The sequence below is a fragment of the Ipomoea nil genome, unplaced genomic scaffold, assembly GCF_001879475.1.
Source record: "Ipomoea nil cultivar Tokyo-kokei standard unplaced genomic scaffold, Asagao_1.1 scaffold3087, whole genome shotgun sequence".
Taxonomy (NCBI): Eukaryota; Viridiplantae; Streptophyta; class Magnoliopsida; order Solanales; family Convolvulaceae; genus Ipomoea; species Ipomoea nil.
In genome coordinates this window covers 2,358,021-2,473,367 of record NW_017619515.1, presented here as the reverse complement: position 1 = coordinate 2,473,367, position 115,347 = coordinate 2,358,021, and the positions used below count along the sequence as shown (strand labels likewise).

General features: G+C 37.2%; 6 protein-coding genes, 1 long non-coding RNA gene and 1 other non-coding gene across 8 annotated transcripts; 3 read left to right on the top strand and 5 right to left on the bottom strand.

Annotated features, from left to right (window-relative positions):
- Positions 1-2,714: 2,714 nt before the first annotated feature.
- Positions 2,715-10,405, bottom strand: LOC109166064 (protein NRT1/ PTR FAMILY 2.13-like). Its single transcript, XM_019314953.1, has 4 exons — positions 10,064-10,405; positions 7,967-8,184; positions 4,629-5,188; positions 2,715-3,751 (listed from the first exon to the last, which is right to left on the bottom strand). Exons 1-4 carry the CDS (start codon positions 10,347-10,349, stop codon positions 2,896-2,898), a joined length of 1,920 nt encoding a protein of 639 aa, XP_019170498.1. The 5' UTR covers positions 10,350-10,405; the 3' UTR covers positions 2,715-2,895.
- An 8,282-nt stretch (positions 10,406-18,687) lies between these two features.
- On the bottom strand, positions 18,688-20,584 carry LOC109166075 (uncharacterized protein At1g27050). Its single transcript, XM_019314962.1, has 2 exons — positions 20,072-20,584; positions 18,688-19,237 (listed from the first exon to the last, which is right to left on the bottom strand). Exons 1-2 carry the CDS (start codon positions 20,432-20,434, stop codon positions 18,953-18,955), a joined length of 648 nt encoding a protein of 215 aa, XP_019170507.1. The 5' UTR covers positions 20,435-20,584; the 3' UTR covers positions 18,688-18,952.
- Positions 20,585-31,090: 10,506 nt separating this feature from the next.
- Positions 31,091-33,777, bottom strand: LOC109166365 (homeobox-leucine zipper protein HAT5-like). Its single transcript, XM_019315338.1, has 3 exons — positions 33,390-33,777; positions 32,249-32,616; positions 31,091-31,763 (listed from the first exon to the last, which is right to left on the bottom strand). The coding sequence occupies exons 1-3, from the start codon at positions 33,514-33,516 to the stop codon at positions 31,275-31,277; spliced, it is 984 nt and encodes a 327-aa protein (XP_019170883.1). The 5' UTR covers positions 33,517-33,777; the 3' UTR covers positions 31,091-31,274.
- Positions 33,778-52,979: 19,202 nt separating this feature from the next.
- Positions 52,980-75,183, bottom strand: LOC109166372. Its single transcript, XR_002051644.1, has 3 exons — positions 75,172-75,183; positions 58,684-58,689; positions 52,980-53,043 (listed from the first exon to the last, which is right to left on the bottom strand). It is a non-coding gene; the product is annotated as an uncharacterized LOC109166372 (long non-coding RNA).
- Positions 75,184-75,501: 318 nt separating this feature from the next.
- On the top strand, positions 75,502-84,932 carry LOC109166371 (protein NRT1/ PTR FAMILY 4.6-like). Its single transcript, XM_019315346.1, has 6 exons — positions 75,502-75,854; positions 75,946-76,054; positions 76,355-76,572; positions 82,747-83,199; positions 83,718-84,029; positions 84,186-84,932. The coding sequence occupies exons 1-6, from the start codon at positions 75,852-75,854 to the stop codon at positions 84,819-84,821; spliced, it is 1,731 nt and encodes a 576-aa protein (XP_019170891.1). The 5' UTR covers positions 75,502-75,851; the 3' UTR covers positions 84,822-84,932.
- A 13,463-nt stretch (positions 84,933-98,395) lies between these two features.
- TRNAA-AGC lies at positions 98,396-98,468 on the top strand. Its single transcript has one exon. It is a non-coding gene; the product is annotated as a tRNA-Ala (tRNA).
- A 908-nt stretch (positions 98,469-99,376) lies between these two features.
- On the bottom strand, positions 99,377-101,449 carry LOC109166177 (aldehyde oxidase GLOX). The gene has a single exon (XM_019315078.1). The coding sequence runs from the start codon at positions 101,281-101,283 to the stop codon at positions 99,517-99,519; it is 1,767 nt and encodes a 588-aa protein (XP_019170623.1). The 5' UTR covers positions 101,284-101,449; the 3' UTR covers positions 99,377-99,516.
- Positions 101,450-105,555: 4,106 nt separating this feature from the next.
- Positions 105,556-111,529, top strand: LOC109166212. The gene is made up of 11 exons (XM_019315110.1): positions 105,556-105,739; positions 106,055-106,350; positions 106,972-107,049; positions 107,140-107,702; positions 107,828-108,448; positions 108,628-108,782; positions 109,675-109,886; positions 109,976-110,109; positions 110,189-110,535; positions 110,638-110,741; positions 111,087-111,529. The coding sequence occupies exons 2-11, from the start codon at positions 106,074-106,076 to the stop codon at positions 111,155-111,157; spliced, it is 2,562 nt and encodes an 853-aa protein (XP_019170655.1). The 5' UTR covers positions 105,556-105,739; positions 106,055-106,073; the 3' UTR covers positions 111,158-111,529.
- Positions 111,530-115,347: the final 3,818 nt, after the last annotated feature.

Below are 115,347 nucleotides of genomic sequence, written 5' to 3'. Positions count from 1 at the left end.
TTTACTAAACAGGGCTTATAGCTTATTAGTAGCTTAAAATAAGCTATAAGCTCCTAAATAAGCTCTGCCAAACATAGCATTATTATAGTTTAATTATTACACATGATAGGGTTATATGACAATCTAACTAACCCAATAATTCGCGCAATAAAACCTAGTAAAACAAGTCTAGAGATACTTACATGATTGAATAGGTCAGTCGGGAGAAGTCTAACCTTTCCAAGGTTGCAGAATATATAGATAGAGGCTAAGACTAATGTGTTGACTTATGAGACTGCCTCATAGATTGACTAACCACCATTCTCCATGTTACGAATCCCCATGTCAAGTTCACTTACCAATAGTTGTCATGTCATTAGCCAATTAGCTAGTCTTCTACTACTTGTGTTTTTAATAATTACTTCAACTCTGACCCGCATCAAATTAATGGAATGACATTGTACTAACTCAACCAATACATCCTCATCTTTTTATCTATATATTAGTCATGTAACTTTAAACTCTTACCTCACTCTAATTTATATCGTAGATACAATGGTATATGATTTTTATATATAAATAATTATGAGTAATTTAGTTGATGGGGTGAGGATCCCGGCCCAAGAAGAGGGGCCCACGAGAGAGGGGCCCAAGAGAGAAAAAGCCCAAGATAGAAGATAAGAGTCAGTAAAAGAAGAAGCCCGATGAGGGCCTGGGCCGAGTCCAGGGTCGGCCCGGGCCCAAGCAAGGAAGGAGACTCGGCCCAGAGGTCAGTAAGAAGCATTCAAGTCGGTCCAAGAGCCGTTGAAGGAACATTCAATGCGGCATTCAAGAGGATTCGATCAAAGGGGTCGTTAAGAGGCCAAAGAGCCGTTGGTCGACTCGGTAACAGCGACCGAACGGTCTGGTAGTGTAAATAGCCTTGAAAGCAATAATCAATGTACTTCAATTCGTATGGAGGGGAGCCTGCTATATAAAGGCCCCCTCCACACTTGAAAGGGGGGGGAGTTCATGCCCAAAAAATAAACACACACACTTAGGGGGGTGTATTCAATCATGACTTTTGTAGAGTTTTAAAGACTTTTAAAATGATAGATTTTAATAAACTTTGATTGACTTTCATAGAGTCGTTCAAAACTTTTTAAAACTTTATAAGACTCTATAAAAGTCTATATAAAAAACATTCATAGACTTTTATCGACTTTTTATTTTAAAAAGTCTACAAAAGTCATTGAAATTCTAAATTGAATACATCCTTACAAACATTCAATGATTTTTATTCTTATCATTTATAATTTTCTTACAAAACATTTATAATATATCATAAAATTTTTCTTATTATATTATTTTTGAATGCTCTTATTATATAGTTCTTCACCCATATCAACATTCTCAACATTATTATTTTTATCCATAGTATGCTGAGACTTATATGCTAATTACTTATTCTTCAAAAAAAAAAATGCTAATTACTTATATATATTATTAATAAACATCAACAAAAAAAACTATTTCATTAGAAATTCATAACAATATTGAACAATAAAATTTATAATAAAAGAATTAATCAAATAAAATATTTAAAAATATAATTACAAGTTGCATAAATAAAAAATAAAAAAATAAAAAAATAAAAATCTAATATTAATAATATATATACAAGTTTTCAAAAAAATAATATATATAAAAAATTATACTTGATATATTGCTAGGCTTCCTGCAAAGAGCTATTATTTGCAATAGTAATTTGAGACTGTGAACAACAAGGTGTTACTGTTTGCAACCCCAAATTGTTGTTGCGAATAGTAGTTCGCTATTCGTAGTAACATGTTGTTAATATATATATTACGAATATAAACATAATAAAAAAATCAAAATATATAAATATTTATATGAATATTATGAAACATATACTAAAATTTGAGGATGAAAATTTTGATTTGTTCATGTATTTAGGGAGAATTAGAGAAAGTTAGGGATAAAAAATTCATATAAAAAATAAAAATCAATATAAACAAGCAATAATAATGAAATAGAAATAATATTATTTTGAATTTTTAGATAAAGATTGTAAAGTTTAGGAGAGAGAGAAAAATTGGTAGAGTTTAGGTATGAGGAAAATATAGGATAATGAAGAAAAAAATAATTTTATTGAATTTAGATAGGTTTATAAAATTTAAATATGGAAAAAATAAAGTTTAAATAGAGAGAGAGAAAACATTCAAAGTTGTTAGAAATAAAATTTTGAAATCTTGGGGTTGATGGTTGGATTTCAACTATTTATATTAGACCAGGAAAAGTCTACAAAAGTCTTAAAATTAAAAAGTTTACAAAAGTTCATAACTTTTTGAATACCACATGACTTTTAAATACTCTTTAAAAGTCTTAATCGAATACCACACGACTTTTAAAGACTCTTTAAAAATCTTGATTGAATACCGCCTGACTTTTAAAGACTCTCTAAAAGTTTGAATTGAATACCTCCAAACTTTTAAAGTTCATAAAAGTCTTTAAAACTCTATGAAAGTCATGATTGAATACACCCCCTTAGAGACTTGATTATCCATCTTTGCGATCACTTTTTGAGAAAGGTAAATCCATCAACCAAAGGTTGTGTTGAACCTCCTTGGGCTCGAAAACCCAAAAACCAACATTAGTATTGTAATACAAGAAATCCTAAAGACACACCCAAAAAAGAAAAGCAAGAAACTAGAAACACATTTCATTTTTGGGCATTAGATTTGAATTCAGATATTATCACTCATCTAATCAATATTGTAAAATTAAAAAGTTACAATTAAGTCACTAAATCATCACAAAATTATAACTAGATTTCTTCATAACCTAACCTTCATGCTTTTCTTTATTATTATGTGTTTATAGTAAAAGCATGGATATTCACTCACACTACTATTATTACACTTTTAGGTCACCATTATCGCCATTCTCATCATCATCATCAACCCACACTTTGCTCTTGTAGCGGTATCTCCGAGCAACGAGCACAAAGTACACTAAATTCACAGCTCCCATGCCGGCGATAACAAAGTAGAAATTTTCCAGCCTGCCGGCGTTAATGTCGTCGTTTAGCCAGTCCGGCCGGCCGTGGACCCCCGTGGTCTTGTGCACGGTGTTGACCAGTATGGTGCTCACGTAACCGGCGACGCCCCACGTGACGGAGGTCAGGGAGTTTCCGATGCTGATCATGTTCTCCGGGAACTCCTTGTTGTAGAACTCGATCTGTCCGAGGATGTTGAACGCCTCGGCGAAGCCCATCACCATGAGCTGCGGGAACAGCCACGCCACGGAGAGGGGCGGCGCGCCGCCGTTCGCGGCGGCGCGTCGTTTGATCTCGACGGAACCCGCCACCGCCATGGCGAGAATCGAGAAACCCAGCCCGATGCCCATCCTCTGGAGAATCGTGATGCCGCCGATTATGCGCGTGCGCTTCCGGGCCCACGGGACGAGGACGCGGTCGTAGAAGGGGAGCCAGAGCGAGATGGTGAGGAGGGAGACGACGAAGAGGGAGCCGGCCGGGATTTGGAAGCGGCGGCCGAGGTGGCGGTTCATTTGGCGAGCTTGGTTGACTGTGAAGGTGATCTGCTGGACTATGGCGAGTGAGCAGGCGATTCCGGCCGGCCAGATTGGGATCACTCGCGCTATGCATTTCACTTCTTCTGTTTCTTGAATGCTGCATAGCCTCCACCGGTTTCTGCATTTTCCGTCGCCGGTCACATCTCCGTCCATTACTACCGCTGCTTTGCTTAAGAACCTGAACAACACGAAATAACAATAATGCCAATTGGTTCCACTTTTTTAGTTTACAACAATTATTTGTCAATCATTACAAGAATCAATCAATTAGTTCAACTTATCTTGTATATAACTTATAGGAGTAGAATTAATTCGACCTACCTTACAATAGTTGGTCAATCAGTTCAATTTACCTTACAAGAGTTCGTTTAGTTGGCTAGCTTATGCTTACACCGGACTCCGTATTTAAATAAAGTTGCATAATTGTCTCGAAGTACTATCTTAATCAACCAACTATACCCTAACCAACAAATAATTAAGAACATAACATCTTTCCATCACTTCTATTATATTCCTATTGATAGGGATTATTCCCAACCATGTCATAGCCTGTACTGACCCGTATCGAAACCATTACTTGAGCCGAGCTCGATCCGATCAGGACCGACCCGAGTAAGCGTCTCCCCAACCTCAACATCAGGCCGGGAGTGCGCCTCTAACCGACTGAAGATCAGGGCCGATTGCATTGCCCCGACCACTTTAGGTCGGGACTGAGCACCCAACCTTAAGTACTTGGAGCACCAGTTGAATACAACGATAGTGGACTCCATGGCTTTGAGCACGTGTGTGGATCAGTTTGGGCCGCCAATCTCACTCTCTACATGTGTTCTACGTGCCGTTTCTGTAGGACCAGTGTTCCACTGACTATAAATTCTGCATTAATTACGATATGAGGGAGACTTTTGACAATTTTTATATACCTCTACCTAGCTCAGGAACCTTTGGCATCACCTATGTAGTGTAAAGACAACCCTAGTATACTAGTCTAATTTACACTATCAATTCCATATAATATTATCAATAATATATAGTTTAGAAGCATTATATTATATTACCCGTAATCCTTGGTGAGTGGAAGCTTAGTCGAGCCGGGCGGCAGCGGCGGATCATAATAAACACCGGCGGCGGCACCATCCTCCGGGAGCCTAACTCTGCGCTTCCTATAAGCCGCCACCAACACCCGAGCTACACTGGAAAACACGCTCCCTTCCGGCTTCACACGAACGTAGCGGCGCATGCCGAGAAAGAACAGCCCGATCCCGATGACCATGAGCCCGGTGGGGATCCCGAACCCGATCACCCAGCTCACGTTTTCCTGGATATAAACCGCCACCGTGAGGCAGATTATGAGCACCACCGTCATCGACATGTAGTACCAGTTGAAGAAGCTGGTGATGCCTTTCCGGCCTTCCGGCGTCGTCGAGTCGAACTGGTCCACGCCGAACGGGATGCTGCACGGCCGGATTCCGCCGGTGCCGATGGACAGGAAGCCCATCCCCATTATGAGATAGCCCAGCTGAGAACGGGTCGGGCCCTCGCATTGCGGACTGCCCACCGTGCATGGCGGTGGAAGCATCCCCGGGCGGGAGACTATGGTGGTCATCGTCACCATTCCCTGTGTGAAAATGGCAAACACCAACAAAATCATCTCAAGCGACAAATCCACAATTTAGTGAAAAAGATAACAATATGGGGCCATGAAATTAATGAATCATAAATTATATGGGGCATTTTTTGAAATATATTTATGTGTCATACGTCATGTGTGCCTTGTCAAATTAAGATGATGATATGCATTTAGGTGATGAGGAAAACCTAAAATTATTATAATGATATATGTGTTGGGTATCCATACTATTCCGTAATAGCTTAAAAATTACATATAAAAAATAAAATGTACAAGAAAAATTTTGTGCGACCGGACCGACTCAACTGAGAGGGTGTTGGCAAATATGCTCCACTTTTGGAGATGGAACAATGGACCATTGGTTATGCAATTCCAATTTTTGAAACTTCAAATAATCTAATTTGATTATTTGAACCAATGCTTTGAAATATATTTTTTTTAATATTTTGTGTTGTGATAAATGTGCTTTTAATATATATATATATATATATATATATATATATATATATACACACATATATGAATGATGTAAATACGGAGCGTATAGTCTACAGTCTATGATCCTAGGTCGGTTCCGAACTTGGATCCTAAACCCGATCTGCTTGTTGGTTTAAGGAATAAAGTCCGATCAACATGACAATGGGTCAGAGGTCTCCGAGCTAATAACTATCATGTGGAAATAGCCAAAAGTCCCCCTGACAACAATAAATGCGGTATTTATAGCAGTCGCTAGGGGACAAATTCTGGGTCGGCGGCATGTTGGGCACGTGGACACCATGCACGGCCCCTGACCGCGTGTCATGATGTTACTGAGCGCACGGTGTCATGCTAAGAGGCACGCGATGGTCAGTCCAACCTAAAAAGGTGGATTCTCCCGAGGTTGTGGAGTCATTTCCGAATCCCTCCCCTAGCGAAACCCAGTGAGCATCAGGTGGTCGGGAAGGCATGCTAAGGAGGTCGGCGATGGTCGGACCGGATCGATCTCGTACTGGGGTCCGTGACCGATCACCGTATAGGCACGATGCCCGGGGAATTATCCCTATTAATATATATTTTCAAAAGCTTAAATGTAAAAGAATCCAAATTTCAATCAAATTTGACAACTAAAAATAATAAATATTATATTTAAAAAATTGTTAATTTTCTATATTAAAATCACCTCTAAATTTTCATGATGATGAGTTATAATTGTATTGGATTTTTTTGGGTATTTAACTATCTATTAATCAATCAACCCTACTACAAATTAATTAATAAAGATATCGATATAATATATAACAACACATTTTTATGAGTGATTTTTGTAAAAGAATGTAATGTGACTATTTAGAATGAAACAGATGAAATACATACATGTGGGTTGTATCATGTACATATTATGAAAGCAAGAGTTGACAGTACTTGGTATAACTCCAAAAGTATATATTTATACTCATCACTGTAAAATTTATTGATATTATACATGGTTAAAAGTGAAGTCTCACTTAGTGTCAAAGGATATATAGCAACAACATAAGCTACTAGAAAGGTTGTTTGTTATTACCATAAATAGATGGTTGTTTGCTTAGCTTGTTTAAGTGTTTTGTACTCAGGTTAAACTCATCTTGTTGTGAAACAAAAGACAAATGTATTCCATAGAAGTGGGTTTTCGTGGAGAGGAAAAATTTATCAATTTCTCAAGTACTTGCAAATACAATTTCCTAAAACTTGTGTTGCCAAACAGGGCATAGTATTCCACTTTCTTTGGTAATTAATATTCCTATATTCACAAATCACACTTCATTATTCCATGAATTCTGCATTAGATTTGACCAATCACCTAAATATTATTCACAATTTGTTGTTTTGCCATGATTCTTAGGATAATGCATGGGTTATTAACAATGCTGCAAAAATCCTGCCTAGGCACCGATTAATCAGCACCTAGGCGCTGGACGGCCGCCTAGCATATCACCATAATCGGTGGTCTAGGTGGCTGGCCGACTAGGGCGCCTAAGTGCCGTATAGGCCGCCTAGGCACTGACCGACTAGGCCTCCTAGGCACCGACTAGGTCGCCTAGGCACAGATTAGGCCGCTTAGGTACCGACTAGGTTGACTAGTCGGCCAATTAACTATTGTTCCATTTTTTTTTTTAAATGAGTTATTCCAATCAAAATTACATCGTTTTGAGCAAAACAGCCCTAAATTGTTCAAACTATAGACCTTTTTTAGGTTAATATTTAATATTCTAGTATTAACTATTGAAGTATTAAATAGTTTATAATTAGCAAGTCTTAAAAATTTTTAAAAATTTAAACAATTTTTTTAAAAATAAAAATAAAAATAAAAAATACACGGGCGCCTAGGCGCTCCTCGATTTTTTCAACCACGATTAAATGTTGGTGCGCACAAAGGATCTGCCAACCACTATCGTTGTCAATGTTCGAACCTTAATTTCTTCTTTCAAATATTGCATACTGAACTAGTGAGCTAAACCTGTGCGGTCGTAAATATAATGGTAATATTCCTAATAATATAGGACGAGGGAGAATGAATTCTAGTGTGCCTAGAATACAGGTCCTATTACTTATATAATTAAATAAGATTCAAAGTACATTTATTAACCGAAAAAAGTTTCTTTTTTTGTAGAAAAAATGAAAAGTAAAGAATTGAAATAAACCCAGTTTTTTTCTTGGACTAAAAATCATTGTATTTTATTAATTTAAAATTTAAAATATTATTTTAAAAAAAGGAGGGAGAAAAAAAAAAAAAAAAAAGAGTTTTACCAGGAATTGAGCAAAGGAGGCGATGGCAATGGTCCAGAATTTGCCGATATAGGCATCAGAGATGAAGGCACCAATTAACGGCGTGAAGTTGGAAATGCTCGACCAAATGTTCAGCATGTTGGAAGCTGAGACTATGTTCAAGTGAAACACATTGAGCAAGAACACCGTGAAGTTCGCCGTTAGCCCAAACGACCCTAGTCTCTCAAACGTATCCGTGCCTGAAAAACAAACATAAGGAATGAGAATGAAAGTTATATACATTATTTGGTTGACAATTTTTTACTTTATTACCAAATATGCAAAATACACATGACACCACCATTGATGCATGGGTATATACTTTATCAATTAAACAACATATGACTTCACGGCGTTCATTGGCGAGCCAAACGGCAACGGCAACGGCAACAAAGACACCTATCTAGGGATGACAATAGGTCGGGGTGGGTCAGGGTGGGCTACATCCATCACCTGATCTATCTATATTTTCTCCACTCACCCCCACCCCAACTCGCATCGAGTGAACTTTTTCAAAATCCACACCCACCACCACCGGGTGCGGATGCCCACTACGGGTACCTACCACTTATCATCTTATTATTTTTTTTTAAAAAATAATATTTAAATTACTTACACATAATTAAATAATAAAATTCATTAGTGATACTAAAATATAAAATAATAGAAATATTTAAATATAATAACTAAATTGTTAATTTTTAAAAATAAACTTAGTAGTTTAGATATAAAAATAGTAAAAAAATACACAAAGTTATATAAACTTTTATAAATAACTACACACTAGTACTTATTTTACTATTATATATATATATATATATATATATATATATATATATATATATATATATATATATATATATATACACACACACACACACACAAATGGTGGGTCGAGTGGAGTTCTAGGCGAATTTTGTACATAGAACTCGAATCCAACCCGACCCACCGCAGATTTACTTTTTTAACATCCACCCACCATCAAAAAAAAAAAAAAAAAAAAGCAAACCCGATCCATGCGAAGTGGATTCGAATGAATATCCGCGGCGGATTGAAATTGCCACCTTTGCTCCTATCCTATCCCAAATTTAATTAATGCTTTATGGATATGTTTCACTCACAACTTATTAAAATTTAATTATATTGGATATACTCTATCTTTATGAGGTGGTTCTTTGTAAGCACCAGATAGTAAAATACTAATCTTCTCACCTAAAGGATTATTGATTCTATGTGATTTAATTCCTCTACAATTTTAGTAAGGTCGAGATGTGGGGATCAGAGAGAAAAAATTTACCTTTTGCACCCAAGAATTTTTTTAAAAAATTAAAAATTAAAAACTTTAAGTTGAGGCAAATATTCTCTTTCGTTCAAATTATAACTATGTCCAAACATCTTTAAGTTGAGACAAATACGTAAATAAAGAAATTTTTCTGAAGTATTAATTGGTATTTGTATTTTTTTGAATTAGCTACGACTATGTATAGTTTGGTTATATCAGGTACAGTGAAAAAAAGTGCAGATAATACTTTTAAGGTGTTAGTTAGCACCCGTATATTTTGTATCAACTACAATTAGACAAATATGTAAAGATTTTTTCTGAAGGTTTTTTTTTTAAAAGATATTTTTCTGAAGTATTATTCGATACTTGTATCTTTTATACCAACTACGATTATGCAGTTTGGTTGTATTAGGTACTGTGAAAATAAGTGCAGACAATACCTCTAAGATGTCAATCAACACGAGTATTTTTTGTACCAATTACAATTATGCATGATCTGATTGTGTCAGATAAAATAGCAGAAAAATGTTAATAGTATCTAATACATACAATCTAAACAGTATATATATAGTCGTACTTATACCTCATGACACCATAAAATGATAAAAATAAGAAGTAGGTGCATGGAGGAGGCATATATATAGGATAAGGGAAATATATATATATATATGTATATATATATATATATATATATATATATATATATATATATATATATTATATATATATATATATATATATATATATATATATATATATATATATATATATATATGGAAGAAGGAAGAGAAAGAAACCTAGGATGAAAGGCATGGATTTCCATCCACCGGGTTTTGTCTTGGTTGTCATCTTGTCGCCGCCGTGCTTTATGTCGCCGGAAAGTGATTCCGGCGATGGCGGTGAAGGAAGCCGGGAAGAGCTCTTCATCACCTTGCCATCCTTCTTCTCACCCTCCAACTCCATTCTGAATGAGTGATTGAATTTGAGCTTTAATTTGGTAGTATTTATTGTGTCTGGATAGGAGAATAGATAATTCAGAAAACTATTTCCAGAGCAATGAATTAGTTGGTGATTACATTTCATTTATATGTGCAATAAATAGTGAAAAGGTCAAATCTCAGTACACACTACACATACCCTTATTTCGGTACCTCTTTTAAGAGTGTTGTTGTAATATATTGTTGGGCCATGAAATATTATTCTCGTATCTGAATGTCACGACCATGAAATATTATTCTCGTATCTGAATGTCACGAATTTAATTTAATTTTTTTTATGTAAATCAAACTAATTTAACACCAAACTGTACAACAATTCTCTGCGCACAATGAACACAATCTGAACCGAAACTCTCAATGTTCGTGGTAGGAATCGAACCCCATCATGCCAATGAAAGCAAAGTGAGACTTCTCATCCACTAGACTATTGTCTTGGGGCCACGAGTCGTTTGACTCTTGTCAAAACGCTCTTAGTGAATATTATTATATACTATACAAAACACGTCCAATGATTGGTTCTGGATTGTAGTCTTCTTTATCGAGAAGTGTGAGATTCAAACTCTAAATACTTAAGTTGCTAATAGTTCAACACCTCTTGATGGGTTTCAAGTAACATATGGATCATATTATAATCTCTTCTATTCGAGTGACCCTGAAATGTAAGCCTTAATAATAAAATAGTATATTTATTACCTCTCTGTCTCATTTTATCTGTCTTACTTATTCATTGGCCAAACAAACTTTTTCTCTTTGGTTTATTTTCTTTAGTATTTTTTACTTATTTTTAAATTTGATTTTTTGTGTTTAATAGTACTTTTAGTGTAATTTCTAAATATATAAATTTTGTATACTAATACTAAACTTAATATTATGAAAAATTAAATTAAAAATAACTTCAGTCAAGTATTGTTAAATGAATCAGATACATAAAATGGAACGGAGGAAGTATTTATATATTATATGCTTAATTCTGATACAAATGGGATTCACAATCTCGATCATATTGAAGTCACCATAGTCTTTTCACTTAGACCAACGTTTTCTTATTTTAAATAGGTGACATTTTAATTTATATGCATACAAACAAATGGAGGCTGCCCATCTTTTTATTATATTATAAGATCACCAAAATTTTATGTGACAAATTATAAATGTGGGGGTATAAAATGGGATGGGTGCATTCCCATTTATGATCATTAGCCAAATTATGTGACGTGGAAAAGGAGATACAGTGAATTCCTTAATCCTTACACATAATTACGTTTTTTTTTTTAAATAATTACGTATTTATTTAATATTAATAATCTTATGATATACAGTTGTTTGGCGAACTGTCCCTGATGAAAATAGCTTCGTTCATCAATTAATGAAAAATTTTATCGCGCGTTGACTGATAATATGATATACCGTGTTAATATATATCGGATGTGATTCAAGAGTATATCAGATTGTTGAATGTCTAAAGTGTATTTTTAAATTAGTGTTTCAGAATTTATAAGATATCATTCGATATCATGTCGTATATTATTGTAACATTATTAATTTTTTTTATAAAAGTAAATATTTCAAGAATATATAACTATAAAAGAAATGTCGGATTAACTGTTGCAATAACAGTTTTAGAGGAAAACATGCTCACTGGATAGTATCCAAGCATAATTTTTGTAATACAAACCCCAATTAATTGGCGTGATTCATACTTCCTATTGTTGCCACTCTCGTCAAAATTGAATTCTTGATTTGATCTAGTCTCATGGTGTGCTTCATTGCAATTTTAGTGCCTTAGCGCAGTGTACCTTCAAAATATAATCAAGTCCTCCTTCCCAAAAAAAGACAATGATAATAGGCATAGTTATTGTAAGTTAGGTGTACCGTTTCATCAATGTCCAATGCGTGATTCTAATTAATTGACCAAATTTTTAAGACCTTCTTTATAAAAATCGATTGGAATATTCCGTTAATAAAGTTTACACAGATGCATGTGTATTTAAGAAAAGTAAATGATATAATATACGATAAGATATAAAATATAATTAAAAAATTAAAATTAAAATAATATGAACCATTCATTTCAACAAACAATTACATCAACATTTTTTAGTTCATGTTAGGGGCCTAACTTTATTGGCTCTTATTAGGTTTGTAGATTTGTAGATTATAGGAACATTTGTCCCTATAGCATTCGATGCCACCCAATTAAAAATGTTGTTTGGTTGTACCTAGTATAAACCGGCATAATACATATCAAAAAATTATTGTGTGGATCATGATCTATATTGTTGTATGTACCATGAATATAATGTTCATTTTTAATATACTAAAAGTACTTTATTTATGTACTAAATGTTTGTATTTGATAGTATATAAAAATAATGTACTTTCAGTACTCAAATAATGTATTTTACGTACAAAAATAATGTACTTTTATATATTAAAATGTATTTTTTTTTATTTATTTATGATCCACATAACTGTGTGGATCATAATTCAGGTAATAATAATTTGTACATATCTCAGTACCTTATAATTTTTTCTAAACAGTTAATGTTCTCAAAATAAAAATTATATATGGAGTCTCATGGAGTAAACCTCATTGAAGATAGTAATAAAAGTTGTGGACCACTTCTCTCTCTCTCTCTCTTCTTTTTTTTTTTTTTTTTTATTGAATTAATCGAAACATGTCACGTAAATATGGAGTAAAAGTTTGGAGTATGTCTAGTATTACTCATCAACTATACAAAATTTACTCATATTTAATCTTTCAATGTAAGGATTCTGACATATTCAATAGGCTATTTTGGGCATTATCCCTTTTCCTAAACTCTCATTTTCATTAATTGTTCAGATTAAGATAATGTGTTAGCATATTATTACGTAGTATTTGTTAAATTATATTTGATTTGTTGTTAGAGAGAATTATATTTGAATTTTTTCGAAGTTAAATTTATACTTTTTTATTTAGAGGTATAAATTTATTCAAAAGGTAGAATTCTTTAAACACTCAAAAGCGATTATAAAGTGGGTAAAGTATGATTCTATCAAAAGATTATGGGTTTGATTATTGTCAACACTTTTTCGGTTAAACTCATCGCACAAGGTCTAAGATAGTGATACTCGTAAAGCCCACTGCTCAGGCCTTAAAGATGTACAGGGGAGGTAAATTGTAGGATGTACCTCAACTGACTTAAGTTATGATGCATTGGATTTTTAATCAGAAAGGAATGGTAATTAAACAAGATAAAAATTATAGCGCGATGAGCCGCTCGGTCAAAACTCGGCTCGAGCTCGGTCAACTTCGAGCTCGAACGGAACTCGAGCTGACTCGTTTCATAATCGAGCCAAGCTCGAGCCGAACTTTGACCGAGTGACTCACGCTATAATATTTTGTGTGTATGTCTGTCTGTCTGTATGGCTTGCGAGCAGTTTGATAAGCCACGAGTCTAAAACATTTGAATTCAACCTCGACTCAATTACCAAATGAGTTGACTCAAACTCGAAATTGACCGAACTCGAGCCAAACTTTGACCGAATTACTCAACTCATTTACACCCCTACCCCAAACTAATTAACTCCCCATGCATGTATGCATATTAGAGCCACATTCCGACATCAAACCGCGAAAGCCTCTTATCCCAAACAACCTTAGAACTGACCATAACTCACTTCAATGGCACTACGAGTCCCAATACATACCATTAAACCCCAACAACAAACTTCTACCACGTACTATCCCATAATAAATCCCCTCCTCTTGCCTTCACATTAAATTAGGAAGGCAACAATAGTCTATATCCAACTTAGGGTATGTTTGGTTCATGAGTTTAGACACAAAGAATGAGATGAAAATTATACATATTGTTTGGTTGATAACTTTTTAAAACAAAAATATAGGATTTAATTATCCTAATAATTACAAAACACATTACCTAATTTAAATCAAATATAATTCCATCAATTCATCATTATCCCTCCTCATTTCATCGCCTCCTCATTTTATCTTCTCCTCATTTTATCTCCACATCTCTCTTTACTTCATCGACTTCTATAACTGCATTGTCTACTCACTTCATCGTCACTCTTAAGATCAATTGCATTGATTTATTTTTTTGTTTATGTAATTTTAAAACCTTTATTCCGATTATAGGGTCTTACATAACCAAACATTAATATTGGTAATCATTCTAATTAATTCCACCGTACTACCAAACATGCAAAATATATTCACTAAAACTCATTCCAATTACCAAGTATTTACATTGTCCGCATGGGTAGCTCAACTGGTCATAGAGGTGAAAGTTTGAAAGAATGATCGTCACCATGATTTACATCCTCCTAGATGCTCTGTCGGGCCGGGATGTTGGGGGCCCTTAGGGTTGGGGTTCAACCTTTTGAAAGAATTACCAAGTATTTGATTCAGATTCTAATTATGAATCCCATGTTCAAACCAAACACATGCTTAGTCTATCTTTCTTCGGTCCGAATCCTGTGAAAGCAACTATCCTAAACTTCATAAAGAAGTACATATTAACACAAACAAGATTATTCTTTTCAAAAATTAGGAGTCATGTGTCGTAGCGCTAGCTGCACATAGCTAGGGCCAGCCCTAACACTGGGTAAATTACACTACAAAAATCTATATAAGACTGCATATGCGTTAAAAAGGTAAACTCTTCAATTATATCTTGACCAAAAGATTGTTTATAAAAATTAAACTTGTGATATTCAAATACAAAAATTATGTTTTATCGGTCACATTGGGTCAACTCATAAGTTTGTATCTACAACATTGATTGTTTGGCAGCTGCAAGTTGACCACGGTGATGCTATATTAAAGAGAGGGCTCACGTCTAGAGGTTGCCAGATTTTTGTGCCCCATGTTAAATAATACTAAACTTATGTTACATAATTTAATTGATTAAAAAATAATGGCTTATAATATTTTTATTTTTAATAAAATATACTAGGAATAATAAAAAGGGTATGAATTAATTAAATCTGAAATAACAAATAAAGATAAAGTATTTGAATGAATGCAACAACGTTGAAAATTTACTCTTAAACGCCTGTTTAGTACAAAGACGTTTATTAGATGTTGTGAAGAAAATTGTGTGTCCTTAACTAGATAATAAATAATAATTCAAGTTTTAAGTCGAATATAAATAAAATTTTAGTACTCAAGATTCATATTGAACTTATATTTAAATATGCCATAATTTAAAATGTTCAAATACATTAAAATTTTAGAATATATAATGTTCACCCTTAGTCCTCACAATGGTTGCGTGCAAAGTTATAATGGTTGTGGCCGACAACCAACTTATTTTTGAAGAAAATTATTTTTTAAAAAGTGAGAAAATACGTGACTGATATTAAACAAATAATAAAAATTAACCTAATAAATAAAAGGTGTAGTATGATTCTCATACTTGAAACTTGAAAGTCACAAATTTGATTCTTGCCAACACTCTTACGATCAAGTCCGTTGCGTAATATAGAGTCCTCCTACTACAATTTATCTGTCTTGTATAATTTAACAGACCTATTATACATAAGTGAAATTCACCCAATACACACTCTGAAAAAATAACGGCGGGGTCCACTCGTCCTAAAAAATTAAACCCAAGACATAAAGGGGCATGCATTTATTATTCACCTAAATGAATAGACTTAAACCTACATACATGTTACTCCATATATACGAAGAGGATTGGATTATCAGAAGTAACGTAACAGAAGGTCTGTACAATAGAGATATAAAAGACAGAAGGAGAGTCCTAATAGACTACGATTATCAATCCTAACACTCTACCTCAAGCACAAGGTAGACTAGCTGCAACATTGAGCTTGCCACGGAGAAAATCAAACCGGGTAGACGGAAGCGCTTTAGTGAAAATGTCAGCCAACTGATCCTTCGTGGAAATAAAATGCACCTGAAGTTCCTTCTTGAAAACTTTATCACGAACAAAGTGGTAGTCAATCTCCACATGCTCGTGTCTTGCGCCAAATTTTGCAATCGTCTGGTGTTAGTTCGTTTAATTCTAGTAGTTTGTCAAACATTTGTTCTGCTTGTAAATTAGGGAAGTCCTCCCGATTTCCTTTGCCCCGTGTTACTTCGTCTAGTACACATGTCTTGCAATTAATTTATACGAATATTTGGGGCCGGTAATCCGACTGATCGTAAGTCAACGAGTGGGTTTGCTGTCTATCTGGGTGGTAATCTGGTTTCTTGGTTTTGTCGCAAGCAACGCACAGTGGCCCTCTCGTCAACAGAGGTAGAGTACAAGGCCTTGGCAGATGTGTCTGCAGAGGTGACCTGGCTTGTGTTGTAGAATCACGAACAGAACCATCATCATTGAGATCTGCCATGGAAGAAACCCGGACAAAACTGATACCAGATGAGGATTGGATTATCAGAAGTAACGTAACAGAAGGTCTGTACAATAGAGATATAGAAGACAGAAGGAGAGTCCTAGTAGACTACGACTATCAGTCCTAACATATACTAGCAACAAAATGAAGGCAAATTAAGCTGTGAGCATGAAAGGTGGGTACGGTTCCATATCCATAATTTCTATAATGTAAATTTATAATTTTTATACTGTAGATCCATAAAATTTATACTTTAGATTCTAATTGTTGAACTCTGTTTCCACAAATCAGAGAACTATATGTTCATAATTTGATAACTATACAGTTTAGAAATTATGAATCTACAGTACAGAAATTATGAATCTACTGTATTTAAATTATGAATCTACGGTTTAGAAATTATGAATCTAAAGTATAAATTTTATGAATCTACAGTATAGAAATTATGAATCTACAATATATAAATTATGGATATGAAACCGTGCTCACTTTACAAGGTGGACAAGTGCTCACAGCATAACGTTCCCAAAATGAATAATGTGGCTAACAATTGCCATGTTTGAGTGTTACGAAAATGCATTAATTGTTTGCTAAAATTAATAATTAGATAGTTGTTAGTTTAATTGTGTGAATTTGTATGACTCAACATAGTCGTACGTAACCCCATATCAGTGTATCACTGCATCAATTCACTCATGCAAAATAGCAAAAAAATTTGATACGTGAAAATGCTAACCTTTGAGAATTTTGTACAGCATAGCAAGAAACAAGAAAAGACAGCAAATGGGTGGGAAAACTAAAATTAGTGAGAATTGCACAAGATTGTCACTGATTTATAAGGATTTTTTTTTTTTTTTTTTGAAAACAATTTATAAGGATTTAGTAATGAACAATTGGAGGATGAGGACCTACAGTTTGAAAATTTAAATGTGTCGGGTTTCGTCAATTCTGGGATATTGATCGACAAGAATAAGTAAACTATCTGATCGATTATGAGCAATCTGAATTAGTTTATTCCTTATGATCCCTTACTTGTTAGGATCACAGAATAGTGACTACAAACTTTATTGTATTTAAAAAAAATATACATTAAATGTCACAGGTGTTTTATGAATTTTCAAATAATATGAGACCATTTATGTAATTATGTTTGCTAATATTATTAAACTTGAGTGTTTAAGAAATCAAAATACAATTATCTATTTATCTATATATATAGAGAAAATAGCATGTTGGGTTGGGCTAATTTGATACCCACCATAGCTACTGGAGCAATCTCCATTTGCATTGGGTATTTCCAAAGAGCGATTGAGGACTTGAGGCAGATCCCGCAATTTACCTAACTCTACCAAGGCTCCGAGACAAGGCAGGTAGGGACTTTCCAGATCGGGATGCAACCCTTTTATCATAAATCGAGTATAAAGAGCGAGAAAAATGCGTACATATATACTTGGTCCTTAATAAGATATTGAGATTTGAGAAAATTGTAGGCCGTTGAGGACTTGGAGGCAAATCCCGCAATTTACCTCCCTCCCCCAAGGCTTCAAGGGAAGGTAGGGACTTTCAGGATTAGGGTGCAATTCTTTATCATGCATCGAGAATAAAGAACAAGAAAAACACGCGTCCTTAAAGTACATTCACTCGCAAGTAAATACACAATTGTGAACACTTCTAATAGACACTACACTGCATATACTATGTCCATGTTTAAGCTTTTAACAACACAAAGAGTCGAGAATTAGGTATTCGAAACGAATTTTTTTCGATAAGTAGAAGCCTAGTTTTAATGACAATCGAAAAAACGAGGGAGATCAAGGAGAAACCTGAAACGGAACCCGAGCAATTCCCAATGGCCAACCTGTCGAGAAGTCCTGCACTGCATATCAGTACCCGCCCAGCTGCACAAAGACTGCATCGATATCCCCTGCACCCAAAGAATCTCGAAGGAAGCTAATCACAAGGGAAACCCGAAACCCTTCAGAGAAATTGTATCAATTGGGAAATAACAGTTCTTATAAACTCGGTTAGCAAAAGCAATCTCCTTTGGGACAAAACAACCTCAAACTATATGCAATGCATTAATCTCAGCTAAGTCATAGATCGGGGAAGTGCAATTTCAACAAGTTATGATCATAATAATACAATTATAGCTTCAATCCACGTAAAACGTAAATAAAAGGACAAGAACTTACCTGAAACATCATACATAAACCCATAATTTAATGTCGGAAACCACATAACTATACTGAGACAATCTAACTATAATCTCGAGAACAGCAAACATAGTTTTACAACAATGGCAAACCCGTACCAGCTAAATCAAAGAATATCATCGTAAGCAACGATCTCCCTGCCCTTAAAACAGTTAAAAGGCACCCCCAACCTAGAAGCAATCCCACCCGGTTTCTGAACACTACTATTTGCATCAACATTATGCTTGTTTTTGGAGTTCACAATTGCAGATCCCAGCTTGTTACCTCTCCCATGCCTACTGAGAGGCACCTCTGCTCTAACTAGCTTCGAAGAAACTCCCATCGCTCCTTCGTTCTTAGCCACCCCTTCCTTCCACTGTGGCACCGGATCACTTGCCCACATTACTTGAACCTATCATCACCAAGAAAATAAACTAAACAACCAAAACATAGCTCAATTGAAACAAAAGGGAGTAAGGGACAATCCCAACCAAGTTGGTCAGGTTGTTGCTCGGTAATCACAAGTTTCCAAAGTTCGATTTCCAATAGTAGCAACCCATTGGCCATCTTGGTTTGAGGCTGATTAGCTATCGCTAACCTAAGCTAATTTAACTCGTTATGGTCCAGCTATGATTACAAGGTGAGAGTAAACCCAAGCACACCCTCGGATAGTTTGAGCTGGTCAGTTATAAACAACCTAAGTTATTTAACCTGTACACACCCTCGGATAGGGGTGTAAATGAGCCGAGCCGCTCGGTCAAAGCTCAACTCGAGTCGGCTCGTTTCGTAATCAAACCGAGCTCGGACTCAAATGTTTTAGGCTTGTGGCTCGTCCAGCTGCTCGCAAGCCATATATATATATATATATATATATACCACTCGGTCAACTTCGAGCTCGAGCCGGCTCGGAGCTTCAATTTTTGAGCTGGCTCGAGCTCAAGCCTATCTATTGTTTATCAAGCTCGAGCTCACCTCTTTTACACTCCTACCCTTGGATATTCAAAAGGAAAAAAAGATTTGATTTTTATGCAATTTGGGTAAATGATTTGATTCTTATGCTAATTGGGTAAGTGAAATTTGGGTGAATAAACAAAAAAAATATTTGATTTTTATGCAATTTGGGTAAATGATTTGATTCTTATGCTAATTGGGTAAGTGGAACTTGGATTAATTAACAAAAAAAAAAAGATTTGATTTTTATGCAATTTGGGTAGGGTAACGAGGAATTTGGAGTGAGGGAGCTTACTGGTTCGGAATGTAGGGTAATTGGGAAAGCGGCGTCAGCGGCGGCGGACACGGCGGACACCGCCGATTCTCTGGACCGGAAGGTGATGTGGGCGAGCCCACCGGGGTCCATGCGGGTGCGAGAGATTGCGCCGTAGATCTCGAACCGAGACTTCAGGTCTAACACCGAACACTCCGCCGTGAGCCCAATAACGACCACCGTCGTGGGTAGTTTAGCAGACCCCGTAGAATTTTCCGGCAACAGATCATCATTCGCTGCCACGGCGTTGTCCGCATCGACCGGCGGCGGCAGAGGACGGCGGCGCTTAGGGAAAGAGTTAGGAACATGGCGAGACTGATACGCTCTGTCTCTCTTCCGACCCATTAATTCTCTTCCCTCCTTTCTTCTGGTAGGTTCGCTATCCAAAATTCTCGTGCGTTTCCGCAGAGCAAAAATTCGACAAAATTTTGTGAGGTTTCCGGTGAAGAAGTGAGAATTATCGGAAAGTTATGTACTGTAGTTGACTCCTCCGGAGTGAATCAATACTTCAAGTTTCTTTTTATATTTATACATTTTAGCCCCATTATTTTATAAATTTTCAAATTTGTACCATACATTTTTTTTTATAGTACGATAGTGTAAGGACATCATCCTCTTATCTCTTTTCTTATTTTCTCTCCAAGTACTAGGGATGTAGATGAGCCGAGTCGCTCGCAAGTCAATCAAAGCTCGATTCGAACTCGGTCAAAATCGAACTCGAGCCAAACTCGAGCGGCTCATTTACTTATCGAGATCGTGTTTAGCTCACATATCCTATGCTCGTGGCTCGACGAGCCTTATAATAATAATAATAATAATAATAATAATAATAATAATAATAATAATAATAATAATATAATAATAATAATATTATTATTATTATTATTATTATTATTATTATTAATTAAAAATTTACTCCCTTCTAAGGCTTACCCTATTCCAGTACTCTCGTAGTCCCGGACTCCCTCCATCATTCCCCTCAAGCCCTAATTCTGGAGTCCGGAAGACTGTCAACGACGACACGGAGACGAGATACGAAGACACATGAAGACTGTCGGCCGACAACGACGACCGTTGTCTCCGGTCTCCACCTTTGCCGATGACGAACTGACAAAGCTGCTGCAGTGCTGCCCGATAGTCGACTAGTCGGGACCAGACGAAGCTGCTGCCGACGAACGGACGAAGCTACACGGATTCCCATCGAGCCCGGACACGAGCTCGAACAATCAAGGTGCTTGAGCTGTTAAAAAATTGTCGAGCTCGAGTTCGAGCCGAGCATTCCTTAACGAGCTCAAGCTCGAGCCAACACATGCTTGTGCTTGGCTCGACTCGTTTACAACCCTATCTCCAACCATTCTCATCTTTTCTCCCTTCTTTGTGGACCCTACTCCTTTTTTACTCCTACATAATATATATTATTTTATTTACTTTTTTTTTTATAATTAATAATTTTAACCTTATAATGTTAATTTGTAATTTTTAATAAAAATTAATTGTGAATAATTATTATTTTATTTACTTTTCTATAATTAATAAATTTAACTTTATAATTTCAATTTTAAATAGAAATAAATTGTGAATAATTATTATTTTATTTACTTTTCTATAATTAATCATTTTATCCTTATAATTTTAATTTTAAGTAAAAATAAATTGTGAATAATTATTTATGAAAAGTAAACAAAAAAAATTGAATAAAAGTAAACAAATATTGTGAATATATATATATATATATATATATATATATATATATATATATATATACTAAATTAAAAAAAAAAAAAAAAAAAAAAACAAATACACACACTCAAAGGACAATTTGTTTGACCGTTGAGTGGAATGAATTTCATTTCAGGCGAAAATGTAATGCGAAGCTTTAAAAAAAAAATAAAGCAGTTTCCCACCATGCGCGTCTTTGCGTGGTGTTGCGAGCCATGGGTCCCTGTGTCTTTTTCACGTTTTTCCAGGGACAGTTTTGTCTCCGAAAAATAATCTTTCTTCCTCTTCAATCATATTTCTCCCCTTTCTCCCATTTAATCTCCTCCATTGGAGATGCTCTAAGGGCATCTCCAATGTGAGGAGAAAGAAGGGAGATTATGGGTTGGAAGGAAGAGAAGCATGTTGACATGTTGTTACGAAGAGAGATTTGTCTCTGGAGCAACATTAAATGGTGAAGGTGTGAACAATATTTAATGATGTTCACATCCTATATCATTTTTAAAGTGAATTATATTAGCCTAAAAAACGTAAAGAAACGGAAGAAGGGTTTGAGCGAAAAATATGATGTGGATAATATGTGTGACAACCCAAAATTTAATTTTATAAATTCGGTTTTAAGAAATTTCAAAATAGTCATTTTTCACTCTATAAAAATTTTTACGATGAAATCGATGTTTGAATAAATTATTTTGAGTCACTTTTAAATAAATTCAACACCGAGACATGATTTAAATCTAAAATCCTAAATTTTTGGGTACATTGCGTACCAAGTTTTGAACTGAAAAATCGTTCTGAGTGAAACCCGGAGAAATCTGAGAAGCCAAAATCAAGTGTTCATCTAGAAATCATTTTTGGGAAATTCATTTTCAACCCCAAACTATTTTAAACCTTGATTTTAGAACATGGTTCATGAAGCATGGTGAACCACTCTACTCCAAAAATCTTGTCTGATCTTTTTAGAATAATCATCAATTTACTCTTTTGTCATCCACCAATCATGAGAGATCCTTCAAGGGTTTTGAACCCATATAAAAGGAATAGTAGACTCTCATTTCTTCCTGATTCCACTCTTTGCTTCCCAAACATTTAGCTCGCAAGAACAAGAAAAAAGCACAGTAAGTTTTCATCTAAGTCTAGCCTTCCATCCCTTCTCTGCATTTCCTTCTATCCTATCTCTCTGAGAGCTTAGTATTAAGATGGTTGTGCGGTTTGTTTGAGATGTTTAGGAGGTGAAGGATGGTGTATCTAGCTATGGAAGAAGGTGGAATCCCAGCCAAAGAGGAGGAATCTACAAAGGTATAACCCCATGGACTCCCAAAAGTTCTTTAGACTCTGTGAAGTCTATTTTTAGTGTTTGAAATTAGTAGAAATACTAGAATAATGATGTGTTTGAGCTAGTAAGTGATCTATTGTTGATCTATGATGTGTTGTTGATGATTTGGGAGTGTTTGGTTGCCTGTTTTTGAGTTACATGTGAAGAAGAATCTCACTGGTGCACAAAATGGTGTGCACCAAATGAGACACGAGACTAGTCGACGGCCCTAGGGAGGTGCCGTTAGCAAGCCCCGTAGAGGAGCGGCCCTAGGGCACGGCTCCAGGCTAGAGCCGTGGCCCTAGGCCACCACTTGGCGGCTCCAGGCGACGGGGCTCCTCAAGCCCCGCCACAAGCCCCGCTAGGCAAAAGCTGTGCAGTGGCCGAGCCCTTGTGGCTCAGCTACGTGTCGTTTTGCACCGGGACTCGCGGGCCCTTGAGGCTCGGACACCCGGGATCGTCATGACGCACGAGTAGAATTTGATTTCATTGAATTCGGGGGAGAAATGAGTATTTTGTGATAGAATTTGTGAAGAAATAAGCTATAGAAGTTGTCTGGGAGTATTTTATAGTGAATGAAAATGTTAAGAGTTTGGTCTTTTCTATATGTTTGAGAAGGATGACAATTATATGATTGTTAGATTAAGAAATATGATCACTATTTGATATGTTATGCTAGCAAAGCATGCCTAGATGTCTATTATGACTTGTTTAGAATTTTGTCAAGAATATTAAATGTTTAGAAGTGTATAGAGCATGATTTCTTGAATGCTAGATTACAGGGAATAATATTATGTTGAGTATTTTGAGTTCAAGTGCATGTACAATACTTGCTAAGTGTATGCTAAGAAGAATTGCTAAGAAATGTGATTTAAGTATGATGTTGGTACTTGTTGTAAGTTCACGGTACAAAGAGAATTGAAGCGTATTCTACAGTAAAGTGCATATTTGAGCATACCATGTTTTAAAATGCATAAGTGGCCAGTGTGAGCCTAAGTATTATTTTCAAAAAATTATATCTATCTTGGAAAATCATCATCTATAGGCATGAGCTATACCTATATGTATTTAGTGTGAGTAATCCGAGGTTTTGGAGGCCCGTTAGGACTATGTCCTTTTGGAAGAAAAGAGATAAGATCGGATAGAACTGACAAAACAGTGAAAAGAGAAAGTAAAGAAAGAAACGGACATTGCGATCCGATATGAAGTAACGAGGTCGATATTTCCGAGTTACTAGGTTGGAAACTGCCCGCCAGGCTTGGAATCCTGGTCAGGGGGTGTGCACACTGATAGTTCGATACCTGATTCTATAGAGTTTGAGAAAAGAACCAAGAGAGTGGTTCGGTGGCCGAGATGAGTATTAGGCCGGCTAGATGCCGAGCCCAGATAGGTCCATTCACATTATGGTGAAGTCCTACCTCGCCCACGAGTATAAGAAAGCGAGTCATTGCGACTCTAAAGAAAGCGAGTCATTGGGACTCTAGAAAAGAAGAGAAAAACGAGTCATTGTGACTCTAAGAAACCTCCACAGAAAAATATTCTTTTTACAAAAGAGTGTATATGTATATCTACCTATACTTATACTAAAGCATCATGTTCATCTTATTGCATGATTAAATGATTTGCACGTGTTGCATGAAAGTGAGATAAGAAGCATGACATTATATTGTCTTCTATTCATATATGATAGCATGAGATTGCTTAGAGATTAAATGATTGAATGAGATTGCATACTGAGTATAGGATAACACGAGATTGCTTATTGAGCTATGTGATAGCATGAGATTGCATATTGAATATGTGATAGCACGAGATTGCTTATTGAATTATGTGATAGCATGAGATTGCATGTTGAGTCTATGATAGCACGAGATTGCTTATTGAGTATGTGTTAGCATGAGATTGCTTAATGAGTTATATGTTGGCATGAGATTGCTTACTGAGATATATGATGTTATGATACTATTGTTAAGTCAAGCATATGAAAGCATGAGATTGTTGATAAGTTGATTAATTGAGAAAGATTGCTTATTTGATAATTAGGTTGCAAGCATATAGAAACCCTGTTGAGCATGTTTAATTGCTGCTTGAGTGATTGAGAACACTTGATCTAAGTATGTGAAACAAATGTTTTCCAAAAAGTATATATGTACTTTACAGGGTTGAGTGACGTTATACTTAGCTTCGTGCTAACGAGTTTGTTTTCTACTTATTGTTTGTTTGCCCCTTTCAGGTGGACCCAGTTCGTGAGAGAGCACGAGTTAGACTAGATTAGCATAGTTAGCTAGTTGTAGTATAAACTCCTAATGTTTATTTTTTAGACTTGTAGTTAACTTTCCCATGAGTTTTTTATGGTGCTGGACACTGGGGTTTTAACCCCTAGTTTGATTGATGTTAGTAAAACTTGAATGATTTAGTTTGTTTACCCTTTGCCTGTACAATCACCGTGAAGGGTGATTCAGGGTGATTGTGGCGATGAAACCCCTACTAAGTTTGTTTAGTAAGTTTTGTTCCGCAGCCTTAGCTTATCTTTCAAGGTTAAGTCTGTTAATAAGGTTTAAGAAAAGTGGGGTGCTACAATATGAGTCCACAAAATAGGAGATACGAGGGGTGAAGGGTTGGTGATGCCCTAAGAACTTCAGTAACTATGGGAAATTTAACATTTTTTAGAGTTTTTCACAACATAGGAGAGATGGAAGAAAAAAAGAGAAAATGTACAATAATAATAATAATAATAATAATAATAATAATAATAATAATAATAATAATAATCTAATTTACACTGGACAAGGCTAGTATGTGCAACCCACACTATTGATTGATTAATTGATTTATTTTGGCAAAAAGACTCATTTTATCATTAAAAAAATATCATTCCCTCCGCTAGCACTCCACCTATTCTCTCTCCTATTTCTGTCCTCTCCATCTAAGCCAAAAACCCTATAAAAATCATTAACGGAGATGTTCTAAATTATAAAAGAATGATAAAGTTATTTTTTTTTTGAAAAAATTATAAAGTTATTTTATATATAGTGAAATTAAAATTATTATTTAACACAATACCTTATTACAATTCGTAAACATACGTACTACTAATATAATTCCAAGCTAGAAGTTTGAATAAAATAATTTAAAATTATTAAGTTAAATTCTATAAACAACTATCAAATTGAATCTAGATTAGCATAATAGAAAGAGATATCAAGCACAATCCACTATAGTGCCATGGTCAAGTGTTATCTCGTAAGTGAGTAGATAACGTATTTATATCCTTGTGTCATCTCGCTACTATATAAACAAAACAAAACCAAAAACCAAAAAAAAAAAAAAAAAAAAAAAAAAAGGAAACCACGAATTGGGCTTATGTCAACTTGGGCCACAGTCCTTGGACTATATTAGTTGTTTTTACACCAAACAAATTATTTTAATTTGGTGAGACACTGAGACCACAACTTTTTTTGGTAACAAAAAGATGATTATGATTTATGATACCTAAGGGCACAGATCCACGATAGTGATAACCAAAGGTTTATTTCTTGTTTAAAAGACAAAAAATAAAAAATAAAAAAAATGGGCTCAGATACCCGTGTAGGGTTAAATTGGTTTGGAATGGCACCATGGGACTTAGCTTAATTGTTTAAGGATGACCTTGAAAGTCTTGTTCGAAATTTAAAAAATTGATGAAGATTGTCTAGAACAAATTCAAGTAGTTATATATGTTAACGGGAATATGTGTAACGGGCTCGACCAAAAGGACAAATACATAAGTACACTAGAATTATACTTTGGGCTTGTTTGGTTCGCGGAAAATATTTTAAGGGAAGTAGAATTGGAATTCTATGGAAAAACAATTATTAGTAAGATGAATTTCATTGTTTGGTTGGTGGAAAAAGAATTACTGGGAATACTAATTCTATTGTTTTGTTAGATTTGAAATTGTAAGGAATAATGAGTATAAAGACCTATATGCCCCTACAAATTAATAAAAGTAATATAATTAAAAAAGAAAATAAGGGTAAAATAGGCAATCTATTCACTTTTTCTTCCCATCTTCCATGGAAAACAAAATCCTTGGTCCAACCAAGGATTTTGTTTTCCTCAAATTTGAGGAATTCATTTTCCAATGGAAAATGAATTCCATGAACCAAACACTAGAAAACAACATTTTCCTTCACTTTAAGGAAAATGTTTTCCTTTGGAAAACATTTTCCATGAACCAAACATCCCCTTAGAGTCCGTTTGGAAAGCAGGAAAATGACTTCTGAAAAATGAGTTATTTTTCAGAAAACATTTTTTTTTCCAGTATTTGGTTGCATTTTGAAAAATTTAGTGTGTTTAGTTTATTTTTCTGGAAAAATGAGTAGAATTGTATGTTTAAACATTTTGGCGGAAGTCATTTTCCGCCAAAATGGCTTCATTTTCCCCAGTCAACGAAAAATATTTTTCGTTGACTGGATTTTTCTGTTGCATCCAAATACTGAAAACTCCAAAAATATTTGTCAGAAGTCAATTTTCGGGTTTTCAAACCGACCTTTAGCTCATTTAATCACTCATTTCGAGGTAAAGTGTATTCAAATTGAAATATGGTCAACGGTCATTATAACTGCTATTAATGAATCAAAACTCAACTGAGACATTTGTTAGTACCTAACAGCCTAAGTACATCTGTACATGACAAATGGACTAAATTGGGATACAAAACAACATGGGAGTGAATGAACAAACAATTATACCCAAATGAACATTCGTGGGACAAGAAGGCATGGTGTGCACGTGGCCCGTGGTGCCCCTCGACTGTGACCATACTCATGTGACAGCACCCTATCAGCGGCCCGAAAAGTAAGAGAGCTGGACCCTCCCGAACCATCGCTGTCCAAACAATAAAGCCAAAGCCCAACCCAAATACCTAATTAGAGGTGCAAACTGGTTGTTAATAAAACCGAGTTTAAATTTAAAATTTAAAATTTTATAATTCAATTTTTTTTTCCGAATTAAGCTTAAAATTTAAACAAATACTTGTGTGAGATCTCACAGATCCAATGTAATACTAAATCAAAAAAAAAATTATATTATTTATATTAAAAAATAATATTTTGAGAAAAAATACGAAATATAATACTTTTACATTTTAATGTTAAAATATTACATTTTTTTTTTCACATAGACATCAACCTTCGTGGGCCTATCCGAGAAATAATTGAGGAAGCCAAGCATTAGATTGGGATGAATTGGAGAATTTCCGTGTGTACTATCTATAGGGAGCAAAATCGGGTTTTGGATGCTTTAGCTACCTCTAGAGCGTTCCAGTAAGAAGATTCGACTATCTACAAAACGTGCCCCATCATTAGCGAAGAGGCTTAACTTCATGATATAGCCCGTGTCACAAGTGCTCGTAGAGTTAGGGAGTCCAACTAATTTTGAGCCTCCCCGGATATCTCCGTCCCGTTGATCCAAAAAAAAAAAAAAAAAAGAAATTTACATTTTTCATGCAATATTATTTATAAAAGAAAATATATGTTTTCTAAGTAATAAATATTTTATTTTTAATTTAATATACATTTACATATTAATTCGACCTGACATAATTCGTCTCACGAATTAAAATTCGGCTCACTCCCCCAATTTAGGCCCGCCCACTATGTGTCCTTAAAATTTATTCAAAAAAAATTTCTTAGGGAGTTTTAAATTTTGACTTTTTAAACCTCGTGTCAACTGAGGAGTTTACCTGGAGCCCGACCCATCGGATTCCCCTACTTGGCTATCGGGCCCTCCATTCCCCACCGGACTTCACATTCTTATCCACAACGCAGGAAAGAATGATTGACAGCGACAGCTGGGCCCGCCCACCATTGAAGCTCAACCGTGTAAGATCTGCCACGTCGCGGTCAACGGGCCCCGCGGGCTTCTCCGTGGTGTACGCTTCCTCTGATTACGTGGCACTGTTGATTACGACTTGTTCTAGAGGACACGTGCACGTCGGACGTTGGGATCCTGCCGACGTGATCCCCGTTAACACTTGCCATTGATTCCTTTGTCTTCTCTACATAAATATCCCCTTTTTTTTAAAGGTTATTTTGACTAGTTTATGGTAAATATAATTTGACTAGGAGAAGACAAAAAATATTTATTATTATTTAAAGCAAGTAAAACTTTCACTATTTACTTTGGAGAGCTATATTGCTACCAGCCTACCACATATAAGAGTCAAGGGTGCTTAATCGGCACTTTAATAAAATTTTCTACGATTTTATACACAAATTTATATAATATATAATTTCACAACTTTTTATCAATGTTGTAAGAATCAGTCTAGGTGGTCGCCTAGGCGTCCAAGGTCTAGGCGAGGCGATTTCAATCTTAGGCGACTTTTAGTCGGTCGAGTGATTTTTTTGCATGTTCAGTTATTCCTCTTTTATATCTCTCCAGCCATGTACTTAACTAACCATCTAATATATGTACTTAACAAGCTTGAGAATTGTAATAGTCTATCAACTCCTAGCTCTGAGTGGGCAAAAGTGAAGACGATATACTCGAATTACTTGACCGCCTTGCGTCTGCGTCTATATATACATACATACATACATATAATATATATATATATATATATATATATATATATATATATATATATATATTGATGAGTTCTGGTGTAGGGCTGCTACCAGATAAAAATGGATTAGATCTGAGTTATTGATCTAGATAGCCATTGATCAAATCTATATCAATGGCTCAAATCAATGAAAATTAAAAAAAAAAAAAAAAAAGACACACGTCCTCCATTAATTCTATCATCTGAGCACCTGGGATGATAGACAACCTAAAGGAAGTCATGAAATTGTTTATAAAATTAATAAAAATTCATTCATTTTATTTTATTTTTTCTTAAGAAGGAAAAACAAAGCACATTAAGAAGGAAAACAATGCACTTTAAGAATGAAAACAATGCACCTTAACAAGAAAACTCACATAACCTAACATGGTAGCTCAAGTGGCAAATGAGCTCTCTTTGTGGGAAAGAATTACGGGATAACCCGGGTTCGATTCTCGCAAGTGATGATTCCCTTTGGACCGCCTCTTGCGTCTCAGAGCAAACTGGGTGGACTTGGACCGTTAAACGGATAGAGAAATACCCGAACCACTTTGTGGTTTACATAGAAAAAAAAAAAAACCTAAAACTTTAGACCGATGCACCTTAAGAACGAAAATCACGCACCTTAAGTTTAAATTTAACCTAGATGCAGAATTACCAAATTGCCACCGGGTTTAAAAAAAAAATTGTTAATCCTATACGTTGATCTTGTCTAAAAAAAAAACTGTGTGATTTATAGGAAAGTTCACAAGTGCTACTCAAAAGTGTGTTATAGGTGAAATTCGTCTTATTACCTAACAACCTAGATTGTTCATAGTTAACCCGTTCATTACTTAATTTAAATAAGGTATCATTCCATTAGTTAAGCATATTTCCTCATTTCATCTCTTTTCTCATTTCGTTGCCTCATCACTCATCTCTCCGCACTTCATCAAGTTCGATTAATTGCCTTGATATTTTATTTTAGCAAAAATTTGTGTAAGACCATCTCACAGGTCTCAATCCGTGATACAGGTCAAATCTTTGATTAATGATGCTTACAAAAGTGTTACGCGTTTATTCTTTGTATTTTTAAAACATTTATTATGATCATAAGATCAAACATAACCAGACATCATTATTGGTAATTATTCTAATTCCATCCTACCACCCAACATGCAAAATACTTTCATCAAAACTCATTCAAATTTTCAAGTATTTTATTCTTATTTCGATTTTGATTCTTACGTTCGAACCAAACACACCCTTTAGGCACCTTCTTCACAAGGATGTTTTCGGGGTCTCAAGACCTCATAGGCTAGGGTAGTTAGATTCTTGTAACCTTATATACATACGGTTAGTTTATACTTTTAGTCGAGACGAATCGAAAAAAGATGTTTAATTTCAAGTATCTAGATGGATGGTGATCCACATGAAGTTGGAACCACCAAAAAGCTCACTTCATTACCTAGTCTCAAATTCAACATTATTATTCTTTACTTTACAACATATTTATTGGACCAGAAAGCACTACTAGGTAGTATTATCATAGTACTAAACTTTTAACAGCTAACAATATGCTAAGATCAATAAGACCAGAACCAAGAAGGTGCAGTCTGATCCTCAACAGAAAACCCCAAACCGCAAGAATATGGTGGCAGCATTTGCAGGCAATGATCTTTATCCTCTTCTTCTTCGAGCTTTGGGAAAACGCAGGGCGAGTGAATGAGGCCGCGGTTGAGGCTATCATCGTCGTCCTGGGAGAAATCGGAGTCGAGAACATTCGAGGAATCTGCAGGCTCCTGCTGCAGGAACAAGGAGGAGGAATGGATCCCATCCGTGTAACGGGGGCTGTCCGAATCAAACACATCACTCTTAGCTGAACTTATTGCATCCTCTTGCTTGCACACATTATTATCCTGGGAGGAGTTTGTGGTGTGGAGGATTAGCTGTTCTTGAGGTTTTCCCAGGTTTCTGTTGGTGGTTGGATCCAATGATGATTCTGGTTTTGCCGGTTGAGGAAAGCCGCCAGAACCCTTTTCTTTCCTCATCAACTTTTCTGTCAGCAGTTGAACCTGTCAAAAACCATTGTCACTATCCCTTAATCACACAACTTTTTTTGGGTTACTAGAAAAATTCACAGTCATTACTCAAAAATGTGTATTGAGTAAAATTCACTTTATAATGGTAGTTAGCAAACGACTACAAGAAGGTAAACGTTGTCCATAATTACAACCAAGGTCATTAGCCTACTCCTGTTGGGAATCGAACTTGTAAACCAGTCTAGATTGCCTATAACTGCTTGACTCAAATTGCTGGAGTCGAACTTGTAAATCAACCTAAGTTGCTTATAGCTAATTGATTCAAATCAATAAGGGCAATAAACAGTCCAACTTATTTGACCAACTTGACTGGAGTAACCCTTCAGGTTGGTAATTGAATTCAAGAATGGTGATCTCTTAACACACTATTAGCTTTAAAAAGTATTTGTCCCGGGACACCTGTAACATTAACCTATCGAATATAATATAAACTTTTAGTTGAGACAGATGGAGGATACCTCATTTCTCAATTGCTCATTTTCCTTGGATAGGGAATCACAATCAGCTTTGAGTTGATCATAGCAAGACTTCAAGGAATCATATTCTTTCTCAATATGTTTTGTCTTGAATCTGGCACGCCGGTTCTGGAACCAAACCGCAACCTGTCTGGGCTGCAGCCCCAAGTCCTTAGCCAGTTGGGCTTTCCTCTCCGGTTCAAGCTTGTTTTCCACCTCAAAACTTTGCTCCAGAAAGTGGACTTGCTCAGGGCTGAGCCGCCGCTTCTTCTCCGCCTGATAGAACCCACCGCCGCCATAGTCCTCATTGCCGCCGCCGCGTTCCATCTCTCCACCGCCGCCGTTGAAATTCACCATGGATGATGCAGAAGCTGAAAAAAAAAAAACATTATATTGCCACCGTTTTTAATGTAAAGTTTTGAGAAATTTTATGGTTTTCAACATGTGAAAGCTCAGTTCTTTGTGGTGCCCTGTCTGACTACAATCTTCAAATTTCAGAATCGTATCTACTTCCCAAGGGAGAACAGACAAAAAATGTTTAGAAAACTGCTAAAAATATGATATTTATCATTGCAAAAGCACACAAAATACCTCAAATAAAAATGGAAAAAAGAATAAAATAAACTCTTGAAACTTCTACAAAAAATCAATTAAACCCAAACATTAAAAAGTTATAATTGAATACACTAACTTATCATTTCTATACATCTAGAGCCCAATAACCAATTATTCACCCATAATATCTCTATAATTAAGATTTCAACAATCAAACCATCAATTGTCTTCTTCCTCAAAACGAGAAAGCAACCGACGATAGTTTGACAGTTATCGGTCTCCAATTTAAATCCTGAAACACTAATTATTAGTGGATAATTAATAATTAAGTTCATATCTCCAAACATAACATGTTGATATGTTTAATTGTAACATTTTAACGTTAAAATAACTAATAAAGTTTAATAATTTATTTAATGATTTCCCCAATGAAAACACTGAAAAGACCAAACAACCTCAAAATCATTAAACAGAGGCAAGCCCAGAATTCAAGATTCAAGAACAGACAAACCCAGGCAAAAAGATCCAATCTTTGAGCTTGAATGCAGAAAAGAATGGCAAATCTTGAGATGGGTAAGCAAGAAATTACCTTGAAAAGAAGGGTTAGAGGTGGGAAGCCAGAAGGAATCAAGAACCTCAGAAGGGGAAGGAAATCTATCGTTTTGAAGAAGAACTCTGTTATCAACACAAGAACTCATCTTCCCAGTGCCCTCCATATATAGCTTCTCAATTTAGCTCTGAAGCTTTTCAAAAGTTGCAGAGCTCAGAAGGAGAACGAGAAAAATGGGTTCAGCAGAGGAAGAAGCTATATAAGGCTGTAATAAGCAGAGAGCAAAAATGGAGATTCGATTCAGAGCTTGTGGCGAAAGAAAGTGGTGGTGAGGACGATGATAACGTGATAAGCATGGGAGTACAGTGGGCTCAAACCCATAACTCGGCAGAAGAGAAAAGCAGAGAGGGATTCAGCTATAAATAGATATATATATATATAGAGAGAGGGAGGGAGAGAGAGAGAGAGAGAAATTCTTCGGTGGCAAGGAGAAGTTGATGGGGATTATAAACATAGCTTGAAGAAGCAATGAGAGGGAGCTTTCTTCTTCGGCAGGAAGACAGGCGGTGTGAAATTACCAAATTGCCCTTGTATTTTGGAATTTGGACTTTCGGATAATCATAACATATTTCACATTTTTGTCTCCACATTTACCCCTTTTAAACTCCCCATTATATCAAGAGTAAATACCCAAAATGGTCCATTGACTATAGCTAAATTCACAAATTAGTTCTCGACTTTCAATTTCAGCCAATTAAGTCCTTAACTTTGTAATTTTGACACGATTTGATCCTCCATCTATTTGACCGTTTGTTGACCGTGATCGACGATCTCCAGAAGAACCTTCAGCTCTCGTCAGAGCACGTGGAGGCCTCCAGGATGACATTGCACTGGTTCGGAAACACGTCGTCTTCTTCGCTCTAGTACGAACTCAACTACATTGAATTCAAAGGGAGGATAAAGAAAGGCGACCGGATTTGGTAGATTGCTTTCGACAGTGGATTCAAATGTAACAGTGCGGTCTGGAAATGCAACCAGAACCTTAAAAAACCGACGATTGACCATGAAATTACATATATATCCTCAAAAATCACAGTCAACAAACGGTCAAATAGACAGAGGACCATATTGTGTTAAAATTACAAAGTTAAGGACTTTGATAGGGATATACGCCCGGACACAGAGCGTACGGCGGTCGATAGTTGCCCGGCCGCCCCGTTAGGGCCCCAGCAACCCGACCCGACCGTCCGGAACCGGGCGACCGGCTGAATCACCCGAAGACCGTGCGCTGGGCAGACCGACCGGCCTGTCCCCGTCGGTCGGTGCCTGGTCGTATGGGCGCCTTTGAACTAAAAGGGAGTCAGATCCTAAGCGCCGCGTGGCGGGCAGTCACACGGCCTGCGGCGGCATCCGGTGCATGTTTGCCACGTGTAGGTCATGCCGGAAGCCCGGAGATACCAACTTTTGGATCCTATAAATAGCGCATTAAATGCATCATGAAAGGGACTTTCGAGAGGGGAGGGGACAAGACAACACAAGAGCTTCCCGACCAGACACCGGGAACCCGGGCCTTGTCCACGACCGTATAAATACACTACCCTGTATTACCGTCATCATTACCGTCGTAGTCGCTCGGACTCGGGGGGCTATACACACGTTTTTTCGCGTTTGCCTCCTTTCCTTAGTAGTTCGACTGGCAATCGACCGACCGTCGTAGCCGCTCGGACTCGGGGGGCTATACACGCGTTTTTTCGCGTTTGCCTCATTTCCTTAGTAGTCCGACCGGCAATCGACCGACCGTCGTAGCCGCTCGGACTCGGGGGGATATACACGCATCTTTTCGCGTTCCCCTCTTCTTCTTGTAGTCCGACCGGCAATTGACCAACCGTCATGGCCGCCCGGACTCGGGGGGCTATAAGGGGGATCCCGAGCGACGGACAACTCGCGTGTCGAATGGACAAAAATGTAATCGAAATGAAAATGGCAGGAAAATCGAAACACGCTAAGTAAAAATTCAAAGCTTGAAGCACAAACGCAAAATAAAACCGAGCGACATCATTCAAAAAGGGGGAACAATTCAACGCCTGGTACAACAGGGACTGGGCTCCCAAACGAAGTTTCAGAATAATAACCTCCCAAACGCCAACTAACGGCGGCCTAACTTGCGGGGTCTTTTCCGGTAGCCGCGGAGGGCTCGCCTGCGTCCGCCTCGGCGTATGGCATTGGGCCGGGATCGGCAACGCTCTCCGACAGATTGGCTAAGATCGTATCGAGGTCATTCCCCTCGAAAACTTCGGATAGAACCGACCTCACCTCCCGGTGCGTATCCCGTCGACCGGAAGCATAAGCCCAGTTGCCAAAAACCCACACCATATCCTCAGCCACCTTGTACTTGATGAACGACCGGAAAAACTGCTCAGCAACCGCCGAGTCTTGGCAGAGAGAGGCGGCCAAGCCAACCGGGTCCCGCAGCCGTAAGCGAAGGTCTTCATCCTCCTTCCGGGCCTCGTCGGCCTCTTCGATCGCCTTCTTGGCGATGGCCTCGGCAATCTCCTTGCCATCTTCAGACGCCTTCAGCTTTTTCCGTAGCTCTTTCACCTCCTTCTTGAGAGAGTCGCTCTCCGACCAGCTCTTCGACCGGTAGTAGAGTGAGGTGAGCACCCGAGTAAGCTGTAATAAAGCTTGTTAGCCGGAGTGGCGGTTATAAAGAAGACCAGATTAGGGAAAAGCATACCTGCACTAAGTTCTCAGCCCCGCGCTCGGAAACCTGTTCCGGGGTCCACCCGGCCATATCGTCCTCGGCTGGGAAGATGGCGCTCAACTTCGCCAACGGGTTGCCCGGTAAATCACCGCCCGTCAGGGAGTTCATGAGAGGGGTTAGCTCGGGAGGACTTTGGCGGCGCGCCCGTTTGACAGCGCCTTCAGACTCCCCCACCTTCTCCTTGCCGCGCTTGCCCGTGGCCTTAATGATCTGCAAGTCCGACCCGGTGCTTAAAGTCGGAGCCGCCTCGTCTACCCGGTTGGTCACGTTGAGGGGAACTGCGGTCAGAACGGAGGTGGTGGGCACTGCGGCCGGAGGAGCGTCGGACGCCGTCACCTTCTTCCCACCTAGAGTCGCCTTGGGACGGGGAACCTTGACCGCGGAAGGTGCCGCCTGAAAACTTCGACCAGGCTTCATACCTGCAAGAAGATAATGCACGTACAAGTTAAACACAGGAAAGTAATACACGTACACCCCTCGTCCGTGCGGGTAATGTGCGAACAAACCTTCCTACTCGGGAACCAGAGCCGCCGGTTGCACGGCCACCGTCACCTCGGCTCGCAAAGGAACATACTTCTCCGACAGGTCGTACCTCGGTGGCTCGAGACGAGCATCTTCGTACTCGGCGGTCGACCGGAAGATAAGGAACTCATAAAACTCAGAAGAAATCTTAGCCGCTGCGGTTTTCAAGACCCGTGTTGGATCGGGACGTTTACACGCGGTAAAGTGGAGGGACCAAACCCTCTTTACCGGAAGCTCCCAGGGATACTCGATAGAAACGATCCGGTTCTTCCAACCCCGATTGTTCTCCGGAAAATCCAGGATGTTACAATGATGACTCCGAGTCTGGGCGGCCAAGAACCCTCCTCCATACCGAGCCGCAAGCGGGTGGACCGAGTACACAAAATTGAACAAGTCCATCGAACATTCAAGACCGTGCCGGGCGCAAATTTGCGAGAAACACGCTATGATCCGGTGCGCATTGGGACAAATTTGGTCCGGAAGAACGCCATAGTACTTCAAGAAGGCGAGGAGAAACGGGCTGAAGGGATAGGTCAAGGGGGTCTTCAGGGAATCGAGGTGCATCCCGAGCCAAAGCCCCTGCGTGCGCTCTATGACCGTCCCCCGGGACCTCCGGGTGTTGAACAAGACCCGCCCGGTCAGGAGGGTAGCGGTGTCCTCCGCATCCTTCTTAGTCAGCAAGCTCTGATGTTTTTCGGCAGACAGGCTACTCAAGAAAACCCTCTTCTTATTCAAAAGGTCGTCGGCCAAACGGGTCGCTGACCTAGGCGATAGCGAAGGGTCGAGGGCTGCGGCCATAGCGCCGGGTGGCAACCCTCGACCCTGGTTACCGTAAGCTGGAGAACTTTGACCGGATGTACCGACTGCGTCCGCAGGGACTTCACTCTCGCCCGACCCTGAACGCACCCGGACCGTCCCGGCCTCAAAATCGGGTACGCGAAGAGCATCATCCGGCACTGAACGACTATCAGACCGCCCCCGTGTTGAAACGTCGTCGGTACCGAACTGGGGAGCATGAGCATCGTCACTCCTGGCCGTGCCTGTGCGCCCGGTCGAAGATCGCTCGGAAGTGGTCCTCTCTGACTCATCGCCGCTGCCGGCCGCGTAATCCTGAGTGATTCTGGCTATCGGAACTCAACATGATCCCGCCCCTAAAAGATCAAGGGGGAGAGGTAGTGTTCAGACGATGATGCCCCACTTAAGCGCCCGAGTCACGACTAACTGGATACTAAGGGCCTAGGCAATCCTAAAAGACCAGATGGAAAAGGAAAGGAAAGAGAAGAGTCACGTACCGAGTGGAATGACTTGGAAATCGCGTTAGGTAGAGATTTGTAGCCGCTCGGGAATGTCCGGTTGACGCTAGAAGAATCTGAGAACACAGTGGGACCTTGGCCAAGGCGCTACTTATAGGCATGAAAATTGGCGGGAAACGCTCCAACGCCTAGTTTTTGGACCCGTATCTCGAGAGGCCCCCAGGTTGACGCGTGCCTCCCATCGCCCATAAACGGCCCGCGATTGCGGCCACGGTGCGTCGCGATCCACCTAGTCGGACCAGCGAGCCAGGGGGGCTATGTGATAGGGATATACGCCCGGACACAGAGCGTACGGCGGTCGGTAGTTGCCCGGCCGCCCCGTTAGGGGCCCTAGCAACCCGACCCGACCGCCCGGAACCGGGCGACCGGCTGAACCACCCGAAGACCGTGCACTGGGCAGACCGACCGGCCAGTCCCTGTCGGTCGGTGCCCGGTCGTATGGGCGCCTTTGAACTAAAAGGGAGTCAGATCCTAAGCGCCGCGTGGCGGGCAGTCACACGGCCTGCGGCGGCATCCGGTGCATGTTTGCCACGTGTAGGCCATGCCGGAAGCCCGGAGATACCCACTTTTGGATCCTATAAATAGCGCATTAAATGCATCATGAAAGAGACTTTCGGGGGGGGGGGGGGGGGGGGGGGACAAGACAACACAAGAGCTTCTCGACCAGACACCGGGAACCCGGGCCTTGTCCACGACCGTATAAATACACTACCCTGTATTATCGTTATCAGACTTAATTGGTTGAAATTGAAAGTCAAGGACTAATTTGTGAATTTAGCTATAGTCGAGGGACCATTTTGGGTATTTACTCTTATATCAATATACAACAATACTACAATAGTCACGGATACTATAGACTTGCCTACAAAAAGTAAAATTTTATTGTCTCCAAATCTTTTATCTCGATCGACAAGATAATGAATGGGTAAATTATGATAACTCAGCGGCTCACTAGGCGGAAGGATCAATGTCGTACCTATAAGGAGTCCACTATATTGAGTGTAATTCTCACACTGATGTTGTCAGAGTTTGATCTTGCGTTTTTACCCATCTATCACTTATGAATCAACTGAATTGTCCATAAATGCACAATATATAGTATAGACGAATTTAACTTCTAAGTAGTCATTTACCAATTAAATTCAATGTTAATTTTACCAATAACACACTTTTGAGTAAGCGGTTTTAATTTTTTTGTAAATCAAAGAGATGGAGTTAGGGTTTTCCTTCAATGAATATGAGATTAGCAAATTTATATAGATGATTACCTAACTCATAATTGAAAATACAAATGCAAATGCACTTATGAAACTTGATTCTATACTTGAAATATAAGATGTAATTGAATTCTATACTTGAAAATAGGAGATGCATGAAACTATTATGACTTGTTGACTTTAAGAGCATTTACATCAGTAAATTTTTCAAAGTTTTTACACAGTTTGAAAGAAAGGTAATATGATGTGGAGGAGTGAGAATGTGAGAGAGTGGAGAAAAACCTCCTGCAAGTTATTGGGTTTTTACAGGTTTGTCGGTCCAAACATTTTAATTTACTGAATGTTGCGTGAAGACCAAATTCATGCCCAGCTAGGCGCGTGTTTATCCATCTAATCAGGTTTTTTTTTTTTTTTTTTTTTTTTTTTTTTTTTTTTTACTTTCATCATTGTTTTGTTTTTGTTTTTGTTTTTGTTTTTTTCTCTTTCGTCTCATTTTCTCTTTCCTAATCACACTTACAAAAACTTCTAAAAAACTATCAAAAAAATCACTATTATGGATGCTCTAACAAATATATGAATATTGGCATTTGGTTAACAGTAAAAGGCATAGTCGACTCTTAGCATACCTTAAGACTTCGATGGCAATGTGAATGGTAAAATAAAATATTGTCTCGATAGAAGTGGCTAAGTGAGTGAAATATAATTTTTGTATATAAAGATTATGAGTTCGATTATTCCCAATACACTTTTAGTCGAGCTTACCACACCATATCTTTCTAATACAGTTTACCTAACCTTCAGATAGTGGTTTCGCATCTCACGTCACCCCCCAAAAATGTTCAATTACGTGCGTCACAAGGTTAGTGCCATTGATTTGTGTGGAGGTGTTTGCAAGAACTTGAAAAGCCCACATTATCTTCAAAGCTTTGCATTCCTAATTGCGTAATTAAGAATGTTTGTTGTTAGTGTTTTCCATTTTTGTTGTACGAAGATCAACGTTTCGATTGGCAGTCCAACACGAACAATAAAAGTATATGTCTTCATGCATTGGTATATATCTTAATGTTGAAAAGGCCAAAATGGTATCATTCGGAATTATCAGGCTCCCCTTTGCACCAACATGCATTTAGATGTTAGATTCAGTTAATTCGGTTAATAACAAAATTCAATTGAATTAACTGAATTCGTAAAATGTTTTTAACGGTTAATCGAATCAAACTTATTATTTACAAATTAATTGAGCCAAACTTCTATTTGAGGTTGAGAGAAAGTAGATATAAACAGATACTACATTGTAACAGAGTCAGTAGTACTAAAAAAAAAAATTTCTTTTTGGGGTTAACAAAAATATTTTAATAAAATAGAATAAAGTTCAAATTAAACACTGAACGTAACTTGAAAATGTAATTAGGTCACTGAACGAAAAAAAAAAAAAGTGCAATTAGGGCACTGAACACTCCAAAAAAGTGCATCTAGGCCACCGAACACTCCAAATGTATGCAATTTCACCTGATAGCAGGTTACCATCAATTTCAACAAGTTACCTACTTACGTGGCAACTGAGGTGGCATTTTTATCATTTTTTTAATTTAAATTATTAAAATTTATTAAAACTGATAAACAAAATGTCAACTCAGCTGCCACGTAAGCAGGTAACCTACTGAAATGAATGGTAACCTGCTATCAAGTGAAATTGCACTTTTTGAGAGTGTTCGGTGGCCTAATTACACTTTTTTTTTTTCGTTCAGTAGCCTAATTGCATTTTCAGGTTACGTTCATTGGCCAATTTGAACCTTATTCCTAATAAAATTAAAAAATTCCTAAAGTAATTTATAAATAAAAATTATAATATATTATTATACACCAATATATAAATGATAAAATATTTTTAAAAAATAGTTTGGTAATCTGATTTATGAATTATAAAAATTAAAATACATAGACACGTACACATACATCAAAGAATTATTTAACAGACACTCTCAAACTGATAACTGAAATCTTAAAAAAAAAAATTAATAACTGCTAATCAAATTGAACCGAAATATGTTGATTAAAAATGATTAACTAGAATTTTTTATTCGATCAACTAATTAATTTTCACTGAATTATGCATACCACTACCATTTGGTTGGTTGGCAACTCTAACACCATATGCTGAAAATAAATAAATAAATAAATAAATGAAAAGAAAAAAGTAATATTTGAATTCAAAAGTCAAAGCTCTCTTTATGTTAAACATTTTGCTTTGACAAATTGTATACTATAAAGCAATTTAATGATTTCAAGTAATTTAAAAGAAAATGAACCATTACCTAATTGGATGCTTTCTTTTTCCATTCTTCCCCTCTTTCACAAATGGCCAAAAATATAGTATGAAAAAGTTTATAATGTGGTATGACACATTTATTTTTGTGTTTTGGACTCACCATTAAAAGAAATTCATATCTCCATATACTTGATTGTATTTGTGCGATTTGGCCACAATTTCTTAAATTTGTTTATTTTAGATAAAAAATCAAAGTTAAATAGGAGTATCAAATAAAAATATTATTGTAGTAAAAAGATGATAAAGTAAAATGAACTTTAAAACATTGCTCACTTCTATCCTATACTAACTCTAAACTAAATATTACAAATAAAATTAAACTGTAAATAACGTACTTGAAGCAAGTTTTATTAATTGAATTCGATAGTTAAAAGGACAGAGTAATATTTTTATACACATTTTATAAAAACTTAACACAATTTTATTTGATTAACTTATAATGAGATTATAATTTAATGAGATTATTTCGCAAACAATTAGCAAGAAGCATCCATGGGCAGTCTACCTCAAACATAGCCTTACAAGGCCAGCCCGACTAGCTCAACAGTCTAATAAGACTAACCAATCGTTATGCCATGGAACCGTGTTCACCATCCATGGTGAATACGGTCCCAACGGTGTTAGTATATTGTTATCTTTTTTTTTTCTTAATTAATCGCGTGATTTTTCTTCTTCATTTTTACATTTAATTTCACGATTTTACTTTAATTTGAGGTGAGCAATGATTTCGGACATTCATAAATTATGAATCCATGCCTGCACATTCACTTTGGAACCATGCCTACACATTCCCGTCCGAAACCATGGCTGCTCCTCTGTAGCGCAAGCTTCTTCAACATTCATAAATTATGAATTTTCTGTTATGAGATTATAAATTTTCTGTTATGAGATTATGAATTTACAGTAAATTCATAATCTCATAACAGAAAATTCATTATTTAATAAATGTTTTTCTTTTATGCGATTATGAATTTTCTGTTATGAGATTATGAATTTACAGTACATTCATAATCACATAACAGAAAGTTCATAATCTGACCAAACGCGTGCCGTTAACATCACATTAGCGATTTTTTTTTTTTTTTTTTACGTAAAAACGGCGACGTTTGAACTCGTGTTAACACGTTTCCAAGGCATAATTTGCCTAAGACTAACCCAATTGACTTTTTAATTGGATTAATTTTTCAACTCCCTCATTAAACTTCCCGACTTATTAGGGCTCTATAAGATTAACCCAATTTATTTGACTTTTTAATTTGATTAATTTTTCAAGTACTAACATCATCATCGATAGAGATTCTTAGAGCAAGCTCATTAGTTTTTTTTTTTTTTTTTTTTTTTTTTTTTTTTTGAATTTTTGAATTTTTGCATGTAGGACAAGGAAAGAAAAAAATGGGAGGAACGGAAAAAAGAAAGAAAAAACGTTGAATATGCTTTTCATGCGCCCAGCTAGACGCAGTAGTTGCACGAAATGCGCACCTACAACTTCTAGTTAGTATTTTAAGCACAGTAATTGAGCCCCACGAAAAACTACACTTGCATGAGAAAAAATCATAAAAAAATTACCACTACTATATGCATGATGCATAGTTTTTTATCTGAAAAATTATAGAAAAAACCACAAATTTGGTTGCTATTAGGGAGGTTATTTCATAACAAAAATTGTGAATTGGGGTTTAAACGGATGGGGTTGGGAGTTTTTCTAATGTTTACTTATGCAAAATCAAAAATTTTGTGGAACTCATTAATTGAAAAAATGAGAGAAAATTGTTCGTTCCACGTTCGACGCGTAATTTTTATTTTATTTTAGTTTTTTATTACTTTTTCTTATCAATTTTTTTTCTCTCCTACACAACACTAAAAAGATCTCCAAAATTTTGTATATTCTTTCCAAAAGGTTGAATCATCAATTCCAAGGGCTCTTACATCCCGACCAAACAGAACGTGTGAAATGATGTAAATAATGGTAACTCAGCTGAACACAGTGGTTAAACCTTTACTTACTAGTTACTACACACACGAAGTCATCCTCATTTTGAGAGGTTGTTCTCACCGCTGCTGAGACTTAATCCTTAATTATTCTTCTTAAAGATCACTTCTCTAACCAATTCAGCTGTTCATACGGACTTAATTCCCAAAAAAAAAAAAAAAAAAAAAAAAAAAAAAAAAAAAACTAGGCAGGGGCAGAATGGTAAACCTAGGAAGGTGAGAGAGAGAAACGGGAGAAGTCATATGCCAGCGATGAGAGAGAGAGAAAGTGATGGGAAGATTAAAAACAAAAGCAAGGTGTCAAATCAGTCGTTTTCATGGCGGAATTGAATTGAATTGAAGCTCTTCTCTCCTCTTCTCACTTCTCATTTCATATCTGGAATATAATGGCCACATACAGCTTTCATTTCAGCTTCACCCTCACCACCACCGCCTTTCCTTTTCTGTGTGTTTTAACGTGTAGCGTAGCGCCGTGTGTCCACTTTTCTCCCGCCACGCTACGCTCCTTCCGCCGCGTTACCTTCCTCCGCCACCTTCCCCGTTTGCCTTTTTTGTTGACCAAACCTCTTTTAATTTTGCTCTAGATACAATATAATAAATCTTCTTTTATACCCCATCCCTCTCAAACCTCAACACGTATAACAAATTTAATAATAATAATAATAATAATAATAATAATAATAATAATAATAATAATAAAGTAGGACTTCTAATCTTAGTCTAGATTAAATTTTTTTTTTTTTTTTTTAAAAGAAACATTTAGACCAGGAGAAAATTTACAGTCTTTATCAGAATATATAAGCTCTGAATAAAGAGGTGATTAGAACCGGGAAGGTTTATATATAGACGGACTCCCTTAGGAAGTTAAACTTGAAACATTGTAGTTACTATACTAACAGTCAAACTTTCTAAATTGGGATTGTGCAGAAAAATAAGTTAATACTCAATTTAGTCATTGACTATAATGATTTTTTTCGATTTAGTTGTAAACTATTTTTTTGTGCTTAATTACATCGAGTTCGATGGTTTTTATCTAATTGAGTCATCGGTAGTTAAAATCAATCACTAAATTGATAAAAACCACTATAGTCAATGACGAAATTGGATAAAATCAGTATAGTTGAATACTAACTTTGATAAAATTACTATAGTTGAGGAGTAAATTGGATATTAATAAAGATAAAATTACCAAGATATATATCTTAATAGAATACTTGATTGAGTAAAATCATCAAAGTCGAAGACATAATTAAGTATAAAAGTCATTCATCATGACTAAATTGAGAAAAATCAATATATATATATTATATATATATAAAACAATCGTGAAGGGCGAGCAAGAAATCATGAGTCATAACCCTAATACTCATTCAAAGAGAGAGTTTAAACGAGTAGAGATCATCGATATTAGGGGTGCAAAGCTGCAAGTCCGTACTCAAAGAAAGGCCAAATATTTATTTCCCATTTGGTGAGATTATGATACAAGATATTTCCCGTCTATAAAATGTAACATTTTTATCATATATCATAGAAATAATATTCTTATAAATGATAATATATCCATAATAAAATTTTCACATCGTGACTACTCACAAACATTTACACCCTTATATAATAAACAATAGTTTTTGTTACTTTTCGAACTAATTATACCCTTCAACCTAACCAATGGTATTTATTACTGTATCTCTTAATAATGTGATGACTTTATGGTAGGCATAAATAATTAAAGTTCACGATTAAAAGTAAAATTTAATTGTAATAAAATTTTGTGTCGTGATTAGGCACTAAATTGGTATAACGTGATGACTTTATTATGGTAGGCATAATTAGCGTGTAAAATGTACCTTTCCAAAGATTTAGTCTTCGCCAATCATTTGGATCTTAGTGCACACAACCAACTTGTAAATGCTGGTAATTATTGATTTATTTATTCTTTTTAAAGAAAAACCGACACATTTTTTCTTCTTAAATTGTATGTTAATGGTTAACTTAGAACTTAAATTATTTATGTTTTTACATTACCTGTTCAATCATTTTAAATGTGACGATTTTTCTTATTATCTCTATTTATAAAACGGTTAAATGTAACGTCAAAATATAAATTTCATATCTGATATCTTCTTCTTCTTCTTTTTTTTTTTTTTCATGAACTATATCACAAGATATCAATAAATAAAAAAAAGTAACAACAAAATGTAAAACATTTCAAAAAAAAAAAAAAACATATATAAAAGTTTAGGTCCGTTTACTAACAGAAAAATGTTCTCTGTTTCCTATTTTCTAATTTTTCAGTTTGATATTCTATGTTTTTTTGTTTAGAAAGCTGTTTTCTGTTTTCTGTTTTCTAATTTTCAGTTTTCACTTAAAATTTAGTTTAGATAATATTAATATTTTTTGAGCTAATATTTAAAATATTTTTTGGGATATATTCATTTGAATGACATGTATATGAATATATAACTTTTACTTTGAATTCTAATATATGTGAGATTTCAATATCCGATATCTGGACCGAACTTGTATTATGATGTAACATAATTAAAAATATTCGAACTAATAATGTATTGAGTTCAATCAAAATCTAAAACATTATATAGAGTTTAATTCTTAATTTTGATAATGTAAATAATGTCTAACTTTAATGTGTGAGCAAATAAATTATGTTTAAATAAGTAAAGTAAGTAAAAAAGATAGAAGATAGTGATAAGTAAAATAAGATGATAATGAATCTAATCATAGTAATGTCGTTATAGTGACATATAACTAAATAGATGATAGATGATTCTATTTTCCATTTCGAAAACAGTTTTTAAGTGTGTTTCAATTTTATAGAAATTTCCAGAAATTATTTTCAGTTTTCAAAATGAAAAACTGTGTTAGTAAACATGTTTTCTGTTTTCTATTTTCAGTTTCCGAAAATTTTCAGAAATTTCCTGTTAGTAAACGGACCCTTTAAGTTTTAGATTCATTATCCATACACATTATATTTAAATGCAACAGTTCAAAGGCTATTTTGGCAAATCTAGCTGAAAAGTTATAAGCTAGGAGCTGAAAACTGAAGAGCTGTTAAGCTAACTGTTATGTTTAAAAGTGTTTGGTAAAATTAACTTTTTGATAAACTGATAAATGTAAAAAGACAAAAAAGGACATCTTCATAAAATTTAAATTAGTTTGTTTACATATTAAAATTTAACATTTTGTTTTCAAAAAAAACAATTAACATTTTGAAATAAAATTTTTAGCATAATCATGGTCTAGCATCCCATAATGAAGTAGCAATATTGTTGCGAATTGAATCTCCTTCCCATAATAATAATAATAATAATAATAATAATAATAGTAATAATAATAATAATAATAATAATAATAATAATAAAATAATAATAATAATAATAATAATAATAATAATAAAATAATAATAATAATAATAATAATAATTGCGGTGAAAATTGCGGATAAAGAAGAAGAGAAAATTATTTTAATTGGGAAGGGTAAAGAATGTCATTTTTTAAAATAATAAGGACAAATTAAAGATGAACAAAAAGGTAAAGAAACTACTAGCTTATTTTGAAATACTATCTAAAGTTGCGTTCCAAAATAAATTCTTATTTTAAGCTACGAGCTTATTTTGGGAACATTACCAAACAGAGTTTATAAGTTATTAGTAGCTTAAGCTATAAGCTCCTAAATAAGCTTTGCCAAACAGACTCAAAGTCGGGTAACAAAGTTGATTAAGTCGAAAATCATATATAATGTTATTGTCAATCGTAGTTTGACCTAGAAGAACAAGGATGTCGTGCCATATTAAACTCTAAACCTATAAATCCAAGCTTACAGTTATGAAGACGGAAGAACGTATTGAGGGGATATTACATTTGGAGACTCAAATTAAAGGTGGATAATGGATATGAAATTTATATTTTGACCTTACATTTAGCGGTCCAAATGGATGCAATAATAAAGTGAGAAAAATCCATCACATTTAGAACCAATTAAGAGACAATGTGTATATATAAATAATTCAAATACTGACTTTATTAGCATGCAATTTAGTGGGCAAAAAAAAAAAAAAAAGTTTCAGTTTCCCACTTCTACATTAATTTTTAAAAAATTCTTTTTCAAGAAAATGAGCACATTTTTGTTGTGATGTCTAAAAATTAGAGTTGGTAAAAAGGGATTGCCGACATATACATATACGTCAAAACACATCAATTTCAAATCAATTATAGGTTCAAGAATAAATTAAGTTATAGGTATAGTTGTTTTAAGTTAAAGTTTTTTTTTTTTTTTTTTTTTTTTTTACATTTTTTTTTTAATTTTTAGAAAATGATCAAATAAGTCATTCAAGTATAGGTCAAAAGTGAAATTAGCTCATAAGTTAAGAAAAATTTCAATTAGACACTTTATATGTTCACTTTTGTGCAATTTAGCCAATAACATCTTAAATTTGTTCAATTAACTCATTTCGTAGGTAAATTCAAAGTCATAGCAAGTAAAGTTGAGATTTTTATTAAAAAAAATTAAATTAAAATTTTAAAAACGCAAATTTTCGCTTATCTATCCAGTTGAACGGACGGAGAAACCAAGCAGGCCTCCGTCCAACTAGATGAAGAAGCGAATGTTGGTTTCTCCATCCAGTTGGACAGGGAAGCCGTAGTCGGAGGTTTATTATTATTTTTTTAATTTTAATTTAATTACTTTATTAAAACTATGTTTTTAAAATTTTAATTAAATTTTTTATCGGTTACCTCGAGGTAATCATTAATTAACTTAATTTCATAAAAATAAGAAGTTAAAGTATCTACTTGAAATTTTTATTAATTTAGTGGGCTAATTACATTTTAGCATATTATTGAAGGGCTTATTTAACGTTATTTGAATATTAAGGAAGACCGATATACTTGGAAATCTACTTTTTTTTTAAAAAAAAAAAAATGTTACTGACTCTATTAAATTATTTGAATATTAAGGAAGACCGATGTTACTGGCTCTATTACATTGTAGGCTCAAACACACAACCTTCCAAATAGAAGTACAACCCTGATACTATTAGACCACATAGTCTTGGTACTTAAAAATCCACTTTATAATTTCACATTCTCAATAAAAACATATGAGGGGGTGTTTGGTTGGATGGAAAATATTTTCCATGAAAAAAGTTTTCCTAAAAGTGGTGGAAAACGTTGATTTATGTTGTTTGGTTCATGGAATTCAATTTCCTTTGGAAAAGAAATTCCTAAAAGTGAAGGAAAACAAATTCTTTGCACAAGGGTGGTATTTTGTTTTCCACAAGATTTGAGAAAAAAATATAACATGATTAAACTATTAATACCCTCATGAAATTTTCTTAATTACATATGTATAATTTATTATCATTATTATTGTTAGGGACATATTCTTTTTTTTATATTCATATTCTTTACCAAACAATAAAATTCATATTTCCAATAATTTCTTTTCCATTAATCAAACAATGGAACTCATCTTCATAGTAAATTATTTTTTTATGGAATTTCAATCTCATTTCCTTTTAAATATTTTGAGTGAAAGTCGACACTTAGGAAGAAATTTAATGACTAAAAGTGAGTGAACCTAATAACTACTAAATTGGATATATTTATATAACTTAAGGACTAGATTGATTATATCTAGTCATAGACCGTCAAGCTAAGCCGGCATTTGAGTTAACCCAATTATTATTCCATGGAGGATTGTCTACACATTTATGTGAAACATAAATAAAAAGTATAAATTTTTAATATATTAAAAGTGCATTATTTATATACATAAGGTACATTATTTGAATCAAGACAGAATCATGACAAACCAAAATAGATTTAAGCGGGGCTTAACCAATGTGACAAGTGTTGGTGTTGCCCTGACATGGTGGAGGATCTGGAACATGTTATTAGAGCATCCACATTAGTTGGGAAGATTTGGGGATAATGTAAGAGTGATTGGGAGAGAGAATGTGAGAAGGGGAGAAAAAAAAAAAAACCAAAATTGATTTTTAAAACAAAAAAAAAATTAAAGAATTCAGTCGCGTCAGGCGCGCCAGTCGGCGCGCCTGACGCGCCTCCGGGCACGTGCAGTGCACGCGCTTGGCCTTTCTCCACTGGCGCGCCTGACGCGCCTCCGGGCACGTGCAGTGCACGCGCTTGGCCTTTCTCCTCAGTTCCGCGATACGCGCGGAACTGCGGTGTTTTTTTTTTTTTTTTTTTTTTTTTTTTTTTCTGCCATTCTCCCCTCATTTGCAGGAGGATTATTTTCTCCATTCTCTTCTTCTCCCATCTGTTAAGCTGCATATTTATGTTCTATTATCTCCATATTATCCTCTGATGAGGATGCTCTTAGAACCTGCCCTGCAGCTACATAGATATGGAGAGCAGTTTTAAGCAGATGATTTTCTTGATAGTATCTTCTATCGCTTTCCTTGAGGTCCCATATTCTGAGTAGTCCGCCAGAAGAACTCCTGGGCATTTTAGATGATGATGTGTTGGGCTTCCCAATATGGTGTAATATGTCTATCTTGTAATTGTATTGATTGTCTTCTATGTGGGTTTCCCCCTTCTTATAATAATAATAAAAAGGTGTCCGCATGGGTAGCTTAACTGGTCATAGAGGTGAAATTTTGAAAGGATTACCAAGGAGGGATCGAGTCTCACCAGCGGCAGTGTGAGAGCAACCTCTCAAAGTGAGGGGGTTCCTTGTGCGCAGTGAGCACCGGTCTAGCCTCTGTGGTTCATATTCAGTTGAGTCACCATGATTTACATCCTCCCAAATGCTCTATCGGGCCGGGGTGTGTGTGGGGGGGGGGTTGGAGTTTAACCTTTTGGAAGAATAAAAAGGTACATTATTTGAAAGTACATGACTTTTTATATATTATCAAATTATCAAATAATGTACATTCAATATATTAATTTGGACACACAGCTATGTGGAACATTTTTACACAACAATTTTTCCAAGTTAACCCTAGTTTGAGTATTGTAGTTAGCCAATAGTTGTTGCATGGACTATGGTCCACACAGCTGTGTGGACCACGCCCACGGCCTAAAAACTATGTCGTTTTGTTTAATTTTAATTTTAACTATGTCGTTTTGTTTCATTATTCTAACGTAATATACATTATTTTAACACATAATGTATATTACCTAATACGTAATGTACATTATTCTAACACATAATGTATATTACTTTTACTCATAATATTTACGACGATGTTTTGAACTGAGGTATAAATAGTTGTGGGACCACAATCCAAACAATAATTTGCCGTATATGGGACGTTATGCCATGGAACCGTGTTCACCATTTATGGTGAACACGGTTCCAACGGTGTTAGTACACCGTTATCTCTCTTCTTTTTTTTTTTCTTAATTAATTGCGTGACTTTTCTTCTTTATTTTCACATTTTGCGGTTTCACTTTAATTTGAGGTGAACAAAGATTTCGGACATTCATAAATTATGAATTCATGCCTGCACATTCACTTTGGAACCATGCCTACACATTCCCGTCCGAAATCACGGACATTCATAAATTATGAATCCATGCCTGCACATTCACTTTGGAACCATGCCTACACATTCACTTTGGAACCATGAGATTATGAATTTTCTGTTATAAGATTATGAATTTTCTGTTATGAGATTATGAATTTTCAGTTATGAGATTATGAATTTTCTGTTATGCGATTATGAATTTTCTGTTATGAGATTATGAATTTTCATTACATTCATAATTTCGGACATTCATAAATTATGAATTCATGCCTGCACATTCACTTTGGAACCATGCCTACACATTCCCGTCCGAAATCACGGACATTCATAAATTATAAATCCATGCCTGCACATTCACTTTGGAACCATGCCTACACATTCACTTTGGAACCATGAGATTATGAATTTTCTGTTATAAGATTATGAATTTTCTGTTATGAGATTATGAATTTTCTGTTGTAAGATTATGAATTTTCTGTTATGCGATTATGAATTTTCTGTTATGAGATTATGAATTTTCATAAAATTCATAATCTCATAACAGAAAATTCATAATTTGATCAAACGCGCGCCGTTAACTCCACATCCGCGATTTTTTTTTTTTTTTTTTTTTTACCTAAAAACGACGTCGTTTTGCCTTGTGTTCACCATTCTCGGTGAACACGATTCCATGGCATAATTTGCGGTAGTTAGCGGGGTGGGTCAGTCCAAACAGGTCAGGTCAGGGTTAGGGTCAGGGTCAGGCCTAATTAACTTTGAGTTAATTTGTCTATTTGATACATCTACCCATATCTGAAATTTTGGGCCTTGCATAATTTTTTACAGGCTAAGGTGTCACCCTTTTAACAAATAGCTTTGACCCAACTTTATTACTAATTTCTCAAATTTAATTTACTCAATTTGTGAATGGGCTGACTCATGCTCCTTAAACTATCAGCCCAGCAAAAAGGTGCCCAATACAAATGGGCTAAAAGTCCATTATTTCATCATACAAGATACACAAATCTGAGCTTCAATGTTAGAAAGTGGCTTATTATCCCCTAATTCATTTCATTTTATGCGATGGGGCTTGGGCCAGGGTTTAAGGTGGTTGGGGTGTTAAAATTTGGACCAATTGATTAAGAAGAGTTTTTGGTAGGGATATATAAAATTGGGTCGGGAATGGCTACATTCATCATCTGATTCACTTTTATATTTTCTCTACTCACCTCCAATTCTGGTGCGCAGTGGGTGAACATTTTCAAAATTTACCCCTCGCCCACTAGATGCAGGTACCATCACTTATTATCTTATAAAAATTTTATTAGCTTATAAAGCTTTGTTTTGGGGGCAATATTAGCCAAGTTGGTGAGACTATTGACTTAGTAAGCACAAAGTTACAAGTTCGACTCCTGCAGGAGTGCTATATTGGCGTCATTGGTTTGAGCATGTCAACTATGAGGAACCTAGGTTGGTTTACCTCTTTGTGGTCTTTTGTCGGGTAAGGTCCGATTTACCTCTTTAGGATCCTTTGTCGGCTAGGGTCACGAGGTAGATATAGAAACCCAATGTTTACCTTCGGGTATGTAATGGTTGCAAGTTTCTCTCATCACACAATAAACTAAATAATACTCCGTAATAATAATAATATTTAAATTATGTACACATAGCAAAATACTAAAGTCCAACGCACAAGGCATTCCTAATGTAGTTATGGTTTGTGGCTCAAAGGAGAGAAAAAAAAAAAAAAAAGAAAAAAAAAAGACTAACACCCTCCTAAGTCCAAGGAAACCAATACAATCCTCAATAAGACTTATTATGTAACTATAATCTAACATCTCTCGTTTTTCTCTAAGATAATGAATTTTGTGATAACCATTCTTTATGAGTAATACTATATATACTCTCACATTCTACTTCATTTTTTACTCCCTGCTTACATGTCACTCATTGATTTATTCAAAACAATATGGGTCACCGTTTTTATTACTAATTTCTTTTCATCTTTCTCCAATAAAATCAAGACATGTGGCGGAAATTTTACTCCCTTAGAGTACATATATCATTTTCCTTTTTCTTTAATGAAGATTCAAACTCCTATTGGTGTTTGAATCTTATTACATTGTTCTACTTATGCTCACGAGAGTAACATGCCAACATGTTTTGTGTTCATGCCATTGAATTTACTTAGCTTTCATTTAACCATCATGAAGACTAGTCAACAAGAATTGATGCATAATATGTGTAATACATGCACTTTAGATTTTTTATTTTTTATTTTGGTTGAACTTTTTATTATGTGGGGCATTTTTGTTATTCAATGGAGTATCATAATTAATTGATATGTATCAATTGCTTAATTATTCTTTTAATATGTAACAATCATATCTATGATTAAGACCTATGGGATGGTCAAGTAATTCAAACTTGTTGACTAGTGAAAGATGCAACAAATTATAATTAAACAAGATAAATATCTAACACATCACATGTGTCTTATACGTTATAACTTAGACAAATTCTTTGATTTATGAGAAACTTCACAGATGTTATCGTGCATTTTAGGTGAATTATGTTTTCTGATTCTAATTGATAAATGATTACAATGAGATAACCAACTTAGGTTGGTTATACCTGACTGGCTTAAACTGAGAAAGTTAATATATACTACCACATTAAACTTGAAGCTAGGGCTAGAAATAGTCTAGGTAGCTAGGCCCCTATCAACGGGTTTACGACTTGGTCTAGTTTGGGTCGATCTTGGCCTAACATATTTAATAAAAAGGACAAACTTAAACCTTTTAAAAGACTTATATGTTTAAGGCTTAACCTATAATATTATTTTTATGGCCCCGTTCCTATAAATAAATGAGGCACTATCAAAAGTATAAGCACAATCCTTAAAACAAATGCTGTAAAATATATGATTTTTATTTCAAATAAGTATGAACGGTGTAACACTAGATGAATGTAAAATTACTGTTCTTATTGTAAAATATATGATTTTTATTTCAAATAAGTATGAATGGTGTAAATATTAGGCCTTTTAAAAATTGAGACATTGTGCTATTGCCCATCTTGCACGCTCAAAATCCGGCCATGTTGCGGTGCAATTGCTTATATGAGTAGAAAATGAATATTTGGTTGTTAGGAGTTAATGCCTCTCACTAGAATAAATTAAGTAATCATGTCGGCATCAACATCATCATTATGATAATATCTTTGAAATTATACGATGAGTTATCGTAAAGGTCATTTTAACGCGCATGAACTGGCTTGAATACTACGCATATATTGCCTAAACCTATACAATAATTAAACTTAAATTATTGTTAGGCACGCTTAGACGCTGAGCCCAACATCCTGTTTTCAAAACATGACACTGACTGTTATGTAAGTATAAGTAAATAAAGTTACGTCTCTATTACTAATTATAATTTTTAATGTAGTGCTAAGCGCTTATGATGTGCAATTGAAGTTACTGAACCCAACATTTTATTATCGAAACAAATTGGTACTGACCGTTATGTAAGTATAAGTAAATAATGTTACATCGTCTTTACTATTAGTTATAACTTTTGGTGCAATGCTAAGCGTTTATGATATGCAAATGAAGTTGACAGGTGCTAGGCGATGGTTTGAACGGTCAAATTTATCATCTTGCAATTCAAATGTGGCGCAAACTGCTACTGATGTAATAATAATTAAGAGCTTGATCCGATAATTATTTTTAAGGAAAATTGTAAAAAATGCCCCTCTATAATATGTCAATTATCAATGTCACCCCTGAATTATGAGTGATGTAAATGTTGCCCCTCAATTATCAAAATGGTGCACATATAGCCCCTCCTGTAACGGACCTGTGGTTCCCCACCACTGTCCATCGCTGGTACTTTAAATCGAGGGAGGGAAAAAACAATTAAATTACATATTTACTCCAACTTAACGGTGTCGTACACTAATGGGAAACCACATGTCCGTTACGGGAGGAGCTATATGTGCACCGTTTTGATAATTGAGGGGCAAAATTTACACCACTCATAATTTAGAGATGACATTAATAATTGGCATATTATAAAGGGACATTTTACAATTTTCCCTTATTTTTATAGTAATCCATTATATATATAATTCCGTTGGCAATAAAGAGTTGTATATGTGGAAATTTATGTAGTGTTTATCCAGGAAAGATAACTCCAATATTTTATGGCTGCTAAGCTTAACAATAAATAAATAATCTTTTCTAAGTATCCCATAGTCCAGGACAAACACAAGTTAACCTTTAATTTTAATATTTGATATATACATTAGATTATATCAGGATTATAAGCACTTCCACAATACACTGGACTGCACTTACGTGGACCTATTAACTTCAACTGTATAACGTAACATATTTTCAACGCAATTTAAAACATTTATTATTACGTTAAAAAAATTATAACTAATAGTCAAAATGTAACTATATTTCTTATATTTGTGCAGCAATTAACATCACTTTTCAAATTCCAACGACACACAAAATGTTAAACTTAGACCTTTAGCTTCCACCACCCAATAACACTATTTTCTTTTTTTACTCTTTGTATAAGGAGCTCCTAATAGATATTCTTTCTATTCATCTATATATATATATATATATATATATATATATATATATATATATATATATATATATATATATATATATATATATATATATATTGTATTGTATTGGATCAAATGAGAACAAGTCCTTACGAGAAAATTAAGAACCAATCTCATATTTACATGTGAAAAAATTGAACAGATCATATCAATTTTTTTTTTTTTTAAATGCGGTGTCATATTATTACAAATTTTACTTTGCGACTTTTAACACTATACTTAGACTTCTCAGGAATCTCAAGAAATGCACATTTAATTATTACAAAGTGCACGGTTAAGTATTACAAAGTGCAAACTAAGTTTAGTATTAAAAATTACACTTTGCAAAATGCGAAAGTGCAGAGCATGTACTTACGGTTTGGATTTTAAAATTTATGACTTAGATTTTTGATTCAGGGGTTTAGTTTTTACTGCGTAGGGTTTATAATTTACGATTTAGGTTTAGAATTTAAATTTTTCATTCATTTTTTTAAATGATCAAGAAATGCACATTTAATTGTTAAAAAGTGAAAAATATAATTGTTAAAATTAAAATTGCATGATAAAATTTACGATAATTACAAAAATGTTACCTTTTTTTAATTTTAAATTATGGGTTAATGTGTGCGATAAGCGAAAAATTATATTATTGACAACACAACAACGTGAAATATTAGACAACAAAAATTAAAAATTAAAAATTAAAAAGAAAAAACATATTTTTAAAAAGCAGACAGCCACATGCATAAGTCAATGATCTTAGGTAAGAGTTGAATTAAGTATTTAAGTTTGCTTAAATATATAATTCAGTGATAAGTGATTCATCCCAAAGTCAACAAACAGAACGTAGGCGAAAGTTTACTTGTGCGTCAAGGAATAAAGAGGCGGCGGTTTCATTATGTTACTTAATTATCCTAATGAATATTTTAATGAGATAAGATGCTTCTCTAAACAAAAGTCTCCCCTTCTTTAAACGATAAGCTGTTACCAAAAACTGATTAACTAAACACTTATATTAGTTGTTTGATTTAAACAAGTAATAGTGATCAAACAAGTTAAATTGACTGATAAGCTATGTTACTAAACATAGTCATTTTTGCGAAATTTTGATTACCTGATAATTGATGTTAGTGTTACAAAACAACACCCCTTATGGCCTTATGGAGAGCGTAAATGTCATTTCGGCCTCAAATTGTTTCATAATACGGTACAAAGTCGTATATAATTTGTTTATTACCCTATCCAAATTTCCAAAAGATTCTTTATTTTTTTTTGAAAAAAAAAAAAAATCTTTATACACTTTCTAAATTCATTTCTTGAGAACTAAAGGCCGGCCGGCCAACAGAGGATATATGCACTAAGAATAACAAGTTGAACAACTAAGGCTGCTCCAAGAGGTTCCAACATTCTTAATTGCCATTGCCAAGAATGATGCCATTTTTTTTATTCTTTAATTCTTTAATTTTTGGAAGAATATATGATTTTCTACATACCTAGATTTTAATAGTACTATACATACATACATATATAAACTATTGGATCATATGACAACAAGTTCTCAGGAAAAAATTATTAGATAGAATCAGGCTTTTCGTGAGAACGTGATTACTAATCACACACATCCATTTAAATTTATCAAAGGCTAAAATTAAGCAAAGAAACACATTATTGATATTTTTGTAATTATGATTGTGCATCAGAAAATTCTTGACAGTACATTTGGAAAAGAGTTTCAAAATAAACTATCAGTTATCCGCGAATGCACTATCAAATATTTTTGAATGCACAATCATAATTATAGAAATGCTTGTTAATTTTATGACATTAATCATTATAGATATACGGATAAAATTGATCCACACATTCTCATGAGAAGCTTAATTCTTATGAGAACACACCCCATGAGGAAATTAAGAACCAATATCAAACCTTGCATTTGTAAAAATCAAACCGATCATATCAGATTTTATAAGTGTAAGTAGCTGGTGCACTTTTGCAAGTAAAAAGTATAGGTAAAATCTCTTACAAGTGCACCTACTTTCACTTACAAGTACGTACATGTAATTTTACTTTGTTAACATTCATGCACCAAGGTGCAACTACTTATAACTATCTGTGCACTTAGTTATAACATTAGGTGCACTAAGTTTTTATGCTCAATGTAAATTTTACTTGCACCTGTAATACATTTTACATGCACTGAGGTGGACTATATGAAACTGCTACTTGCACTTGTAATACATTTTACTTGCATGTCGATGTTCAATTATTTACGAAAATGTCACTGCATTTTTTTTTTCTTTTAAAAAAATCAATGTTTCTCATCCCTTATATCTGGATACGTGGACGGCGCTTAATGGTTCTCACTTCTCTCCTGGGGGCCAGTTCGCACCTGAACGCGATTATATATATATAGGGTTGAGTTAAATGAGGACAACAATATATAGAGGACTGTGAAGACAAATAATGGGCACACAACAAATTAATATCATGCACACAATTTAATACATAATGGCACACAAGAATACATGTAAACATCAGGTTTCGAACCCAGAGTCTATTAATTAACAAATGCATGCATGCGACATACAAACTGTGGCGCACAACTACATTCGGCCATGCACACGACATAGAAACTAATGACACACACTACATCTGTCCTCACAGTCCTCTATAATATACTTGTCCTCATTTGAACGCAAGTATATATATATATATATATATATATATATATATATATATATATATATATATATATATATATTTCTTTATTTATAAGTTTTACAAAATTTTCCCCTTTTCCCACTTGGTACGTATTGTAAGACAAGGATTACTAGGGTTTTACATGTGAGCCACGAACAGAGAATTAGATGTTCGATTCCTTTCATTCATCCCCTTTATTCTTAAAATGTTATTTCACATTGACTAGAGCCATCTAGAAATGAATTGATCCAAACGTCATATATGATTTTGTTTGCTCTACGATTTATAATTCTTAGCCTACCGTTTTGATGATGTTTTTTTGTCATTCGTTTAGATAAGGGTAGAATATTATATTTTTTTAAGGCAAAATAAAACAAAAATGCTTACGTTGAACTTAGTACATTACTGTTTTTGTTGGTATCGTAGATTAAAAAATATTTAATGAAAGAAAAAAAAAAACGAAAGACAACAACACTACTATAACTTACGTTGAAGTTTATTAGACTTTATGTATTTAGATAGCGTCTAACGCGAACAACCACATGAGGCCATTCGCTAAAATGTCAAAATTAAAAAAATATAGATGTACCAGACCTAATTATAACTATGTCGCTTCGACTAAGTTCGTTAGAGTTGATTTACATGATTTTTATGTTCTCAAAGTATTCGAACCATAATGGTGGATCTCAACACTGCACTATGCTTACTTTCTAATAGGTCATCAATCATGTGATGATTGTAAGTCAATTACGTTTAATTACAGAGTTATTTGACTATCTGATTAGCATATCCTACTTAAAACCAATTAGTGATAAATAGGTGAACATTAAACATTTAACCACACCATTTCATAATAAGGCACATCAACACGTATTAAATTGAGTAAAGGCTGAACTCGACCAATTCAATTGACGCCCAACAATCCCCAATATCGATAAATGATGGAGTTTATTTGACTCATCTAAAAGCATTATTATTATTATTATTTTTTTTTGCCGGATAGCCCTGTTTTTACCCAGGGTTTTGCACACTTTTTCTACGCGATTGGCTACTTTCTAACTAGGAATGCCTAAGGATATGAATATATACCTTCCAAGATTCTCTCATCCCAAGTAGACCAAATTGGTTTAGATCACTCTAGGGAAATTAAATTTATTATAAGCTAAGAGAAGAATCTTTCTCTCTTTTCATCATACTACATAAATATAGCAAAATTAGAAGTAAAAAAAAATGAAATGAAACTTTTATTTTTAATTTTTAAAAAATTGTACGTGTACATAATTGCAGTACATACACATACATACAAGTCGAGACAAGTCAGCGCAAACAAGCAGTTCGATTAATATTTAGATGATAAATTGAGCGTGAAAACTCAGGATCGAGCCTTCAAGCTCAAGATAATCGCAGTATAACAGTTTCACCTTATATGGTAAGTTTCTTGTTGTCACCAATACTGATCCTGCAGATTATTAATGTTAACGTCTACAAGTCTTTTTATTTAAGAAATCGTTGGATTATCGTGATTTATTTAAACGATTTTGTTAAAATGTTGCCTTTTGAGGGTGAAGTTGAGACAAATCATAACACATTATGCGGCGTTGTGTCTGGAGCCTATAACATGGTCTAGACAACCGGATACTCCGTATACTAAAATGTGTGTCAGCCACAACAGAAAATTTAGTATTATTTATTAATTAATTTTATAATAATATAATGTGTGTACCCAAAAATAATAAATATAAAAAAAAATAGAACAGAATTTAAGAGTGGGGCCCTTGAATAACACACAGGTTTTAACAACTTATTCCCACCAATCCTAGATAGGAATCGAAAACAAGTACAAAAGAAAAAATATATAGTAAAAACAATAATTAATAAATTGGAAAAAGAAAGGTTGACTGAAAAAAATGTGTAAAAAGATAGAAAATCATGTGAGGCTTGATGTGCACGAGAAAGAGGGGAAGTGTTTCTTTAATTTCCCCCTTTCTTTTTATTGTTAATTTGGTGAGAAAATTTTAGTATAAATATATTTTTAATAACATAATTATATTTAAATTAAATTTCAGGCAGACTCGATGTAAAAGTTTTACCAACTCTTACTATCTCACACATAAGATTTGAATTTCGAGGTTAACATACTCCATTTAAGTTGGTGAGACAGTTGACTTAATAATTACAATGTTCAATTTCAAATCCTCATAAAAATTGTCTATTAGTTTCATTGGTTCGAGTCGGTCAGCTATGAAAAACCTAAACTAATTTAGTTCATTTTAGTTGTTTATCGACAAGAAATACAAAAAGGACTACATTTGAGTAGCGGTTCCGGACAACGTTAACCCACATCTAATTTTTTTGGGCCAATTCCTCTGTTCTGCAGATTGATGACAAAATCACTAGGGAAGGGGTGAAATGTAAATATCAATGTAGTATGGAGAAAAAATGAAAACAAAATTTTAGTAAGGAGAATTAAACAATTTGGGGACGAAATAAGTTGTATTCAAATTATTAAGTCGTAGATAGAGGAGTTCATATTGTGAATGAGTCTTTTTCTTTGTTTTTCGTCGTTGATTTGCCCTTTTACCAATGCATATGTATTCCTCATTATATATCTTATTTATTAAACAATTTTTTTATAAATATATATATATATATATATATATATATATATATATATATGAGAAATCAAATGCCAAGGGCTCTCAACTAAAAAAAAAAAAAAAGAAGATAAAATCTCAATCATTGATTTAGTCAAAAGCAATCGAATGACGGAAAAATTAAAAAAATACGGTGACATTATGATAATTCAATGCATAACTTAGAACTTAGTTCTTTGAAATTTAAGGTGCATCACTTTGAAACTTAAGTGTATGTATGACTTTATCCAATAAGCATTTAAAAAAAATAAAATTTACATTCATTCTGATCTAGATTAGATCAACTACTTAGATCTCTCCCATTTTTTCACCCATGAGTCCCTTCGCACGTGAACCATCCTTAATGAGAACCACCCTTAATTGGGAGCCTTCCCGTAAATTAAAGGTTGACATGCATATATATTCACCCATGACACACCTTCTTAGTTTGAACTGGTCAGTTATGGAACCTAAGCTAGTTTACCTCTTTGTGATCTTCTACCGACTAGGGCCACAAGGCAGACTTTATCCATAGCACACATTTTGGTAGTGGCGGGAGGTCCTCTAGGAAATCAAAGGTTGACATATTCCTCTAGAATAATCTTATTATTTATTAATATATAATGTTTGAAGTACAAAAGATATATATTTATAATGATACAAAGAGTCTTAGTCAGGATATGTGAATGATAAATGATAACATTCTCAATAATATAGGGAGAGGAAAAAGGAACTCTAGTGTGCCTAAAATACGGAGTACGTCCTAATACGTCTCCTTAAGCTTAAGGTTATCTAGAGAAAACATTGAGTTTGTCCCATTAAATCATTTAACCGTGATGTGGTTGGCTTTGTGAAGATGTCTGCTAGGCCAGTTGATCAATTATTCTAGATATGTAGTTTACTTGTAGTTCATTTTGTGTTACTTTGTCACGAACAAAGTGGTAGTCATTGAGTTGATCAATTGTCACATGTTCAATTAATCAATTGTGCGGTACTCAAGGTGGAGGCCTTTGAATAGATAGAGAATATGTTCATCCAAACTAATTGGTCGGCCGACTTATGTAAGAAGTCTAATTAAAAATTGGCTTTGGTAAGATACTCACTCGTAGTGCGATCCCCATGGCGCAAAGATTACAATCGACTATGGAGACTAAGATATCGTGTCCGAGAAGAAGACTCAATGAAACACTCATCCGGAGCGCGGCTACAACGGAACACTGAGACTTTGACCGTGGAGAAAGGGAACAAGTTGAGTCTTCCAGAACAAATAGTTTGAGAAAGTATGTTTAATGGAGATAAAGTGATGGGCTATTTGTAGGGTATTTATTGGGGGTTGTGGTTGAATAGACAATATCTAAGATTGTGTAAGAAGAGGATGTGGTGTCACCGGTCGACGACTGGTGGTTAGTGGCGGCGGTGGTTGTTTTTTTTTTTTTCTTGGTAGGGTTTGTAGCCATGGATCGTTTGGTCTACTGATATCCTGAGAATAATTTTATTATTGATCAATTCATAATGCTTGAAGTACAGAAGATATATGTATTTATAACGATACAAAGAGGTTCAATATGATAAATGATAATATTCTCAATAAGAAATATAATTCTAGTGTGCGGAATCCTAATAAGCACATCTATTCAATTTGAATTGACCAACTATGTGCAACTTAGGTGGTTTATTTTTTTGTAGGCTAAGATCACAATCTAGACTTCACCAAGAGCACACTTCATGTAGCAGCGGGGCCTAGGGCCTTCGAATAAATCAAAGGTTGACATATTCACCCATAGTGCACCTTCTCGGTTAGTTTACATGGTTTCCTTGCGATCATCTATTGTCTATGCAGACTAGAAAGCGATCTTCACTTAGAGCACACATCTAAGTAGCGGCTGCATACCTTTTCGCTTGGTCATCAAAGGTTGACATATTCATTGGTCTAATCCATCTCTTTACCCTCTTCGCTTTAACATCAAAACGATCATGTCCGATACGTTTTAACCAAAGATGACACCAAGGTGAAGCTAACATTAAATACACTCAACCGGGTGCATTGCACTTGCATTGATACGACAATTTTTTAACTACTTCAACCCATAATTTCATTATATTGTTTCTTGGCATACATATTACGGTCCAAACAACTGAGTGATTATACTATCAAATAATATACATTTAGTATATAAATAATGTAATTTTAATATATTAAAAATATACATTATATTCAGAAATGATACATTATTTTATATAATATACATTCAATATACAAATAATATCATTTTAATATATTAAAAATGTATTTTTTTTATTATGATCTACACAATAATCTGGCTACATATTAGGGTTTGGACCAGCAGGCAAGTCACCTCAAAGTTCCACTCGTCTAAACGTTATATCAATGGCCACATGCACAAAATGAAGCTAGTTTAATGTTAACGACAAATTTGAAAAATGCGAAGTGTTACTATATGACTCTATTTCGGCGATACAACGGCATCTATATATGAATGAATCCAAACAAATAAAATCATATAATATAATGGGCTGTCTATATGAGTTACACGTATATTCTATGCTCCTTCTAAGGTCAATTTTGTCTTCCAAGCAATTAATTCCCCATGCTTGAAGAAAATGCTAGGACACTTTACACTGTATAGCTTGTATATATAATAAAAAAAAAAATAGAAAAAGTGTTTGATGAGACTAATATTGCTCGATTAAATAAATAATGTGTATTAATTAACTTTTGTAGCTTGTGAAAGGGTGGTTTGGTTAAGAATTGATACTTATCAGCATAAGCTAAATGGGGTTTGTGGAAGTAGGGCTAATGAGTTGTATAACCTAGTTACTTGAAGTTAAAAGTTAAATGATATATATATATATATATATATATATATATATATATATATATATATATATATATATATATATATATATATAAAAGTTGCCGTGCGGTTGTACAGTGATTAAGATGCGTGAGTTTTGTACTTAAGGTGCGTGAGTTTTGTACTTATGGTGCGTGAGTCTTGTGCTTAAGGTGCGTGAGTTTTGTACTTAAGGTCGTGGGTTGTGTACTTAATGTGAGTAGTTGTTGAAACTTAAGGTGCGTGAGTTTTGTACTTAAGATGCGTGAATTTTGTGCTTAAGGAGCGTGAGCTTGTGTTTAATGTGAGAAGTTGTTGAAATTTAGTGCGTGAGTTTTGTGCTTAAGGTGCGTGATTTTTGTGTTTAAGGTGTGTGATTTGTGTGTTTAAGGTGTGTCAGTTGTGTGAAACTTAAAGTGAACTATTTTTAAAACTTTAGGTGCGTAGTTTGTGTTCTTAAGGTGCTTTGTTGTGTTCAAGGTGTGTGACTTGTGTTCTTAAAGTGTTTTGTTTATGTGCTTAATGTGCATATTTTATGTACTTAAAGTGCGTCATTTTAAATTTTAATGCTTAAGGTGTGTTCCTTCACACAATCGCACGGGAACCCCTCTCCGCACCTGATCCCTAAATTTGGGCATGGTGAAGGGGAGATATATGAATACATCTACCACTATTTTCGAATTAACTAATTCACACAGCTTGGCCAAGGGTGGTTTAGTTGAAAATCGCTAGTAATTAACTTAAAGTAAATAGAGTTTATGAAAAAAGCGACACGTGTAACTTAATTTTCTAAAATAGTTTAGACATGCCTAATTGCCCTGCAAAAAGGGCAATCGAGCATGACACTAACATACTTCTAATTTCTTGAAAATATTTAAAATTAAAACATTCCAAAAAAGAAATAGACAAGGTGGAGGGGAGATATAAATACAGCTCTCCCTATTAACTAACCACTATTTTCGACTCTAATTATTAGGGAGTTAATATTCAATTCAGTTCTTGTTTATAGTGGTCTTTAAAAAAAAAGAAAAAAAAAAAAAAAAAAAAAAAGTAGTCCTAAACAATTTTTGTGTTTAATTATTAGGTCATCGAATTTTATGATTTTACCTAATTGAGTCATTTGTTATAATAGTTTGACAATTTTACCTCTATTAATACTAATTTAGTCATCGACTATAATAATTTGATCTAAATTAATCTTCAATTATAATGGTTTTTATCCAATTTAATTGTCATCGATTATTGGTGTAGTCACTTTAGTCTTTGAGTTTTCATCATCAAATTAAGTAGTGTTTTTTATCCCCATTGTTAACAAAAATTGTACTTTCCTATTGTATGTCAAACATCAAAGATTTAATATATCATCTTTAACTCTAGCATAGAATCATGATCCTTACCCTAAGGACTGAAAGTGTAACTTTGAAAAAAAACTCGAGAACTAAAAATCACTACACCAATAAGTTAAGAATTTAATTATCTATTTTTCTATAACTTAAGAAAAAAGACTATTATTATCCAAAACACACCTTCAAGTAGTAACTACTAGCTTTCATAGTCAAAGGGAATGTTTGGTAAATAGATGTTAACTAATTGGATTAGTGGTTTGACTAGTTGATATTATTAGTTGATTGTAGAAAAGTGTTTGGTAATTAGTTGATAGCATACAAAATGACTTTCTCAAAAAATTTATCGAAAAAACTACTTTGAGCAGCTTTTGAATTTTAGCAGTTTGGAACAATAAGTTGTTTCAAAAAGCTAATTAATCAAACAATTATATTGATTGTTTAACCAAGTCAAATAGCTAATAGTGATCAAATAAGTCAAAATTAGCTGATAAGCTAACTATATATGTTACCAAACAAGACCAAAAAAATTATACTATATTATCAATGTGACATATCACTACCAATAAAGCACTAAATTAATCGTAACTTAAGCAACGTAACTATTACTTAATTACATTGTAAATTTATTGTATACAAATGTATTTATATTAAGTGTGTCATTCCTTCTCATCTCAAAATGTCAAGATCAAATGCTTGGCCCGGCAGGAGCACCTACTAACCTCAATTGCATAGCATGCATTCAATAGAATTTGAATTAATTACCAATTGTCATATCAAGCAACCAACTTAGTTAGCGTGAATGGACGTACACTCTTGTCTCTTAAAAGAAGTCGGGAGTTTGAACTCCCTCCCGTAGGAAAAAATCAATCTGGCCAGTACATTGTCCTTTAATTGGGCTGACCCGGTGCGAATGGAGATTAGTATGAGTATGATATGGGCCTAAATTAAAGGTGCCTCCTACACCTCGAAAAAAAAAATTATCAGGATCAAGCGTTTATCACTACGCTAATTTAGAGTTATAGCGGGAGTTTGAACTCCCTCCCGTATGAAAAAATCAATCTGATCAGTACGTTGTCCCTTAATTGGGATGACCCGGTGCGAACGGAGATTAGTATGAGTATGATACGGGCCTAAATTAAAGGTGCCTCCTACACCTCGAAAAAAAAAATTATCAGGATCGAATCAAGCGTTTATCACTACGCTAATTTAGAGTTATAGCTAATATCAAATACACAACTTTATGTCTTTATACTTACTTAACAACCAGTGGTCCAGTGCCACGTTTCAATAACATGATGCTAGACTTAAATAGTGTAGTCCTTAAAATTTCAAATGGAATAAGGCCGCTAAGGTTCAAACTCTTGTATAGTTGTATGAACAGCAAGAATCATAGGATCAAAAACCTAATCCAAGTTCAAATGTCAAATTCCAAAGGAATAAGGTGAGGTTCATTATTTCATACATGGTCGCAAAAATCGGCCAAGGCGACTGCCTAGGTGTTAGGCGTCCTTAAATCCATGGTAATTTCTTCTCTGGACGGCCGCTAGTTGGCCGCCTAGGCGCCTAACTTGGTTGAGTTGGCGGTGAACTCGGTCGAATTCAGTCAAGTTAATTCGACCTTGTTAATTTCTTTTCATTATATATGTGTGTGTGTGTAATATGATATACGCCTACACACGTTATCCGCTTAGGCCATCTAGACGCTACTCTACTGTCCCACTAGTGCTTAGCGCCTACTGCAACCATGAGTTCATATATATTTTTGTCCGAACAACAAGAATCTTATATATTGTCAAAACCCTTGACTAAGTTCGAATTCCATTAAACTTAATTTATACTATACTAATTTAATCAAGCATTTTCTTGATCGTAATTTTTGCAACTTCATTTCTCACCGTCACAAATTAAAGTCAAGTCTAGATGAGTGTAATCCTTACAAATCCAATGGAATAAGATGATGATGAGGGTATTATATTCTTTTCCATCATTTAGAAAAGTTGAGTCTTAATATTCTTTCATTGTTAGATTAAGGTAAACATATGACTTAAAATTGGCTTTCATTAGGGCGGTGGTCTTTGCCTCTATCTTAATTAGTTAAAGGTGAATTGAATTAAGGAAAATGAGTTTGATGAGTAGCTTTTGCGATAAATCACACTCTATCTCTCCTTCAACACCATTCATTTGCAGTATTCCAATTCCAACTTGCATGTACATGCAATTTGGAGGCAACAATTCTTTGAATAGACACATACATGATTTATGAGTACAATTGTGAATTGTGGTGTGTCATGACACCCTGTGAAACATATGTGTTTGGTAAATGGTTGTTAGCTGATAGCTGTTAGCTGATTGGGTTAGTGGGTTTGACTAGTTGATAGGATGAACTGATTGTAGAAAAGTGTTTGGTAAATTAGTTGTTAGTTGATAGCTGATTACATACAAAATGACTTTCTCAAAAAGCTGATCGAAAAAACTGCTTTGAGCAGCTTTTTGAATTTTAGTGTTTTGGAGCAATAAGCTGTTACTGTAAGTGTAAAAAAAAAATATGTTACACATCGGACCCTATTATGTTGGCTTAATTAGTTGTCAAAATAAAGTAGTCTTCTTATTCTGGATCAAGGTAAGGTCATGCTCCAGTTAGCAGTTTACTTATTCAAATTAAACATTTATTTTGGTCAAGACCCTACTTTCATGGTATTTTAAATCAGATGATGCTGCTTAATTTGAGGAGTTGGAGGTTGCACATTTTTAGACCAAGAAGTTATCAGTTTATTCTTATAAATTGCTACATTGGGATTATTATTAACTTGAAGATAAAACGATTAATTTCTACATTCCATTCCTAAAATCCTCTGGTTATTCTATCATTTTATCCAAGTGGTGAAGGTTTCTCAGCTGGTTCAAGTTGTGATGAAGATAGCCTGTACGTCAAATCCATGGTGATGCTGGAGTAGTGTAGTTTATGCTTTAGTGTGTAATGTACTCCTCTTTTGTACTCCTTGTTGATCATCTAGTGGATTGGGCTGACGTGAGTGGCCCCGCAGACGTAGAAGTGAGGCTCCGAACTGTGTGAACATTTCCTGGTGCATGGTTCTATTTATTGCTTTTATAATTAGTTTCTTTATTCTGTCTGGAGTAGATACTAGAGCTAGTCCAGCTTAATAATTAAATTAAAATTTAGTAGGAACCTTTAGGTTATCTCTTGCATTCAAGATCCACGATCATTTTCAATTGTTATCAGAGCCCGAAGACTTAAAATATTAGTCTAATCGATCTGGCTTACTCGTGTTTCTTGAACTCATGATCTCGGTTTTTGTTCTTAATTCTACTTTTCTGGTCAATCTTCTTTAGGTTACTATGCATTGAGTTTTGTAGAATGGAACGACATAGAAGACCTCATGAATTAACAGGTGACAACTATACATACTGGAAGACTCGTACCAAAATGCACCTACGAGCTTATGGGGAGATGATCTAGAGGGCAGTTCTCACTAGGTGGACTCATCCTACCAAATTGATTTGTAATATGAGGGTATTAAGGTAAAATAACCATTATAACATAAACAACCGTTCATCAACCAAACAGGTTTATATTACATAACCCAGCTTTTACCAAACACAAGAATCTAACATTCCCAGTAATCTAACATTCTCAACAATCTAACATTCTAAGAAATCTAACAGTACATTCAAAGGTAATCTAACATTCCGTGAACCAAACACCCCTCAAAGTTTTGTTTAAATTTTAGATCTTTGTTTGTACTATTGGGCAAAGGCTTGGAAGGTCGAGTTAGCACTCTGCCATCAAAACGTAACATTGAATGTTATGCAAGTATAAAGTAAAAGATGTATCTTCGATACTAGCTATAATTTTGACGTAGTGACAAGCACTTGATCTGGCAATTGTTATCAAAACATGTCACGAGCGATTCCATTGAAAACATGTTATATAATTGAGGTTGGCAATTGCACATTCGGTATTAACTATAACTTTTATGTTTTTAGTATATATATTAGATATATTAGATGTCAACAATGAAGGAAAACAAAGAAACAATAACCAAGTCAAACTAAAACTTCATCTCTCGAGATGCAATCCCCCAAGACATTCAAAATCGTATCAACAATTCACTACACTCCTGACAAATTATATAATGCATACCTTAGAAACATTTAAAATCATATTAACAATTGTTTGACATTGTCTAGTAAATACATACATACCCTAGAGACATTCAAAATCATATCAATAATTGTCCAACGCTACCTGACAAACACATACTCCAATCTCACATTCACTACTTATTCATTTCAAATCTATTAAATGATCACCATATTTACTTCCTAGTTTCATTTGAGTGTTTGGGGGAAAATACTCCTAACCAATTTAATATGATACGTGACAAGAGACTGAGGAATTGCACGGCTGCAATAGAAATTTATCGCAACTATTTCTTCTACTTATCAATCAACAAATATATGAAATATATATATATATATATATATATATATATATATATATATAGGGAAGGGATCAGGTGCATTTGTTGCTTTCCGTGTAGTTGTGCGGTGGATTAATGTGCGTGAGGTTTATACTTAATGTGCGTGAGCATTGTGCTTAATGTGCGTGATGTTAATATGCGTGAGTTTTGTACTTAATGTGCCTGAGTGTTGTGCTTAATATGCGTGAGATTTGTGCTTAATGTGCGTGAGTAGTTCAGAATTACGAACTCAGAAAGAAGCAGAACAGAAAATCACCATATAACTATGCTACTGAAAAGAGAAGCACCAATATAATCATGATAAAATGTTTGCACCAGCACCCTTTTCGCACCTTCATTCTTAAGAATCTGAGCTATGCTACTAAAAAGAGAAGCACTCATATAGTCATGATAAAATGTTTGCACCAGCACCCTTTTCGCACCTTCATTCTTAAGAATCTGAGCAAAAGCATCAAGAGAGCTCTTGTACTTGACGGCTTCACCAGATGTCATCATCATTCTTCTCCGGACATTGTGTCAATTGGGTAAGAAGCAATACCAGCACCATTTGTGATAACCCATCCGAGAATAAAGCTAGCGAAGAAACTATCCTGTAGGTCTCCACTTTTCTGCTGCATTTTACACATTCACGCACATCAAGTACAAATCTCAGGCACATTAGATACAACACTCACGCACATTGAGTACAAATCTCACGCACATTAATAACCGCACGGGAAGCATGCACGGGAACCTGAGTATATATATATATATATATATATATATATATATATATATATATATAAACCTGCGGATTCCAATGCGATAAGCCAAACACGTCCCTAAGAACCAAACGCGTGTTTCCGGCATTAAAGATTCCCGTCCTCCTTCAATTCCTGTCCAACTTGGACTGAACAATGCCGGCCGATAACGGTTGTCTTGTCTAGTCTAGTTCATATTTCTTTTGGTCAAAAAATATTATACTAAAAGGGCGTTTAGTTCAAATAATCTTAAATTACTTAGTAAATGTGACTGATGATTTTGTTAAGATCATCATAAACTGGGTATCTAAATACAGAACATATATAAGAAAATAGTAGTATTATTGCTCGCTGCTTCCTGGTTGGTTAATCAGTGCATTTTTGCCTTATCTCAAGCTGTGTTCTTCTCCTATGTCACACTTGGTCAATCAGTCCATGTTGGATCATAATAATATCGAATGCTAAAAATAGTAAAAGGTAAGTACATTTTGTAATTTGACAAAACTGAACTCATTCTTTCAATTTTGTCAAAATACAAAATGTATGTCTCTTATTATTTTTAGCATCCGACATTATTACGATCATCGATGTAAAACTTTTCAGAGTAAAATTTTGTCAAGAATAACTTTATTTGTTTTTTTTTTTTTTCACTTATGAGAAATTTTTGCTTATGTATTGCATTCCTCTTTATTACAAGACTTTTTATTATTGATCTAATTAAAATTTTAGTAATTAAACCCAATCATTTGAAACCGTTAATAAATATAATAATGTTAATGTAATTGTAAAGTCGGAGATTTGATTCTACACTTTCTTTTAAGTAATCGTGATATCGGGCTATAGCTAATATATTAGCGAGGATGGTAGACGAAAATAGTACAATATAATCATTATTGCATGGACCATAAAAAAAAAAAAGTACATTTTTAATATGCTAAAGCTAAGGTACATTATTTGTATACTAAAAATATATTATTTGAAGGTACATTATTTTAGTACTAAAAGTACATTATTTTATATATACTATCAAATAATGTACCTTCAGTATACAAATAATGTACCTTTAATGTATTAAAAATGTACCATATACTCATGGTCCATACAAATTGTGTGGACCATGGTCCATACAATAATTTGCCAAAATCGTATATATTTATTTATTAGCAAGGATGGCAAAGGAAAATAGTATATATTTATTTATTGAGCATTAAAGTATGTATGTATCAATTTTTTTATTTTTATAATGAGGCAGACAATAAATATTTAATTTGGAGGACAAAGAAAAATAGTTGAAAATTTCAGTCCACATATCAAAGTATGGTTTATAATTATTATATATATATTTGGTTACTCTACGTCAAGTATTGAAAAATACATTTATATAAAGAGCACTATTTTTTATTGTTAAAAAAAATACACAACTACACCCAAAAAAAAAAAAAAAAAAAAAAAAAAAAAAAAAAAAATTGAACCACAAAAATAAAATAAAATCATTTGTATAGAATTATTATTTTGTATTTTAAAATGTCATTAGAGAAATATACTATGTCAAATCTTTTCACTACGAAATTATTAATGTACAAATAATTAATTAATATATAAAACCTATAACAGTGTTGGTAAAAATAGTTTAGAATGGCATAAAATGGCATGTTAAGTGACTATTTTGTAGTACAATTATCTATGGGATCCACTTCCGATTTGAGTCGAGTCAAAGTGGATTCGGATTCTTCGTAGTGAGACGAAGAGATTGATATATTGTACGCTCAAAACGGATAATGGGTGAATGAGATATTGATTCTCAAAGTAGACCCATTTGAGTTGGAAAAATAAAGGAAAAAAGTGAAGCTTTTGTCCCACATTGATTTTGGAAGTGGATTTGCCCCACTATTTATACAAGAGCTCTTGTTAAACCTATTGAATTGTAAAGCATAGATGCTCTCTTTTGCGCGCTGAACCCTGTACACCAACGTTCTTGTTACGGAATTAATATTGCTTTAATCCTAATTTTTTGAATTTTGGGGTGTTACACAATTGGTTTTAATAGCAATTCAAATGTCATATTGAAGGCTACCCAACTCCTTCAACCCTTTTTTTGAATTCTGGGGTGTTACACAATTGGTTTTAATAGCAATTTAAATGTCATATTGAAGGCTACCCAACTCCTTCAACCCTATATAAAAGAGGGTAGAGCAGTAGGTTTTTTACACAATAAGAAATCCAAGTACGTTTTTAGCTTCCAAATTAAAACTCTGCTTCTACTCCTTTCTTTACCAAGTGTGTTCTATACTTGCTTTGTTCACCGGATTCTTTGTTTGGGTGCTCAAACACTGAATCATAGCACGTTTTATCCTGAGAAACCTAGGCTACAACGCTCCTAGCACTTGTGGGAGGTAGCAAATAAGGTTTTAAGGAAAAGAACGATTTGTTCAAACTCGTGCTAACCACTATCCAAATCATCCACATTTTTCCTTTCTAGTTTTTCTGTTTTTTCTATATAATAATAATCTTTCTGTAAGGTTATTATTTTTGGGATTTTCCACCTTATCACCCAACAAACAGTTGGATTTTTTTAAGGAGTTGTGTTGTAAAAGTGGGTGTTGGTAAGAATTAGAATTGAACTCGCGACTTTTAAATATAAGAATCATATTTTAGTCTACAAACTACATATGAGAGGTAAATTGTACTTAAAAGGTGTTAACAAAAATCAAACTCATGATTTTTAGGTACAAAAATCATGTTTCACTTAGTTGATTATCTCTTTCGGGGTGTAATTTTTATTCTTACTTTATCATGGTTAGTTCACCTACAGCTCGCATGGATAGCTCAGTTAGTAACAACGGTAAAGTTTGATAACAATAACTCAGGATCGAATCTTACTAGTGTATTAAAAAGAAATAAGTACTCTTATGTCATGACGATTTGTGTACCTTTTGTTTGTAGTTTCCACTTTTTTTTTTCCATATATTATATTCTTGATTATACCTAATAAGTGGACCTTACAATGTGACAACTATCACATTTTCATATTTTGGTTTTTCATTATTCAAGTATGTATTAGATATATAAATAAAAATATATAATTTGATATAGTATTTTTAAATTATTTAATCATTTGTTGTTACCTTATTATATGATAAGGATGTTTGATGATTAGTTTGATGATTATATTAGTGGGTCTCAATAGATATATTTACGTTTTGCGAACATCACCTACTTATTTATAAATAGTCATGTTTAGTAACATAATTAGTTTATCATATAATTTTGACTTATTTAATCACTATTAGATATTTGACTTGGTTAAACATTCAATATAAGTATTTGATTAATTAGTCTTTTGTAACAGCTTATATTATTAATCTAAAATGCTAAAATTCAAAAAGCTGCTCAAAGCTGCTTTTTATTAACTTTTTGATAAAGTCATTTTGCATGTATTCAACAATCAGCTCACAGCTAATTTACCAAACGTCTTTCTACAATCAGTTAACGCTATTAACTAGTCAAACATATTAGACAATTAGTTAATAGATTGACCAATAACAAAAAGCTAACAGCTATTTACCAAACACTAAAAAAAGGTCAATTTCGAACAACTTCACCCCACCGTTTAGTGCCTACCAACTTAGCCGCGGCACAACCACTAATGCCTTTTTATCATTATCGTTTATATATTCATTAATGACTATTTGAATATACAAATAGTCATTTACTAATCGCATTTTGTATTTTATAAATTGAAACTTAGCTAAATTTAAATATATTTTTAAAATTTTAAGTATTAAAAAAAAAACTAAAAATCTCAAAAAAAAAATTAGAAAACTATTGAATTTTTTAAAAATAATATCTAATTAGTAGGGATCATCGTTCAATTGATTTAGTTTATTTCAAACCAAAATTTCTCATTTTGATAAAATCATTTGCCGGAACAAAATACAATTTATTGAATCAACCAATCAATTGAATTATATCCAATTCATAACTAAATTAACTAATATTTTATTATATGATATATATTTAATAGGAACTTCAATTCTATGACGATTTCTTACCCCAAAAGGTTGAATCCCTAACCCTAAGGGCCCCCTACACTCCGACCCGACAGAGCATGTGGGAGAATGTAAATCACAGTGACTCAATGGGTTAGTAGCCAGAGCCAAATGCCGGTGCGCACAAAGAATCTGCCTACTTTGGACATCTATGACGATTTCTATCGATATATTATTGTACCGATCTTATTGTACTTGAGACAATAAACACTACTAATTGATTACTTAAAAAATCATTATTGTGTGGATCATGCTATTAAATAAAGTATATTCAGTACACAAATAAGGGGTATTTTCAGTATATTAAAAATGTACATTATATTCAGGAAAAATACATTATTTGAGTACTAAATATATATTCTGAAAGTATATTATTTTGTATAATATACCTTCAATACACTACTAATGTACTTTTAATATATTAAAAATATATTTTTTGTTATGATCCACACAATTAATTTGTGTTACTCGAATTAAATAGATTAAACAATTAACTGAAATTATTAGGATTAGTTGGACCATCCTACTAATTAAGCAGGCCTTAACTCCTTAATAAGGAAAAATAAAATGTGGACCACGGTCCACAATGCATTATGGTCCAAACATCAAATATGTACTATAGTTTCATTTCAACACAATTACAGTATCATTTTGATATAACTACAGTTTCGCTGGACAATATACACTTAAATATGTGAAATTGTTATTCAGTTTCATTTTGTATACACTGCAGTTTCATTTCAACACAACTACAATTTCATTTCAATTCAATTGCAGTTTCATTCGATAATACACTATAGTGTCTACCGTTTTGAACAATGGTTTACAAAGCTTTGTGGACCGCGGTCCACAGTATAATTGCGGCCTTAATAAAAGTCACCCCAATGCCACGTATGATAAAGAGGAGGGCCCACGATGCTTCATCTAGCAACGTAACTCATTTATTGTTGACATGTTGGTCAAACAATCACCCAAACACGCCCTTACTTTCTCTCTTCTCCCCCCCTCCTGTACTGTGATGTTTGATGCTCTTTCACACCTCTTTTTCTGGAAAAATCACATCTTTTCACCCCCACCCCCCTCTCTCTTCTCTTCTTCCTCTTATTGAGTGCCCAGATCAAATTATTATGTCATAAATAGCAACAAAAAAAACTACCCAAAATACAAAAAATAAAGAAAAAAACTTTGCTTATTTTATACAAAAATCCAAAATAATGGTGTTGTTAAGCATGGAGCTGTCAAGCATCCCATTTTCAAATGCTTTCAAGTCATATCCTAAAGCATTCTCCCCAATTTGGATCTTTCCTCTTCTCTAACCCCTTTAAATCTCCCCACTCCCTCCTTTCATTCCCTTCATTCCTCCAATCCTAGCTTCAATTCACCCCCCCCCCCCCACCCCCCAAACCCACCACTTGAGCTCTGCAAAAAAAATGGTGTTTTTCTCATCCTTCTTGATATATTATGGCTACCCGTCGGACCATATTTAAATTTTTTTCGACCTTAACCCTATAATTTTCCCTGCAGGAAGTAGTGGAGAGCCAAGTCCCAACATGGAAGGGCTATGTGGATTGGAGAAACCGGCCCGCCCTCCGAGGCAAACACGGTGGCATGTTCGCCGCCTCCTTCGTTCTGGGTGAGCGTTTCGTGTTTCAGTATTTCAAGCCAGGCTTGTCAAACGAAGCCTGCAGCCTTGTTTGACGAGCCCAGCTCATACATACATATATATATATATATATATATACTTATTCTAATGCTCTGACATCCGGGCAGGGCTCGATCAGCACTATCTTCGACGAGCCCTGCCCGGGAGGATATATCATATATAGTTGTATATCTTAATACCCCAACATGTCCCCGTGCCCGAGCAAAACCTGGTTCTGCTCGGGGACAGGCAATTCTAACCAGGTTTTGGCCCGTGGTTTTCACTTTTCAGGCGTGGAGGTGCTGGAGAATTTGGCGTTTTTGGCGAATGCGAGCAATCTGGTTAGGTACTTGTCGGAGTACATGCATTTCCCGTTGGCCAAATCGGCTAACGCCGTCACGAACTTCATGGGAACCGCCTTCTTCCTCGCACTTCTCGGTGGCTTTTTCTCCGACGCTTTCTTCACTACTTATCACATCTACCTCATAAGTGCCCTCGTTGAATTCCTGGTAATAATTAATTTTATTGTTTTTTTAATTTAATTTTGTCATAAAAATTAAACTGGGACACGTGTGTCACGATTTCTCACCTGAAATCTGGCTGGCCATAATATTTTTTTTTTTTAATATTCGTATTATCTATATGGTTTTTTTTAACCAAGATAAATTAAAATATTTTATTTTATTTTATCTTGGTGGGTATTGATTCAATTTCAAAGTTTTGTCAATCCGACAAAACTTTTTTTTTTTTTTTTCTGAGTGACGTGAGAAACTTGTTATTACTATCCGATAGTATAAACTTTTTATATACATGAGTAATAATTTTTAAACCACATTAAAAAATTTTATCATACTATGACACTATTGGAAATTATGGAATTTCTGACCACCTGAAAGTGATCTTAAATCAAGTCGAAAGCTTTGTTCCAACCATTTTTGGTATTCGAAAAAACTTTTGTTGCTATTTCCAATCACTTTTTGGTATCAATTTGATTTAATATCACTTTCAGGTGGTCGAAAATTCCATAATTTCCAATAGTGTGAATTCGACCAAAAAAATGTTGATAATAATTAAAAACATGACATTCAAGTACGAAAAACATATTTTACTACTCCCTTTTGGAAGTGACAAAATAATCTAGAAGTTGCTTAATGTGAACAAGCCTAAAGCTGCCACGCTTTCTGTTGTGAATTTAATTTTAGGTTTTTTTTTTTTTTTTCAACTCATTTTTTATTGGTTTTTTAATAGGATTTAATCACACGACACTTTCCATAATGTGGGGTGGGTAAATCTTAGATTGTTTAGAATCTATATGACAATGAGAGATATTTAGTGAAAAACATATTATTTTTATTATTTAAGTATTAAACATTTATCATGATTAGCATTGGTGTTAATAGTATTTAATACAATTATGTATAATATTTGTTGGTATATTAGATACCATTTAGTATGGATGTCAATAGTATCGATATAATCAAACATATTTTACAAAGCTATAGCTCTTACTATCAGTACGGGTATTAATTAGGAACGTAAAAAATTCATTATTAATATTGTATAAACATTTTAGAGCGAAGTTACGTTTTAACCTAAGTAATTGTTTGTTTAACATAAGTATCTAGTTGTCTGTTTATCTTTGAGTTGGGGTGGAGGCCGAGGGGCGGCTAAATCCAAAAAAAAAAATAATAAAACTCACTAGTCAAGTTGCATTAGAAGGAACACAACTTGGCTATAAAGTCAATACCGATTAGCAACGTAGAAACATTCATTCTATAAACTTTTTTGAAGTTACATTTTAACCTAAATATTTGTCATTTGTTTAATGTGAGTAACTATTTGTCTTTTTATCTTCGAGTTGGGGCTAAATCCTGTTAAAACAATAAAACCCACTACTCAAGTTGCATTAGAAAGAATGCAACTTGACTGTAAAGCCAGCCATAAAGTTTGCAGCATATACTAAAGATACATTGGAAGTCTTACTTTTGTGAGTCTTTTCTATCCCCTCTTTTTCTTCCACTGCCCATTGGAAGAGATTAAAGCACATTGGTTCATGCATATATGAACATAACATGGGAACACACTAGAAGAAGCACTACAAAATTAAAATTGTTTTTATATCACTATTAGTTCACGTTTTTCAACAATAATCTTTTTGGCCGTACTTACGTAGCAGTATCAGAAGAAGCAGAAGAATAAAAATTAAAAGTTTAAAGTCTCTGATCATAAACTTGTGATATGATTCTGAACCATAAAATTCTCGAATGCTAATAACTCGACCACTAGCCAGTAAAATGATTGGTTTTGATTTTTATGTGGAGAAGAAAATTCTTAATTCATAAGGTCCATATATGTGCCACTTGTGGAGGTTGGGTTGGACACTTTGTAATCTTAAGCACCAACTAAAGAGGACCAAACATGATATGATTCCATTTGAGACACAAGCTAGCCTTAACCATTGCCAAAAATCTATTGGAGCTATCTAAAAGTAAAGTCATTATAGTGGGTGGGACTAAGGCTTGATTTGTCTCTAATTTCCAAATTATTCCCATTCTATGCACAAGATTCTTGAAAAGACTTATGTTTTTTAATTATAATATTTGAAATATGTGTATATCACTCCACATAATTTTTATAATTACCTCATATACTTTTTCAATATAATATCGTCTCTTGCTTATAACTAATGTTACGTAAGAGGTTTTTGAATCCGTTTCATATAAGACCCCCAAAGCGTAGTTTATTTCTCTTATGTATGAGAAAATGTTCAGCAACTCATTCAACATAGATAGGTAACTTATAATAATTTAAAATATATCAGATATGATAGTAACTTAACTTTAGGTCAGTTGAAACTTAATATAAAGATTGAACCCAACCCAGATGATGACCCTTTTACCCTGCCTCGCCCTTCCCCTAGGTCCTCATTATCGATGAAGAAATAATCACAAGATATGTTTCATTAAGTCAGGGGCCTAGCTAGACCTTGCTACACTGGAATCCACAATGGATCCAACTTACTCCAAACCATGTTATTATCAGAAATCGAACCCATCTTAAGATTGTCAACACAATTAAAACTTACATTCCTCACTCTAATTTGACCTTTGCACCATTGACTTATGGTCTAAAAGTAGTCCAAACTTAATATAACTATTAGGTATCTAAATACCTATAATCTTGGTTGAGGTTGAATCTTACTAAGAATCTTTCCATTCACCAAGTATAATAATTAGTGGAGGATCAACTAGGTCCATCTCCCCCTACCCAATAGGCATGTAGCATTTGTCAAATTAAAGGATCCATCATCAAGTATACATGTGAAGACAAAATTGTCTTTTTACTTAGATCCACAAAATTTCCCTATTTCCCAAACATAGTTGAACCATAGAGTGGCAAGCAGGCAGTGGCTAAAACACTCGCATGTGCACTCACATCCTTCCTCTAACAACTCGGATTTCTCTAATCCAAATCTACACAACATTTTATTATCTCCACACACACATACAAACATGATAATATAAACATGTGTGGGGCCTAGCTAGAGATGACTTGTGTTAGAGAATAGCCAATATATAAAAATAGATAATATGTTTTGATTTACAATAAAGTTTACAATCACTGTCCAAAATTTGTAATGGGTGAAACACTGAAACCTGTCTATTCTAGTCGGTAAAGCATCACAATGAGATAAATCAATTTAGGTTGCACATGACTTACCTGTTTAAACTGATAAGGCCAATAGAAAACTTACATGGTGAGTTAAACGTGAAACTTTAATTTATGGTTACTAAGCTAACTGCTAAACTAACTCGGTTGATTGTTCCCAAATAGATTTATACTTGTAGTTTAAAGAAAATATACTTAAATATAGTCGTAGATTTGTAGTCGAGTTTTGTGAATAAAATAATAAGCATATACATATATATAGAGCTTTCTATATAAATTTCAATAATAGTTGAATTTTAAGTTAGTATGAATATTGAGAATCTCATACTAGTTAGGTTAAAAACAAATAATATCACTTTTGATTTCTTGATAGTAGTTTTTTTTCCACTTTTGAACTTTGGGTCCTCAAATTAATGTTTTGTCCATAGATCAACTTTTTCGACCTGACCAATAACCAATCTTGATCTAAAATGTCTTAAATAACCTTACTTTCACCGGTTTTCACCATTCTTTATATAAGGACACTTCAAACATTTTGAATTGGACTTGTTGATTTGAAAAAAGTTTATAGATAAAAAATGATCAACTTGATATTCTAAAACTAAAAACGAACATATCACTATAGTCAAGTAACGAAAGGTAAAATTAGTTCTAGAGATTTTTTAAGGTGTCAATCAACATTAATGTCTTTTACACTAAATACAACTGTGAAAATAAGAATTGACAGTACTTAGTACTATACAATCCAAAAAACATTTATCACTTCTTAAAACATGTGAATTTTCATAGGAAAAAGTGATGTATCTATATATGGGTGTTGTTTGGTTGGGGAGATGGACGTTTTGTCCGCAGAGGATAAGTCAGGCTCAAATGTGAAATGGGCAGTGGGCATGACCACCTCTATGCCATTCCTGTAGTACCACACATCCATGTGATTCATTGTCGTGTAACAACGTTTGATGTTAGAGGTGATGTCTTCCTTGTTGACTTAGGAGCGGCAACATCTTAAATGGCAGTAATGGTGGACCTACCCCAACTATCTGGATTTCCTTTTTTCTGTGGGCGGTTTCATTTTTGTAATCTTTTTCTCCCAAAAGAATTGAATCTTTTCTGTGGGCGGTTTCATGGGATCTGTCCACTTTGGACATAATCCTCACACTGTGGTCATCAAGGTTCAAACTTTGATCCATTCTCTTAAATACTGCATATTGAACCATTGAACTAATTCGGTAGAATCGAACTGGTTTAGTGAAAGTATTTACCAAAGTTAATTGCGAGGTGTGGATAAGATGATGTGAATATTTTCTACTAATATAGTTAGAGATCTGGTTTTCGAACCTCAAAAATACAGGTACCTTAAAGCCAATGAGGAAGTGTTTGGCAACCCTTGAGATTCCACTTGGCATGAACATGGTTAATACGACTCAGTGTATAGTCCTAGTTGATTGGCTAAAGAAATTTGTGACATAATTTTTTAACTTAATTAACCCGAAATTTTAAGAAAATGGGCATGGGCTTTTTGGATATTGGGCATGTGTTATAAGAGTAGAATTAACTGAATTTTTTACATTAATTGGATACTTATTGCGTGGACCGTGGTTCATACAGTTGTGTGGACCATGGTCCAAAAACGACGTCGTTTTGCTTAATTTTTTTTACATTATTCTAATACATAATGTACATTATTATAACACATAATGTATATTATTCTTACTCATAATATTCAACGATGTCGTTTTGGAACGTGGTCCACACAGCTGTATGGATCACGGTCCACACAATAATTTGTCCCTAGGAATATGATCCCTTTAATAAGATAAATATAGTAACTAATAATTAATGTGTCAAAGGTGTGTGTGGCTCTTACAAATTTGGTAACCATAATGACATCTTATGTATAGTAAACTTCCTCTAATAGGGCAGTGACCACAGAACATTCCATACAATGCATTACATATATAGTGACATATCATCATTAATCATTAATCATTCACAAAGGTCTTCTAATCTCCTGTCCAGTGGACATTTTTTCCACTTATGTAAGCCCATGGTAATGGGTCGGTTGTATGATGTCTGACAACTCATTGTGGCCCAAACCTATTGGGCCCACATGTCTTGATCTTTCTTAATTTTTTCATTTTTGTTCAATGTTTTGTTTTCATGATGTGATCACTTATGTATTTAGTGCATTGTCTCTTTTCACCTGATTTTGGAATGTCAATGGTCTAAATATTGGAGAGTGACAATTCATCCCCCAAAGATTTTTTTTTTTTTTCCCTTTTGAGTAGTGAGTTTAATATTCCTAATGTTTTCAAGCATAGTTAAGAGATTTCGATGTTCAGAGTTACGTTAGGCCATTATTTAAGGAGAATTGAAGCATTTGCTTCATCTCAACTAAAAGCATAAGCTGATAGTTGGATTGCATATTAATGGTTATATGCTCAACATGTTCCCTCACGTGTGCAGTGGGTTCCAAGCAACCCATGACCTTTGGTTTAACTCTGATACCAAATTAAAGCATGTGCTCCATCTCAACTAAAAGTCTAAGCTGATAGTTGGATTGCACATTAATGGTTATATGCTCAACAAGGACGACTGAATTAAGAGTTTATTAGCGTATTGAACTAATTTTTGATTTACTGGAAAAGTTCACAAGCACTATCCAAATGAGCATTCTGGGTAAAATTATCCTGTTTTTATAATTAGTTGGTTGAGTTAATACCACCAATGGTCCTCCGAGTATTAGTAATTTACCCGTTGTGGTCATCCGAGTTTTAAATGACCTCCAATAGTCCTCCATGTTTTAAAAAATAACCACACATGTTCTTTTTAAGACATTTTGTGATCATTTTAAACTCGGGTTTTTTTAAGAATTTGGACTAAGGGAGGTTATTTTTCACTATTCATTCAAGATTTTACAATTATTGGTAATTCTTGATTTACACATTTACACTCCCAAACCTCTTCAAAATGCATTTACACTAATCATGGCTGCAATTTGAACACATAAACAGGGTTTGGTTCTGCTGACGATCCAAGCGCGGTCGGATTCGCTAAAGCCGCCGGAGTGCAGTCCGGCGGCGGCGGCGGCGTCCGGCGGCCCATTATGCTCACAAGTCCACGGCTCACAAGCGGCGATGCTGTTCGCCGGGCTGTACCTGGTGGCGCTGGGCGTGGGCGGCATTAAGGGATCCCTGCCGCCGCACGGGGCGGAGCAGCTGGACGAAGACACCGCTGAGGGAAGAAAGCGGCGGTCCACTTTCTTCAACTACTTCGTGTTCAGCCTCTCCTGTGGGGCCCTCATCGCCGTCACGCTGGTGGTTTGGGTTGAGGACCATAAAGGTTGGCAATGGGGGTTTGGGATCTCGATGATGGCGATTCTTCTATCCATTCCTATCTTCCTTTCTGGCTCCAAGTTTTACCGGAACAAGATTCCCCTCGGAAGTCCATTCACAACCATATGCAAGGTCAGTATGTACAATATTATATATATTATAGTTATCTTATGGGTGTATGTATAGGTACAAGTTCGCGTGGACAAATCTAGTCCATTAAAAGTTGGAGATTAATGATCAGATTTGGTCCATTATCAACTGTGCAAATACGCAATTACAATTGTTCAGTAGCATAGTTAGTTGCACATGCAATTGATAATGGATCAGATCTGTCCACACAGACTCATATGAAAGGGTGTAGTCACTTGAACAATTACCTAAGAGTGAGTTCAAATAAGAACAAAATCATTCGATAAAAGTGAGGATCGATCGGTTTATCAATGGTTCAATGTTTAGTAACACAAAAAAAAGGAATCAAATTTATAAAATTGACTCTACCCATTTTTCAACAACCCTTAATTGTTATCAATCCAAATTATACCCTGACCTGCTTTCAATGTACCTTAAGTAAAACATAAGGTACAACTTGGTAAAGCACACAACACTATGATTGTAACATGCAATGCATGGATTTGTTTTGAAATGGACAGGTTATTGTTGGTGCACTAATAAACTCCTTGGTGCCAAGAAACTCAAGCAACGCAATCGCCAGCATGATTACAAGCCCATCTCTGCCCATTCCCACCGCCACCAAAGACGTCGTGGAACCACCGCAAGAACCGTCGGAAAGTCTGAAATTTCTCAACGCCGCCGTGCTAAACAAGCCGGCCTGTAATAAACTCGAATGCACAGTCCAGCAGGTTGAAGACGTCAAAATCGTGATCAAAATCCTCCCCATTTTCGCCTGCACCATCATGCTCAATTGCTGCTTAGCCCAGCTCTCAACGTTCTCCGTTCAACAGGCAAGTTTTATGTCACTAAATTCTTCTGTCCATTTAGTAATTGAGATTAAAATATTATCATAAGGATTTTTTAATCTGATTTAATTAGATCAAGATTATTATTCAGTATAGTTGGATTATTTATTTAAATCTAACACAGCTTTCAATGTTCAACAGGCGGCCACCATGGACACGAAGCTCGGCTCCCTGAAAGTCCCGCCGGCGTCCCTCCCCGTTTTTCCGGTCATTTTTATGATGGTCCTGGCGCCGACCTACGACCAATTCATTGTCCCGTTTATGCGGAGAATCACCAAGACGGAGATGGGGATCTCCCACCTCCAACGCATCGGCGCCGGGCTGGTCCTCTCCATCGCCGCCATGGCCGTCGCGGCCGTCGTCGAAGTCAAGCGCCGCCGCGTCGCGGTCAACTCGGGCCTCGCCGACTCGCCCGACCCGCTACCCATTTCCTTCCTCTGGATCGCGTTCCAGTATCTTTTCCTCGGCTCCGCGGACCTGTTCTCGCTCGCCGGATTAATGGAGTTCTTCTTCTCCGAGGCGCCGGCGAGCATGAGATCGCTGGCGACGTCGCTGTCCTGGGCGTCGCTGGCCATGGGGTACTATCTGAGCACGGTGATCGTGTCGGTGGTGAATAGCGTGACCGGGAACTCCACCCACCGGGCGTGGCTCTCCGGCGAGAACTTGAACCGTTACCGTCTGGAGAGATTCTACTGGCTGATGTGTATACTGAGCGTTCTGAATTTTCTGCATTATATGTTCTGGGCTTTGCGGTACAAGTACAGATCTCGCAAGTAATTAAAGAGATTTATATGTGTATATAAGTATATTTTATATGAGTTAATAGCAGTAGTGGAAATGTAATCATGAAACTGCTGCGCAAATGCATTTATATATATCCAATTTTCCATACAGCCTAGGATTATAAAGTTAGATTTTGTTGGTGCATATTCTTGTTCCCAAAGTTGAATCTCTAACTCATGGTAACTCAACTGAGTTGGTGAGACTTGATTCAGTCATGGTGGGTAATTGTTTTTAAACTTCACTTATGTGACCAACTGAGCTGTCTATGCTGGCTATTGGTGCATATTCTTAAATAATAGTAACAACAGATTTCACTCGTCACAATAATAATGACACAAACAGCTCAATTGAATCTTGTATGGTAGATTGTAAGCAACGACAATATAAGAGTTAATTAGCAGTTGAGTCACTTTGATTTATCTATGCCCTATCTTGAGTTGCCTTTTGTTGACATTTCACAAGCTAATTAAGTTTCACTCATCGCCAAAATAGTAATCTCTATGCTAAAATTTAACAATCACAATTCATGTTATATGTATTCATTGGTCCACCTTCTTAGCTTGGTTGAAAGACATTTAGAGCATCTCCAATAGTAGTTATTTTTTATACCTGGTGTTTGAGGTTCCTGATGGGGTAAGGACCCCGGCCCAAGAGATAGGGGCCCAAAGGAAATGGTTCGAGACAGGAGAAGTGAGCCAGCGTCCGAGGAGCCCGAAGAGTTATTGGCCGAGTCCTGGAGTCGGCCCAGGCCCAGGCACGGGGCCCGGTTCAGAACTGCTAAAGAGGAGCCCAGTGGGAGCTTAGGCTGAGACGAGGAGTCGACCAAGGCCCAAGCCCAGGGAAAGACTCGGTTCAAGGAGCCGTTGAGAGCATTGAAGAGGCTCGTTTAAAAGGGAGCCGTTAGGGCATTGAAAGCAGGACTCGGTCAGGCTGTTACAAGCCTAGAAGAGCCGTTGGTCGACCGAGTAATGGCGTCCAACGGCTCCATATCTTGATTAGTCTTGAAGTCGGCCATTAAGGGCCTTCAAGTCGGTAGAGGAGGAGCCGCTATTTAAAGGCTCCTCCACTCTTGTAAAAGGACAGACGATTGAATACCCGGAGAGGGGAGAATACCAGAGAGATTCCGAGCACTAGCATTGTTTCCGAGATAGGCATACATTTTTATTGAAAGGTGTATCCTCCAGCCATAGGTTGTGTTGGACCTCCTTGGGCCCGAAAACCCAAAAACCATCATTGGCGCCGTCTGTGGGGATTTAACTAAGAGTCACGTGTCCTCCTGAGTGAGGCGAGTCCAAGAAACGACAACAAGAGTGTCAGTCGAATTAGAAAAGCTTCCGACATGGCGGGAAGTGAGGAACAATCAAGCCGTCGCGACAATGGACGGGAGGCAGACCTGAGAAGCCAGCTGAATCGAAGAAACACCCGGAGCCGGGAAAATGAGACAACACCGCCGCTGACACCACCGATAAACCAACAGTTGCCCCAAGTGCTGCTCACCCCAGAGCAGCTACGTGTAATCGGGCGTGCCTGCGCCGAAGCAAGCCTGGGAGTGAGAGAACAGTCCGTCACTCGCCAGCCACAACGCGATTCACAGCCGCCCCATAGGCCCGATAACCGGCAACAGAACCGACGGGCCGAAAGCCAACCGGTACAGTCCATTCATTCTCGGCTGGGTCCCAGCGTCGGGCGGCGGTCGGCAAGAGAACGATTGGGTCGGAAGGAACCCAGTCGTGCCCCGTTAGCTGCTCGCGATCGGCAGGCTGCACGAGAGAGGAACCGTACCAAAAGAACCAGGACTGAGACTTGCCGCGTGGAGCAACCCCCCCCCCCCCCCCGCAACCACGACCAACCGGCCGAGTCTGAAGTCGGTGAGAGCACGGAATCCACGGGAAATCGCACCCGGGAGAGGGTCGAAGTGGCGAATTTAGTCCAAGAAGTGCGAAATCTGAAAGAACGGATGGAGGGGAAAGCCAAATCCCCAGGACGTACGTTATTGACCGCCTTACCCTTCTCGGACGAGGTTATGGCTTTTAAGATACCGGGTGATTTCAAGTTCCCGGAGCAGGCCACGTTCGATGGAACCGGCGATCCCCGAGAGCATTTGCTGAGCTATCAGGATAAGATGCACGTTTTGGGGGTACGAGATCCGGTCATGTGCCGCGCTTTCTTACCCACGTTGAAAGGATCAGCACAAAGATGGCTAGTGGCGCAGCCCTCGGGGTCGATTCACAGCTTTGAAGAGCTGGCAGACCGCTTCATGAGCCACTATGCCGCTAATATCAAACCACAAAAGGACCTAACACACTTGGGCGACTTTCATCAGGATGAAGTCGAGTCCTTGAAAACCTATCTGGCCCGCTGGCAGAAAGAAATCCAGTCCATAGAAGAGGTCGAGGACCAGACGGCGCTCACCTTCTTCATCGAGTCCTTGCGGTCCGGCCAGCTATACCGAGACCTGAGGGACAATCGCCCGGCCACCTACGCAGAAGCCATTCATATGGCCAACAAGAGGGCCAACACAGAGCAGGCTATGAAGCATAAGCGGCAGCGCGAAATCGGCGGATCCGCCAGCGGGAAGAGGACGCGAGCTGAAACCAAGGAAAGGCCCCCGGACGTAACTCGGCGACCCGAGGTTAGACGACCGTACGACAGACCCGTCGTCCACGCCTATCGGCCGGCTCCCGAACGGCCGGTCCACGAGATACAAGCGGTTGCCCTGCCTCCACCTCCGCCGACCGACGATCGCGCGACGAACGAAGAGACTGGTAAGACCTCTAAGTACTGTCGTTATCATAAATCTTATACTCACAGCATGGAGGAATGCTTCTACCTGAAGAAGATCATGGAGGGTATCATTCAGCAAGGAACCCCGCCTCCTAATCAGTGGAGGCGGAGATCGGTCAATCGAGGGGATGAGGATCCCGCCGCCGTTGCCGAAAACAGTCGAGGCAAGCAGCCGGCTCCGGAAGAGGAGGAGGCTCAGTGGCGCCAGAAGCCGGTTATCAACATGATAGTCGGCGGGCCGGAAGGTGGTGACTCAACGAACACCAGAAAAGCTTGGGCCCGCCAGCTGTACGTCGGGACGGTGTACGGACGCGAGGAGAACCCTAAAAAGGTGTGCCGAGAGCCCATCGTGTTCACCGACAGAGATTTACCAGCCGGAGAAATACCGCATCGAGATGCGTTGGTTATAGCCATGGACATCAATGGCGTTGTCGTTCGACAAATCCTGGTAGACACCGGAAGCAGCGTCAATGTGCTATACCTAGAAACCTTCATCAAAATGGGAATGACTCGAGAACAACTGAGCCCTGTCAAAACTCCCCTCGCCGGTTTCACAGGGGACTCGGTGGAGGCGGAAGGATCAATCACACTTCCAGTTGAGATTGGCAGTTACCCAGATGTACAGAGACTCAGCATGAAGTTCATTGTGGTGAACCTGGCCTGTTCGCATAACGCTATACTCGGCCGACCGGGTCTCGAGGATCTAGGAGCTCTGATTTCAATCGAGCATCTTTGTTTAAAATTCCGCACGCCAAACGGAATAGGTACAGTGCGCTGTGACCGAAAAGTCGCCCGCAACTGCTATCTGCAGGCATGCAGAGGGATGGGCAAACGCGAGATGCAGGTCCATGAGATCACCGAGAGGCCCCCAAAAAAGACGATAATACCTCGTCCGGAGCCTGCCGTCGAGTTGGAGGAAGTCGAGATCGACTCCACACAGCCGGACCGACGGGTCCGAATTGGAGTCGGCCTCCCCGAGAAAGTAAAGGAAGAGATTATAAAGGTGCTCCGGGAACACCGGATGGTTTTCGCCTGGGGCCCGGAGGACATGCCTGGCGTCGACTGATCGATCATATCGCACAGACTCGCCGTGGATCCCGAGCATCGACCGGTCATACAGAAGAAGCGATACCTGGCCAACGACCGAAGAGAATTTGTGAAGAAGGAAGTGAGCACGCTACTAGCAGCCGGGGACGTCCGCGAGGTTAAGTACCCGGAGTGGTTGGCGAATGTGGTCCTTGTACCCAATCCCCCGGCGTGGCGGATGTGCGTGGACTACACCGACCTTAATAAGGCCTGCCCAAAAGACCTGTTTCCCTTACCTCGGATCGATTAACTGGTTAACGAGACGGCGGGGTCGGCACTGTTGAGCTTTATGGACGCCTTTAGGGGGTACCATGAGATATTCATGCACCCGGCGGACGAAGAAAAGACCGCGTTTTTGACGTCGGACGGGGTTTATTGTTACCGAGTCATGCCCTTCGCTCTCAAGAACGCCGGAGCTACATATACCCGAATGGTAGCCCGACTGTTCCAGCACCTGCTGGGAAAATCGATGGCCGCGTACGTCGATGACATGCTCATCAAGAGCCGAGAGGAGAGCAAGCACGCCGAAGATCTGGTCGACTGCTTTAAGGTGATGATAAAGTACAACCTCCGGTTGAACCCTAAGAAATGCGCGTTCGCCGTGCAAGGGGGAAAGTTCCTGGGCTACATGGTCACCAAGCGAGGTATCGAGCCTAACCCTGAGAAAGTACAGGCCATCGTCGACATGCAGCCTCCCAGCACCGTAAAAGACCTGCAACGGTTGACCGGCCGACTGGCCGCCCTTAGCCGCTTCCTGAGCAAGGCGGCGGATAAGACCGTGCCTTTCTTCGAAGCCATGAAGAAGAAGGAAGGATTCGCTTGGACCCCTGAGTGCCAGCAGTTGTTTGAGGAATTGAAACAATATCTCTCTACACCCCCGGTATTGTCTACCCCCCAGGCGGGCGAGCCCTTATTTCTGTACTTAGCCGCCTCCTGCAAGGCGGTGAGTTCGGTGTTGGTCCGAGAGGAAGAACGAGTCCAACACCCGGTTTATTACGTGAGCCGCTCCCTGAAGGCTGCCAGGTCAAGGTATACCGCCTTGGAAAAGAGTGTATATGCGTTGGTGGTCACCGTGCGCAAGTTGGCACCCTACTTCCAAGCCCACACTGTCCGAGTGCTGACAGACCAACCGCTCGGAAGCGTTTTGCGAAACCCATCGTCGTCCGGCCGCCTGGTAAAATGGGCCGTAGAGCTAACCCAGTATGGGATTGAGTACCAGCCCTGGCCTTCCATAAAAGGTCAAGCCTTGGCCGACTTCTTGGTCGAATGCACGACGAGTGAGGAAGAGAAGGAACGCGCCACGGAGAACTGCTTAGGCGAGTGGTGGGAAATGCACGCGGACGAAGCATCAAGTCGACAGCACTGTGGAGGTGGTGTCGTACTTATCACTCCTGAAGGATTCCGACTGTATTATGCCTTGAGCTACCTGTTCCAAGCCTCCACCAACGAGGCCGAGTACGAAGCTATGTTAAACGGCCTCCGACTCGCCAGGGCCTCAGGGGTCGAAAGGTTACGAGTCAAGACCGACTCTAGATTAGTAGTCAGGCAGATCTCGGGCACATGTGAGGCCAAGAATGCTCGGATGACTATATATAGAGAGCGCGCAGTCGATATGTTAAAAGAGTTCGGAGCCTACGAAATAGAGTATATATCCCGAACGGATAACGTAGAAGCTGACATATTGTCCAAGATTGCCTTGGAAGGAGTACCGGACCACCTGGTAAAAATCTGTCAGAAGGAGGAGCTAAGTCAACCAAGCATTGAAGAAACACCGCTAAGGATCCAGCAAGTGACTGGCGAGGAATGGGACCGAGAGAAAAACCCCGAGATGTTCTGGATAGAGGACATCCGGCGATTCATAGAAAAATGCGAGTTACCGGTAGACCCGGGAGTCGCCGCAAGGGTTCGACGAAAGGCCCCCTCTTTCCAAATCATTGATGGGCAACTATATAAACGATCGTTCGGAGGACCTTTGTTAAAATGTTTGCTGAGGACCGAGGCCGAGAAAACAATGGACGAAGCCCATAGAGGCATTTGTGCCGCGCACCAAGGAGCCCACACGCTCGCTCGGAAGTTAGTCGTCCAAGGATATTATTGGCCAACCATGATGCGGGACTATATTGAATGGATATCCAAGTACGGCGTTTGCCAGGCATTCGCCAAGAAAGACAACCCGCCAGCTACCTTTTACACGCCAGTCACCACCGCCATCCCATTTGCCAAGTGGGGGATCGATTTGCTGGGGCCATTACCAGTCGCCCCCGGAGGCTTGAAGTTCTGTGTCGTAGCCATCGACTACTTCACCAAGTGGGTCGAGGCGGAACCACTGGCTACCATAACCGAGTACCAATGCCGACGCTTTTTGTGGAAAAGGGTGATTTGCCGCTTCGGCCTGCCCGAGCACATTGTCAGCGACAACGGGCGACAGTTCGATTGTCAGGCATTCGCCGACTTCTGCCGTCGATACGATATCCGCCACACTAAGGTGTCGGTGGCATACCCACAGGCCAACGGACAAGTCGAGAACGTGAACCGAACGCTAGTGGATGGGATTCGGAAGAAATTGGAAGATATTCGAGGGAATTGGGCGGATGAGCTTGACCGAGTCTTATGGGCTTATCGCACTACCCAGCGGCGAGCAACGGGAGAGAGTCCATTCTCACTCGCGTACGGCTTTTAGGCCAAGGTTCCAATTGAGGTGGTCGAGCCCACTCACCGGGTCCGTACCTATTCAGACACGGAGAACGAAGAGAGTCTTCGAATTGAGAAAAATTTCTTAGAGGAAAAAAGGGAAGCCGCGAGTGCGCAAATGGCTGAATACCAACAGGCGGTAAAAAGATATCGCGATCGGAGGATTCGTCCGCGAGCCTTCCAGGTCGGCGACCTCGTACTACGGGATCGACAGGCCAGTCAGCCCACAGAGGGGGACAAGCTTGCGATTAAGTGGGAAGGACCATACCGCATTGCCGCGGTTGTCCAAGTTGGAACCTACAAATTGGAAACCATGGAGGGCAAGCCCGTGGACCGGATTTGGAACGTCATCCACCTAAAGAAGTTCTACCAATAGAAAGGCACAGAACATGTATGGGCCCGAGGGTCCTGAGAGACTTGAATAAAAGTACAAGTTACGGTTAATCACTCCCCGGACTCGGCGAGAAAGAGTTAGGAAACAAGGGCCCAGACCCTTAGTCGTTTCCGTGAAAAAGCCAAGAGGAGTCGCCTCGACTGAGGGACTCAGCGAGTATTTAAAGAAACAACGGGGCACTGACCCTAAACGTTTCTGAGAAAGAAAAAGCCTAAGGAGTCGCCTCGACTGAGGGACTCGGCAAGAAAGAGTTAGGAAACAAGGGCCCAGACCCTTAGTCGTTTCCGTGAAAAAGCCAAGAGGAGTCCGCCTCGACTGAGGAACTCGGTGAGTATTTAAAGAAACAACGGGGCACTGACCCTAAATGTTTCTGAGAAAGAAAAAGCCTAAGGAGTCGCCTCGACTGAGGGACTCGGCAAGAAAGAGTTAGGAAACAAGGGCCCAGACCCTTAGTCGTTTCCGTGAAAAAGCCAAGAGGAGTCGCCTCGACTGAGGGACTCGGCGAGTATTTAAAGAAACAACGGGGCACTGACCCTAAACGTTTATGAGAAAGAAAAAGCCTAAGGAGTCGCCTCGACTGAGGGACTCGGCGAGAAAGAGTTAGGAAACAAGGGCCCAGACCCTTAATCGTTTCCGTGAAAAAGCCAAGAGGAGTCGCCTCGACTGAGGGACTCGGCGAGTATTTAAAGAAACAACGGGGCACTGACCCTAAACGTTTCTGAGAAAGAAAAAGCCTAAGGAGTCGCCTCGACTGAGGGACTCGGCGAGAAAGAGTTAGGAAACAAGGGCCCAGACCCTTAGTCGTTTCCGTGAAAAAGCCAAGAGGAGTCGCCTCGACTGAGGGACTCGGCGAGTATTTAAAGAAACAACGGGGCACTGACCCTAAACGTTTCTGAGAAAGGAAAAGCCTAAAGAGTCGCCTCGACTGAGGGACTCGGCGAGAGAGAGTTAGCAGGGCCCGATGCCTTAAGAATACTTCTTCGATTTACAGAACCATTGAAGGTTAAAGAAAAAGCGTCGGGCACAAGATAATACGAAAAGGGAGAGAAAATGGGAATTTTATTAAAATTAAAAAAGGCCCGAGAGGGAGACCAGCCTTTACAAAAGGGACTATCCTAAAAGAATAGTCCTAAACTACTGGGGAGGGGGTGTCGACATCAATCCCTTCAACTTGAGCCCCAGCAGTTGGTCCAGCCAGGGGAACAGAAGAAGGGTCCTCAGCCTGAAGAGAGGGCTCGGCGAGCTCAGGAGGTGTTGCTGTAGGAAGAGTCGCCGGATCAGCAGCCGCCGGAAGAGCTGCCGGGTCAACAGTCGTCGACGATCCTTCAGTCGCCGGAAGAGCGTCTATCACGGGCTTGAGGCCCCAGCCCTCGGGAGTGAAAGAGGAGTCGCGGACCAGCAAGGCAGAGTGGATTTCTGTCTGCGCCTCGCGAAAGCCAAGGCGATAGTCACGCTCGCCCAAGTCCAGGAGGAACTCGTCACCATCCGGCGTCGACAGCCACTCCTTGGCAATTTCTTTTTGGCGAGCCTCTATCGCCGCCTTCACATCCGCCTCGAAGACGAACGACTTCTTGTAAGCCTCAACGGAGGTCGCAGCGATCGTCGCCACCTTGTCCCGCTCCTCCTCCCACTGATGGGTGACCCTCAGCATCTCGGAGTTGTGCACTTCCACCACCTTGAGGTGCTTCGCCTGCTCTTCCAGAAAGGCCTCCTCCGTCTGGCGTAACTTGAGGGCCATAGACCGCACCTCGGTCCTGTAGTTCTGCAGCCGCTTGCTCATCTCCATCTGGAAGGTGAGGTTCTGCGAAACGGCCACGAGTCAGATAATAAAAGGAAAGAACGAATGAGAGGAATTAAGTCGGGAACACTTACGCGGTACGACTGGCGCAGCGAGGCCTCGATGATGTACTCATCCCCCAGAGCATGAGTCGCCGCCACGTCCTTAGGCAGGAGGACGTTAGCACACCACTTGCGGACGGAGGAGGCGCCCATCCAGATCTGGGCATCCTCTTCTACCTCATGGCACAGCCGGATCCTTTTCGGAGTCGGCTCATCAGTTTGACCGGCCGGACGCTTAGAGCTTGGACTCTCTGTCTGAGGAGGAGGCGGCTGTCGAGTGGGCGACACAACTGGCGACGGAGTCAAATCCACCACATTACGAGGTGGTGGGGGAGTCGACCTTGGGGCCGGAGACGGTTGGGAGGAAGAGGCAGCAGCAGTGCCGGAAGTGCGCTGGGACAACTGACGCCTCATCTTTTCGGCTCTGTCCGTCATCTCTGGGGTCGGTTAAGCGGCCTCGTCGGAACTGGAGGAATCGGAGTCATACGGACCTGCGAAAGGAGGGAAAATCATAAGTATTCCGAGTCGGAATGAGACAGAATAAAAAGAAGAGGAACGAGAGGCAACGAAGACTACCTACGATGGCCGCACCCTCCGGCAGCAAGCCACGCTTGGCCATGGCCCGGACTCAGGACCAGTACTTAACGGAGTACGGCCCAAAGCCCTTCAAGAACTCGCCGCCCAGGACCGCATCATCAGAAGGGACGGCACGCCGAGAGCAAGGCTTGAATAGAGCGGTCGGCCACAAGGTCGGAAAGGTTAAGGAAGAGAAAGCAGGGCGGACGAAGAAGTAGAGGAGCTTCCAGTCCTTAATGGAATCGGACAACCCCTCGAAAAGTTGTCGCCCCGGGCGAGCGGCAACTTGAACAAAGCCCGGCGAGTGCGAGCCGACCTTGTTCACGGTGAAAAGATACCGGAACAGGTCTAGATCCGGCTCGCACAACCACCAGTGGCAGAGGTTGACGAAGCAGGTGAGGAGTCGATGAGAATTGGGCACTAATTGGCCCGGAACTAAGTTGTAATGGCGATAAAAAAGGGAAAGGAAAGGACACGGAGGAACTCGGAAGCTAAAGGCAACCGAGTGCAGGTGAATGTCGACACAACCCTCGGGGGGGTCGTAAATTTGCCGGCCTTCGGGGGCGAGGACTACGGCTGAAGGCCCAAGAAGGTATTGGGCCATTTCCAGGTCCACCGCATTAACAATGGACGGTGGCCCGGAAGGACGGACGATGGAATCAAACTTGCCTCGCGGCCGTCCGATGCCACCTGGCAGAACCGCCACCGTCGTTAAAGGAGCGGGGCTCAGCGGAGTAACCGCCCCCGAAGAAGAGGGGGTCGGAGGAAGAGAAGACGTCGATGGAACGTCCGCCGGAAGTTCCATACGACGAAGAGAAGACGTCGATGGAACGTCCGCCGGAAGTTCCATACGACGAAGAGAAGACGTCGATGGAACGTCCGCCGGAAGTTCCATACGACGGGGAGGAGAAGAAGAAGACGAAGAAGGAGAAGAAGAAGAGGGGGAGGTCGCCACCGGGTTATCGACCGAGTAACGACGGGAAGAAGAAGAATGTGAAGAGGAAGACATTACCTAAGTTAGGTGGGAGATCGGAGGAAACGCAGAATGGCCGGAGAAGCTCGAGTTGAGAATGAAGAGAAAGACTGGAGAAGAGAGTGGAAAAGAGACGAAATAGCTATTTAAAGGGGGAGGAATTTCAAAGGACGGCCACGTGCCATCTTCTCGTTGGAGGAAGTGGAGGTGACGGGATGTGAAGGGACGCCGTATTTAATGCCTCAAAAGGCGGGGCGACGGTTCAGGCCTAGGGTTAGCCTACAGACGGCGCATCTGCCCTAGGCTAGGGTCGGACGTCAGTGACCCGGCCTGCTAAGCCGGAAGCCCATCGTAGGCCATGGCCTCTGGGCCCACGAAGTACGAGCTAGAAACTTCTAGAACGACCCGACAGAACCCGGCCCATCAGATGATATCAGCCAAGTTCACGAAGAGACTCCGGTCACCAGGTCGGCAATCAGACTCGGCGACTCCCTCGCCAGGAGGGTCTCGCCGTAGCATGACTAGGAATCAGTCCCGTAGACCAGAGGCCGGGCGACAAAATAATAAGAAAATGTAAGGTCGGACAGAAAAGCACACAGTTTATTGAATTAGCACGAAGATTACAAGGCCCAGAACTCGGCCGATGCAAATTACAAGAGAAAAACGGGTCAAGGCTTGGCTTCTTTCTCTGTCGACGGGCGAGCAGTCGGAGGGCCTTCCAGGAGGTACTGAGAGCGGAAAGGCAGAGGACTCGGCTCAGGCTCATGCATTTCGTCCAGATACACGGCGGGCTTCCCGTCATCGATCATTTGCAAGGGCCTCTCCAGAGCACTCGGCGACATGGCAACACCAAAGAGGGGAGGAGCCTCCCACTTCTCTTCCACCATTGGTTCTGGATCCCCCACCACAGGCTCCATCTCCACCACAGGCTCCATCTCCACGTCGATAGGCTCCCTACACATCAGGTCCAGCATGTCTGGAGGCACCACAATGGGGTCTGAAGCCGAGTCGCCCACCAAACGACCTCCGTTAGCCAGCCTCATCTGCCTTAACTGCTCCAGTCGAGCATGCTCCTTGTTACGAATGGACCAGCGGCGATCACCATCCCTGTAACTCATAGCGTCGTGCCTTCGCAAAGTGGAGAGTGTTGCGATTTGCATCAACTATGAGGGGTTTTTTTTATAGCCCAGTAAAGGCGAATATCTAGGCGATAATCACGGAGGAGATCATAACTGACATAACTGAGCCGGATTAGACGGATGACGCGAATCTCTGTCAGAGATTAGTTCCATCAGATCCGCCCGGGAAGAGCAAGATTCGCACGCCAACGCAGAGAAGATTGGATTCGCCCAAGATACGGGGAATCTTGCAGGTGTCAGACTGAAAAGAGTCTGATGATGTGACTGACTCTTTGACCAGTCGTCCGGGTGGATGCGCAACAGAACACGACAAAACATAAGGCAAGGCGAAAGTAGCATTTTTTATTATTATTGTAAAAAAGGAGGGTACAAGTAGCAAGGAGCTTATTACAATAAGGAATATGAAAATGCTCCTAAAAAAGATCCCTCCGAACTATGGCCGACTCCGGTACATATGATCACTCGCCGGGCGAGGAGGAGTTGCCCCCAAAGAATCCCCCCGATGGTCCAGGTGGGGACGGACAGAACGAGTCCCAGAAAGCTGGCATGAGCGGTGGCGCAATTGGCTCCTCATCATCCGGATACGCCTCCAGGTAGCGGGCGTAATCCTCATCATTCATCAGGCCCGTCCAGGTCGTCCAGTGGAATTGAGAAGGTCATTCTGAAAGTAAGTTGCTCTGGAACCGCCACCTCAACAAAGGACCCGTCTTGAGAAGTCACTCGGGCAGTTGTGGGAGTAGGCGGATGGCGTGAAGGCGGAGCGACCTCACGTCGAGGAGGAGTCGGCGGCTGAGAAGCTGAAGACGTAGCGCCGGCAGGAGACCTCTGAGAAGCCGGGCGAGGAGTCTTCTTTTTGTGTTCCCTTTCAGGCTGAGTCCGCTTGGAGGGCAGCGGACGCCAAGGAGACCCGAAGTCAATTCGTTTTCCTTTCAGGGGAGAACGACCCATGATGGACTTGTGAAGGTAAGAGAGAAGGGAGGAGGCCATTTATAGGTGCCAAGTTTAGACAGAAGAATCCAAACGGCCCCGCGAGATCCGGAGAGGATGACTGAGGATCCGGACGTTACAAAAGGCTATTCAAGGCGTGGATACGGTGATTGAAGGAGATGGACAGTTACTACTTTTCCAAACCCAGGCTAGCGTACCGGGTATGAAAAAGTGAGGGACTAGTTGATGGGGTAAGGACCCCGGCCCAAGAGATAGGGGCCCAAAGGAAATGGTTCGAGACAGGAGAAGTGGGCCAGCGTCCGAGGAGCCCGAAGAGCTATTGGGCCGAGTCCTGGAGTTGGCCCAGGCCCAGGCACGGGGCCCGGTTCAGAACTGCTAAAGAGGAGCCCAGTGGGAGCTTAGGCTGAGACGAGGAGTCGACCAAGGCCCAAACCCAGGGAAAGACTCGGTTCAAGGAGCCGTTGAGAGCATTGAAGAGGCTCGTTTAAAAGGGAGCCGTTAGGGCATTGAAAGCAGAACTCGGTCAGGCTGTTACAAGCCTAGAAGAGCCGTTGGTCGACCGAGTAATGGCGTCCAACGGCTCCATATCTTGATTAGTCTTGAAGTCGGCCATTAAGGGCCTTCAAGTCGGTAGAGGAGGAGCCGCTATTTAAAGGCTCCTCCACTCTTGTAAAATGACAGACGATTGAATACCCGGAGAGGGGAGAATACCAGAGAGATTCCGAGCACTAGCATTGTTTCCGAGATAGGCATACATTTTTATTGAAAGGTGTATCCTCCAGCCATAGGTTGTGTTGGACCTCCTTAGGCCCGAAAACCCAAAAACCATCAGTTCCAATTAGGAGAAAGAAGAGGGAGGGATAAAAAGGAAAAAGAGAAAAAAAAAATTAAAAAAAGTGACGCAAAAAAAATAAAAATAAAAACAGATATGCGCCACTCCTTTCCCTTTCCTCTCTTGGCGGGCTTAAAAAAAAAAAAAAAAAACTTGCAGGAAGCCCTTTCCTCCACATAAGTCATGTTGTCCTAAAAGACTACAACATATGGAGATGTTATGTACTATAGTATAGGGATTTGAATAAAATTGAATACAATTATGCAATTGATAGTAGAGTGTTATTTTGGTTTTTAGGTGGCATGTGGGGATGTAGCTCAGATGGTAGAGCGCTCGCTTAGCATGCGAGAGGTACGGGGATCGATACCCTGCATCTCCATCTCTTTATTCATTTTCTACTGCGCATCAACCTCCAGAAAAGGGTCTCATTTATTACTTCTTTCTGAACAAATAATGAACAGGGTGCCATGCATTCTTCTGCAGTTCTGCCTTCAACCAAAGCACTGCAACAAAGCTGGCTCATGGCTTTTTTTTTTTTTTTTTTTTTGAAAGTGGCTCATGGCTATTTCAATTCATTCTTCACATCACTCTCATTCAAGGCCAACTGCCCTCACAGCTTCCACCAACCCTCTCATTTATACCTCCAACCATGTTGCATGCAATTCTTACTAACAAATTAAAGGAGTCTAACTGCTAACACTAGTACACAAAACACTTTTAATGTCGGTTATTTAGACCATACAACGTTAGTTAAAAAAAAAAAAAAAAAAAAAAAGATGTTCAAAGAGATGTTTTAAAGTAATCATTCGACAAAAACTATACATAACTATACATGAAATGGAAAGTACGTAGCTAGATAACTTATTGAGTTAATTTCATTTTTGATCCCAGATTTATGGGTGACAATCCACTTTTAGTCTTTTTTTTATTAGAACATCTTCATTAGTCATAGTATTATTGTGGCATGATCATTTTTAGTCCTCCTTCAACAAAAATTGTTATAATGTCATTAACTTCAAAGACATTTCAATTTTTTTCTTTATACAAAGTAGGTTGAACCGCTATATTTTTTATATTTATTTTTTAAAAAAAAAAAATCATAATTGAAGACCGAAATGACATTGTATTTAACTATATTTAAACTGTTTGTTGATAAAGAACAAAAAATAATCATCATATCACAATAATATTAGGATCAAAAGTGAATCTTATAATAAAAATGGAATTAAAGTGGATTGTCACCTATCAATCGAGTATCATAAATGGAATTAACTCTAACTTATATCTGTCAAAACCAAATTTTTACAAATGAGAACTATTGCAATTTACACGAGGAAAAAAGCTAAAAGTGGAAAATACATTTTGCTAAACATACAAAAACTCAAAGAATAGATTGATGCATATATTCCTCCTTTGAATTGATTGCTTCAAGAATGAATCCTAATCCAAACACTGTGTCCAGGAACACTCTGGTGCACCAGGAACACCATATAATACCCCGGCGGCGCCACGTTACGCGTCGCCGGCGCCTCCACCGTCACCTTGTAAGCGAACACCGACAGCCGCTGCAGCGAAACGGTGTGCAGCACTAACATGCGCTGATTCATGGAGAAGGAGTGGGTGGTGAACGACGGCGGGATCATGGTCACGGCGATGCCGCCGCCGCCGCTGGAATTGAGCATCGCCATTGTGAACGTCACGGAGAATTTCTCGCCGTATGTCACGGAGTTGCCGCCGCCGCCGGACTCGATTGACAGGATCGACGGGCGGAGGTAGGCGTAGATTGGGGAGAGGTACGGCGGCGCGTAGGATTCCAGGCTTAGCTCCGTCGGGTATCTTTCGGTGGTGAAATTGTATTTCGTGTGCGGGTTGCTCCCGCCCACTAGGATCCTGCCATCTGGCAAGAGGATGGCGGATGAGTGGTACATCCTCGGGATTCCGGTGGGGGCGAGCACAGAGAATCTTTTACTCGGGTCACTCTCACGGGGCTTGTAGAGAATCGGGTTCAAAACCGGGTCCTCACCGTACTCCCACCCGGCGGTTCCCTTTGCCGCGCCGTTGAGGATGATAACATCACCGACGGGTAATAATAACATATCCGACATAACCCGACCCATTGGCATATTCTCCATGACCCAAATCGGAAACGGATCGGTTATCTTCATCCGCCCGCACGTGCGGGAAGCTGGCTCGTACACGTGCATCTTCTCCGCTTTAAGATACGCGCCTCCCTTGTTGCCGCCGCAGATTAGAATCTCCACCTCCGGCGACGCGGCTCCGCCGGTTAAACGTAGTGGCAGCATTACCGACGAACCGGTCGCCGGATACGACCTCTTCTCGCCGGGAATCGGCGGGAACTCTCGCAAAACGCGGTCGTTTTGATAATCAAGAACTATGGAACGCTGATTGGCGAAGATATACAAGTTCCCGTCCGGCAAAAGATACAAGAACGGATAAAGATTGTTCTCTTCTTTCAGATCGCTGGTTTCCACCAAGAACCGAAGTTGATACGCTAAATTCGTCGTGTTTGGGGACTTTGGGAAGAATTCGTAGCTGAAAGCTCGCCGGCCGCCGACTATAATGATACGGCCGTCGGGGAGAATGTGATCGGAGGAATACCATCGCTGTATCGTGAGATTCTGGTCAAGCTCAACCCAATCGCAGAGATCGTCGTTGCAGGGAGTGAACGTGCGTATTCTCCGGTCGCCGCCGTGGTACCCGCCGGTTTGGACGAGGGTTCCGTTGGGGTCCAGCCCGCCGGAGGAGCACCAGACGTTGGTCTGCACCATGAGTGCGCGGTAGGTGTTCGACGTAATGTCGTAGAGGAGAGAATGGGCGGTGCAGTCCCGGTCAATGACCTCGTCGTTGTCGCGGCACTTGCCGTCGGGGAGGGAGAGGTTGGAAGCTCCGAAGTCCGTCCGGTCAAACATCACCACCTTGTTGTCCGGCATGAGCTGCATGTGCATGGCGGATACGCCCACGCTAGCGTGCAGAAGCACCCACTCGCCGCCCGGTGACCACCCAGACAACTGCTCCGTTCTTGGTTCCACGGCCGCCGGCGTGTCGTTGAACCCAGTAATGGACGTCAACAAAGCGGCGGTGCCGGACCTACTCCGGTTGCCGAGAGTTGAAGCACAAAATACGACGGCAATGAAGGTGACAAAGAAATGGAAACAGGAATTCTTGAACGCCATTGAAGACGACTCTTATTTTTCTTGAATTCAAACATGCATAAAGGCGAATTAATATGAGGATCGGATATATTATGAGCTAATTAAGTGATGACTAAAATGGAGAAAATATTTATTGGAAAATTTTTATTATTATCTCTTTCTAACCCATTTTACCTATTTTATGGTTTCGTTAACTAAAATTATTTAATAATTTGTGTGTTTAATATATATATATAATTTCTAATTAGTGTTATTTGTAAACATATAAATTGTATTATTTAATTAATATTAAATGATCGGAATAGTATAAAGATTAAATAATAAATAATTTATGTTTATTTTTATCAATTGAAAAACTATATATAAATTAAAAATAAATGCATGCAATTCTAAAGAAATGTACTCTACGACTTTGTGGTCTAGTGACACGGAGAGATCATGGGTTGGGTATGATTTCCAGTAAGTAATATTGATTTTTGTGCTTTAGTATGCTGAGAAAGTTGTTATTAACTAGTATTAAAAGAACCAATTTTTTGAATGCAAATGTACTCTAATTTCTCCCTCCAAAATTGATCAACTTCATCTTTCAATACTTAAACTAATCAAATTTCACTTGTAACTAATATTAGTTATTGGCATGTCTATGGGTAATAGTAAAACTAGAGTGGGCTGTTTGGTTCACGGAATAAATTTGGATAGAATAGGAATGTTATTTCATAGGAAATGGAATAGCCGAATAGGTAAGGAATAGAATATGAATTGTATTATGTTGTTTGGTTCGCTGAAGGAATAGACTTTGAGAATTGTATTCCAACGTTTGGTTGGTTAAAGAATAGAAGTGTAATATATATTTAAAAGACATAAATACCCTTGTACAAAATATATTATTATTATTATTATTATTATTATTATTATTATTATTATTATTATTAATCATTGCTGAATTAGATCATTAGTATCTAGTATCACCACTAGCTTACACGAAATCACCCCTCAAAAAAACCCTAGTTATATATATGTATTTATTTTTTATTTATTTTATTGTTTTGGTTCATCTTCAACCCTCTCCTTCGTGTCTCTCTAATAAATAGAAAAAATCATATAAAAATTAAACACCATATACAATCATCATAGAATTAGATAAATATATTGTGAATGATGAAGAGTCTGAACCTGAAAGAAATACAAATTTTAGATTTAGTCAATTAGTTGAAGGATATAAAATAGGAAATATCAATTTTAAGCTATTCCTGAGAACTCAGGAATAGCTTAATACTTAATGGCGTGTTTGGTTCATGGAATAGGTCGGGAATGGAATACCGTTCCCGGGAATAGACCTATTCCATTGTTTGTTTTGTCATTTTGTTCAAGGTAATAGCATTCCCGGGAATGAGTTATTCCCTTTGCAGGGGGAATAGCCATTCCTAGGGGACCCCTGGTATTAGCTATTCCCAAGTATTTGGGTATAGCTTTAGTACTATAATACCGAAAATACTCTACCACCGCCACCACTGCCGCCGTCTCCACCACCACCCCACCACCGTCACCACTGCCGCCGTCTCCACCACCACCCCACCACCGCCACCACCACCACCATCGCCGCCGGCACTGCTACCACCACCGACACTGCCACCACCTCCACCGCCGGCACTGCCACCACAACCACCAACACCACCACATATTTTTATAAGGGTATTTATGTCTTTTGAAACATATTTCATTCTATTCCTTAAACCAACCAAACACTGTAATATAATTTCTAAAGTCTATTCCTTCCGCGAACCAAACAATAGAATATAATTCATATTCTATTCCATTCCTTATGGAATAGAATTCTTATTACCTCAAAATTCATTCTATGAACCAAACGTGCTGTAAGGGGGGCCAGGAATCTCTATTCCCCTTACAAGGGGAATATGTCATTCCCAGGAACAATGTTCATGGGAATAGAAGTTCCTACCAAACAATGGAATATGCCTATTACTAGGAATGCTATTCCATTCAAGGCCTATTCCGCGAACCAAATGTGACATAGGTGTGGTAACTTTTTTTTTTTTTTTTTTTTTTGAGGGGATAGATGTGGTAACGTTTAGTTTTTGAATTGTTAGTAATGAAATGATAATAAGAGGGAGTAAAATTAACACAAAAAGAACAATATGTGTTGGTTTGTCAACTTTTACAGCACGTTTGGTTCACGGAATGAATTTTGAGGTAATAGGAATGCTATTCCATAAGGAATTAAATAAGCAAGGAATAAAATAGAAATTGTATTCTATTGTTTGGTCCGCGAAAGGAATAGACTTTAGGAATTATATTATAGTGTTTGGTTGATTTAAGGAATAGAAATGAAATATGTTTTAAAAGACATAAATACCCTTATAAAAATGTGTTATGGTGGCGACGGTGGTGGTGGTGGTGGCGGCGGCAGCGGTGGTGGTGATGGAGACTGTGGTGGCGACGGCGGTGAAATTTAATTGGGGGGTAAAATATGAAATAAAAACTTTAGGTTATTCCCGAGAACTTAGGAATAGCCTAATACCAGCCCCCCCCCCCCCCCCCCCCCCCCAAGAATCTCTATTCCCCTTGCAAGGGGAATAGATCACTCCCGGGAACAATGTTCCTGGGAATACAAGTGGTTTACAAACAGAGGAATATGCCTATTACTTGGAATGCTATGACATTTCAGGCCTATTCCGTGAACCAAACAGCCCATTAGAGCAGTCTGCCGGGGGTCCAACACACGAAAAAAGTGATAGACCGCCGGAAAATGCTATAAGCACTCAAGATATCCTCTCAAAGCTCTCGTGTATATTGAAATTGCAGAACCCCTTTTACAGTGCCAAGGAAGGCTTTTTATAGCGGTCCGAGTGACCGTTGGAATCAGGCATAACGTACGCACATTTAATGAACTAATAATGAGTAATTAATGCTTTAAATATGCACTAATCATTGATGACCGCTACTCTCCTTTGCGATCTGCTCCATAAGGTCTTTACTCATGCATTAATTAGGTACAATAACGAGTCTCAACGGATCTTTCAAATTAAACTCTTCGTCTTCCGACTATTATCCCCGACTCTCCTTGCCACTCTACCTCTTCCCCCTGCCCTTCCTCACATTTGTCTACTAATCCTTCTGAGCCCTTCACTCAGTCGACCTTCCGAATAATCCTTCTAACCGGCCTTTCGGGGTACATATCCCATCTTAGTGTAATACATAAGAGAAAAAAAATGATGAATATAACTTTACACCTTGTTTTGATAAACATAAGAAGGAAAAAGAGTAATATTTTTTAAAATACATTTGAAAAGAAAGGAGGCAAATGAGTGTTGCTTCCAAAAAATAAAAGTATTACATTTGATTTTGTTGTCTAATTTCTCAGCAAACTATTATCGCAATGCTCTTTTAGGAAAAAGTAAATGCAATACTCATTCCATAAGTGTTCTTTCTGGGAAAAGCAAATGTAGTGCTCCTTCCAGAAAAAGCAAATGCAGTGCTCCTTCCAGAAAAAGCAAATGCAGTGCTCATTATGGAATGAACAATTCTAGCAATAGTTGATCGAAAAATTAGACGCCCAAACAAACTATGATACGAATTACATAGTCATGCATCTAATTAGAAGATCATAATAGTTAAGGACAAATGTGATTCATACATATATAATAGTCAAGTGACAACAAGTGATTTTTTTTTTTTATTTTTTTTTGAAAACAAGTGAAATTTAATCATGATCAAATAAACAACTATACGCAGCCACGCAGTGGGCACAAAGCGAACTATTCTTTCGCCTTTTACTAAATAAACAACTATTCAATGGTTAACCTATAAAATAACTCAATTTTACTCTTTTTTTTTTTTTTTTTTGAATTCAAATGTTTCATGATAACTTCATAGAATTAAATAGTTCAATTACATTATTATATTATATAATCCAATAATGAGAGTTGCATTTGACATTTTAAATTTGAGACGATAAGATCTTGACAATCTAAACTGATTTACATTATTATGTTCTTTTTTAATTAACATCACAAGATGAGCTCCTTACGAAATATATATTCATATAACGGTTATGTATTTTCAGTAAGGAAAATAATATGTGTATTCATATTTTCTACTCTAACTTTTACTCTATACATACAAAATCTTGACGTAAATGTTTTTATTGAGATCAAATAAAAAAATAATAGTTTATCAATACCTATCAGACAATACTCCGTAATATTTAGAAAGTAAATTTGAAAGTCCAAGTAATCAAAGATGTATTTATCTCCATTTTTCTTTTCTTTTTTTTTTTGGAAAGGACACTACGGGATTAGAAACCCCAACTGAACACAGTTAAACATAGTATCCCAAATCCGGTGCTTCATTCCGAGTTCCGACTCAGATCCGGAAAAGCAAGCTTCAACATCCTGCTCCGAGTTGACTCACCTCTTTCACTCTTCCTCCGTTCTGCGTCGCCGATTTCCGATCAGAGGTGATTCTCCATCTCCACATCTATCTTTCACTTCCACACTCCCATTCTCATTCTATGCAGGCATAACCATTATAGAACGGATTTTCGCAGTATGTATATGTATGTAGACATTCACGAAACGGATCGAATTATATAGAGCTAAGCTAGATCGCATAATTTCCGAAAGTTATAACTAATTTTGTAAGATTAAGTTCGTTGTTGTCTTCCTTGGTGTAAACAGATCGGTTGTTAATTTCCATATAATAGCTTATTTCACGAATCTGAATGTTTAGAATTGAAGTTCATCATTACGGAGTATTGTTTAAATTTCCGCAGGGATAAAATTTGTGCAAAAATGAATTTTCTGATGCTGCGGTCAAATCAGACTGCAGCTCCAGAGCCACCGCCTGCTCAGGAAATTCAGGCAGAGAACAATTACGTGCCAAAACTGAGTACTAGTTTAGATGCTCTGGTTGCTGAAGATCCATTTCAGCATGCTACATCTTCTGAGAATTGCGGTGTAGAGGGCTACAACCACGGGAATGAAAACGGAGGTGCTGCTGCTGGTGCGAATGGGAAGTGCAACCACGTTGAGGTTACTGAAGATGAAGGATGGATAGTTATTCCGAAAAGTATTCTCTTGTTTCTCTTCCCTGTAGACCACTGTTTTGATTACCTTGTATTATTTTGTGATGTGTTCCTTACTTCCTTTGCATATTCACATTTTTTCTTCTGTTGTTCTTGCAATACTATAATTATGAATTCTTCATGGCACGTTAGAGTTTTATCAAATATCAATTCATTCTGTTAACTGTACAAACCAATTGTTTTATTTCTATGATTGGGTTGATACCTATAGATAATTATTAATCCTCCATTACTTTTTTTCTCCCTAAAAATTTGAACAATGAATTCCATATGATTTCAATGTCCAAAATACCCCTACATAAAACTTACTTACGATACTCTTGTATAAGGAAATAGATAGATACATATTAGCATCTAACACACAAATGCAAACTAGTCGTGAAATTATCATAAAATGTAAAAAGTCTCACTTTATGTTTATATATATATATAAATTGACATAATCTTTAATAACATAATGTGCTGGACATGTGCTTAGTTCTTTTCTTTTCCTTTTGACTCTCGGGGTTTTGAATTTTTATGTTATTAAAGATCTCAAATGTTAGTGCTATAAAGAAAACTCATGTCTTTATGAACTATTACTAAAGTTTGACATCCCTTGGCAGAGGAGCTTCCTGATAATTGGAGTGAGGCACCCGATATATCTTCATTGCGCTCAATGGATCGCTTCTTTGTTTTTCCTGGTAGCTATTTTTTGTATCCAATTTTTCTTTGCTGTTCTTACTTGATTTGAAACTTTCTTGTATGTTTCAATATCTCTTTGCTAATAACAGGTGAACAAGTTAAAATACTAGCATGCTTGTCAGCATATAGAGAGGATATAGAGATTATTACACCATTTAAAGTTGCTGCACTTATGAACAAAAATGGGGTTGACCAAAGCAGCAAGAGACAAAATGGCAGTACTGATAACGCGACTAATCCTGTTTCTGATGGAGCAAAACTAAATGATGGTGAATATATGAATCAGAATGGTACTGTGAAGCAGGGAAAATATGATCTTAAAAAAGGAGCTTCAGCTGGTGAATCTCTTCTGAGAATGGAGGATCATAGGAGACAGACAGAATCCTTGCTGCTAAGAATGAAAACTTCCCACTTCTTTGCTCGAATAGCTGAGCCAGATGAGGTACTGTGGACAAGAAGAAAAGCTACAGAAGATTCATCTAAGATGATTGGAGAAAATTTAGCAGCAGATGACTTAGAAACTCAAAAGACTACAAAAAAGAAACTCTCTCTAAGTGCTGCAATTGACAGGGGGAATTTTGATGCCATCACATCTGGAGGGGTGGCAAGAAATGCTGTGAAGTCCTGTGCTCTTCCAAATGGAGATATAGTGGTATGTATCATAACAAGGTCTATTCAAGTCTTTACATCTGGAGGGGTGGCAAGAATTTTGATGATTTTTTTTGAGTGCTGGTGGACTACTGATGTATTTTAATTTTCTTATCTGGAAGGATGCAGGTACTTTTACAGGTAAATGTTGGTGTTGAATTTTTCAGAGACCCTGTACTGGAAATTCTCCAATTTGAGAGAACTCAAGTGAGAAGTTTGTCTGGGGGTCAGGATTCAACTTACATAGATCAAGATCCTTGTGGTGATCTCTTGAAGTGGGTGCTTCCGTTGGATAATTCTATTCCTCCAGCACAACCTCCATCCCCTCAACTAAATTCTAGTCCAACTATCCGCACTACAGCCACAAGGTCCACTTCATCACCAGCAACTGGTTCTCAGCTTTTCTCTTTCGGGAACTTCAGAAGTTACTCCATGTCCTCAGTTCCATCAAATACCATACCGCCGCCATCTGCTTCAACTCCTAATTCCAAACCTAATTTTGATCCAGAAGATTGGGAACAATTTTCATTTCAGAAGGCAATCAAGAGTGAACATAATGGGACCGAAGGGCTTTTATCTTTTCGAGGTGTATCCTTGGAGCCTGAAAGATTTTCAGTTCATTGTGGTTTGGAAGGGATATTTATGCCAGGAAGGCGGTGGAGGAGGAAAATTGAAATTATTCAACCATTAGAAATTAAGTCTTTTTCTGCTAACTGCAATACAGACGATCTCCTTTGTGTTCAAATAAAGGTTTGATCTTCTCTTACGTATTTTGGATCAGTTCACTTCTTCTTTTCTTTTCTTTTTGTTGTTGTTATGAGTGCCTCATCTTATGAGTTCTGAATTTCTTGTAGAAATGGTACATGAAAAGGTGAAGTTATTTAATCTACTTTTTGTCAGATACTAAAATGCTGTACTGAATTTTGCAGAATGTTGCTCCAGAACATACACCAGATGTTGTTTTGTATTTAGATGCCATAACAATTGTTTATGAAGAGGCATCACAATGTGGGCCACCTTTATCATTACCAATTGCATGCATTGAAGCTGGGGATGATCATTGTTTACCAAATTTGACTCTCAGGTATTTCTGCCATACAAGTTTCTATATTTAATTAATTAAAAAAAAAACTGAAAGTGTATTAATTTGTTTAGGCATGTTTTATCTTTGCAACATTACTATTTACTTATTTATAGCATATCTGTAGTATTAAACCCAGATAGGTTTAGTTTACTAAGTAAATTTAGATATACTATCTTTTATGACTTTTCCAGTACATCTCAGGGTATATTTTGTTTTTGCTTAGGGAGTACACAAATTTTTTATTTTTCTTTGCAGGATCTTTAAATTCTTTATTTGTTGGATGAATAGGCTTGCAAGATTGAAATGACAGCTCACCACCTCCCTCCCCCTCCATAAATAAAAAAAAATAGGACTCCCTGTCTAGAAATTCTCAATTATTCTTATTAATAACCCAAAGTTCGGCAGGCTAGTACTGCGGAAAAAACTTAGCTTTTCTGTACTAATTGGTCGTTAGGCACTTAGTCATTGTGCCAAGTAAAATATAACTAATGTGGCATATTACTAGATTTGAATACACTGTTCTACCAAGCTTCAGTTGGTTAGACTGAACAGGAAATTTTCCTCTCCTTTTTATTGGCCACAAAAAAAAAAAAAAAAAAAAAAAAAAAAATACTGGTCACTATCAAATACGGAGTATCCAAAGTTGTATAATAGTAAATTTCCCTTCAGTTAGCATGTATTGTCGCAATAATTCAGTAAACTATTGGTATAAATGCATTGAATAAGCATTTCTTAAAATCTGTTTCTTGTAAAAAGGGCTAATAGGTAGTACCTATGTGCCCTCTAACCTGTGTGGTATTAAAAATTGAAAACTCAACTTGGTGGAATAAATCCTGCTGCTTGATTGCGAAACACAGCTGGGTAAGTGGGTAACTGCTATGTCTCTTGGCAGGAGAGGTGAGGAACACTCTTTTATTCTCAAACCAGCCGCTTGCAGTTGGAAAAACTCCAAGGGTCACAGTGAGAAAAGTTCACAGTTATCACATATAAAAAGTGGAAGTATAGCATCAGCATCACATCAGTCCTCAAACATTGAAGGGAGAAATACTCCTTCAACTGCTGATAAGTATGCTATTCTTGTATCATGTGGATGCAATTATACTGGTATAGACTCTGGCTTGGTGCACTTAATTCCCCTATACTTTACTGATTTACTCTCTCATCTACTTTCTTTATTCGTGTGTTAATTGTAGAATCTAAGCTGTTCTTCAAACAGCCCACAAGCTGGCGACCACGCATCTCTAGGGATCTAATGATATCAGTTGCATCTGAAATGTCAAAACAAACTCTAGTGTCTGATGAAAGTGGGGCTCAGCTTCCAGTTCAGGTTTTACATAAATCTTAGAATTGGTGTTCCTATACGTGTAAATGCCAAGACTCTATCTTAATAGGGTTCAACTTGACAGGTCCTAACTCTTCAAGCATCAAACTTGACTTCTGAGGATTTGACAATGACAGTGCGTGCTCCAGGCTCCTTTACTTCTCCGCCTTCTGTGCTGTCATTGAGTTCTTCACCAACATCACCACTGAGCCCCTTTCTTGGTTCTTCTGAGTTCACTGAAAGAGTGAATAATGACAAACAAGCTGCTGCTGTGCAGAGGCTCAGCTCAACATCAGAGAGTAAAGTACACGAACTGAAAGGCCATTCAAGATCAGTTTCATTTAATGAGAAGGCCATTTCCCTACCCAATGTCCTTCCAACTAATGATTTGGGCTGCACGCACTTATGGTTGCAGAGTAAGGTTCCCTTGGGGTAAGTCCTCTTAGTTCTTTTGTTTTGTACTCCATATATATTTTTATTTATTTATTTATTTCTTTTAAATGTTAAGTTCACATAACAACTTGCTGGCTTCAGATGCGTTCCTTCTCAATCCACAGCAACAATCAAACTTGAGGTGCTTCCCTTGACAGATGGCATAATCACACTTAATTCCTTGCAGATTGATGTAAAGGAGAAAGGTATGCCTAGGTTTATAATATTGAAGTTGAAACAGTATAGAGAAGCATGTTACTTTTAAATGATTGCTTTCACACCAGTTTGAGTTTGTGGCATGCCCACCTGCAAAATATTCAAGTGATGCTATCATCTGCGAACTAACAGAGTATTAGTGGCATCTTGCGTTTTTGAATGAGTGGTGCTATACTCTTGTGCTTTTAATTGCTTGGTAGAAACTTCTACTTTTGAAATTGGATTGACTATCATTCATGAAAACACATTCAGTATTAGTTTTAATAGATATTATGATTTCATAAAATCAGTGGAAGATTGAATATATTGTTAACGGAGCTCTTTTGCCATGACAGGTCTTACCTATATACCTGAACAGTCTCTGAAAATATATGCAACTTCAAGTGTTTCCACTGCAATGAGGTGATTTTTCAACTTCGAATGTTAGGTTCGTATTGGCTTTGATGGTATATGGTTCACAGGGTAATACAATTCGACCAATCTCACCTTCCTCTTCCCTATATTTTGTCCAACTATGATTTGGTCTAAATTTAATGTATATCCCTGTTTCATATGTCATTATCTGAGACCAGTAAATCGTGAACGGATAAAGTTCGTTACCTCATCATAGATTGCAACTATTTCATTCACCTAATGTATGATTCACGATGAGGTCATACATGCACCCCATTTGAGTCAGTATGATAGTGTCTCCTGTGGTATAAACCTTCCTCCGTCTAAATACTCTTTGTAACGAATATTTGTGTCATTCATGTTTAAAAAATTGCTGTTTTGATAATTCTGCCTGCTTGACAATCTTTGGTTTCGAATTAGTGACTATACGATAAACACCATATTCTCTTTTTTTCCTAGAACTTATCTGCCTGTCACTTTTTTCCTGTGAGTTATAATCTTCCATCTCTTGGTAGTGATAGTTTTCCTTGAAATTCTTGAGATCTGCACAGAATTCCTTGTATGATGTGAACCCTCTCCTCTTCTGCCATATCCAATATCACTATCAGTTTGAAATTGGGTTTTCGATTACGGCAGAAAAAAAAAGTAGTCTGTTAGCTCCCTCTTCTTACCTACTCAGAGTGACCAAATCTAGTTGGGTTAATTTCCATAGCCGTTGCCGTCAACATTTCTGGCTTCTCACTTCCGTGACCACCAAACCAACCAGTTGGTTTCTTGTGTTTTCACGGCATATGCCTAAGTTGGACTCACTTTTCCACAATTTTTTCTGCGGACCATGAATAAAATCTATATTTTTAATATACTAAATATACATTATTTATGTGTTTGATGTACATTATTTGATAGTATACAAGCTAATGTGCCTTCAATACTCAAATAATATACCTTTAATATATTAAAAATTAAAAATATACGGTACCTTTTATTCATAGAACTGTGTGAACCATGGTCTATGGAATAATGATTGTCACTTTTCTACACAGAAGTATCATTTTCCAAGTGTTTGTCTTCTTGTTGATTTACTTTAACCCTAATAAGAAAATGATTAGATTCACTTTATACATATTATAGTTTATTTGGATCTCGATTTTTGATAAAGGAAAATGGTTTGTTCCCTCTAAAAGTTTTCCCTCCTAAAATCTCTCTAACAGAACTTATAATGATTGAGTGTCCTAAATTAGTTAACTCTATTAACTTATTATCAAAAACTAAACCATTTAATGAAAAAGTATCATGTTAGAAGATTTTTTTTTTTTTTTTTTACTAGAGTGGTGAGTAGTATTACTCTTTGATAAATGGAATTTTTTCAATTACAAAATTTGAACTTGAGTCTTAAATTTACTTGATAGGCCAATTTTCTGGTGTCTCAATTGTTATATTTTGGATTGGGGTTTATTTTGCAAGATTATTATCTCTTAATAGTGATTCATTTTTAGTATACTGCATGTGAACCTATTAAAAAAAGAGATGGTAATACACTAAAAATAAAATTGTATTATGGTTAATTTTGCAAAATGGATTCTATAATGCACAATATAATTGCTATGGTGTCTAATGGTTAATACGGCTTTGTTTTGACCCAAGGAATTTGATAGTTTGATACTATCAAATTTCAAACAATATTCTTGACTTTTTCTTTTCTTTAAATTTGAAAAGGAAAAAAAATAAAATAAAAATAAAAAAAGGAACAAAGAGCAACCTACTTTTTGATATTTTAATTTTAATATGCAAGTATGCATTCCGTAAAGATGGAAAGTAATGCATGTAAACTCAAACTTGAGATCCCCTTTTACTTTGGTCCAAATTATCTGCGTTACCTATTGACTTGCAAATGTAGGGTTTGAGTTTATTTTCATTATTACTCATATTATTATTACTATTACTCCGTATTATTGTTGTTATTAACATATTTTAAGTGACGAATAAAATGTATGTGTGCGCCATATATTTGAAGTATCATACAAAATCAAAGAAAAGAAATTGTTTAAAACAATATGATTGAAAATACATGAAAAAAAATATATATTAAGGTGTTGATTGGCATTGGTACCTTTTGCACAAGGTACGATTATATATGTTTTTGTGTGCAAATTAGTATCGTAGGAATAAGAATCAATACTTTGATAGTAGCCCGTAGCCAGTATACTCCCGAAATAACACATTGTTGTGTGTGCATATACACTAATTTTATTTATTTTGTTTGGTCTAAAGTTTTTGTTATACCTAATATAGAAAAGAGTAATATTACACTAGTTTTTACTCCCTGCATATATGGTATGCATTATTAATCCAAAAAAAAATAAAAATGGTGGGTCATAATTTTTTTTTTCTTTGTTTCTCTCCCATTAATGAAATCAAGACATGTAAAAGTTTTACTCTCTGTGTTCATATATCATTTTCTTATGAAAAAAAGCTCTCCTAACATCTAATATTCCATTAATAAGATTCGAATTCGTAGACCTTATTTAAAGAGAATTAAGTCCCGCTTATATATTAAGACTTTATAATCCATATACAAAATTTGGAGACAATTTGCACCGTCTAATATATTTTGTGATAAGCATAATAAATCACATTCATTGATTATTCCTAAATTGAGCTAAATTATTGTGAGTCTCAAAATTTCTGCTAGTCAACTAGTTACCAATGCAAGGTTGACATTTGACAATTGCATAGCAAAGCAGAATTAATTAAGGTTACACCAAAACTTGGAATCAACATGTACAATTGTACGTTTGTTTGACACTTAATTTTTAAATTAATCACACCTTATCCTAAGTTAATTCCATTTTTTAAAAAATAAATAAATAAATATTATCTTTGACACGTGTCTACTCACCTGCTTCTCCAATGATTGAAGAATGACATAATTCACTTTTTGTAATTTTGTTCACAATAATTATTTTATTTTTATTTTTCTTTATTACTTTTTTGTCTTATTTTCTATGTTTAGTTATGAGACTTGACTTAAATTATTTAAATTTATTTTTTAAAAAATATATTAATATTATTATATAAAATTTATATATTTAAAAAATACATTGAACTGACTATTTAAATACTAAAAAAAAAAAAAAAAAAAAAATTGGAGGGTGGATTGTAGTAGTGTTACTTGTGTAAGAACTTTAATAAAGGTAAAGATTTATGAAATTGGAGATGGATATGGTGGTGGTATAGTATGAGCAGTGATGGTGGTGGTGTACCGGGAATGGAACAGGGCAGGACATTCCTGTCGACGTCCCCCGTGAAGAATGGATACATCTCTAATTTACGGTAATGTTTTATGTGATATTGTATTGTTAAACTAAAATTAGATTTTTAAAATATGTGACTAATATTATATGAGAATATTTGTCGTTTATCCAAATAAGATTGGGTAGTGTGAACACTTATATATTATTTTAGACCAAGACACTCTCATGCAACGTTATCAAATTCATCATATACTTCTTCTCTTTTTAAATATTGTATACTGAACCAGTGAACTAAACATGACAAATTTATCATATAAGCTATAACGTTGCCTCACATTAATTGTCCTATTTATTACCAAATAACAATATAGGAACCACTTTTTTCATGTCAAATTTCATAACATGACTTCTACGTAGTTTGTTATAGGATATGATTGGCATATCAACAAATAATTAATGAACATAAAAAATTGTGATATATACTTGTAACAAATCACATCATTTAGTATGATATTTGATCAAAATTTTGTTGGTACAAATAATGTCTTCTTTTTTTTTTTTTTCTTTTTTCTTTTGGCGTGTAAGAATGAAAATTCGTAATTACTACTCGAGGACATTAGGTAAATTTCGCTAGTGTAATAGCTTGCAAACCATATATAAGAGCGTAAACCACATTAGAAAGAATCTGCGCGACGGGCTCGATCAAGAGGGTGTTAATAAGAATCAAACTCGTGAAATAATATGTTTTTAAAATTATTTTAGTGGTTGATTTAACTAAATTTTAATACTATTAACATTAAATAAAAATAAAAAAAATTAGGATATATATCAACAAACTTCTTATTGAATATTACTTCGATCTTTTATGAATAAAAATCCAAAATTTTCAAATATATAATTATATAATTTTTTTGGGGAAAAAATAATAAAATTCTAACATTGTCATTGT

Excerpts from the sequence above, each read along its gene's own strand:
- LOC109166212 (XM_019315110.1), top strand. The coding sequence starts at position 106,074 with ATGAATTTTCTGATGCTGCGGTCAAATCAGACTGCAGCTCCAGAGCCA. Across the intron at positions 107,050-107,139 it reads TCGCTTCTTTGTTTTTCCTG|GTGAACAAGTTAAAATACTA; the intron begins GTAGCTATTTTT and ends TGCTAATAACAG. Across the intron at positions 108,783-109,674 it reads TTACCAAATTTGACTCTCAG|GAGAGGTGAGGAACACTCTT; the intron begins GTATTTCTGCCA and ends GTCTCTTGGCAG.
- LOC109166371 (XM_019315346.1), top strand. Across the intron at positions 76,573-82,746 it reads GTGCCCTCGTTGAATTCCTG|GGTTTGGTTCTGCTGACGAT; the intron begins GTAATAATTAAT and ends ACACATAAACAG. Across the intron at positions 83,200-83,717 it reads CATTCACAACCATATGCAAG|GTTATTGTTGGTGCACTAAT; the intron begins GTCAGTATGTAC and ends TGAAATGGACAG.
- LOC109166064 (XM_019314953.1), bottom strand. The coding sequence starts at position 10,349 with ATGAAATGTAATCACCAACTAATTCATTGCTCTGGAAATAGTTTTCTG. Across the intron at positions 8,185-10,063 it reads ATCCATGCCTTTCATCCTAG|GCACGGATACGTTTGAGAGA; the intron begins GTTTCTTTCTCT and ends TTTGTTTTTCAG. Across the intron at positions 5,189-7,966 it reads CCTCCTTTGCTCAATTCCTG|GGAATGGTGACGATGACCAC; the intron begins GTAAAACTCTTT and ends ATTTTCACACAG.
- LOC109166075 (XM_019314962.1), bottom strand. The coding sequence starts at position 20,434 with ATGGGTCGGAAGAGAGACAGAGCGTATCAGTCTCGCCATGTTCCTAAC. Across the intron at positions 19,238-20,071 it reads TTACCCTACATTCCGAACCA|GTTCAAGTAATGTGGGCAAG; the intron begins GTAAGCTCCCTC and ends TGGTGATGATAG.
- LOC109166177 (XM_019315078.1), bottom strand. The coding sequence starts at position 101,283 with ATGGCGTTCAAGAATTCCTGTTTCCATTTCTTTGTCACCTTCATTGCC.
- LOC109166365 (XM_019315338.1), bottom strand. The coding sequence starts at position 33,516 with ATGGAGGGCACTGGGAAGATGAGTTCTTGTGTTGATAACAGAGTTCTT. Across the intron at positions 32,617-33,389 it reads CTCTAACCCTTCTTTTCAAG|CTTCTGCATCATCCATGGTG; the intron begins GTAATTTCTTGC and ends TTTTTTTTTCAG. Across the intron at positions 31,764-32,248 it reads ATGAGCAATTGAGAAATGAG|GTTCAACTGCTGACAGAAAA; the intron begins GTATCCTCCATC and ends GGTTTTTGACAG.